The 144179-nt window shown below is 41.7% G+C and overlaps 1 protein-coding gene, 3 long non-coding RNA genes and 1 pseudogene across 4 annotated transcripts; 1 reads left to right on the top strand and 4 right to left on the bottom strand.

The window, feature by feature from the left end:
* Positions 1 to 61575: 61575 nt before the first annotated feature.
* On the bottom strand, positions 61576 to 67507 carry LOC147577568 (uncharacterized). Its single transcript, XR_015240404.1, has 2 exons — positions 65695 to 67507; positions 61576 to 63509 (listed from the first exon to the last, which is right to left on the bottom strand). It is a non-coding gene; the product is annotated as an uncharacterized LOC147577568 (long non-coding RNA).
* A 1127-nt stretch (positions 67508 to 68634) lies between these two features.
* On the bottom strand, positions 68635 to 69735 carry LOC147577567 (uncharacterized; annotated as a pseudogene).
* On the top strand, positions 69680 to 120350 carry ADAMTS5 (ADAM metallopeptidase with thrombospondin type 1 motif 5). Its single transcript, XM_025913943.2, has 8 exons — positions 69680 to 70880; positions 82521 to 82653; positions 94627 to 94794; positions 104675 to 104958; positions 106197 to 106380; positions 106796 to 106971; positions 109294 to 109469; positions 113648 to 120350. Exons 1-8 carry the CDS (start codon positions 69777 to 69779, stop codon positions 114213 to 114215), a joined length of 2793 nt encoding a protein of 930 aa, XP_025769728.1. The 5' UTR covers positions 69680 to 69776; the 3' UTR covers positions 114216 to 120350.
* Positions 82473 to 88985, bottom strand: LOC147577566 (uncharacterized). The gene is made up of 2 exons (XR_015240405.1): positions 88540 to 88985; positions 82473 to 82702 (listed from the first exon to the last, which is right to left on the bottom strand). It is a non-coding gene; the product is annotated as an uncharacterized LOC147577566 (long non-coding RNA).
* Positions 94062 to 141135, bottom strand: LOC147577565 (uncharacterized). The gene is made up of 2 exons (XR_015240406.1): positions 140766 to 141135; positions 94062 to 95328 (listed from the first exon to the last, which is right to left on the bottom strand). It is a non-coding gene; the product is annotated as an uncharacterized LOC147577565 (long non-coding RNA).
* Positions 141136 to 144179: the final 3044 nt, after the last annotated feature.

Genomic DNA, 144179 nt, shown 5'->3' with positions numbered 1-144179 from the left:
TTCTCCGAGGCCCTGATTGCAAGTTTTGGGGGTATGTTCCCGGAAGTGGAGTGGCTGGATCATATGATAACTTAACGTTTAATGTTGTGAGGAACTACAATATCATCTTCTACAGCAACTGAGCCATTTCCTTCCTGCTCAGCAGCCCACAAGGCTGTAGTTCTTTCACATCTCCACACGTGTAATAAATTCAATGTCCTAGTGATACCCTCCTTCTTTTCATCTATTTTTTTTTTTTTTTGCTGTATTGGCTAATTTTTTTAATTTTATGTCTGATAACCTCCATAGCTGAAGTTGTATGGTCTGTTCTTTTTGTCTGCTTTGATTTCCATATTTTCTGTCACCTTCCCCTTCAAATTTAGCAATATAACTGGCAAAGAATTAGTCAGATACAAAAGATTTTAGAAAGGGTGGCAAAGAATTTTTGCCAGTGAACCTGGATTTCTGAAAGACGCTCTCACCATTAACCAACCAACAAACAAAGATCTGCAACGGGTATTTAAAGGCACTGGGGGTAAGGGGCACTAATAGCAGATTAACAAAATTATTAAGTTTACAATTACTCTTTTCATAGTGAGAAAATAACAATATTCTCACATGATTACCTTACTCACAAGAGATATATCGTTAGACATCACCATCGCAAAAGACAGGGATATAGTTGTTTCTGTTAGGAAGTCAGAAATTACAGGTGGAAGTCTAAGCATATGAGTCTGGGTTCTCCAGAAAACAGAAAGAACAAGAGATTTTATATAGAGACAGAGATAGATAGATAGATAGATAGATGATAGATAGATAAATAAATGATAGATAAATAAATGATAGATGATAGATAGATAGATAGATAGATAGAGATAGATGATAGACATTTACTACATGAAATTGGCTCATGTGACTATGAAGGCTGAGAAATCGCAGGGTAGCAAATGATATAGTTCTAATCCAAGTCTGAAGGCCTGAGAGCCAAAAGAACCAATACTGTAAGTTCTAGACTAAGACCAAGTCGAAAGGCAGGAGAAAAACTATGTCTCAGCTCAAAGACAGTCAGATAAAGAGAGGATTGTTTCTTACTCATCCTTTTCTTCTATTCAGGCTTTCAACAGATACCCTCATAGACACATCCTGAAATACTGTTTAACCAAAAGATAGGGCACTCCGTGGTGGTCCAATTAAACTGACATAAAATTAGCCAGTACATCAGGATTTTTTTATAGTCTCTTTTTTTACATTTTTTTTTTTTACTTGAAGTATAATTGCCAAGGTTTTATTTATTTGAGAGGAACTAGATATGAATAGCACAACCTTTTTTTTTTTTTTTTTTAAGAGAGAGAGAGAGAAATGAAGCCCACCCAACGTGGAGCTTGAGCTCAACAACTGTGAGATCCTGACCTGAGCCAAAGTCAGATGTTTAAGGACTGAGCCACCCGGGAGACCAAGCATAACCCTTTCATATTCACTTGCTTTGTCTTGCTTTGTTTTATTTTTATCTCAGGTGTAAAGTTGTTTGTTTGTTCACCTTCCCTGACTAGAACCTGGCGAGCATGCTGTTCCAAAATGCATTGTGAAGGGAAAGCAAGATGTCAGTTTTGCTTCCACATGCCATTTGTAAGTTCATATCTGGCCCTGGAACCGGGTGTCTCTGTGCACTGCTAATTGGCCCATTGTTGGTCGATGGGAATCTTTGAGCGTGACATCATTAACATTCTAGCTTATTAGTTGAGAGGTCACGAAGTGTCTAGATGAACTCCTATATTGATCGCTACTATTTCTATTCTGCCATCAAGTCTTTGTGTCACCTCAGGGTAATACTAGGGTCTCTGCAAAACAAACTCGAAAGATCTGTTTTCAAAAGTCTAGCTAATCAAAATATTTACCGAAACAAAACAAAAGCAATGTTATGGTGATGGTACATCATGCTATGATTATCCCGCCTTAGTGAAATAGTTAAATCAGGTGAAGTTAACTTTTTTTAATGTTTGTTTATTTTTGAAGGAGAGAGAGACAGAGCATGAAGGGGGAGGGGGGGAGAGAGAGAGAGAGAGGGAGACACAGAATCTGAAGCAGGCTCCAGGCTCTGAGCTGTCAGCACAGAGCCCGTTGTGGGGCTCGAACTCACGAACTTCGAGATCGTGACCTGAGCTGAAGTCGGTCGCTCAACCAACTGAGCCACTCAGGCGCCCCAGGTGAATTTAATTTAAATGAGGTGAAATGTAGTTGAACAATACAGGTTTGAACTGAGCAGGTCCACTTAGATTTTTTTTTCAATAAATACAGTATTGTAAATGTATTTTTCTTCCTTATGACTTTTCTTAATAACCTTTTTTCTCTCTAGCTTACCTTATTTTAAGAATATAATACATAATACATATAACATACAAAATAGGTCCATCGATTATTTATGTTATCAATAAGGTCTCCAGTCAACAGTAGGCTGTTAGTAGTCAACCTTTTTAGGAGTCAAAAGTTATACGCAGATTTTTTTTTTTTTTTTAACGTTTATTTATTTTTTTGGGACAGAGAGAGACAGAGCATGAACGGGGGAGGGGCAGAGAGAGAGGGAGACACAGAATCAGAAACAGGCTCCAGGCTCTGAGCCATCAGCCCAGAGCCCGACGCGGGGCTCGAACTCACGGACCGCGAGATCGTGACCTGGCTGAAGCCGGACGCTTAACCGACTGCGCCACCCAGGCGCCCCAATATACGCAGATTTTTAACGACAAAGAGTAGAGGGGAGTTGGTGCCCCCAACATCCACATTGTTTAAAGAGCCCACTGTGGTGAAATAAATTACCTGTTATAAATTACGCATCTCAAACTTAAAAGTATTTATAAATGTAAATATACATTTATATATTTAAACTTCAGAAAAATATTCTTCTATTGAAAATCAGGGACATTTCCACACTTGGTAATGAGGGTCCTTTATTTTATAGAAGAATTTCTCTCTCTCAAGTTTGTCTCTTATAAAACACAGTTGAAAGGATACAATGTTCCATGATGAAATCATAATAAAGTCTGCACATTAGAAATGACAGCTCCTATGTAAAACATTTCTGCCAGAATTCCAAAGTCTCTACTAAAATGTCTGGCATTTCTGTAAAACCTTAGTAGATATTTTTGGTATAACATAACATTACCTCAAGGAATTCCGTGAGCTGTCCCTCCCCACATCTGTTAGCAAAGTTCTTGTCAAACATGGGTCATGAAATGTGGCTGAGAGCTGCAACCCTTCCAGTCAAAACTGGTGATGTAAAGTTGTCATATATTACAATTGTGTCCCCACAAGGGAGAGGGGGGAGTATTATTTCGATCCCTTTAACATTCCAGATGAAGAAATAGATTTAGAGGAATGAAGAGATGTTAGGTTCATACAACTAGCTAGTGGCAGAACTAATCCCGAAGCAACGCCATTCATTAAAAACTTTTAACAACTTTCCCACAGGGGCGCCTGAGTGGCCCAGTCGGGTAAGCGTCCTACTCTTGACTTCAGCTCAGGTCATGATCCCATGGCGGGGTCAGGCTACCATTGAGTATGGCGCCTGCTTGGGATTTTCTCTCTCCCTCTCTCTCTGCCCCTGCCCCACTCGCTCATGCTTTCTCTCTCAAAACAAAACAAAACAAACACTTTTCCACAGACGCACATTTAAAACAGAGAAGAAGCTTACACCCTAAAAGTCTAGACAGGTAAATGGTAGTGATTCACAGGAAGCAGAACATTTCTTGGAAGTATCTGAAGCCATGTGAATTTTTCAGCCCATGTAGAATATACCTATGTCTCTCTTAATGTAAAAATAATATTTTATATATCTTACCAATAAAAAAAAATTCAGGCATAATAAAGACAGCTTACATAGTGTGGTAGGCAGAATCCAGTTTTTTGGTTTTCTGGGTTCGGGTGGGTTTCGTTTTTGGGGTTTTTTGTTTGTTTGTTTGTTTTTGTTTTTTTTTTTTTTCACCCTTGGTGGATTAACACGCCCTCCAGAGGATACATTTATCTGAGTTTCAGAAGCAAAGAATGGCAATCTGTTTCCTATATCATTCATTGTATCAAGTGACTGTGGAGTGGGGGGTAATTTTAACTAGTCTAGGAAACAACATAAATGATGTGAGATTTCAAACTAGGCACTGGGAAATCTAGACAAATCTAAAATGCCCTGAACATTTATTAAATTCTATTTCATGAATAAACGGACTCACTTGGCACATTTTCTCATAACATAAACACCAAGATATAAGTTAGGAAAGAATGCATGTGTCAGCCAATGGCTAGCCCATCCTTACTTAATGCCCATCCGTACCACTTTGTATTTCTGTATTCAGCTACTCAGGGTCCCAAACCCATCATTCTACATTTTTTTCCCCCGGACAGGCAGCCAGAACTGTCCATATCCAAGCTTGCATTGATAGAAATGAACTTGTCTCTCCCTTACCTTCATTAAAACTTCCCTTATTATGTCTGAAAATTTCAAGTAGGTGATAGGAAGAAACCAACCTGATTAAAAGCATATATAGCTAAATATAATATATATATGTGTATATATATATACATGTATATATATATGTGTTTATATACATATATATGTGTATATATGTATGTATGTGTATATATATGTATATATACACATATATATGGAAATAAGCATATAAAAGCATACGTATATATAGGGAAATAAGCATATAAAGCTATATATAGTCTGGTTAAACTTTCCCAAGATTAGGTGTAGTTTGAAAGGAGGACGTAACCTTAGCTCAAATGAATTTGTAATTAGCACAGAGTCTTGCATTTCAAACACAGTAGTAATGGGAGGGGGCTGGGAATATTACATGGCGGACCTGGCAGCACAATTCGGCTGTTTTGAGTTGTCATCACCTGTGGCTTTTGAGACTGTCTCTTTCCATGCCAGTTTCCACGTGAGGGTAAGGGGGAAGCCAAATGACCGAGGGCCTCAGTTTCAGAATTGTTTCTTTTTAAGGTTTCTTTGTTTCCCTGTATGATTTGCTCCTGGGCTGTCTCCATGCTTAGGAGTCATGGTCGCCTGCTTCATTGCCCAGTGGATATTTGTTGTGAGACTGTGTCTCCAAATGCCTTTCAGCCTGGTCCTGATCGAGGTCCGGAGGATAACAAAGTCCATACCGTCTGGGGGAGAGAATTCTGAGCAGGCTACCTTCGTGCAGTAGTCTGGCTTTGCCTCCAACTTGTCTGTGGGAAGTTATCATGGTACCGTGCATGGTTTCACTTCTGCAGACCTTCAACTGCTTACAAGGAATGATAACAACTAATTCCGTTTGTAACATGGGGGCAGCTGGGAGGGTTCACTCGATATGATATAAGTTTCCTCTAAGGAGAGGTTATGAATGAAAACATTGCTGATTTGAGTCCACATGTGTTCCTTGAGGGGTTAGGCAATTTCACCTGCTAACTAGCCAATATGGATGTGGATAATTAAAAGCAGGCAATTCACAAAATATTAACAGCCAGCAATTTGAAACCTGTAAGAAGGGTGTTGACCTATCTTCACAATGTTTCCACCCTTTGGGTACCCTGGAGAAATTAAGAAATATTGGCTGATACTGATCCTTGCTGTGAAGAGCAACTTTTGTGGGGTTTTCTGCCAAGAATCTGTTGTTTTAAGTAATTCACAAAGAAGGCCAGATTGGTATGCGTTCTCCCTACTTGAGTATTTCTGGTTTGAATTATTCCTTGCAACTATCAGTTCTGGAGGGAGGGTGGATTTACAGTGCACTGGTATTTAGATGGTGGGAGTAGGGGGCTGTTTCTAATTCCAAGCTGTATTGAGGAGTAATTAGTTGCAGTGGAATAGATCTTTTCGGAGATAAGGCCAATGGCTTCCTCTTTAAAATGCTTCTCATCAGCAAGAATGTTTTCTTTTAAATGTGGTCCATCACCAATCTCTTGTGTGCGTGTGTGTTTTCCATTTTCTAAACCCTAACAAACATTTTGAAGGGTACATTTAAAATAGGTGTTTATTTACATGTGTAAAAGTACATAGATAACATTTGTAATCTGACACACCAATGCACAAAGTTTTATCCTGTAATTTAGGGGAAGAAATCTTATTTTTGACTCTACATTTGTACAACAGAGAATTCAAGACGTTATTATTCTCTTTATTATTTTAAAACTCTTTATTATTCGTCTTTCTCTGCAAGACAAATTAGTGACCTACTAACATTCTTGAACCAATGTAGGAGTCTTACTTCAAAAAAGTTCAGATCTTAACCTAATTAGCAATTGCTAGAAATAAAACTATTAAGCAGACATTTGTTAGGGCTTGATGTTGTGACAGTATCATTTTCTGGGAAGTGAGCCATTTATGTAGAACTGTCAAAGAGAACCAGGTTTTTACCATTCTTTTGGAATTGGGTTTACAAAATCCCCAAAGTGGTCCAATAAGTACCTTCTCTGAGTTTGTTAGTGAATTATTTACAGTTGAAACACATTTTAATTAATTAATGGAAGGAATGCACGCATTTTGCCAGTACTTTCTGCGAACATCAAACCAACTGAAATTTTGCTTTTCAACATAGCCTATCATAAGAGCAAAATTTTAAATTTTGTAAGCTTTGATTTTCTATTTATCCACTATAATCATATTCAAATAACTTCACAGAAATGGTACAGGGATGTGACAAAATATAGGCTGAATGTGTCACTCACCTGATCGAGAGGCATCTGAGGGACAGGAAACTTCCAATAAAAAATCACTATAATATCAGTCCTTGTAAGATGATTCCTGTAATAATGATTTAAAAAATAATGAAAAAGGGGCACCTGGGTGGCTCAGTCGGTTGAGTGTCTGACTTCGGCTCAGGTCATGATCTCGTGGTCTGTGAGTTCGAGCCCCGTGTCAGGCTCTGTGCTGAGAGCTCAGAGCCTGAAGCCTGTTTCAGATTCTGTGTCTCCTTCTCCCCTGCTCATGCTCTGTCTCTCTCTCTGTCAAAATAAATAAACATTAAAAAAATAAATAAATAATGAAAAAGACTTACGATTGAACTAATTTCTACCAGGTTTTATGATAAGTATTACACACACATTTGTACTTCATCTCCAAATAGTAAAGAAAAATTAAGCACAATTTTAGACTTTTTTCCTTGAAACTGATAGAGATCTGGAGCATTGGGGAAGTCGCACAAGATGTCTAGGGTTTTACACTGAATAAGTAAGAAAGGGAATATTCTGGCCATATTACTTACTACCAAGCAATCACATTTTCTGTTTATAAAACTAATGTTCTTTATGTCTTTAATTAATAGAAAAGCATCAGTGAATTCCAGAAAAAAAAAATACAGTTGATCCTTGAACAATACAGGGGTTGGGGACACTGACTGCCAACACAGTAAAAAATCACATATAACGTTTGACCCTCCTCAGATCTCAGCTACTGATAGCCTACTGTTGGCTAGAAGCCTTACCAATAAAATAGACAGTCAATTAACTCATAATATGTTCATGTGTTATATACCGTATTCTTTTTTATTTTTAAAGTTTATTTATTTATTCTGAGAAAGAGAGAGACAGTGTAAGCAGGGGGGTACAAAGAGAGAAGGAGAGAGAGGATGGCAAGTAGGCTCCATGCTGTAAGCACACAGCCTGACTTGGGGCTTGAACTCACAAACCACAAGATCGTGACCTGTGCCAAAAGCAAGAGTCAGACACTCAACCGACTGAGCCACCCAGGCTTCCCTATACTGTATTCTTATAAAGTAAGCTAGATAAAAAATGTTATTAAGAAAAATCATAAGAAAAAGAAAATACATTTACAACACTATTGGTATATTTACTGACAACAATAAAAGAGAACATGTGTAAGTGTACCTGCACCATGCAAGCCTGTGTTTCTCAAGAGTCAGTTGTATAAATATACATAGAATATATAACCATATAGGGGCACCTGGGGGGCTCAGTCGATTAAACAACTGACTTCGGCTCAGGTCACGGTGTTGTGGTTCGTGAGTTCGAGCCCTGCGTCAGGCTCTGTGCTGACGGCTCAGAGCCTGGAGCCTGCCTCAGATTCTGTGTCTCCCTCTCTCTCTCTGCCCCTCCCCTGTTCATTCTGTGTCTCTCTCTGTCTCTCAAAAATAAATAAGTGTTAAAAAAATGTTTTTAAGTATATGTATATAACCATATATTAATCCCCTAAAAAAAAAGGAAGCAATTATGAAAGTAGAAAGTGCGTAGGTTCTAAGGAAAAAAAGCAAGGCAGAGACTAGGGATAAGGAGAGTCGGGCTTTGGATGGGACTTCCATTTTAAGAAGAGGGAACTACAGTGGCATCACAGAGAAGGTGTCTTTGTGACTTAAGTCCTATGGCATTGGGGGTGGGAGGGAGAAGGTATCTGAGGAACAGGAAACTTCCAGTGAAAAGTCCCTAGGGAAACAAGATTCCTGGAGTGACTGAGGAGTAGCAAGAAAGCCAGTATTGCTGAGGGGTAATAGACAAGAATTGGAGAGTGGAAGATAAGACCAGAAAGGTTAGTGAGGTAGGGCTGAGGTGAGGGAGGTAGGCATTTATAGGCTTTTGTAAGTCATTGTTGAACTTTGGCTTTTATTTAGAATGAAGCGTGAAGCCATCGGGAGGATTTGAAAAGAGAAATTATATGATGTAGCTTATATCTTAACAATATCACTTAATACCTGTGCTCCAAATAGGCTAGATGTGGGTTAGTGCAAAGAAAAAAAAAAAAAAGCGGTGATTCAGCTAATATAGTTGTTCAGTTGAGAAATGTCAACATCTTGGATCAGAATAGAAGCAGTGAAGGCAGGAGAAGGTTATTTTGAAGGTGAGCTAATGGTATTTGCAAGTGGACTGTGCCTGAGATATGGCAGAAAGAGGAGTCCACTGGGTGAGATGGGGTGGGGTCCAGAGCATGGATGGAGAGTTTGCTGGAGTTCTTCTCTGATTGCTTCACTTTTCTCAGTGAAATAGAAGATCGTCAGTTCAGTGGGAAAAATACGTGAAGAATTCTGGAAGTCGAAGGAAAGACAAGATGTGAAATGATCATCTGGGAGAGTGGAAAAGTAAATGGGCCGGTGGATAGAGGACGATTACCCGGCAACTTGAAGTTAAGGACGGTAAAGCTCATGTGAGAACAGCCAGCGCTGTTGGGTGTCCTATTCCAGCCACGCTGAGGTGCAGGTGCAGATGTGAAGTATTTGGAGGGCTGGATTTCGCCAGGGTTGGGATTTTGCCAAAGGATCGATTATGGGAAGGAAGGACAAAGCAGCTGAAAAGCATATGTCAAGAAGAGCTTTTAGTTGACTGTAGAATGGAGGTGGAGTAAAAAGAAAGGTGAGGACGTTAGGTGGAGTAGCCACATAATTTATTATCTAAACCAGGGCACTATTGATTCTTACGCTGAGATGACTAACACGTTTAACCCAAACCTCTCCTATGCAAACCAGAACATATGGTTATTATAACATTAAGGGGCACGGGACAAGAAAAAGGGCTCGTGATTATTGGAATCAGACTACTAAAAGAGATGGGGCTAGAAAGGTGGGAGGTGAAGGTCAGAACGTGGTACTTGAAATTGATAGTATGGAAGGTCTGCAGTTGCTGTTAACAACTGGGGCATCTGGATGGCTCAGTTGGTGAAACGCCCTGTCTGACTTTCAATTTCAGCTCAGATCGTGATTTCATGGTTCACCAGTTCAAGCCCCATGTGGGGCTCTGCGCTGACAGTGTGTAGCCTGCTTGGGATTCTCTTTCTCTCTCTCTCCCTCCCCCCCCAAAAAATATAAATAAACATTAAAAAACAAAACAAAACAAAATCATGCCCACATGGGTGAGTGCCCGAAGGAGGTGGAGGGCAAAACAACTGGAAAGGAAGTCAAAACCAGAGAGGCCCAGGGAGGGAAAGGTCCAGGCAGATGTTTTCAAGCACAAAAATCAGGAAAGGGGTGTTTTGGAGAGAGTGGCATCTACGAGGGCTGATATTTTCAAGCAATTAAGGGGTTTGCCTCGGGATCAGCAGACACTTGCACAAGGTACCGTAAACAATGTTATAATCTGAAGGCTTGAGAGTTAAAACTGGGAAAATTTAGAGAAGAGGAAGGAAGAATCGTCTCAAAGCTTCAAAGAAGCAGAAGCAGCAAAGAGCTTGCCTTCTCCTGCCTAGGCGCGGGAGACCAAGTTTGTGGGCACGACACAGCGGCCACTGGGCACCACGAGACAAGCTGCGCGCCAGTGAGGCCAGGTTTCAGAGCAAGAAGATAAAGAAAACTGCCAGGAAAAAGATCAAGGCTACCAGGGATGTGGCTGTGTCATCAAAAGGATGGCGAGGATGAAAATAATGCTTCGTGGGAGGGGCGGAAGTAGGGAGTAGGAGGCGGGCTCGGAATAACGATGTGCACCCGGAGGGTGGGGGTGCAGAGCAGACGCAGGAAAACGGGATGAGCAACATCTCAGAGATGAAGGGAGGCGGCGAGATTGGGCCTCTTAGTGCCGAGGCAGATGATGATGCTGAATCCATCTTCGGCAAAAGGAAGCACAGGGATGGAGACGTGTGTGGAGGATGGTGCTGAGCGGAACTCTTCACAAGGTGTGGAGGCCCACCCTGCTAGCCAGGGTATGGCCCCACCACCACCTCAATGTATTGACTGATCATCTTTTCAAAATGCAGTTTCGGCCTTGTGTATTTTACCATACTCTGCATCAATTAATACATTAGGGTGAAGTTTTATTTACAGTTTTCCTTTTTTAAGTTTATTTATTTTGGGAGAGAGAGGGAATGCACATGCACACGCATGCGATGGAGAGAGTGGGGGAGGGAGAGAGAGAGAGGGAAGGAGAGACTCCCAAGCAGGTTCCATGCTGTGATCACGGAGGAGCCTGACACTGGGCTCGATCTCACGAACTGTAAGATCTTGACGTGAGCCGAAAGCGAGAGTCGGAGGTTTAACCGACTGAGCCACCCGGCTGCCCCCAATTTAAAGCTTCTGCTTTGTTTAAAGCCAAATATTTTCTGGAAAAACACATCTCTGAACACATTTATCGTAGTGGCCCTTGGTGAAAATTATACAGAAAAGCATTCAATGTTACCATATATGTAGACACATATGCTTTGCAGTAATTAAGTCTATTTTGTTTTGTTGTATTTTAAGAAATCTTTAAGGCTCTTACTTTTTTAATCTAAGGAAATAGAAATGCAATTTTAATTTAGGGCAACATGGTTACCTATTTCAATATTTTAGGAAATGTAATACCATTAAAAAACATTTTAATTAACATATATTTGAATAACTGTTAATTAACAGATACCGCTGCATGATCCATTCAATTTGTTTAATTAAAAAACTCTACCAGTGCTTAATAGTGTGTTACTTATTTTAGCATATTGAAAGCTACTTAGACTAAAACCCTAACTCAAAGAGAACGCAAATATTTGGATGACTAATAACGGCAAGGGAAAAATTCAGCTTGGATACCTCTGTTTTTTTTCATTTACACAAACAAGATGACAAAAATAAAGTTGTCTGTGTAAATGTATGGTTATTAACTCATTTTCAGTTACTCTTTAGCACAGCTGATATTTTATCTCTGTGTTTTTTATCTTCGGAGGGGGAAAAACAGAAAAGAATTCCAAGTTATACAACTTAACAGAGCAAAATAAAGTTCACATGTTTTTGTAAAAGGAGAATAAATGAATCCGTACATTTGGACACACAGTCTCTCATCTCTGGTCAACAGCTTGACCAGTGATTCTGCATTCCTATGGTTTCCGTTTTGACATTGTTGTTTACTCTTGGTTCTACGTGTACGTATTTTTTTCTACCTTTGTTATTTTCATAGATGTTGCTCAAAACTTAAGAATTGTTCTGCCAGTACACCTTTATAAAATTAAGGTTATAGTCTAATGTTTCAGTAAAAATGAATATGAAAATAGATTGGCTGCAAATACATGCCCTAACTAGTTAAGTGAAGGGTTATCCCAAAGTACTCATGAATGAGTATGCTGTTTTTAAAATATGTGTTTTAATATTCTTTGAAGAGTAGAGGGATGAATCTCTTTAGATGCTGTGTTAGTATGAATGCCAACAGGAATTGCTGTGGCTGAGACATTCCTTCCCACACAAGCCCCAAATGCTAGGGCAGCTGTCTTCATAACAGGTTAACATGTCCCTTAAAATGTCCCCTTGCTCTGAATGGTCAGTATAAAGTTTAAAAAGAGTCAGAGTAGGATGTGGGATAGCAACAGTACCAAATAAAAGAAAAAAAACAAGTCATGCAAGTATCTTCACTCTTCACCTAACTTCCAATGCCTATGGCTCGCTGCTTCTTTCCAATCCTTGATGAAGAGAAGAAAGACTGTATCAATGGGGTTTTTTTCAAGGAATTATGGAAAAATTCCCTCCTTGACCACTTCAGATTTGACATGGGCTTTATTGTTTTATATACATCTTATAGATATGGCATGAAAGACCCACTGATATCAGAGGTAATAAATTTTGTTCCAGAAATTCACCATGGAAGCCAATGTAAAAATATTTTTGCCCTTTTTCCTAGGCTTGTGTGTTGGGATGGCATTCCTACTGGAGTAAGTCACCCATAAGTTTCCGCAATAGTCAGTTTCCCATCCTGTCTTATGATTGCCTGCCCTTAGAAAAGTATGAAGATAAGAAAATACGTATTCCCAACAGTTGGGATAGCCTGTGTCTTTTAGACACGTTTCAGCAGCTAAATTGTTCCCCATTTTTTAAGGTTCTTGGACCCCGAGTCTTAAGTTAGGTATGAGTGTGTCTGGCTCTTCATTAAATTTACTAAGATCCTTGCTTTAAAATTAGGGAAATGGATAAGGGGCTAGAAAAATGTTATCTTCTTACCCATAACTTAATCATGTAGAACCTTTGAGTAGGAGTTATTTGGCTCTGACAACTGGTAACTTCAAAATGGAAACATTTCATGAACTCACCCAGCTTTCTTAGTTAGGAACACATCCCCTTCCAGAAACTTCCCCTAAACACACACACATACACACACACACATTTATTTAAGTAATAAATGTTCCAGGCACCACTCAGATTTTTCTAATCACATATGTCAAAAGACAGTCTTTTCCCTGAATTAGTTGAATCTGAGTATAAAGAAGAGAGGTTGTCTGAGCTACTGACGTTAGCTTAAGCACCTCCATCAACTTTTAAAATAAGATTCCTGGGGCGCCTGGGTGGCTCAGTTGGTTAAGCATCTGACTTTGGCTTAGGTCATGTTCTCACAGTTTGTGGGTTCAAGCTCCGCATCAGGCTCCGTGCTGACAGCTCAGAGCCTGGAGCCTGCTTCAGAGTCTGTGTCTCCCTCTCTCTCTGCCCCTCCCCTGCTCATGCTCTGTCTCTCTTTCTCAAAAATAAATAAACACTAAGAAAAAATAAGATTGCTCTTACTAACTGTATTGGTTTTATAGGGCTGCCATAACAAATACCACAAACTAGGTGACTTAACAGAAATTTATTGCCTCACTGTTCTGGAGGCTAGAAACTCAAAATCAAGATGCCAGGACCACTGGTTTCTTCTGAGAGCTAACAAGAATACATTCCATGCCTTTCCCTTAGTTTCTGGTGGTTTTCCAGAAACCTTTGGCCTTCCTTGACCTGTGGCCACTTATCTCCAATCTTCGCCTGGTGTTCTCCCTGTGTTCCTCACTGTGACCATATTTCCCCATCTTATTAAGCCATCAGTCATATTGTTTGAGAGACCCACCCTACTCGAATATAACTTCATCTAAAATAATTATGCCTGCAATAGCCTATTTTCAAGTCAAGTCACACTGTAAAATAACCAAGGTTAAGACTTCAGCATATAAATTTAAGGGAGACAAAATTCAACCCTTAAAACTGACCGATAGGTCCTTGGAGGTAAGAACTCTTTGATTCACCTTTCGCTATTGTTTCTAGTCTCCCAAGTTCAAGTGTCTCCATGCCTGTTACTTATTTATGTTTTGAATACACAGAGTTCTGATGCATTCTTATCTTCTCTTTGAAACTAGAGCAATGATTTACTTATTTATTCAATAAGCATATAAAAAGTGTTTATTTGAGAGAGAGAGAGAGAGAAAGAGTGAGCAGGGAAAGGGCAGAGAGAGAGGGAATCCCAAGCACATTTCCTGCTATCAATGCCAAGCCCAACATGGGGCTTGATCCCATGAACCGTGAGATCATGATCTGAGCCAAAATCAAGAGTCAGATGCTTAACTGACTGAGCCACCCAGGCATCCCAAGCATATATTATCTTCTAGGTACAAGGGATACAGTATAAAACAAACACTAATGTCTCTAGCTTTGATAGACTTACAGTCAAATTAGAAAGTCAAAAGAGAATAGGGAATTTTATAGTTGAGACATTTTAGATATTAAAGAAGATAAATTCTTCTTCTTCTAAGTACAGAAACTAAGGAAGTAGTCAAGGACTTGTTTACTCAAATGTCCATGCCTTCCCCAAAGTTTAATTTTTCATGGTTAATTGTCATTTTAGGGGACAATCTGACATTCCAAAGGGAGTAATTCCTAGCGAGAGGAAACAGACTCCACAGAAGTGTATCTCTGAGGGCTCACTGAGCATCTGCGTTCCAGCAGCCACAAGCAGATTTTTTTTGCTCCGATTATATCCTTAGGACCTTGAGCAAATATTGCTCAGAAATGTGAATGGAGAACTTTCACTCTAGAAATGACTTCCCTCTTATGCTTTGTTCTTTGCCACAAGCAGTTTAAGCAAACCATTTTTCAAGAGGCACACTGGGATAAGATTCAAATGGACCGCAGAGCGGATGAGAATCATGCAAATAAGGAGAAAGAAGAAAAACCTATTAAACACCAAAATAGCAACAAGGATACAGAGAAGCTAGGCATGCCTGGAATCTCTGGATTCATGGTGACGGTGGCCCCAGGTGAGCAGGAAGGCCCAATTCTTAAACCAAGCATAGGGAGCTTAATATCACTATCTGTCATGTATTATTAGGAAACATCTATATGAAAGATATGCTTCATTGTCTCCAATAAAAAATTCTGACATCTTAAAAAAATTAACTGCAAAAGAAATAAGTTTCTTTGATTCTTTCTTTCTTTCTTTCTTTTCTTTCTTTCTTTCTTTCTTTCTTTCTTTCTTCCTTTCTTTCTTTCTTTGAGAGACAGAGACACAGCACATGCTCATGTGAGCAGATTAAGGGGTAGAGGGAGAGAAAGAGAGAGAGAGAGAATCTTCAGCAGACTCCACACTCAGCGAGGAGCTCGATTCCACGACCCTGGGATCATGACCTGAGCTGAAATCAAGAGTTGGACACTCAACCAAGTCAGACAACCAGGTGCCCCCATTCTTTAAGAAAGGTCTAAAAAAGTTCAAATATCTCATTTCCTTGGTATTGGTAGTTTCAATGCAAAGATATCTTTGCCATTTCTAAGAGACTCTAATGCAATAAAGGGTATTCAAGGACACAAAACCAAGAGCCTACAGCATCAGAGGCTGAAAGCAATTAAAAGATGTTTGCCCTTTGTCTGAAAGGGAAAAACATTAAAGAGTCACTAATGTTGGGAAGAGAATGGAGCCATAGCTCAACTTGACTAGGTATTGTCATGTTGCTCTATGAAATGAATACAGCGGTCTTCACCTCTGCCAGAAATGCATGAAAGTTCCTTTGACTTCCTGTGATTGGGGACATATGGTTACTTCTGGCCAATGAATTCTGGGCAGAAGTGTCATATAAAATGTTTTTGCCAATCCAAAGGCTCACCCCCACATCCCAACTCAATTCCCACCCACACTCTCTGCCCAGAGGGATCTCCTTTTCCCACCGACATGACCAACAATGTTTAATTGGTTGTGCTATTTGAGCCCGGGTTTCTGAGAACAGTGAGCAGAGGACTACTTTTGACACTGTAATATGCAGGTACCATGAGCCATAAATAAACCTGTAGTTATTTTAGCCACAAACATTTTGATTTTGGTGTCATTCATCTTCCTAACTTACACTAGTCCGTCCAGGACAGACTTCATAACCATATCAACATTTGACATTAGCTGGATTTGTAATATACAAATACAGTCTTTGATATGTAAGTTTATATTCCATTATTATTTTAATGTGCATTTCTCAGATACAAAATGGTTTTGTGTATCTTACTAAATGATCGCGAGATTTTTGTGTTTTTTCTTCAACTTTACTATTCACAGATATTTCCCATTTTATATTGCTATCTTTATATGCCATTGATTTTCGTGAGTTTTACTCATGATTTTTTGGTTTTTAGTTTAAGTTTCAGATATTGCAAATATTTTCTTCCATTCTGGCAACTTGTCTTTAACTTTGTGCTATCCTTTTCGGAAAAGAAATCCATAATTTTTATAGCATCAGATTGTTTTATAGCATCAGATAATTTTCCCATTGATGTTTTGTTTAAGAAATCCTTTCTGACCTCTAGGTCAAAAAGATAAATTCCTAAAAAACAAACAGGCAAAAAAAAGATAAATTCCTACTTTTCCTTTTAATAACTTTTTAAAATTTTTTGCTTTTCATATTTATTTCTTTAATCAATCTAAAGTTTTATTTTCTTCCATAGAAGGAGTATGTTGCTCAACACCACATATTAAACAATCTGCTTTTTACCACTGATTTGTAAAGCCAAACATTTTTGTATCCTCAGTTCTCGTATATTTGCAATGCGATCATTGACTCAAATTTGTTAAATATTTACCCTTGGGTATCTTATTCGGCAACCAAAGGCATCTCCTTCCTATGGGTTTTTGTATTTTGCGGCTGGCAATGCCCACCCATAGGAATTAGAGCAATGCAAATGAACACAAACACCTCCAGCAGGGTATAAACAACAGCATTAGTTGGTACCCTTTCCTGCTGGGTTAAATAGATTCGCTGAACAAAGCTGCATGAATCTTCTACACCGTGTGGGGAAGAGGTAAAGTGTAGGTGTCTGGTTCAGGTTCCTTCGAAGCAAAGCCTGAGATAAGAATGTGTATGCAAGGGATTTACTTTTGGAGGGAAAAGGGCCTTGGCTGGCAAATTGGGGAGTAAGACAGAGAAGGCGGATAACAGAAGGTAACGACTGTTGGGACTAGAGCTTACCTCCACTGGGAAAACTCTGGGATTCAGTGCAGAACACAAGCTTTGCTGTTATCACAGATGAGTCGTGAGAGCTGGAGTACTTCCAAAAACTCATTGTCTGAGAGCTGCATTCCTGATCTTCAGTGGGCAGAAAAGGAGCTCGAGCACCAGGAGAAAGCCCTCAGGTACCGATGCTGGCAGCTGGCAGTATGTAGCTACATGGCGTGCCCTGAGGAGGCAAGGGTGATAGGAAGCTGGTGGACCGCCGACAGTGATGGTGTTATACGTCTGGTGAATGTAGGTCATAACTGGATAGCCCTGTTTAATAAGAAGGGAAATACAGGGTCATAGAGCAGAGCTTCTCAAGTTTAATTAATAAATGTACCTCTTTGGGTCACCTGGGTGGCTCAGTGGGTTGAGCATCCACCTTCAGCTCAGGTCATGATCTCACGGTTCGTGAGTTCGAGCCCCGCGTCGGGCTCTGTGCTGACAGCTCAGAGCCTGGAGCCTGCTTCAGATTCTGTGTCTCCCCCTCTCTCTCTGCCCCTCCCCTGTTTGTGCTCTGTCTCTCTCTCTCTCTCTCTCAAAAATAAATAAACATTAAAAAAATAATAATAAATGTACCCCTTGGGAATCCTAACAAGACACAAAGTGGACACTTATTAATATTCCTATTTTACACATGAAAATACTAAGGTATAGAGATGTTGGGAATATTTCCCAAGATTTCAGAGCTAGGTTTGGTTTTCACTACTTTTTTTTTTTTCAGGAATTTGGGTCACTGGGAAATTAAGACTTTTGATACAAATATTTCATTATTTGTCTTGATCCCCCACTGCATTTGCAAAATACTCTGGGGGGGGGGGGAATATATATATATATATATATATATATATATATATATATCAGTAATGAAAATTTTTGTTTCTACAAAATGAAAGAAACAAATAGCTAAGATGTGAAATCCAAATGCCAAATTACTTTACTGTTGAAATCTAATAACACAAACAGGAAATATTATCCAAGCAGTGAGTGGACCTCATATTTAATGTTCCCTCTCCTTATTTCCTCACATTACCCACAATGAAAATAGTATTGCAAAGCTCTGACTTAAGAGGCTACTTCCTATACTTTGTCCTTAAAATCTCTCATATCAATTCTTGGCTTTTGACCTTTAAAAATTTGAGCAACGGCAGTTCTTGCCAACCATTTTCCCCACTCTGATGTTTAGTTACAATCATTCACAGGTCTTTCTGAGAAAGAATAACACAGTGTGACAGACTATCGTCCTGTTTATGAGGCTTTAGATCCACGGCCACTCTGTTTGCAGACTAGTCTAAGTTAGACAGTTCTGGCTATTCTCCACCTGTACTTTTTCCCTTGTGTTGATGGTAGGTTCTAAAATTCTCCCCTAGGATCCACTATACAAAAGCTAATAAAAGAAGACACACACTATTCTTGATCAGAAGCAGCTTTTAAAATGGAGCACTATGGAAGATGGCGGCGTAGGAGGACGCTGGGCTCACCGCCTCTTGCGGATCACTTAGATTCCACCCACACCTGCCTAAATAACCCAGAAAACCTCCAGAAGACTAGCAGAACGGAGTCTCCGAGCCAAGCGCAGACGAGAGGCCCACGGAAGAGGGTAGGAAGGGCGGTGAGGCGGTGCGCGCTCCACGGACTGGCGGGAGGGAGCCGGGGCGGAGGGGCGGCCCGCCGGCCAAGCAGAGCCCCTAGTCTGGCTGGCAAAAAGCAGAGGGGCCAGACGGAGTGTGTTCCGGCAGCAAGCGGGACTTGACATCTGGAAGGTTATAAGCTAACAGCTCTGCTTGGAGAACGGGAGGGCTGGAGGACAACCGGAGGGAGAGTTGTTGAGCCCCAGATGACAGAGCGCAGCTTGGCGGGGAACAAAGGCGCTATTCAGCGCCACCCCCCCTCGGAGGTCCTGCAGCCAAAATCCCAAAGGGAACCGGTTCCTGCCAGTGAACTTGCCTGCACTGCGAGCAAACACCCAACGCTGTGCTTCTGCGGGTCCATCCCTCTGGCGGGTCTGACCCCCTCCCGGTGCCACAGGGCCCCTCCTGAAGCGGATCTCTGAAGGAAAAGCGAGCTGAGCCTTCCCCTCCCGCCCCCATGCACCTTGCCGATCCACCCCAGCTTATACGCCAGATCTCCAGCACCACAAGCCTGGCAGTGTGCAAGTAGCCCAGACGGGCCATGCCACCCCACAGTGAATCCTGCCCCTAGGAGAGGAGAAAAGAAGGCACACACGGTCTGACTGTGGCCCCAGTGGTGGGCTGGGGGCAGACATCAGGTCTGACTGTGGCCCCGCCCACCAACGCGAGTTATTCAAGACAGCACAGGGGAAGTGCCCCGCAGTTCCGCACGACTCCAGGGACTATCCAAAATGATCAAACAGAAGAATTCCCCTTGAAAAACGTCCAGGAAATAACAACAGCTAACGAACTGATCAAAAATGATTTAAACAATATAACAGAAAGTGAATTTAGAATAATAGTCATAAAACTAATCTCTGGGCTTGAAAACAGTATAAAGGACAGCAGAGAATCTCTTGCTACAGAGATCAAGGGACTAAGGAACAGCCAGGAGGAGCTAAGAAATGCTAACAACGAGTCGCAAAATAAAATGGAGACAACTACGGCTCGGATTGAAGAGGCAGAGGAGAGAATAGGTGAACTAGAAGATAAAATTATGGAAAAAGAAGAAGCTGAGAAAAAGAGATAAAAAAATCCAAGAGTATGAGGGGAAAATTAGAGAAGGGGTACTTGAAGGGGTACTTGAAGAAATAATAGCGGAGAACTTCCCGGATCTGGGGAAGGAAAAAGGCATTGAAATCCAAGAGGCACAGAACTCCCTTCAGATGTAACTTGAATAGATCTTCTGCATGACATATCATAGTGAAACTGGCAAAATACAAGGATAAAGAGAAAATTCTGAAAGCAGCTAGAGATAAACGTGCTCTAACATATAAAAGGAGACCTATAAGACTCGTGACTGATCTCTCTACTGAAACTTGGCAGGCCAGAAAGGAATGGCAGGAGATCTGCAATGTGATGAACAGAAAAAATATGCATCCGAGAATCCTTTATCCAACAAGTCTGTCATTTAGAATAGAAGGAGAGATAAAGGTCTTCCCAAACAAACAAAAACTGAAGGAATTCGTCACCACTAAACCAGCCCTACAAGAGATCCTAAGGGGGATCCTGTGAGACAAAGTACCAGAAACATCACTACAAGCATGAAACCTATGGACATCACAATGACTCTAAACCCATATCTTTCTATAACACTGAATGTAAATGTACTAAATGCGCCAACCAAAAGACATAAGGTATCAGAATGGATAAAAAAACAAGACCCATCTATTTCCTGTCTACAAGAGACTCATTTTAGACCTGAGGACACCTTTAGATTGAGAGTGAGGGGATGGAGAACTATTTATCATGCCACTGAAAGTCAAAAGAAAGCTGGAGTAGCCATCCTTATATCAGACAAACTAGACTTTAAATTAAAGGCTGTAACAAGAGATGAAGAAGGGCATTATATAATAATAATCACAGGGTCTATCCATCAGGAAGAGCTAACAATTATAAATGTCTATGCGCTGAATACCGGAGCGCCCAAATATATAAAACAATTATTCACAAACATAAGCAACCTTACTGATAAGAATGTGGTAATTGCAGGGGACTTTAACACTCCACTTACAGAAATGTATAGATCATCTAGACACACGGCCAATAAAGAAACAAGGGCCCTGAATGATACATTGGATCAGATGGACTTGACAGATATATTTAGAACTCTGCATCCCAAAGCAACAGAATATACTTTCTTCTCGAGTGCACATGGAACATTCTCCAAGATAGATCACATACTGGGTCACAAAACAGCCCTTAATAAGTATACAAGAATTGAAATCATACCATGCATACTTTCAGACCACAATGCTATGAAGCTTGAAATCAACCACAGGAAAAAGTCTGGAAAACCTCCAAAAGCATGGAGGTTAAAGAACACCCTACTAAAGAATAAATGGGTCAACCAGGCAATTAGAGAAGAAATTAAAAAATATATGGAAACAAACGAAAATGAAAATACAACAATCCAAATGCTTTGGGACGCAGCGAAGGCAGTCCTGAGAGGAAAATACATTGCAATCCAGGCCTATCTCAAGAAACAAGAAAAATCCCAAATACAAAATCTAACAGCACACCTAAAGGAAATAGAAGCAGAACAGCAAAGACAGCCTAAATCCAGCAGAAGAAGAGAAATAATAAAGATCAGAGCAGAAATAAACAATATAGAATCTAAAAAAACTGTAGAGCAGATCAATGAAACCAAGAGTTGGTTTTTTGAAAAAATAAACAAAATTGATAAACCTCTAGCCAGGCTTCTCAAAAAGAAAAGGGAGATGACCCAAATAGATAAAATCATGAATGAAAATGGAATTATTACAACCAATCCCTCAGAGATACAAGCAATTATCAGGGAATACTATGAAAAATTATTTGCCAACAAACTGGACAACCTGGAAGAAATGGACAAATTCCTAAACACCCACACGCTTCCCAAACTCAATCAGGAGGAAATAGAAAACTTGAACAGACCCATAACTAGCAAAGAAATTGAATCAGTCATCAAAAATCTCCCAACAAATAAGAGTCCAGGACCAGATGGCTTCCCAGGGGAGTTCTACCAGACATTTAAAGCAGAGATAATACCTATCCTTCTCAAGCTATTCCAAAAAATAGAAAGGGAAGGAAAACTTCCAGACTCATTTTACGAAGCCAGTATTACTTTGATTCCTAAACCAGACAGAGACCCAGTAAAAAAAGAGAACTACAGGCCAATATCCCTGATGAATATGGATGCCAAAATTCTCAATAAGATACTAGCAAATCAAATTCAACAGCATATAAAAAGAATTATTCACCATGATCAAGTGGGATTCATTCCTGGGATGCAGGCCTGGTTCAACATTCGCAAATCAATCAATGTGATACATCACATTAATAAAAGAAAAGATAAGAACCATATGATCCTGTCAATCGATGCAGAAAAGGCCTTTGACAAAATTCAGCAACCTTTCTTAATAAAAACCCTCGAGACAGTCGGGATAGAAGGAACATATTAAAGATCATAAAAGCCATTTATGAAAAGCCCACAGCTAACATCATCCTCAATGGGGAAAAACTGAGAGCTTTTCCCCTGAGATCAGGAACACGACAGGGATGTCCACTTTCACCGCTATTGTTTAACATAGTGTTAGAAGTTCTAGCATCAGCAATCAGACAACAAAAGGAAATCAAAGGCATCAAAATTGGCAAAGATGAAGTCAAGCTTTCACTTTTTGCAGATGACATGATATTATACCTGGAAAGTCCAATAGACTCCACCAGAAGTCTGCTAGAACTGATACATGAATTTAGCAAAGTTGCAGGATACAAAATCAATGTACAAAAATCAGTTGCTTTCTTATACACTAATAATGAAGCAACAGAAAGACAAATAAACAAACTGATCCCATTCACAATTGCACCAAGAAGCATAAAATACCTAGGAATAAATCTAACTAAAGATGTAAAAGATCTGTATGCTGAAAACTATAGAAAGCTTATGAAGGAAATTGAAGAAGATATAAAGAAATGGAAAAACATTCCGTGCTCATGGATTAGAAGAATAAATATTGTCAAAATGTCAATACTACCCAAAGCTATCTACACATTCAATGCAACCCCAATCAAAATTGCACCAGCATTCTTCTCGAAACTAGAACAAGCAATCCTAAAATTCATATAGAACCACAAATGCCCCGAATAGCCAAAGTAATTTTGAAGAAGAAGACCAAAGCAGGAGGCATTACAATCCCAGACTTTAGCCTCTACTACAAAGCTTTAATCATCAAGACAGCATGGTACTGGCACAAAAACAGACACATAGACCAATGGAATAGAATGGAAACCCCAGAACTAGACCCACAAACATATGGCCAACTCATCTTTGACAAAGCAGGAAAGAACATCCAATGGAAAAAAGACAGTCTCTTTAACAAATGGTGCTGGGAGAACTGGACAGCAACATGCAGAAGGTTGAAACTAGACCACTTTCTCACACCATTCACAAAAATAAACTCAAAATGGATAAAGGACCTGAATCTGAGACAGGAAACCATCAAAACCCTAGAGGAGAAAGCAGGAAAAGACCTCTCTGAGCTCAGTCGTAGCAATTTCTTACTCGACACATCCCCAAAGGCAAGGGAATTAAAAGCAAAAATGAACTACTGGGACCTTATGAAGATAAAAAGTTTCTGCACAGCAAAGGAAACAACCAACAAAACTAAAAGGCAACCAACGGAATGGGAAAACATATTTGCAAATGACATATCGGACAAACAGCTAGTATCCAAAATCTATAAAGAGCTCACCAAACTCCACACCTGAAAAACAAATAACCCAGTGAAGAAATGGGCAGAAAACATGAATAGACACTTCTTTTTTTTTTTTTTTTAATTTTTTTTTTCAACGTTTATTTATTTTTGGGACAGAGAGAGTCAGAGCATGAACGGGGGAGGGGCAGAGAGAGAGGGAGACACAGAATCGGAAACAGGCTCCAGGCTCTGAGCCATCAGCCCAGAGCCCGACGCGGGGCTCGAACTCACGGACCGCGAGATCGTGACCTGGCTGAAGTCGGACGCTTAACCGACTGCGCCACCCAGGCGCCCCTGACACTTCTTTAAAGAAGACATCTGGGTGGCCAACAGGCACATGAAAAGATGCTCAACGTCGCTCCTCACCAGGGAAATACAAATCAAAACCACACTCAGATATCACCTCACGCCAGTCAGAGTGGCCAAAATGAACAAATCAGGAGACTATAGATGCTGGCAAGGATGTGGAGAAACAGGAACCCTCTTGCACTATTGGTGGGAATTCAAACTGGTGCAGCCACTCTGGAAAACAGTGTGGAGGTTCCTCAAAAAATTAAAAATATACCTACCCTATGACCCAGCAATAGCACTGCTAGGAATTTACCCAAGGGATACAGGAGTGTTGATGCATAAGGGCACTTGTACCCCAAGGTTTATAGCAGCACTCTCAACAATAGCCAAATTGTGGAAAGAGCCTAAATGTCCATCAACTGATGAATGGATAAAGAAATTGTGGTTTATATACACAATGGAGTACTATGTGGCAATGAGAAAGAATGAAATATGGCCCTTTGTAGCAACGTGGATGGAACTGGAGAGTGTTATGCTAAGTGAAATAAGCCTTACAGAGAAAGACAGATACCATATGTTTTCACTCTTATGTGGATCCTGAGAAACTTAAAAGAAACCCATGGGGTAGGGGAAGGAAAAAAAAAAAGAGGTTAGAGTGGGAGAGAGCCAAAGCATAAGAGACTCTTAAAAACTAAGAACAAACTGAGGGCTGATGGGGGTGGGAGGGAGGAGAGGGTGGGTGATGGGTATTGATGAGGGCACCTTTTGGGATGAGCACTGGGTGTTGTATGGAAACCAATTTGACAGTAAATTTCATATATTGAAAAAAATAAAAAATAAATAAAATAAAATAAAATAAAATAAAATAAAATAAAATAAAATAAAATAAAATAAAATGAAATAAAATAAAATGGAGCACTATAAAACTTCATAAATTTTTTTTAAAAAAGTTTCCCTAAAGAAGGGCACCTGGGTGGCTCAGTCGGTTGGTTAAGCGTCTGACTTTGGCTCAGGTCATGATCTCACGGTTCATGCGTTCAAGCCCCGCGTTGGGCTCTGTGCTGACAGCTCAGAGCCTGGAGCCTGCTTCAGATTCTGTATCTCTGTCTTTCTCTGCCCCCACCTCCCACTCGTACTCTGTCTCTTTCTCAAAAATAAATAATAAAAACATTTAAAAAAATTTTTGAAAAGCTTATAAAAAAGTTCCCCTAAGGAAAGTGACGTTTAATTGTTAACATTTCACATATTGATGTCCATGCTCACAATGGCATGTCTTTCAAGCAGGAATACTGTATAATAACATCACTGATGATGCAATATATCTTTATTTATGTGATTTGTGTGTGTGTAACAAAGATACTCTTAAATAGAGCATCTTATTTCATCACTAAAAAATGTACTATGTTATTGTAGACTTTTACAAAAAAGAAAAATGAAGTAACTATCCCAGAATCAAAGAAAACTAGTAATTTCCAGATGCGTAAGTGGAATCCAGGACCGCTAAAGTTCATATTAACGTAACATTAGTGTTCTTTCCCATAAGCCATGTTTCGGGACTATGTTTCCAAGTGAATCACATGGGACACTATCGATTTAAAATCCAGCCTGCATATGCGATCTCATAGAAGTTCTCCTGATGCCTGCAAGTGATCATGTTTCTGGGTATTTGCTTCTCAACTATGTCTGCCAAGTGAGGCATGAGATAACACTTAACAACAATGAGATGTTTGTGTGATAATTACCACAAAGAATCTCTCTCAATAATTCTTACCAGTGAGGCAGAAAGAGAAAAATGAGCCATAAAGTGTGCCAGCTAGATAAAACATTGGAAAATAGTTTGCTCTCAGAAACTAAGTGGTAATGAGGGTGAATTCAGGCACGAGTATTTCTTCTGCATTGCTGTCACTTACATATTGTTTTAAGCCATATTCTGTTAAGGTATGGCACACAAACAAAAAAGCTAAGAGACATCATCTCCGATATCAAGAAACACACACACATGCTCACACGCATGCACACACACGTGCACACACACATATAATCGCTGATGATTCATGAATAATTGCCGCAGATATGTTTTAGAAATTCAGAGCACATATTTCTGCAGATGGGTAAACAGCGGTGGTATTTCAACAGATTCCCAGCACGAGATTTCTTGAGAAAGCAGAAGAGATAAGACATAGGTTCTTGATAGTTATCTCTAAAAAGTTCATTCGTGATTCAGAGTCACAGGATTCTCAGTTAAGAAAAGGTGCCAATCAACGTGGTTTAATAACACATCTTTATTTCATGCTCAATACTCCCTGAAATCCAAGGACAAATGCTTATAGAGCCATTAAAGAGGCTTAGCATCCTCTGATTATATGGCAGAAGCCTGTAGTTATGCCAAAGACTTGCATTGCAAGGACAAGATGATCATTTTATGGGGGTAGGCAGCTAAATTATTCTAACCTGTCTAAACTTTACCTGCAATTTTCAGATGGCATTCCTTTATTAGCAATTAGAACTCCTCTAGATTTCATTTTCTTTTTCAGCTAAAAAAGGTGTTCTAGTTAAAATAACATTCATTATTGGGGGTGCCCGGGTGGCTCAGTCAGTTGAGCGACCGACTCCGGCTGAGGTCATGATCTCGAAATCTGTGAGTTCAAGCCCCGCGTCGGGCTACATGCTGACAGCTCAGAACCTGGAGCCTGTTGCAGATTCTGTGTCTTCCTCTCTTCTTCGTGCTCTGTCTCTCTCTCTCTCTCTCAAAAATAAATGAACGATAATTTTTTTTTAATAAATAACATGTATTATTCAAGCCAAACAATATCACATGTATCCTTGCCTTAGATATCTAAATTTTACAAGAGTGGAATTTATTGATGCCTAAATGAGTATTTTGCTGGACCCATGCATTATATATTCTTATCTTTACTATTTTTCGATTAATTTAATCTATATTCAAATTATTATCTAAATTTCTTTCCCTTATGTCAAAACTTCTTTGGTTGGTTGTTTGCTCTCTGAATCAAAGCTGGTTAATATATAATAACTTGATCATTGTAGAAAAGGCTCAAAAATTATTTAAGTAAGTTGAAATATTCCATTATCTAAACAAATTAATCCAGATTTTTCCCAGCAAAAGTAACCATCCATCAGCTTTGGAAGAAATGAACTCTTACCCATTCTTTCTTACACTCAACCATGCCTGGAAAAATGTATCCTGGGTAAGTGATTTTATTTGTTCTAGAAAACCTAACTCAAAGATCACTCACTCATGGGGGTGCTTGGGTGGCTCAGCCAGTTAAGTGTCCAGCTCTTGATTTCTGCTCAAGTCATGATCTCATGGCTGGTCATGAGATCGAGCCCTGAGTCTTTGGGTGCTGGATGTGGAGACTGCTTAAAATTCTCTCTCTTGGGGCGCCTGGGTGGCGCAGTCGGTTAAGCGTCCGACTTCAGCCAGGTCACGATCTCACGGTCCGTGAGTTCGAGCCCCGCGTCGGGCTCTGGGCTGATGGCTCGGAGCCTGGAGCCTGTTTCCGATTCTGTGTCTCCCTCTCTCTCTGCCCCTCCCCCGTTCATGCTCTGTCTCTGTCTGTCCCATAAATAAATAAAAACGTTGAAAAAAAAAATTAAAAAAAAAAAATTCTCTCTCTCTCTCTCTCTCTCTCTCTCTCCTTCTCCCTCTGCCCCTCCCCCACTTGCAAGCACTAGAGTGCGAGCTTTCTCTCTCTCTCAAAAACAAACAAAAGATCGCTCATGTATCTCACAAATAATCATTGATCACTAACAGTGTGTTTCACATGAAAGGAACAGCGGAGAAAAAGCAAAAGTCCCTGTCATCATGGGAGTTACAGTATAAGGCAGGAAATTGGTCAAACATATAACTCATTTTCTATGTTAATAAAATCTTGAGTTCATGCAGTATCATCAAATCCTGTACTCTAATTCACTGTAATATAATTCATTTTGACAATCAGAAGAATCTGTTAAGATCAGACACAAGAATCTGGCAGCAATCTAAGGTTTTATCCATGGCACAACCACCTTCTGTCTCATAAACTGCTGTCTCATGGCCGGCTCCGCCATCATTCCCTCCCTACTGAGTCAGTAGGCACCGCCCATGGGAGTTGAGAGGCACCACTGCAGCGTTATGGCTGAATCTCTCACAACCCTAGAGTTAATATCACAATTTCTATAGTGAGAATTTTATTCAGTTAGAAATATTGATAGTGAGAAACTATTTATAGTGAGAAATAGTAATATGCTCAACTCAAAGAGTGATCCTGGGGCACCTGGGTGGCTCAGTTGGCTAAGCATCTGACTCTTGGTTCCGGTTCACATCATGATCTCGTGCATGGTTTATGAGTTCAAGCCCCACATCAGGCTCTGTGCTGTCAGTCTCTCTCTTCCTCTCTCTCTGCCCCTCCCCCCACTCACTCTCTCTGTCTCTATCAAAATAATAAATAAACTTAAAAAAATAAATAAATAGCTTTATATAAAAAAAAGAGTGATCCAAGTTTTGGAGGTCTGTTGCTTATATCATTGTGGGGGTATTTTTGCAAAAAATAAGAATACACACATGAATACAAAATTAGATTAGGTCAAGAGATTTGGAAGATGCTAATACATGGGAAGATCTGAAAGCCAAGCTTTATTAGCTTCACAATAAATGTTTCCATTATAAATGAGAATAGAGCACACAGTTCGTCACAGATACCTTCATATGCACACAATCAAGCGTAACACTCTAGCGCCTATAACTAAGATTATGAAAATCCTATGACAGTATTTGCATATTTAATCCAGCTAAAAACACACTATGATAAACCACCAAACTGCCTCTTAAAGTGGCTGTATCATTTTGCATTTCTACCAGCAGTGAATGTAGTTTCCTATTGTTCCACATCGTCACCAGCATTTAGTGTTGTCAGTATTCTGGGTTTGGACCATTCTAATAAACATGTAGTGGTAATATGGTCGTTGTTTTCATCTGTGTATCCATGATGATGTATGATGTGGAACATCTTTTGTGTGTTTATTTGCCTTCTATGTATCTTCTTTGATGAGGTATCTGTTAAGGTCTTTGGCCCATTTTGGGGGGAGGTTGTTTGTTTTCTCATTATTAAGCTCTACTTTGTGTATTTTGGATGTAGTCCTTTATCACTTATGTCTTTTGAAGTATTTTATCTCAGTATGTGGTTTGTCTTTTCATTCTCTTGACAGTGTCCTTTAGAGGGCACAAATTTTAAATTTTAAAGAAGTCTAACGTATCAATTTTTTTTTCATGGATCATACTTTTGGCGTTGGATGTAAAAATCATTACTATTTGCACAGGGGGGGAACCATCAGCAACACAAAATGGCAATTTACTGACTGGGTGAAGATATTTTCAAATCATATATCTAGTAAGGGGTTGGTACCTAAAATGTATCAAGAACTCCTACAACCCAACACCAAAATAACCCAAACAACCCAATTAAAAAATGGGCAGAAGGGCTTCTGGCTGGCTCAGTCAGTTAAGTGTCCAACTTCAGTTCAAGTCACAATCTCACGGTTCATGAGTTCAAGCCCCGTGACGGGCTCTGTGCTGGCAGCTCAGAGCCTGGAGCTTGCTTCGGATTCTGTGTCTCCCTCTCTGTCTGCCCCTCCCCCATTCATCCTCTGTCCCTGTCTCTCTCTCTCAAAAATAAATAAATGTTAAAAAAATTTTTAAATGAGCAGAGGACCTGAACAGACATTTTTTCAAAGAAAACACATAGATGGCCAAAAGGCAGATGAAAAGATGCTGAATATCAGTAATCATCAGGGAAATTCAAATCAAAACCACAATGAAATATCACCTCATACCTACCAGAATGGCTCATAGCAACAAGATGAGAAACAACAAGTGTTGGTGAGGATGTGGAGAAAAGAGAACGCTTGTGCACTGTTGATAGGACTTTAAATTGGTTCAACCACTGTGGAAAGCAGTATGGAGTTTCCTCAAAAAATCAAAATTAGATACCCCATATGATCCACTAATTTTACTACTGGGTATTTACCCAAGGAAAACAAAAACACTAATTCAAAAAGATATATGCACCCCTATGTTTATTACAGCAGCCAAACTATGGAAGCAGCCCAAGTGTCCGTTGATAGATGAATGGATAAAGAAGATGTGGTATTTATACACAATTGGAATATTACTTGGCCATAAAAAGAACGAGATCTTGCCATTTGTGATAACATGGACGGACCTAGAAGGTATTATGCTGAGTGAAATAAGTCAGACAAAAAAAGACAAATGACCACATCATTTCGCTTATACGTAAAATCTAAAAAACAAACGAACACACAACCAATCAATCAAACAGACAAACAAGAATAGACCCTTGAACACAGAAAACAAACTCGTGGTTGTCAAAGGGGAAGTCAGTGAGAGGATGGATAAAATAGGTAAAGGAGACTAAGATACAAACTTCCAGTTATAAAATAAATAGGTCACAGAGATGAAAAGTACGGCATAGGGAACAGAGCCAAGAAGATTGTAACAACCCTGTATGGAGACAGACGGTGTCTGCACTTTTCGTGGTGAGTAATGAGTAACGCGCAGAATTGTCAAATGCACAGAAATGTCAAATATGCACCTAAAACTCATATAACATTTATGTCAATTATACTCGGATAAAAAAATAAGTGAAAATAAAAATGATTGTTATGATTTTTTAACCAAATCAAGAGATTTTCAAAATAGCCGTGTTTGTGAATGTTTTCATTAAGGTCTGTCAACTGGGAATTCTTTAAATCTAAAACCAAAGATCACTATTATTAAAGAAGATTGGTTTTATTTATTTATCTTTTGAAGTGTATTTACTTATTTTGAGAAAGAGAGAACACACACGCATGCGTCCGGGAGGAGCAGAGAGGGGTGGAATCCCAAGCAGGCTCTCCCGCTGTCAGCACAGACCCTATCATGGGGCTCAATCCCATGACCCAGGGATCATGACCTGAGCCTAAATCAGGAGTCAGACACTCAATCTACTGAGCCACCCAGGCACCTCTAAAGAGGTTTAGGTTGAAAGTCTGATTGTTTTTCAAAATGTTTTGCTACTCGTGGAAGTTTCTATCACCATCCATCATGGGGGCTAATAATTCACTTGAAACACAATGCATTGAGTTTATGTAGGATGAATATCTACATATGAAAGAATTGGGGATTAAAGCAGTTGCCTCTTTGCTTTGAAATCGCTGTGTGTTTGAAGTAAATGTATCACTTCAACTAGAATCATCCCAATAAGTTATGTTTCCCCTCCCCTCCTATTTTGTCAGTGTAGCCAGAAAATCTGTAAATAAAACCATTTTATTCAGATTCCAAACACACACTGACGTGCACACACAAAGACACACACTCATATACATTCATAACCCCTTCAACAAAAACAAGACTATTCCTTTCAAACGAATACCAGCCTTTACTGTAAGCCACCAGAACACTAATGTGCTTGCGCATGAGTTAGAGATATAGAGTAGCTTCCCGAACCCATGTGTGGTTTTTACAAGCCACTGCCTTCTGTTTACCGCTGAACGTTTCCTAAGGCCACTTCCCACCACACTGAAGACCTTCCATCAAAGGGAATAATATCCCACTGCTCTTCCACAATGTGAATGTTACAAATCATTCCACTTTAACAAAATATTTAGCCCTTCAATCTCATGTTTGAAACGCCACATGGCAAGGGCAGAAGCCACAACCCAAAAGGCATAATGTCTAAGTAGCAAAAGTAACAAGTTCTCATTATTGCTCTCATTTGGCCCTTCAGCATGATTCTTTCTTCTACTTCACAAAAGCTCTGGCCAGCCATTCGGCAATAATTGTCAAGATGTTGGCTAATAGACTTTATTTGAACCTTAAGGGTCGTTGGATTTTAGTGTCAGGTTCTAAATGAATTAAAATCCCTTAAGACTCACAGCAATAAATATCCTTCGGAGAAATTTCGAGCATCGTAATCATTGGCGAAAGAATATTTGGAGCAGGAACCTTCCCAGAAACCACATTCTGAAAACATGCGCCTGCTCGGCTCCATTTCACTGGGCTGGGGGAAGCAGGGAGGTGGAGAAAGAGCTTTGTTTAGCATCAGAAAGAACTAGATTCTAACAGCAATTCAGGTATTGATTACAAATATGGCTATGGACAAATGATGAAACCTTTCTGATCTTCACTTTAGCCAAATGTATCATGAGAATAAGAAAACTTATGTCTTCAGGATATTGTTACAATTGGATGTTTAAATGCATATGAAATGCCTACTGGGTAGTAGGTGCTTAATAAATGACAACGAATAGCTATCGCATTCATCTATTTGCATCTTGAAGTAAATGTAAAACTGTGACCTGTATCATCATAATTGTGGCTCTTTTTCATGACTACGGTTTAACATCCGTTCTTTATATATTTGTAAATTTAAAGCGAACTCAACAGAAACTCGTTGCTTTGTTAACGTGGAACTTTTTCTCAGTGGTAAAAGCATGTCCGCTGCCCTCGCACCTGTCAGAATGGCTAAGATCAACAACACAAGAAACAACAAGGGTTGGCATGGCTGTGGAGAAAAGGGAAGCTTCCTGCACTGTTGGCGAGAATGCAGACTGGCGCAGCCACTCTGGAAAACAGTGTGGAGGTTCCTCAAAAACTACCCTATGATCCAGTAATCCCACTACTGGCTATTTAGCCAAAAATCAGAGAAACACTAATTCAAAGGATTACGTGCCCCCTGATGTTTATTGCAGCATTATTTACAATAGCCAACCTACGGAAGCAGCCCAAGTGTCCACTGATAGATGAATGAGGAAAGAAGATATAGATAGATAGATAGATAGATAGATAGATAGATAGATAGATAGAGAATATTACTCGGCCATAAAAAAGAACGAAATCTTGCCATTTGCAACAACATGGATAGAGCTAGAGAGTGTTATGAGAAGTGAAAGAAGTCAGTCAGTGGAAGACAAATAACCTATGATTTCACTCACATGTGGAATTTAAGAAACAAAACAAATGAGCAAAGGGGGAAAAAGAAAGAGACAGAAACCAAGAAACGGACTCTAAACTATAGAGAACAGACTGATGGTTACCAGAGGGGAGGTAGGTGGGGGGATTGTTAAATAGGAAATGGGGACTAAGGAGTGTACTTATCATGAGAAGAAACAATAAAACAATTGTTTAAAATGTTCATTGATAAATGCTTTCAATTTCTACTCTGTAGTCAGCATTTTGGACAGAAATGGAACATCATTTGCTACTTGTATGGGAGTCTAAGTGATAGGGGAATTCTATATGCCTCTGAAATCCTATTATTTTGTATAATCTGAGAAGCAAGTGAGAGAGAGGAAATGCACACCTATAGGATTTTATGTTGTCGATAAATTCAACATCATAAAAGTATGCCTCTGTTCTATAAAATATCCATGTTCCGTACCTTAACAACACTTTATTTGTATAACCAGAGAGTCAAAAACAGGGAGAGGATAGAGAAGAAATTATTTTTGTTTGCTTTTTAAAATTCTACTTGCAAGTAGCATTGTCACCAAAAAAAGTAGATAAATAAGCAACAAACTATTTCGTGAAGGGATAACTTGACAGGAATCGCTTCATAAGCCACTTATCCATAAACTATGGATATCTGATTATGATATCAGGATATGAGCCGCATTTAGATATTTATCAAGTTATACTTTGAAACAAAGAAGCTAACATTGGCTAATATCAAAACTTTGTTGTGTTTTGTTTTCCTCATGAGTCTATTATAACGTTCCTGAACTTATGGGAGTCTGGCTCATATAATCTCTGTGAATAAATGTTTTATGGGACTGGGCAAAAATAAAAATTCTTACCGTTTCAGGTTTTTTCTATGTGCCACATGCTGTTCTAAGCACCTCATTTAAACGTTAGAACAATCTAGAGGATAAGTATAACTATCCTCATTTTTAAAAAAGAGAAAATTGATTCTTTTTAGAGATGAAAGATCGCCACTTTTCCAACATCACAAAGATAGAGCCAACACCCAAACCCAGTTAATCTGAGTCCAAAGCTTTCATTCTCCTCAGACGGCCATGAACGTCTACCTGTGATCAGCTTCATCTTCCAGGTAAGACAGCTTTTCGAGTGCTCTCACCTTCTCTGGGAAGCTGATGGCGGAACTATGAGCCTCAGTCATGGTCAAAGTGCCAAAGGTTTCTTAACCTCCAGAACAGCTCTCAAAACACCTGTCACAGCCTAGTGTGTGCGTATCAGCAGAAAGTTAGGAAACAAAGTAAGAGCATTATCTAAAAAGAAAAAGGAAAGAAAAAGTCACACGTGGCATCTGGGGTGAGCCACAAGTCTGTGTGAACAATTCTGTATATTTGGTTTACAACAGAGAAACTTTGGTGTGGGCATCAGTGCTCAGGGGAAATCAGGCAAACACAAGGGATAGATGTTGGTTTTTTCAGTCATTACAGCCTCCGGTGGCATCACATGATACTCCTCGGGTGTTTCCTCACAGCCATCCTATACTGCGGATAAGCCAGAATGACCTCTTGTGACAAAATAAATATCAAACTTAACTTAATCAGTTGACTTGCCTGAGATTCCATCATCACTTGGTAATATTGATAAGGTAGGGTAGAGGTTCTCAAACTTTTGGTGTGAATAAAACTTAACAGGAGATCTGTTAAAATTCAGATGCTTTTTTTTTTAAATTTTTTATTTATTTTTGAAAAAGAGAGAGATACAGAGCGTGAGTGGGGGAGGGGCAGACAGAGAGGGAGACACAGAATTCAAAGCAGGCTCCAGGTTCTGAGCTCAGCACAGAGCCTGACAGGGGCTTGAACTCACGAACCGTGAGATCATGACCTGAGCCAGAGTTGGTCGTTCAACCAACTGAGCCACCCAGGCGCCCCAAAGTTCAGATTCTTAAGTGCAACCCTAGAGAACCCTCCTGGGGTGAGGCTCTGGAATCTACATTTTTAACAATACGTCAAGTGTTTTTTGTGGCAAATGACCCAGTCTCTGTTTGAGAAACAGAGCTTGTCAATGAGCTTCTTGGTCTGCAAATGTTAAGCTGATTAAGGACAGGCTTGCAGAATAATTGTGGCCTGGAGTTTCCTGGAGTGGGCATATTACGGGATTTAACAAACTGTTTATAATGGCTTAAATCAAGCCATCTGCCAAGGAAATAGCTATCCAGGACCGTGGACAAAGAAAGGCGCTTCAGATACCAGGTCCCAGGGTCATCACAGGGAAGCTCTGTCCACAGAGATAAAAAGGACTAATTGATCACATAACTAACTACTCCAGCCAGACCAACCTATCTGCTTGGGCGGATGGTGGATATATCTAGGGCCACGTCCTTAGTTGGTGGTCTTCTCCATTGTTCTGTCTTAGGGATTGCTGACTCTTGAATGAAAATCGTCCTAAGGGAGTGATTTTTGGTGTTCATGAGAAACACTGAGAGGAGCATTAAACCAAAAATCTTCTCCAAAAACAGTTGACATCTTCTCTTATAAAGAGTATCTTGATTCTACCAGCTGAAAGCAATCATTTCTGGACCTCATTTCCCATTGCATTGGGTGCTCACCTCCAAATGACACCATGATTGCTCTGTAAAGAATGCTCACTTGTGTACCTTTCCTGTCTCTGCACATGACTGTACAAGATCCATTGTGGAGTCACAGTTTTATCCCCCAAGTGTGCACAACACATATCTGGCACTTCTAGGCAAGGGTGTTCTGGGGATTTGAGTTACTGAAGGTTTCATTTGCTAGAGAGTAACTTCTTGCAGAACTGCTAATAACAGCCTTGAGAAGATAATTTGAGAGGCTCGCCAAGCAAGTGATATTCCAGAACTTATCCCTGCCAAAGAAAGAACAGAGTGAGAATCCCATGTACCAGATATGTTTTTCCTCTGATCTGAGACTTATGATATCACAATTTGTGGAAACAGTGAATCCAGCTTTAAGTCCTTGGAAAGAAAGTCATTATCATGAGGAAAGCTAGGATTCTAAGATTTTTTTTACTCTCTTCAGGGGAAGAGAAGCCGAGTTTCTCTGGACATGGACTTGGCAAGAAGAAATTGGTGCAAGGTCTTGGCTTACCTGCCAAACTTTTACCTGTGCCTGGTTTGAGGGGAAGGCGGTGCAGAGACCATTGCAAGGCTAAGCGCATCCATTTCATCTAAAGGTTAATTGTTGGGCAAAGATGAAGAGAGATCTCTTTCACCTACTGCAACAGTAAAGATTTGTGGGTTGGGTGTGTGGTCGGAACCTACTTATTCCTTGGTTCCATTTATTGAAGGTTCGTGGAGTCTAGTGCTGTTAGCAACTGGTGAGGCCTCTGACTTTTATTTGCGGACTGTTTGACATAGGAATGTCACGGTCGATGCTAAAAGCTGTGGTTTGCTCTCAGTGACACCTTGGTCCAATAGTGTATCTTGGCCCAATACGATGCATCTCAGACCATTTGGTTAATTCCCTTAGCACGTTGTTCCAGAGGCAAGAGTTTGTGGTGTCTTGGCAGTGCTTGGAAACTGGTAACATTTTTCTCATGTACTTTAGTCTGGATAAAGTTTTAGCTAGGTAGTCACGGTAAAAGCTTGTGAAGGTCTAACTGAAACGTGTTCTAATATTCCAGTTATGGTAGCTTTTGGACTGTCGATTTGGGCCAATAAGTGGGATTTAGAAATGGCTCCATAATGTGATTTGCTTGGTGGAAGGGGGGCAACATTAGCCTTGCGGTCAGTTTTCCCTACAGTTTGTAACCAATGCTCACTTGAGGAGATCTTCTTTCTCTGCAGGTGGGCCCTAGGGCATCCTATACCCAGTAACCAAAATCTAATGGAGCCTCAGCTCTATGGCCCTTCCTTTATGAGCTTGGTAATGGGATAATAGTGCAATGGTAAATTTAGAAGGTCTTCAAGTACATTGATAAAACCCATGGACTTGCCAAAAAGCTATCAATCCTTAAAGAATCCTCAGTCTACTACTGAGACTACAGTCTACTACTGTATGCACAGGTACACTTGCATTTGGAATGTGAGAAGAGATACCAAAAACCCTCACCATTTTCAGAACCTGTGTTCTTTCAGAGACTGTGACAATGTATATTGCTCCTTGGTGACTCCATTCTTCTTTTTTTTTTTTTTTTTAATGTTTTTACTTATTTTTGAGAGAGAGAGAGAGAGAGACAGAGCATGAGTGGGGGAGGGGCAGAGAAAGAGGGAGACAGAGGCTCAGAAGCAGGCTCCAGGCTCTGACCTGTCAGCACAGAGCCCAATGTGGGGCTCGAATTTACAAATCATGAGATCATGACGTGAGCTGAAGTCAAACACTCAACCAACTCAGCCACCCAGGTGCCCCAACTCCATTGTTCTTTAATCATTACGGGTGGCTGATAATAAAGGAATGTGGGTGCCACATCTGAAGCCCGGTAATGGTTCTCCAGTGATTATACACCCATGGTACTGTGTAGAATGGAGTAATGGTAGAGCTTGTGGGCTTGGCAGTCAAATATAGACATAGCCCTGGATACCCGATTCATCTTGGTGCTGTCGTTGTACAATTTTATGGTGAAGACAGAGTATTGGCTATATTTTACATAGATCATAAAGCTTTTAGGAGGTGACTAAATATGGGAAGCTGATGTTTTTCCTTTTGTAAGAGTTATCTGGGAGTCCAAATGTCAAGTGCCCTATTAAATGACATGTATGTTTTGGTTCCTACCAATTACCTATCCTTCTCAAAGATCACATTCCTATTAGACAGTGAAACTTACCCACTTCCCAGAATATATGTAACCTAATTCCTTGGTGCTCTACTCAGATTCCTTTTACCGAGTCACTGTATGTACCCCCGGGAGTCTGGAGACATTTGTTACTAACAGTTCACACCACCACCTTTCTCCGGAAGACCACCATTAGAGAATGGGAGTGGACTCACCCGGAGAGGCGTGGAGTTGCTCCTTAGCCAATGACTCATGGAACAGGGGTCTAATAATCCAGCCCCCCCCGCCCTTGTCTCTGGGCAGGACAACCTCTATCTTGTGGTTCAGGCTCCCCGTGAATCAATCTAGACTTTTGTTGAACAACATGCTTGCCTAACTTCTCGCCTGGTCCATCCGATTTTCCTGATCCCCTTAAAAGTTTGTTTTCCTGAGACCCTCCATCAGTAAATCACTTGCACAGGAATCTCAGACAGCCCTGAGACAGAAATGAAAAAAAAATAGAGAATTTGTTTTAAAAGAGAAAGATGCAATTGTGGTCACCAAGGCTCAACCAGGCAACTCGTCATATACATTTATCCTTTGGGGGTCTATTAAACAACACCTTCTCCATGGACACAAATCCATGAGATCTACAGTTAGCAAAAAAAAAAAAAAAAAAAAAAAAAAAAAAAAAATTAGCAAGGGAAATTATTTACTACATAAAATCTCACTCATACACTCACTGAAGTAAAAAGCAGTATTTATTAGTATGAATTTGTTTGGTAAGTTAAAATTTATGGCAGAGTTGATCAGTAAGAAAATGGAACTGTGTTGAGTAACTGAAACAATTTTAGGGCAGTCTTAACCAATCCGAAATCTTGAAAAAATTCCTAGTGAAAATTTCCTGTTTCGAAGCTGAATCACTAAAAATCTAAAATTGCATTCTTTACCTGTAACAAATGCTGACCATCATTACCAAATTGTCATAAGGAGAGCTTATAAGAATACATGTTATTTCACAAGTGAAATTAAGCTATAATCCAATTATCCACTGAATAGGTGCTCTTGATATTTTGTCTCTGATCATAAGTATGGAAGGAGTGTTTTTTTTTTCTAATACTCTACGCTACCAAGTGTGCACCAAACTGTTTTATTAAAAAATAATGCAAGACTGGGGGGCGCCTGGGTGGCTCAGTCGGTTGAGCGTCCGACTTTCAGCTCGGGTCACGACCTCGCGGTCTGTGAGTTCGAGCCCCGCGTCGGGCTCTGGGCTGATGGCTCGGAGCCTGGAGCCTGCTTCCGATTCTGTGTCTCCCTCTCTCTCTGCCCCTCCCCCATTCATGCTCTGTCTCTCTCTCTCTGTCTCAAAAATAAATAAACGTTAAAAAAAATTAAAAAAAAAATAATGCAAGACTAAAATCCCTTAATCAATAACACATTTATTAGACATTTACATTTTTATAAAGATACTACAGAAAAAAAAATCCCTTGCTCTATCAGAAGAAGTTCTCTTAAAGGATTTACAGAACCAGGGAGTGAAAGGTGCCCGTGAGAATCAGATCTGAGCATCATAGTCCAAAGAAATTTGATGCAAACAAGTGCAAAACCTGAGTATGTTCTTTTATGGCCATGACCATATGGCAGGATAGTCTTTCTCATCCTTATATCCTCATTCTGCTCATTTTGTCCCCATTCTTGATTAGAGACCTGACAATAGAGACCTGATATTACTCATGCCCACTGCCCACGTGCAGCATACGTCAACCAGCAAGAAACGTAAGTAAATGAACTACATAGCTGTTGAAGTTACCTAGAACCATCCAGCTCAGTAATTATGGTCAACACTGTGTCCTCTTCATATCTTCGCTAAATAGGAGGCTTTGACAGACCCTTCAGTATGTCCCAGGGTATTTCCTGTCCTTCCAAATCCACTTCTCAACCTTTTGCCCTCTGTCTTCTGTTTTTGAGACTAACTTGTAGGGACTATATTAATGGGCATCATTGCCCTCTGGTCTCCGTTGGATTTGGTCAACAAAAGAAGGAAAGTAAATTTAAGATATTTACCTCCACAGCTGTCTTCTTGTGTGGTTGCCTCAGACTGGTTGCATTCCTCAACCGAAGGGCAGAGATCACTGTTCTTTTCCTCCAGATAACCCTCTCTATAGGCTCTTTGTATCCCAGGTTCTAGAAATTGACCCCACCTCTTTTCCCGACACACATGCTCAGCTGTTACCATTGTTATCACCCTGTTGTCATGAACTATCTTTTGATTCTGCACCTCTTGCCCACTCATTTGCAAACAATTCCTCATTAAAGCCTCCTGGAATGATCACCATTAGGAGGTGTTATTTGCTTCAGCTGGCTGGCTGATTGATAAACAATAGCATGCTCACTTTCTGTGGAATTTGAAAGATGGCTGAAGTTTATCCCTGAGCTCAGTCAGCATCTAAGGTTATATTTGTATAATGTCACAGTTAAATGGATTTGATTTTGTTCATTAGAAATTTGAGCACCTGTGCAAGCTAAAATTGACCAGTGATTACTGGATACCAATTATTTTCCTAAGCTTTTGGGGATTTAAATCTGTACATCTGTCTTTGGAATTAAGGCAAATTAACTGAGACTCATATAAAGAATGCAACACAATTCTTCAGTTTCTCAGGTAGCAGTGTGGACACCAGCTAGGGGAGAGGACAGAGGGAAGAGGGACACAGGAGTCATGTTAAAATAGACCCACTGAGTGATGATGAGGAGTGTGGCCACAGTGTGGTAATGGTAGTTGGGGCACTCAAGGAAAACACTGGACAAGAGTTAACTTGAATGGTGATAGGACGAATTAAGATGGAAGAGAAGGGGTGCCTGGGTGGCGCAGTCGGTTAAGCGTCCGACTTCAGCCAGGTCACGATCTCGCCGTCCGTAAGTTCGAGCCCCGCGTCAGGCTCTGGGCTGATGGCTCGGAGCCTGGAGCCTGTTTCCGATGCTGTGTCTCCCTCTCTCTCTGCCCCTCCCCCGTTCATGCTCTGTCTCTCTCTGTCCCAAAAATAAATAAACGTTTAAAAAAAAAAAAAAAGAAGATGGAAGAGAAAAAAGTCACTACTTAGTAGAAGAACTAATGACTTTAGACATCAAGATTTTTTTTTTTAATTTTTTTTTTTTTTTAACATTTATTTATTTTTGGGACAGAGAGAGACAGAGCATGAACGGGGGAGGGGCAGAGAGAGAGGGAGACACAGAATGGGAAACAGGCTCCAGGCTCCGAGCCATCAGCCCAGAGCCCGACGCGGGGCTCGAACTCACGGACCGCGAGATGGTGACCTGGCTGAAGTCGGACGCTTAACCGACTGCGCCACCCAGGCGCCCCCAGACATCAAGATTTAACTTCTAGTGAAAAGTTTTAGTTTATGTGGAAAAACTGAAAAGAATCTCCATGAATTCTCCTTGAGGACTAGCGTTGCGTTCTTTTCTGGCAAACGCTTCTCTTGGGGAGTAGAAAGGGAAGTGAATTCCAAAACAAATGGGTCTAGCAATTAAGGACACAATATAAAGAATTTGTTCTCCATCGATTTCTAGCATACTATTTTCATGTGTTACTTATTAGGTATTTGAAAGGACCTAACATTTTGTTGAATTAGGCAAAAGAGGCAACATTCATTTCTATTAAGGGTAATAAGAGAAATGAAAGCTACCTTTTGCCAACCTTTCAATGTCTTGGCCCATCTGAGTTTCAGATTCAGTTCAAAATTTTTCATCTAAGTTGGAGTACAAAAGGGGAAACAGTTTTGGATTGACCAAGGCATAGATGTACAGATTATGGTGGGTGTAAAATAATTATCAGAAACTATTTTATGAGTTTTGAATAAATAAATAAATAAATAAATAAATAAATAAATAAATAAGTAAGTAAATAAATAGGCAAACAAATAAATAAGAAACATATGGACTGCATTTCCCTGGAAATACACTTGGGTTTAAAAATTAAAAAGAAAAAATAACCACTTTGGCAAAAAGCTGACAAGTGTTTGCCAAACCCCAACAGTTGGAAAAATAGCTTGAAACATTTGAGGAACCCAAACATGGATGAGTTTGCCCTAGTTAGAAGGCCTTTTACGGTCAGATGAATGTGGGTAACAGTGGAGGAGGCAGGGAAGAAAAACAAATCACAAACAGCACATGGTCTGGCATTTTTCCAGTCAATTTAATGGAAACCTAGATTAAAATATTCCACAGAATGTACCTGACTCGAACTTTCACACCAAACAAGATCAAGAATTTCTTGGGTAGTTGACCCAACTCGGAATGAGAAGTGTTAACAGCTTAGTATATCCGCATTGCATACGTTCTAGACTTAGTGACCTGGATGTCAAAAAGTTCAGAAAAAAATGATATGAATGACCACACGAATAGGTTCTCTGCAAGGGAAGAAGTACTCTGAGTGCAGGTGATGTATCAGAAGTGAAATTCTAAGTAAGTAATTAAAAATCCTGCCGTGGAGAAGAAAATATTGATGTCCTCAAGGCAATTTACAAATCTGGACAGAGAGCCCTCAGATACCTGAATATTTGCCCAGCAGAAACATGAAAGAGATAAATCTGTGTTGGTAACTAGGAAAAAGAAATTACAATGGAAAAAAACTAATGAATAAACGGAACACAAAACCAAGGCTTTTGAGAAATGCTAAGAACTATAAAAACGTGCCATTCACTCGACAACTATTCACATTCTAAGAACCAAACAGATGAGCTACGTAATTGATTTGTGTATTCACAAATTGTATATTCGTGTATACACAAATTTGTGTATTCACGTAATTGATTTGGGATTCACAGGGTAGCATAAACTACCATCTTATAATTGTTTTCATTTTCCCTATCAAAGAGGATAATTTTCAAACTGGAGCAAGTTAATTTTGTTAAAATTTCAGCCTCAAATTAGAAAAAAAAAAAAAAAAGAATAGCAAAGGACATTAACTTTTTGATGTGTTACAGTGTCTAGGCCTGGTAATCTGTATTCTAAGGACCTGAACAAAACCGCAGAGGACAAGCCAGGTTCCCATCAGTAATCTTTGCTAATTCATGGAGAATAGGAGAACTGACAGAGAATAATACATTATTTTCTTTTTCAAAGTCGTTGAGAGTGCGGAGTGAGGATTTCAGTATTGATGGGGCAGTAAACTTATGCGAAGTACTTGCAATATTTTAGAATATTAACTCAAGAATAGTTCACATCTTTTTAAAAATTTTTTATGTTGGGGCGCCTGGGTGGCGCAGTCGGTTAGGCGTCCGACTTCAGCCAGGTCACGATCTCGCGGTCCGTGAGTTCGAGCCCCGCGTCGGGCTCTAGGCTGATGGCTCAGAGCCTGGAGCCTGTTTCTGATTCTGTGTCTCCCTCTCTCTCTGCCCCTCCCCCGTTCATGCTCTGTCTCTCTCTGTCCCAAAAATAAATAAACGTTGAAAAAAAAAAATTTAAAAAAAAAATAAAAAATAAAAAAAAAATAAATAAACATAAAAAATTAAAAAAAATTTTTTTTTCAACGTTTATTTATTTTTGGGACAGAGAGAGACAGAGCATGAACGGGGGAGGGGCAGAGAGAGAGGGAGACACAGAATCAGAAACAGGCTCCAGGCTCTGAGCCATCAGCCCAGAGCCCGACGGGGGGCTCGAACTCACGGACCGCGAGATCGTGACCTGGCTGAAGTCGGACGCCTAACCGACTGCGCCACCCAGGCGCCCCTTTTATGTTTATTTTTTGAGAGAGAGCGCGCACGCGCGCAAGCGAGCATGAGTGGGGGAGGGGCGGGGAGAGAGAGGGAGACACAGAATCCATAGCGGGCTCCAGGCTCCGAGCTGTCAACACGGAGCCCGACACAGGGCTTGAACCTACGAACCATGAGATCATGACCTGAGCCAAAATCAGATGCTTAACCGACTGAACCACCCACATGCCTCAAGAATAGTTCACACCTTGAGGAATTTAAAGACTTCACTTTAGTTTGACTTTATTGTAAGTTTTCTAGAAGAACCTGGAAAAACATGCGTAGGAAGATAATGTCTCAGATTCATGATTCCGGCAGGGAGTTAGGAAAAAAAAGAAACTGCCATGGAAAGAGATGTGGAATAGTAATTAATAGGAGTAATAAACATTTCAAATAAGATGGAATAACTGAAATAAACAAACTTTTAATGAGCAATAAAAATAATGTGATGAAGTTATTTATGAAACTAACCATAAAATTCAAGCTCTATAGGAAGTCAACTCTACCAGAAGTGTAGCTCCTAGATGGAGGCATCATACTCTTGTTTATTCAGCGTAAGTGAGATGAGAGCCTACTGTGTACTAAAACCTGTGACTCATGGGGCGCCTGGGTGGCGCAGTCGGTTAAGCGTCCGACTTCAGCTCAGGTCACGATCTCGCGGTCCGTGAGTTCGAGCCCCGCGTCGGGCTCCGGGCTGATGGCTCGGAGCCTGGAGCCTGTTTCCGATTCTGTGTCTCCCTCTCTCTCTGCCCCTCCCCCGTTCATGCTCTGTCTCTCTCTGTCCCCCCAAAAATAAATAGACGTTGAAAAAAAACAAAAACAAAAAAACCTGTGACTCAGTCAGTTAAGCGTCTGACTTCAGCTCAGGACGTGATCTCACGGTTCGTGAGTTGGAATCCCTCCTCGGGCTCTGTGCTGACGGCTCGAACCTGGAGCCTGCTTTGGATTCTGTGTCTCCCTCTCTCTTCCCCTCCCCTGGTCATACTCTGTCTCTCTGTATCTCTCAAAAACGAATAAATGTTAAAAAAAAAAAAAAAAGAAAGAAATTTTTTTTAAAAAAGAACCTGTCTTAACTACTGAAGTACTCTAATGCTGTTTTATGTTCCAACTAGGCTATATTTCCCAGTTATTCATACTGTGATCTGGGTATTTCTGTAAAGGGATTTTGTAGATGTGATTCACGTCTATAATCAGTTGACTCTAGGGGAAAGAGATCATCTTTGATAAACTGGGTGAGCCTGGTTCAATCAGGTGAAGGGTTTTAAATGTAGAACTCAGGCATTTCTGAAGTGGAATAAATGCTGCCTGTAAACTCCAGTCTCAGATGGTGCTTGCGAGTACTAACCTGCCTTCCTAAAAGTCTGTGTTATGGATTTTGGAGTGATGTAACAAGCCCCCACAGTTGCCTAAAGTTGGTTCCTTGCAATAAACATCTTGATATACATGTCCTATCCATTCTGTTTCTCTGGTGGAAGCTTAACTGATACAACTTTTGGTTCCAGAAAGTGGGACACTGCTGTCACAAAGAAATAAATATGTGGAAGTTCCTTTGAACTTGGATCATTGGACGGAAGGTGGAAGAATTTCAAGACATATAAAAGAAAAAGCCTAGATGGCCTTAAACAAACTGCTGAGAAATACAGATGGTAAACACTTCTAATAGAACTCAAGGGGAAATGAGGAACACATGACTGGAAACTGGAGAAAAGGTGATTCTTGTGATACGATGGCGGAAAAATTTTGCGGAAGTGTGCCTTACGTTGGAGCAGAAAGCAGAATTCATAAGCGATGAATTTGGGTATTTACCTGGGGGGATTCCAAGCCAAGGGTTCAAGATGCAACTTGGTTCCTTCTTTCTGCCTATAGTAAAATATGAGCCAAAAGAGGTACACTGAGGAAAGAACCATTAAACAAAAGGAAACCGGTACCTGATACTTAGGGACGTTGTCAGCCTCTCCCAATCGCAAATGATGCTAAAATGAGCAGATTCATTGCTAGGAAAGTGTGTTCTGAAGAGAAGGCACAAGTGTGTGCGGACAACGTTGTGCTAGTGCAAAATGGTGAAGCATGTGACTCATCGGTCTTCTTAGCCCTCTCAACAGGAGGCAGGAAAGAAGATGGGGTTGCCCAGGTAAGGTCTTTGAATTTTGTTTTTAATGTTTGTTTATTTTTCAGAGACAGAGACAGAGAGAGCACAGGCGGGGGAGGGGCAGAGAGAGAGAGGAAGACACAGAATCGGAAGAGGGCTCCAGGCTCTGAGCTGTCGGCACAGAGCCCTTCGCGGGTTCAAACTCACTAGCTGTGAGATCCTGACCTGAGCCGAAGTCGGACACGGAACCGACTGAGGCGCCCCACACAGGTAAGATCTTTGGAAGACACTTTTGTCTAGAGGAGTGAATCCCCATGACATACACCTGAGAGCCACAGCACTTTTTAAGAATGTTGTATCAGCAAAAAAAAAAAAAAAAAAGAACCCAAAAAAACAAAAAAACTGTCAGGACAAAATGAAAGAGGGTTGCCAGACTCTCAAAATTTCAGAAGCAGGAAATGGGCTGATAAAAACGACTCAGTTGCAGACATGTGCTACCATTCCAAAAAAAAAAAAAAGTGTAACTCCAAAAGCAGAGACTTTCTCCCAGAGGCTACATGGGTGTAAAAGGCTGCACAGAGACTGAACCCATAGACCCAGAGTGTGGCGTCACAGACACAGAAGCCAGAGACTCTAAATCCACAGAGGATTATTCCCGGGGCCTTGAGACCCAAAGGGATCTCATCTGCTGTGTTTCTTTTTAATTTTTTTTTTCAATGTTTATTTATTTTTGGGACAGAGAGAGACAGAGCATGAACGGGGGAGGAGCAGAGAGAGAGGGAGACACAGAATCGGAAACAGGCTCCAGGCTCCGAGCCATCAGCCCAGAGCCTGACGCGGGGCTCGAACTCACGGACCGCGAGATCGTGACCTGGCTGAAGTTGGACGCTTAACCGACTGCGCCACCCAGGCGCCCCATCATCTGCTGTGTTTCAAAAGCACATAAGACCAGCGACCTTTCCTTCCTTCCATTTTCTCCCTTTAGGGATGGGGATTTTTACAGCTGCTATGCGATGTCTGCCCCACCATCAGAATTTGTGAACAGATCATGTCTTTTCCAGTTTCACAGATTAGCAGAAGGAGGGTATTGCCTCAAGGTGGATCCTACTCAGAGCCTCAGCTATTCCTGATTTAGGGGATTTAAGTGATGACATTGGGACTTTGAATCTGATGATATTTAAATGAGATTTTGGACTTGAGTTGATGCTATAATGAGTTGAGACTTTTGGAAATGATGAGACGATGTGACTCTGTTTTGCGTCGAGAAGGACATGACACTTCGGGGCCAGAGTAGACATAGTGAATTGAATAGTGATCCCCTAGTCCCTAGAATCCATAAGTGTTATCTTATTTAGAAAACTAAAAAGGTATTTGCAGGTGTGATCAAATGAAGAATCTTGAGATGAGATTATCCTGGATTATCTGGACAAGCCACTAAATCCCATCACGTGTGTCTTTCTAAGAGGGAGGCCAAGAGATTTGACACAAATGAGAGAAGGCAAGGTGAGCAAGAAAGCAGGAATTGGGATGATGGGGCTCCAAGGCAAAAAATCCTGAAAGCCACCAGAAGCTGGCAGAGACAAGGAACAGATTGTCCTCTAAAGCCCCCAGAGAAAGTGCATCCCTACTGACACTTGGACTTTGGCCTCATGATACTGATTTTGGGCTTCTGGCCTTCAGAACCGGAAGCAAACAAACTTCTGTTGTTTTAAGACACCAGGTTTGTGATCATCTGTTGTAGAGAAAGATTCTTCCACAGAGATTATCTCAGGCTCATGGGGGCCACACTCACGTCGAGAGGAATTACGAGCCCTTGCAACAATGGCAGGTGCACAAAACAGGAAAGATTGGTTTCTCCTTGGGGTAAGGAGCATATCACAGCAATGACTTTAGCTGTGATTGTAGGTTAAATGCAGCTTATCTGGATCAGTAAGAGAAAGGAGGTCACTAACCTAGCGGGAACAAGAAATAAAAGGGTATGGGGCAACGAAAGAGTAAGAGGGGTTTGAAAAGTGAAAAGGAATCCTATTCAACAAAAAATATGGAATGAATGAAAAGAAGGACGCAATGAAATCGAAGAGGTAAGCTGAGGAGGGGAGCACCCAGGTGGCTCAGGTGGCTGGGCATCCAGCTCTTAATTTGGGCTCAGGTCATGATTTCACAGTCGTGAAACTAAGCCTCGCATCGAGCTCTGTGCTGAGTATGGAGCCTGCTTGGGATTCTCTCTCTCCATCTCTCTCTGGCCCTCCCCCATGTGCGCTCTCTCTCTCTCTCTCTCTCAAAATAAACATTTAAAGACAAAAGAGGCAATCTGGGGCCTTATTGCTGATGGTCTTTGAGCTGGTACTGAAGATTTTGGACTTACTCGTGTAAGGAACAGGAACTCACAACTCTGACCCAGTTAGTGAGTAGGGGTTTATGATATACTTTATATATACGTATCTTAAATGTGTTCACCCGAGAAGCTACACAGAAAAGAAACTAAAGCCAGAGCAGAGAGACCAGATCAGTTAAAGAACAATTACAACAGTCCAGCTGCGAAAATACCACAAAGATGACAGAGAGGAGGAGATGAATTTAGCTATTTTTGAAGTCATCTCCCTGGACTTGCTGACCAAATTAAACGTCAGGAATGAGGAGGAACCCAAGGGGTTGTTTTTTGTTTTCTTTTCTTTTCTTTTTTCTGCCACAGAGTGAATGGATGCCAGTGCTACGACCTGAAAACAGAAAGATGGGGGTGCTTGTGGCCTGTTTACACAATTCGTTTCTTCATTGAATAAATATTTACTGTTCACCTACTTTGTCCAGCCTCCGGGCTAGTGATGTTCAGCTTGGGGTGCTTCCAGCACCTGAAGAAGGTCAAGCAGTAGGAGAAGGGGGAGGAGGGAAGGGAGTCATTCAGACAGTGTGTACTTTTTTGGGTTTATTTCGTTTTGGTTTTGGGGTGGGTTGGCAGTGTGGAAAAGAGCAGATAGCAGGTGAAGGGGCTGTATGTAGATTAGACAGGCGAGCTGAAAAGTGTGAACGGTTGTTAAAACAAGAGGTCAATCAGCTGTCGATAAGAATGTTCTGTCTCCTTGAGCACAGACGCAACTTGTCAACATTTAACATTTTCTTTAATGTTTATTTTTGAGAGAGAAAGAGAGATAGACGGAGCCCAAGCAGGGGAGGAGCAGAGAGAGAGGGAGACACAGAATCGGAAGCAGGCTCCAGGCTCTGAGCCGTCAGCACAGAGCCCGACGCGGGGCTCGAACTCACAACCTGCGAAATCATGACCTGAGCGGGAGTCGGACGCTTAACTAATTGAGCCACCCAGGCACCCCGCCTTGGCAACATTTTAACGATTGGTTGACTTTGAAAAGTTTTGGCTTTAAATGTAAATCACATCCCATATGAATCTTCTCCTCTTATGTGCATTTTTTAGACTGTACCGCTATATAAAAATGTACAGTGATCTACAGATATGGACATTCTAGTATGTTTACGGCTGCTAGATAATGAGGCGCACTTAGCATTGCACTTTATTAAAATTCCAGGAGCAAACCTACCATAGACGTTCGAATGAAGCTTCATCTGTCATTTAGTAATTCTTACACAGTAAAAACTTTGATACATGTTTAGATACGGTGAGATACTGATTACATGTATATGCTGTCCAAACACACGTTAAAAGAATACCAGTCTAGGAAATAAGCCATAATATTCCTCTTTTTATCCCCACCTATGATGCAATTGTGCCAGACTATAAGAAGGCAGTATACAATACACAGTGATTATTTTCTTTTTTGCCTGAAAGCCAGGATTATTCTTAGTCTAGGGGCATGGCGGTTCTTTTAATATTGATAATCAGGGAATGTCCAATGCTTCCCAGGCCAGTGATAGTCACGACCGCATGCAAACATCTCTCAAGTTTGGCGTCTTGGTTGAAAAGAAGATAAACAAATAACAGAGAAACTTTCCATGGCCAGAATTAGGTACCTGTTATATACATTGGTTCTTGGCATCCTTCTTGCATTGAGAATGGTTCGTTTTCACGGATGTAAAAATGGTCCCATGGATATCCTGAGCAGAGTTTAAACTTCATATCCTCTTGGGAAGCGCTCCACAGCATTGTTATTCTCTAATTCTGCATCAGGGAGATTTCTAATCATTAAAGGCCTCCAAAATACCTGGTCCTACGTAAAAAAAAAAAACTTCTCTTCCACCCAATACTGCTGAAGAGAAATGTTACTTTAATAGATATGGAAACGGGTAATTTTCTCGTTTTAATGGATGAGGAAAATATTATTTTGGAAATTTTAATAGATGAGGAAATTTACCTGGCAGAATGGAGATTCAAACCAAGCATGTGACTCTTCCACCCCGATGCCAAGCTATTCCTAGCACAGCACGCTGCTTCAGAAACACAGTACCTCAAATAATCAAACAAAACTTATGTTTTTGGTGGGTTTCACCCAGATTTAGCCCTCTGAGGAAAAATGTCATTTTTCTATTACCATCAAAGTTCAGCATATTTATGAATGTTGCCTTTAGTTGGTTTAAAGGACATAACTAAAGAAAGCATACTCAATTAACTAGGGATGCCGAAACGTATTGATTTATTTTTAACCAAGGTATACAATGGGGCACCCGGGTGGCTCAGTCGGTTGAGCGTCCGACTTCGGCTCAAGTCATGATCTCACGGTCTGTGAGTTCGAGCCCCGCATCGGGCTCTGTGCTGACAGCTCAGAGCCTGGAGCCTGCTTCTGATTCTGTGTCTCCCTCTCTCTCTGACCCTCTCCCACTCATGCTCTGTCTCTCTGTCTGTCAAAAAAAAACAAACCTTAAAAAAAAAAATTAACCAAGGTATACAAAGTACCATAATATTTAAGCCAAAAAAAAAACAAAAAAACAAAAAAACATACAGTATAGTGAGTTGGATACATTTTTTAGATAATTTTTTTCATTTAAAAAATGATTTTTGTTGCTCTTTAACCATGTAGGATTGACCACATGCATTTACATCCTCTCCCTTGCCTTCTCAAGAACACACTGAAACGAAAAGATGAAACAATGAGCCAATTTATTCTACTTTCCTAGACCACCCTGTCTCGTATTTCCCTCTCTCCTCACACCGCTGACACCTCCTTCCTTTTCTTCACTCAGCCAAAAACCTTGCTTGTTACAAATTGAGAAAATAGGACTTTGACAAACTCGTGATGTATTCAAGCTTTTATTTAACTCTGTGGGGTATGAAGAGGAGGGCTATTTAAGAGGTCAATCTTGGGGCACCTGGGTGGCTCAGTCTGTTGAGCGTCCGACTTCCGCTCAGGTCATGAGCTCACCGTCCGTGGGTTCCAGCCCCGCGTCGGGCTCTGTGCTGACAGCTCAGAGCCCGGAGCCTGCTTTGGATTCTGTGTCTCCCTCTCTCTCTGCTCCTCCCCCATTCATTCTGTGTCTCTCTCTGTCTTTCTTTAGAAACAAATAAAAAAAGTTACCACAAAAATTTTTTTTAAAAAAGAGATCAATCTTTAGCTACTGTAAGAAGTCATTGGGTGATGATCAAAATTGGCAAATCATGATTAGCTGACCACCGATCGACATGGAAGTCAATTTCAAAAGAAATCGCTAAACGTTTTTAAATAGCTGCTTCTGAAGAACAGAGCTAGTAGATGTGGAGGCATGGGAATACTATTTTCTAACTCCAAGCCTTTTAGTATTCATTTAAAAGTCTATACAATAAAAACTAAAATTGATAAAATGATAAAATGAAAGGCCGGGAAAAAAAATGCACAAAAATTATACTTGCCTTACTACTAAGATGTTAGTCTGGGTGATAATTTTACCGTGTTTTTTCTCAATATTTTTAAGTGTTACATAATTCATAAAGTTTGCCAATAAATTCTCATACAGAATAAATTCTTTGGTATCTTATTCTATTTTAGAAAACATTTCCAGTGTTTGCAACAGAACTAACTCAGTAGTGGAAGAGAGGAGAGTACATATTTCTGTTTGTATATATTAACTCATACTTCAGTAGCCAGGACAAGAAATTACCCTCTTGCTGGACCTGTTATTGGACTGAACACAGGAGAGGCGACAGAAATGTTTTCCTGGACTGAAGGAGTTGCTGGCTTTATCAGTAAATGTAATTTGCCAAAGAAATTACGTATCAAAGAGGGTTTTCGGCACTGAAAAGTGGGTGCTCTAGGGAAATGAAAAGTCCAGTCTCATCTGCACAGGTAACGACCCAATCTTAGACCAGGAAAATTCACCAAGGTAGTAAGAATCTCCCAAGTAAGGTTCCTTGGTAGACAATAATCTGATCTCAGAAGACAGTTCATTCACACCTGGGAATGACAGATAAGCCATCAAAATCAGCAAGAGTTGTCCTTGACAAGGACAACCTCGAGGCACAAGGAATTGGCTAGATTTCTGAGTCTTTGATTGTAGGTCAGTATCACATCATCTATACCCAAGAACCAAAAACGAAGACAAAATTTCTCTTTCAAAGACTTTGCCATCCATTCTATTCTTTTCCTGGACCATTCTAAGACAGTCCTTAAATGTACAGCTCATCATTTGGGCTGTAAATGAAATGATCCCAGTTAACTTTGGTTTTCCCATAGGTACGATGTTGTAATAAAGAAATATTTCCTACTGAGGGTTGATGGGGGGTGGGAGGAAGGGGAGGGTGGGTGATGGATGGGTATCGAGGAGGGCACCTTTTGGGATGAGCACTGGGTTTTGTATGGAAACCAATTTGACAATAAACTTCATATATTGAAAAAAAAAAAAAGAAATGTTTCCTAATCAACATCCTGATGTCCAATTTTCTTTCATAAAATGACCACAGTTTCTCTCTTAAAACTGTCTCTCATTAAATCATAAATTTATATGCCGTGCACTGTAAAAGTTTTAACAGTATAGAGAAGTTAATAAATTTGAATGATGCAGTAACTAGAGACACTAACATACTTAGTATAATGAAAGTATAATGGGTAGAAATACTTGGTGGATAAAATTTAGCAACTAAGTTACCTTCTGAGGAGGAACAATATTATATAATAAAGAACAAGCTTTGGAGGCAGGAGACTTGGATAAGTTCCTGCTCGGCCTCACCACTCTTTGGCTTTGCCCAAGTCACGCACCATTTCCAAGTCTTAACAGGTTGATGTATGCAAACTGAAATTCATGATGTCCTTGTCATAAATTTCTCAAAGGATTAAACACGTCCGTCAATGCAAAATGACTGCTATAGTGACTGTCCCGCAGTAAGTGCTCGGTAAATATTTGGTTGTTGGTACCTGTTGGTTAAAAAGAGAGAATATTTGCACGACTCGTCTATCCTACGTGATTATTATTGCTTATTGATAGGGAATGTTTGAGACCGAGAACCCAAGAGCACTCAGGCAAATGGAGCTGTGTAAGCTGCCGGGAGGCCATCTGAAGTCTCAGGTACTGGTTCATGTCAGAAAACAGACAGTGTCACTGATGGACTGAGTGGCCTCCTGCCAGGGCCCTGAGTCCTGGGCAGAACACTCAGCATGTGACTCATTGTTAGTCAAATCAGTGTAAGGGAGGAACCACCCGTTTAAAACAAGTGCCTCCTGGAATTTGTTAGAGCATGAGAAAACTCTGGGAAAGAGTGATATCTCTGATGCAAAATGCATAGGTTCCCCCCACCCCCCGACTCTGGCTTGCAGTACTTTCTAAGAATTCCCTTTGCTCCACTCCTGTATCTGGTCAAAGCATCTCTTCTAAGCTCTCTCTTTGGAAGACACTAGGATCTGGGGGGTGAGGCTTCCTGTGGCCAACGCTATACATAGGTTCCGTCTTTTTTACCACACTGTGGATTACACTACACAATAAAATAGGAGGTATATCCCTTTAGCTTCATGTATAAACCATACTAGAAAACCCTACGCTACCTATGTAGCTTGAGCGCTGTCCCATGTACAGGCATTCGAACTTTAATTCAACCGCCATCGCTATAATTTAAACCAAACGCCATCACCATCCGCAAAATCGGTTTATTTCCTCTTTCCCTTCAGCTTAGCCAAGAGAATCAATCTCTCTCTCCCTCTCTCTCCAGTTTTATTGGTAACTGACCTACATACATCACCCTGTAAGTACAAAATAGCGCGATGGTCTGATTTACAAATACTGTGAAATGACAACAGTAGGTTGAGTCTCCACCCATCATCTCGTATAGATACAATAAAAGGAAAAGAAAAAAAGATTTCTTCTCGTGATGAGAACTTTTAGGTTCTTCTCCTAACATCATGCAAGAGTTAGCTCTAGTCATCATGTTGTACATCACGGCCCTAATGCTTGTTTATCTTATAAAGGGAAGTTTGTGCCTTTTGACCCCCTTCCTCCAATTACCCCCCATTTAAAATTTCTCTCTTTTTAACATTAAACTTAAATCCCACTTGGGTGCTGCCACGCATTACCTGGCAATTTTTTCTTTCTTCTCTCCTCACTATGAAAGTGTACAAGCTCACTCTCCCTGTCTCCATTTGGGCCTGAATCAGCCTTCATTTTCTCTCATATTTTAGTTTATACTTACATTTCTGTTTCACTCAAAAGCTTCTGGCACTCCTTATAAACTCCCCTTTCTTTCGGCGACTGAGGAGAGGACCCTTACACGTTGCCGGCACCCTGATCTTGGACTTCCAGCTTCCAGAACTGCGAGAAAGAAGTGTTTGTTGGTTACCAGCCACCTGGTCTGTAGTATTTTGGGTTGGAGCAGCCCAAAGGGACTAAAACAGAGGCACCCTGGATGAATTCAGTCTTCAGTACCGTCCTCCAAGTCCCTGTCTTCAACTGTATGCAGAGTCTGTGGATATATTGCTATTTCCCGTATCTTATGATGTTCTGGCGTCTTAAAAAGAAAATTATCCTTCTGACTAGGGAGGCACTGCCCATCCTGGGACTAGACTTTGATATTCAAGCCCACTCCATACCTCCTTTCTCGGGCTCAGGCGCTGTAGCGAACAGGATTCCTCTGCCTTAATCGTTCATCCCAGGGCCACGTATCAGGCATCCAGGGACGTCACCTATAGCCCTGGTGAAATATCCACACTAGATAATCCTAAACTCTTTACCCTGCCCCTGTCTTACCTTGCTGTGGAAATAGCAGGGAAGGTCTAAGTGCCTGCCATCACCTGTTTCTGCTCTCTGACCAAAACCTGTTGCCTCCCCCGGCGTCCCCTGCAAACCCACGCTGGGCCTGTCGTTTCTGGAGGAACCGTATTGTTAAAACTATTTTTCAACGGCCTGGGTCTCTCCGTATCGTCAGTCAGAGCCACGCACAGAATAATCGTTTTATATTTTAAAAACCGTATTTTTTTCTTTTCAATATTTCTACTTTGTTCTCTTTTACGCTCACCTCTTCTTTTTCTATTGCACCTTCATGCTGTTTTATAATATCCTGTTCGAGATAGAAATGATTTCTTCATCTGTCTCTTCAAAAGACCTCCGAAACTCTGAAGTTGTAATCCGCTGATTCCACGAAATCCCTTTCCCCTGAAATTATATTCCAATTTTGACTGTTGATTTTGTTGGCGGTACCTTTTAACATTCAATTTCTGGGTATATGTCGCCCACACGTTTAGATAAGGAGGTTTTGTCGGTTAGCTCTTTCCTTTACTTCCTCTGTTTACCCATCCCTGCCTAGCGATCATTAGTTCTAACACCCTGGTATTGCACACTTCAGTGTTCTTGCCAGAGAAGACAGTGGGGACATCACAGACATAAACACAGATTCACTACGTTCCCCGGTTCCATTTCTGATGTCTGAGCTTAGTTTTACAACTAACCCGGGGCCACAGTTACTACAAACCATTGCTGCAAATACCAGCTAGGTGCCCCTTTTTAAGCCCAACATCATGATCTAGACACGCAAGGTAGAGGATTTCGGTTGAGGCTTCAGCTGGCGAGGCTGACTCCAGGCGACTATCCATTAGGTGGCCAGAGTCCTAAATGCCACTGCCCACCGGTCCCAGAGTCCAGAAAGCCTATGACTTTATGACTAGGAACTTCTGTTTCTGATCCAAAGAGACCTCCTTTAGAAAACGCCTGTTTCTCTTTTTCTATTTTATCTTCTCCGTCTTTGTTACATTTTTGAACACAGGGATGTAAACAGGTGTAAGTATAAACTTAGTGTTAAGTTTACACACTCGTTAAGTGTAACTCACATAAGCTTTGTGTGCTGCCTTGAGGCTAAGTCTGAACACCTTGCTAAAGACAACAACACTCCCTAAATCGATAAAAATACATACAGCGTATTTTTCTAAAGAAAAAGCATAATTGAGCAAATACTAAGTTCTAGACTATCACTTCATCTTCCATAGCAGCAGCATATCTCCATACTGGGCACACGTACTGAACTAAGATGTGTACAGAAGAGGAGTGCCTGAGTGGCTCGTTCGGTTAAGCCTCTGACCTCAGCTCAGGTTGTGATCTCACAGTCCTTGAGTTCCAGCCCCACGTCAGGCTCTGTACTGACAGCTGGGAGCCTGGAGCCTGCTTAGGATTCTGTTTCTCCCTCTCTGCCCCTCTCCTGCTTGTTCTCTCTCTCTCGCTCGCTCTCTCTGTCAAAAATAAATAAACATTAAAATTTTTTTTTAAAGATTTGTGCACAAGATTCAGCATTTGTTGTGTCTGAAGACACGATTAAGTAATAAATTATCACAACCATCCCTTTCTGAACGAGCTGAGAAATATGCCAGAGAGTCTGATAAGGATCGACATATAATTGGCACAGCTTAATGGGACCACGGTTTGAATTTGTATCTGTATCCTTCCGACTTCCTGGGTTAGTCTTTTGGACCTACTTTTAGGAAGAGTTACAAACAAGATATTTACCAGCCTTGCTGCATACATCTGGGAGCACAGAGAACTCTGCTCCTTTAAAAAAAAAAAAAAAAGGTCCTACACGTTTAATGATCTTTACCATATTCATTATTCCCACCTGGGAAATCTGACCAGTACAGATTGGTCAAACCAGTTTTCTTTTTCATTTCCCAATTAGCTGAGCCTCTCTTTTTCCCTGGGGAGAAGTCAGTAAGAGATGTAAAACAGAGCAACAGTTTCTTTCCATTTATATCCGAGCACAGCACATTACTCAACTTAATGAGTATGTCAAGTATGTGGAGAGTTTCTGAAAATGCAGATCCGCCGTCTGAGGCCAGGCCTGAGATACTGCATTTCCAGAAGCTCCCACGTCATGAAGTATACGGAGTCCCTAGGGTTTCTCAGACCCTCTCAGGAAATCCCCCAAATCAAACTGATTTTTCCAATAATATAAAGACATTACAGTGAAGTTTTCCAAAGGGTATATGACACGTGATGTTACAGTGATTGAATACAGAAGCAGATATGAGAATCCAACCATCTTGGGTAGAAAGATTTGCAAAAATATAAAACAATACCACTCACTTTCATTTTGGAAAATATAGCTATGTTTCATAAGCAATATATTACCTAAATAAGCACGGAATCGGTTTATTGTTGTTGTTAGTGAATACATCAACAAATATTTATTTTTTAAGGTCTCGTTCCTATTATCGTCACTATTAGTAGATCTAACCACATAGTGAGGACTGCTCATAAACCAGATTTTTGGAGGTTTCTCAGTAATTTGTCAAGGGCTCCCAAATATCTGAGATGGACCACTTCATAGAGGGTGGAAATTTATTTTTCCCTGTTTCCACAGAAATATTAAGAAAGAGAAAGCATCCCAATATATAGATAGGTCAAGAAAATATTGAGAATGCACTCCTTTTAAAATACTACCTTACTGCAAAGTACTTAGGGACATTTTAGGAGGAAAAAAAATAAAAGAGTTTGGCTATGACTTATACTCTTTTTAATGGAATGTCAATAAACATTCAAGGAGTTCTTATTCAAGTCCCTTAAGGTTGGGAAATGACAGAACAGGAAAACAAGTGAGTCTTAATCCCAAAATATGCTACATCGCCACAAAAGTAGATGAGTCAGCTTACCCTTGGCTTCCTTAAATTCTCATGTTTTCTTACCCATCTCGTGGAGGAATATTTGGGAAAGTATTTTCCTTATTGAGCATATTATTTCTTCTGAAAGCTTCTCTTCAAAACACTTGTGGGGCAGTGAGTCAAGTAATGCATTTGTTGACTTCACATGTGGCAAAAGATACAATGCGCCGGGAAGTTTCAAACCAACATATTTACTCGAGGAGCGCTTAATCCAATTGCCTGTGTCTTGCCGTCACCACCTGTAGCTTTGTAGAAAAGTTTGCACCCTTGTCTTTCTCTTCAACCTCACTTTGTGGGCGATTTCCTGCCTTGTGCTTTGTGTGCGTGACAACACATTTTGCCATCTTGCAACGTTTTCGGATGTTTGTCTCACCAGTGAGGAAACTCTGCATGGCAGGAACCAGCCCGGAGGTGCTATTCCATCCACCTCCTTTTCTTCTACCTCTGGGTAGCGTGAGTGAAACTGTTCACTTTGTAGATCTGAGCCATCGCTGGATTCTCCTGTCGGTGTATCCATTTTATTTTCTGTCTTAAAGTACAACTTATTTATGTTCTTGTCACTCCCACCACCAACAAGAACAGTTAACCTCCTTTGAGCAAAAAAGTTGGGGGGCCCCTGGGTGACTCAGTCAGTTAAGCCTCTGACTTCAGCCAGGTCACGATCTCGCGGTTCGTGGGTTCGAGCCCCGCATCGGGCTCTGTGCTGACGGCTCAGAGCCTGGAGCCTGCTCCGGATTCTGGGTCTCCCTCTGTCTCTCTGCCCCTCCACTGCTCGCACTCTGTCTCTCAAAAATAAATAAACATTAAAAAGAAATTTAAAAAGTTGTGGTTGTAGATTTGTTTTGTTTGCTTGGCTTAAAGCAACAGAAATTTATTCTCTCGCATTCTGGAAGCTGGAAGTCCAAAATCAAGGTGTCAGCAAGGCCACATTCCCACTGGAGGCACTAGGAGAGAATCCTTCTTTGCCTCTTCCTAGCTTCTAGTGGCCCCCAGCACTCCTTGGACCTTCTTTGGTTTGTAGCTTCTGCGTCCCCCCAATCTCTGTTTCATCTCCAAACGGCCGTCTTCCTGTGTGTGTCCGTATGCGTGTTTTATTAGGACATCAGTCACTGCATTTAGGGCCTAGCCTAATCCATACGACCTCATCTTAACTAATTCTATCTGCCACAACCTTATTTCCAGACACGGTCGCATTGTGAGGTTTCAGATGCTTTCTTTCGAAGAAACAAGGAGTTGGGGTTTTAGTTTTTGCTCGGTATCTTTACGTTAGTTGCCTGTTACGTGATAATGAGTATTTGAAACAAAATAAACAAAACCAAGAATCAGAAATGCCAGACAACTGCGTAGGGTGACCCATTTCAAATTACAAATTGCTGTATACTATCTACATTAAGTTTTTCAGGGAACCACCCAGTGATTGGAAATGTCAATACCATACCCACTCATCGTAAGGGTCTGAGGGGGTGATATGTTACATCCTGTGGTGGGAAAGGCAAGGGTCATGGAGTCTTCCCTCAAGGACCAACAATGACACCATGCTGCTGCCACCTGAATTCCCTTCTGGATTCGGGGTCTAGAATGCAAAAGCTGCTATTAAACTGAGTTAGAGTCATGATTATCTTCATAAATTATAATGCTTTCTCTTTTCCTTCAACTCAGGCCGAGATCGTGAAGAAGAAACAAGAATTACATTTTTGTTTGTTTGTTTTTGCTTTGTCTCTCTTCACTTAACTCCTGTGGGATTGAATGATGCCACTGAAATCAATTAAGCACAGGTCTGACGTTGCCTGGGTGCTGGAGGCACGTGCAGATGGCGGTAACAGTCCTCACACTCTGTGACGGGCAGTATGGCGCACGTCAGGAGGGACAAAGAGACAAGCACAGCAGCAACTTTCATACTGTCAGGGAATATAAACACAAGAGGACATGGATGAGAAAATTACATTGGTCTGCTTTATTTTATTATTTTTAAGTTTGTATTTATTTTGAGAGAGAGAGAGAGAGAGAGAGAGAATCCCAAGAAGGCTCCACGCTCAGGGCAGAGCCCCACTTGGGGCTCGATCTCATGAACCACAAGATCACAGCCTGAGCCACGATCAAGAGCCGGTCGCTTAACCAACTGAGCCACCCAGGCGCCCCACATTGATTGTTTCAGATTCATCTTTATAGTTCACGCAGACACCAGAGGTAAGGAGCATGAGAAGACGTGTCTCTCTGAACCCTTATGGAGTTTCCACTTTGCATCAGGCTTTTCTTCAACTTTAGCGCCTGGAATGAATGTCTTCGATATTGTTACTCTTCTCAGCTCTCGCAGTTCTCGTCCAACACTTCCCATCAGGGCAAAGTCAGAGATACACTCTTTGAGCCAAAGTTTAACTGAACACAAAACAGTTAAAACTAACCCACAACTAATAACAATATCAATCGTCATTGTAATCATATTTATTTGCCATGGACCAGGCACTTCATACATATTTAAACTCTAAACCTTCATAAAAACTTAGGGAGGTATGTGTTACGAGATTTCCTCTCCTGCAATGGGGAAATAGGTGTCTATTTATCCCAAAAGCCTAAATAACTTTCCCAGGATCACAGATCATGCCTAGACTGGGATATGAGCTTGGGGGTTTGGCTCGTTGCTGTGTTTTTGTTTTTGTTTTAAAACAGTTCTCTTTTTTTTCCTTTTTTTTTTTTTTTTTTTGAGGGTGTGCTCAACCATACAGAAGGCTAGCACAAAGTACATTTTCAGCCACTCTTCTGCGTCACAGTTTGGCAGAAGACTTTTGTCACAATGCGGACCTCTGGCGGTTTGCTCTAACTTCTACGAGCCACACGATCGGCATCTCCCCACACCCCAGGGTCAGGCACAGAGAAGGGGCAGGTGAGTCAAGCATCCCTTCAAGCATCCCACCTCAGAGGGGTGTGCGTACCCTTATGTTGTAAGATTTGACAAACATTTGCGGTACGGACTAGGATGTAACAGACCTAGAATAACAGAAATACAGTTGAAGTCAGGTTTAACTAATCCTCAATGTGAAAGTTCTGGAACTGGCGTATCGGCTGGGATAACGGGTGTTGGCAATTTTGATCCAGACCCTTCTGGATGAGACATGCACAGGTAACACAGATCAGAATCAGAGAAACAAAAACGAAACAAAACAAAAAAAAAAAAAACACTAATAAAACCAGTGGTGCACACGTATTAGTTACTTGAGACTACAGTTCTCGGGGATAATGGGATAAGCCTGATCGCTAACATCAGACCAATATAATAATACTGACTATGCGATCTTACTATTTTCAATTCAGAAAACGTTTAGACCGCCTACTGTATGTAAAGCATTGAGCTAAAGACTGGACAGAACGCGACGAAACAGAAGTGTGTGAATCCGGATTCTCCTTCGGGTGACAGAATTCCTAATGAAAGTAAACAAAAATCAAGATTTTAATGACCTCGCCGGATTCAAGGGTTCTGATGGCATTATCTTCTCTCTCTTTTCTCTCTCTCTTATTCTACCGCTTGGCTTCCTTCTTAGCCTTCTACCATTTGATGGCATCTCTGTATAGGCGTTTATTCTCCCCCTTTCTTCTTGGGCTCATACCTGTTTCTATTCCCCAGCTCCCGCCTTCCCCTGACATCTGGATGGGACCACATGGCTACTTCTGCCAAAGGACTGCAAGCAATGAACGACACTACTTAGAGGCAGAAGCAGATAAGAGGGGCGGCCCTCTTATTCTCTCTTTCTTCCATTTCTAAGTCAGCCTTGGAGACAACAGATGGAGACTGGGTAGGATCGCAGCATGGAACGAGCTTGAATTTCTGAATGCTTGCATGGAGCAGTAGAACTCCACCTGCCATCGACCCACAATGAAATAGGATATGAGTAAGGACTACAATGTGATTGTGCAAAAGCACTGGGAACTGGAAGGTGTTGATTACAACAGAGTAAACTTCAATTGTGTGAAACCATGGAGAATTTATGGGTGTTTATGATAGCAACTAGATTTCTCTTTTTCGTGCCTGGTCCTTGTATCTTTCATCATGGAGAAAGAGTACATTTGGCAGATGACTAGGGCAGATGTCCCCCATGGGACTCCAATGGGCAGAGCTCTTTCTGGAACAAACCGCGATGGCCATGTGTGTGGGTGCTCTGAGCTGCCAGGTTGGGTATCCAGTGCCCTGGCTTGTGGGAAGGGGGCAGGAAGAAGATCATCATTATTCAAACACGTGCCATGGGTTTCTCAGAAAAGACAGGGCTTTATTATTAGAGAGAAGATGGTTAAGAAGGGCGTCAGACAAATTTCAGTGAACACGTGCAAACAGACTTTAAAAAAAAATTAACATACATATTTTGTAGAGCACACATGTCTACCCATGCCTCCAGGTGCCTGTTCCTGGCTAGAAACTGGAGTTACAACAGTGACAAGGACAAGCAAGGTTGGTGTTTTCATGGAGCATGCATTCCAGTGGAGAAGCGGGAGATAAAGAAAGAGAGGGAGGGGGCACCGGGGTGGCTCAGTGGGTTAAGCATCTGACTCTTGATTTCAGCTCAGGTCACGATCTCATGGTTTGAGGGTTAGAGCCCCATATCGGGCTCTGCACTGACAACGAGGAGCCTGGTTGGGATTCTCTCTCCCTCACCCTCTCTCTCTTTCCCTCCCCCGATCTCTCGCTCTCATAATAAATAAACATTAAGAAAATAAAAGAAAAGAAAGAGAAGGGAGGGAGGGCAGGGAAAAGGGAAAGAGTGTGGAAGGAAGGGGGAAAGACAAGAATAATTCTGAGACACTGAACTACATTCAGCATGCCAAAATTGACTTGTGTAGGAGGGACCCAGCCGTGAGACTTGTCAGTGATCAAAGGCAAAACAAGGTTTACAATCAAATGCGGCGAAGGAAAAATAAAACTCCAAGACACCTCATAGTCTCAAGACATCGTTGTGCATTTCTTGGAGGGTAACCTGTTTGGCTGGGAGCTAACAGAGAGGCCATGGGATCGTCTGCTGTTTAACCCTCCATCAGCAATTTTTTTAAGTCATTTTTAAATTTTCTGCAGGTTCCATAGAGTTTATCTGTGGAATACACCCGAGAGGCTTTCTCTGTGCCGTCCCCGACTGACAGTTTCCCTCTGAAAGTGCCTCCAGTCTTTTCCGTTTTAATATGCACCGTTTTCCTCATCCAAGTTTCCTCAAAGAAAGCCACCTCATACACTACCAGGTGTAATGAAATGATGACAACTTGATCGATGCAGTGGCAGAAATAAATGAAGATCCGAGATGCAGAGAACCAGGCTAGAGATTACACAATCACATGTCAGTGTGTGTTCAGTAATTCACATCCAACGACTGGTAAATAATTCTAAAGTAATGAGTCAAAAAGAAACCTTTCAGGTATCACTCAACAGAGTCCCCTAAATCATTTGGGCTTTAGTTGACATGGGCCATCAAGGATGTGATAACCTTTGTGGGCAGATCTGGTGAGGACTCCCCTCGACAGGATGATTTCAAACACAGGTTTGAGTCTTACTGAGTGACAACTTTATCCTTTCCTACCCAGATCTGTTCTCTAAAAATTTGATGTCCCCCATTCCTGAAGGACAAGGGGAATCATGGTTTCATCACTTACCTAGACTGGAAAGGGTGTAGATGGGTTGGAAGAAGATCCTGAAAAGAGAAAAACAAAAGCAAAAGTCTAGCTTTTGGGAAGAATGCAGGAAAATGTGGTCAAGGAACAGTTCCCTGAACTAGATAAATCAATCAGTCTCTACTTCCCCGTCTCTTCTGCCGCCTGAGGCTCATCTGCTCCTATTTTCAGCTATCAGAGGTAGCAATCTTTTATTTTTATATGTATTTCTTTACTTAGAGAGACAGAGAGAACATGCGCAGGGGAGGGGCAAAGAGAGAGAGAGAGGGAGAGAGAGAGAGAGAATCCCATGCGGGGCTTGAACTCACAACCAAGAGATCATGACCTGAGCCAAAATTAACCAACTGAGCTACCCAAGCGTTCCCCCCCCCCCCCCAGATGTAGCAATCTTGCTGGGATTCTGGAGCATTTCAGCGACTGTGGGAGGCTCAGTTGAGCTGATGGTGATTGACAGGAAGGCTTCTTCCTGCCATGTAGAATCAAATCGTCATTCAGGCAGTCTCATTTCATGTTTCCAAAATGATTCTGGAGACAGAAAGAGAGGTATGGGATGAGCATCACCTCCTAAGTAAAAGAAAGTAACTAAAAACTTCAGTGCCTTCATCTGAACAGCTATCTGCGTGTAGGATCATCTGCTTTTCCATCTATTAGTGCCTGACTGGAAAAAACGTGTGTTAGAAAGATATGTATTAGCCTATGGACAGCCATGAAAAAAAGGATACTTTCTTAAATCATCTAAGCAACGTGCAGTGACCTCAGCATGGTGAGCAGGAGGAAAGCTTGTTGACTCCACAGTCACCTTGTCCATTTCCTTCCTGCCCAGTGGGGAGTGAAACAGTAACCAAATGGTGTCTATCAACTTTGTTTAGACTAATTTCCTCTTCTTACTTTACTGACCAGAATAAGGTAAATACATTTAACATGGAGAGATCTAATCCTTTCAAAGAAGACTGTAATATTCTGGAGCTTGAGCAAGGTGTTGTTACCATGAAACCTGAATTAAAAAACAACAACAACAACAATTAATTGTTGCTATAGAACAACTCCTACCTACTACAATTACTACTCATTAAGGAATTTGAAATTTTTTCTTAAATTTGCCTCCATGAAGGGAAAAATAAAGACCTCAAATGTTTCAAATTACTGTAGGCTGGAAATTCCTGATTTTCCATGTGTTTCCAGTAAGGTTTGATTTCAAGATGATTTCCGGAAAATAAAGGGGCAAAAAAAAAAAAAAAAAAAAGAACTGGAGTAGCTCATAAAAGCAAGTAATATGCGCATAATTGTGTAAGAAAAGCTAAAACAACATTTCCCAGCTGGTCAACATAAAAACTGACTTGTTGGTTTTACTTTACAGATAGCACCTGTATGTCTTAAATAATACACGTGTACATTATTCACTCGAAGACTTTTTATAGTTTAAAATTTCTGTGAATAAGAAAAAGGAAAATCTATTTTTCCAAAAACTTACTTTTTATTTTCAGCAAACTGATTCTGAAGTGTATGATGTTATCCATCACAACAGATAGAATGTTCTGTAATATGTCCTAGGCACATAGCAGAGACAATAGCTTTACCAGGATTGCAGCAAACTTCGCTGGAAAAAAAATCTCTCCTATGCATGAAAGATTTCTTTGCGAGGGGCAACGAGAAATTGGTGTAATTAATCAGATCAGAACTTTCTCTGCACAGGCCAGTGCGGCACAGAGGGGACACTGAGTTAGGGGTGAGCGTGTGTGTGCGCACAGGCATGCTGACGTGCCTAGTGTGCACAATGTGTGGGAGATTGTGCACGTGTATCGGCCGGTCCAGATGCATGTTAGACCATCCTGAGATATAAGAGGATTTGGAGACGGAGTTAAAGGGCTGGCAAAGGAGAGGACCGTTCGGGTATAGCTTCATCTTCTAAACATTTAGGATTCGTATCAAAGCTAGTATAGTAAATATACTCCTTCCCACATTCCTAGACTGTCACCTTTAGCTTTGTTTTGCTTTGTGGTAAGAACATTTAACACGGAATGTACCCTCAATACATTTTCAAGTGCACGATACAGTATCGTTAACTGTAGGCACGACGTGGTCCAGAAGATCTCTAGCATTTGTCTAGCAGAACTGAATCTGTACTCCCCATTTCCCCCTCTCCCTGGGCCCTGGCAACCATCACTCTACTCTCTGATTCCAGGAGTTTGACTGTTTTATAGGTGACAACACGGATGAACCTGGAGGCATTACGGTAAGAGAAATAGGCCATCACCAAAGGACAAATGCTGCCTGATCACACAACACGAAGGGACTAAAAATAACCTCTGGTTTTGAAGCATGTCTTCTGAGAACTAGAGCTTGAAAAGCTGAGTGGCCCCCCAAGGAAAGGGCTGGCCCAGAGTCTTCAAGGCATTCATAAAGGGCCTTAAGTAGCCACGGAGAGGCTGTCTTCCTCGCATCCACCATCAGGCCCCAAAGGGAGACGATACTAAGGAAGCTCGAAATACAGTAAGGCCTGGGGTAGGGAATCTGGGTGTGGGAAAGGAAAATTATTGCGCAGAGTCGAGAGGCTGTGATTCTCCTGCACGGGAGGTGAGGAGCAGGTGTTTGGCTAGAGGGGGAGTATTTCATTGTCACTTATTTCCTCACCCTTACCATTAAAATCATAGATGGGGGAGGGGAGGAAATGACACTTTAGCAAATGGAAATGTGAGAACATACTACTTACAAGGATACACAAGTCCTATGGAGTGAAACGGTCCTGGAAATACATAGCTCAGAGCACCCGCAGGGGTTAGTTACTCTCTTGCCTTTTTCCCTCCATATTTGCATTTTCCAGCCTGTAGTCCAAGCAGCTCCTGGTACAATTGGCTCCTCTGTGAACCGTGAGCGTCTCTGAATGGCAGTCATGGCTTATTCATGTTTATGTGTCTCCGGAGAACTTCGCACAGCACTTGGTAGCCAGCCCTCGACAGACATTTGCGAAACTGGACAGATTTTAAGAGGTGCTGTCGATTGAGCACCGACTGAAGGAGTCAAGTTTTCAGGATTCAGGAGAGCTGACCACTGGTGGACTTGTTAACCGCAGGCAATCGCTCTGGTCTCTGCTCTCAGCTCCTCTTTGGTACCCGGAGGAAGCGGCCTTAGGTGATCACCAGGATAAATTTCAACTGCAACTTCCCACTGGACGGCAGAGAAAGTCTCCCCTCCTTTTGGGAAATGTAAAATTACGTCATCAGGTGTGATCACGTCCTCCACCAACGCAGCGAAAAGTTCTCGTTAAAAATGCACAAATACAACGGTATTTTCGGAATAATCAAAGACTGAAGTAGCAGTTAGCCCACCTACGCACGACTGCTAATATATTTTAGCCTCCTACTGTAAAAGGAAAAGAACAACTTGGACTACTTTCATCCAGGACAAATGACTTCCTTGGTCTGACAAGACGTTCATTGTTCTGGAACTTAGCACTTTATCCTAATCCACGAGGGTAATATCCGAAAAGCATTACCAAACGAACTTCCTAAAGTATCCAAGTTACTTTCACAGAAAAGTTAAAATCACCCCCAAGTAGAAATCGTCTGACTATGTAAGAATCCACTCATCCTATTCATAAGCTGTCGTTATAGTGCCTTTCTTTGTGACTATGTGGTTCTAATAAATATTTAGTGCTTGATAGTCATGTTTGGAGCCTTCTCTGCCCTGTCCTGTTCTTCAACATATTTCTAAACATTTGAATACTCTGAGGACAAATGTCATTATGTAATTAAGCTTAAAGGCATAAAGTTCAGAGGCATGATTCACATGAGAAATACCGTGTTTTTGAAAGAGGAGCAAAACTTTCACTAAGGAAAATTCGGCTGGCATTCCCATAAGTGCTAAAGAAGACATTTCCTGCCTGTGAAGGCAAATAATTATAATTCACAAGTTCAAGCCACTGTCGTCCAAAATGCTTATCTCGCAAAATGATCCTCTGGGAGTAACAATGATGAAATGGTTAACATTAGTAAATCAAAGTTGTTTTAGAGATGGTGTTTAGTGCCGAGTATCGGTGCTCACTTTTCAGTGAAACTGGAAGGAAAAAAAAAAAAAAGTTTGCTCTCTATTAAGACCGAAGGACCGCAAGGTTTTGAGGAGGGACAGAGAAGACAGATCAGGATAGATATCCTGATCCTGAACAACTCTGGTCCCTCCAACTATTCAACTTTAGAATTGGCTTTGGGCAACTGACCACTGAGAGACCCAGGGGGTGTGGAATAAAAAGGGGATGACAAGCCTTAAGCAACAGCAATTTCCTGCCAAGTCTGGAGGTATTGCAGAATCCACTAGGGGCTGTTGGGTGGTCCAGGGTCCCCAAGCGATCATTTCATTTATACACATGAGCTAATGCTCAGGATATGCATCACCCCGCCTCCCCCATGACTGACTACAGAGGGTCCTCAACGCACGGGGCACTGGGCACCATTGCTGGACAATTCTGAGCTTCCCACACGGGGTTCCCCACCACTCTGAGGACCTCCAACCACTCCCTGAAAAAGCGATCACACCTCTTAGCAAGGATCTGGGGAAACCACCTGTAGCTCAGGGTCCGCTGAGGAAGGCCCACTATCCTGCGCATCTCTGTAAGTGAAAGGTAAGAAAGGCAGAAAAGTGCTAGTTATACAGAATTCATTTTACCCACGGATTCATTAATTAGCCTGAAGAATGAAGGGAAGTGGGAGGTGCTCCTGTTCTAGGAGATCTTCTACCCTTTACCAGATAGTGGTCAGAACGCCCTGGGATGTTCTTTCCGTTTCTATTAGGGTCCATAATGACAGGAAACAAAGAAACTAGGAGAAACCTAGTCACAATGACTATGCCACTCACCTACTAATAAGCACCGACCTGCACCCCCCCTCCCCTCTTCTCCAGTCTTTTTTTTTTTTTCCTCCTAATGGGAATTTCTGAGAAGGATAGTAGGTCAGGGCCTGCAGCGATGAGCGGTTGTTTTAGGACACATAAATGCAAATAACGGGTATATGATTTTCATTTAAGCAGGAGGAAGAAGAGAAAGTATGGGCACATATTTTTTTTTTAAGCTTATTAAAAAAAAAAAAAGCTCAATTCTCTACCACAGTTAACTCTTTCTCGCCCTGCCTTCTTAGAGCAGAGCGAAGGAAGTTCCAGTCGCCCGGGATGAAGTGACAGATTGCGGGCGCAGAGGATCGGCGCGCGGAGAAAGGCGGGGCGGGGGGGGGGGTGAGCCCCGGGCTCGCACACAAAGGCGCGTAGTTCCCAGGCGGCGGGCGACCCTGCCGCGGACACCGCAGGACTCGGGGCGCAGCGACGCGCCAGGAAGCGCCTGCGGCTCTCCGGCCGCCCGGCCCCTCTGCCGGTGGCTGGGAGAACTTAGTCACCCGGAGCCCGAGCCCGACGAGCGTCCCGCAGCGAAGAGGCCGGGGACCTGGGGAGGGGAGGCACCCCGGGACCCGGGCGGCGGTGGGCCGGCGAGGAGGGCGCGGGGCGAGGGGCCGCGCGGGCAGCCGAAAGCCCCGGGCGGGCGGGCGGACGGAGTGGCAAGGTCTTCGAGGCGGGAGCGCACGGGCGTGCACCGAGGAAAAAAACTTGCGGCAGGAACTTCCTACCCAGGGAGAAGGAGCAGGAGAGAAGGAGGCAGGGAGAGACTTGCACTGTCTCAGTAACTTTCAAAACACCCCTTTCAGGAGATGAGGTAAGCCGGGGTTAGCCAACCCCGATTGGTTGTGAAATATCAGACAAACCCGGAGCCACTGTGGCTTTAAATGAGGCCAAGGAAATCTGTTTTTCTTACCCCAATACTTTTTTTCCCCCCCTCTCGCCCTTGCTCCCTCCCTCGTTCCTCCTTCCACCTCGCCGGGTCCCTCTCGGTCTTCCTTTCCTCGATCACCCCCCAACCCCCCCCCCCCAACCACCACCCCTCGCCCGCCCTCCCCCATCTGATTAGGCGCGGACCGGGAAGGGTGGGAGGGGTGGGGGAAGCTCTCCCTTTAAGAGGCAGCTTGCAGTGACGAATTGTTGAAATTGCCATTGCAGGATGGCATGCCGCTATAAATTCATTGTTCCACCTCCTCGCATCTTCACAGCGCTCGCGCTGCTCTCCGCGCTCGCAGCGGCCGACTGGGGATGACGGCGGGCAGGACGACACTGCATCCGAAGGGACACGGACGCGCCGCTTCGCTGGCTGCCCGCAGGCCGCGCCTGGCATTTTTTGTTTCAATTTTTATGGCTTTTCTCCCTCTCTTTCTTCCTTTCCTCCTGGTTCTAGTAGAGTCAAGGACACCCACAGAATAAGAAAAGGACTGGGCTCTGGAGCTTGGAACCCCCGCTGCCGGCGGGTCCAGAGCAGCGAGGGGGCGGGAGGCCGCGCGCACCAGTTGCCAGCCTGGTGCGCGACACCATCCTTACTTTTTGTCGTGCACCGTTAGTGACTGCATTGGGGGCTGGATTTGGGTTATTCCCCCCACCCCCCTTTCCTTGTATTTGCGGAACCTCCACAACCCGGCGTCCCCCCCCCTTTTTTTTCCTTTTTTTTTTTTACCCCCCCCCCCCTTTTTTTTTTCCCGGAGCACGCATCCAAACATTTTCCAAAGCAACAAAGAAAAGTTCGCACGCTGGCACCGAGGCCGGGACCGGCTGGCGCTGCCGCCAGGCCCTCCTCCCTCCGACACTTGACTCAGCCTTGCAAGCAAGTGTGTGTTGTGCCCCCCACCTCCCGCCCCGGTCACTGCCACACCGAATAACAGATACCCATCAAGTCCCCGTCGCGCGGCCCCTCCCCGCGGGCGGCGCACTATGCTGCTCGGGTGGGCGTCCCTGCTGCTGTGCGCGCTCCGCCTGCCCCCGGTCGCGGCCGGCCCCGCCGCGGCACCTGCCCAGGATACAGCCGGGCAGCCTCGGGCTGCCGCAGCGGCCGCCCAGCCCCGCGGGCGGCAGGGGGAGGAGGCGCAGGAGCGGGCCGAGCCTCCGGGCCACCCGCACCCCCTGGCGCCGCAGCGCAGGAGCGGCGGTCTGGTGCACAACATCGACCAGATCTACGCCGGCGGCGGCAAGGTGGGCTACCTCGTCTACGCCGGCGGCCGGAGGTTCCTCCTGGACCTGGAGCGCGATGGCTCGCTGGGCGCCGCTGGCTTTGCGCCCGCGGGAAGCGGTCCGGGTGCCAGCCGGCGCCACCGGGACCACTGCTTCCACCGCGGCACCGTGGACGGCAGCCCCCGCTCCCTGGCTGTCTTTGACCTCTGCGGCGGGCTCGACGGCTTCTTCGCGGTGAAGCACGCGCGCTACACCCTGAAGCCGCTGCTGCGCGGGCCCCGGGCCGAGGCAGAGGCCGGGCGAGTGTACGGAGATGGGTCCTCGCAGGTCCTGCACGTCTACACCCGCGAGGGCTTCAGCTTTGAGGCCGTGTCGCCGCGCGCTAGCTGCGAGACTCCCGCGTCCCCGCCAGGGCCTCGCGAGCGCCCCCCGGCGCACGGCAGCCCAGACCCACGCTGGGAGCTGGCCCCGCAGTTCCCGGACCAGACGGTTCCCTCCTCCGAGGGGACCCAGGGACCCCAGACGTGGTGGCGGCGGCGGCGCCGCTCCATCTCCCGGGCCCGCCAGGTGGAGCTTCTCCTGGTGGCTGACGCGTCCATGGCGCGGATGTACGGCCGGGGCCTGCAGCACTACCTGCTGACCCTGGCCTCCATCGCCAACAGGCTGTACAGCCACGCCAGCATCGAGAACCACATCCGCCTGGCCGTGGTGAAGGTGGTGGTGCTGGGTGACAAGGACAAGAGCCTGGAGGTGAGCAAGAACGCGGCCACCACGCTCAAGAACTTTTGCAAGTGGCAGCATCAGCACAACCAGCTGGAGGATGACCACGAGGAGCATCACGACGCGGCCATTCTGTTCACGCGGGAGGTGAGTCCAACCTGCGTGGGTGGTCCGAGCGCCCGTGGAAGGAGGTGGGTCAGAGGTTCAGCCTTGCTGACCGCCTGGCTTCTCCCACACGCCGCCTGCCGCTGCGGATTTGCCGGAGTGCTCCTTGAAGGATAACCCAGCTAGCCTGCAGCCCTGCTCGCGTGGTCTGGGTGTCCCCAGAAGCAATCCTTGCCTTGAATGGCTAGACCTGCGTAGACGATCAATCAGGCTGGATGTCTCTAGTCTGAGATACGGTGTCCTAGAGGCATGAATAAGATAAGAAGGGACTAGAATGGTTGAGAAAATGTACAGAGTTAAGTGGGAGAAGGAGAAAAGCAAATCTGTCTTTTTTTTTTTTGTTTAATGTTTGTTTTTGAGAGAGAGAGAGAGTGTGAGGAGGGCAGAGGCAGAGAGAGTGGGAGACACAGAATCTGAAGCAGGCTCCAGGCTCTGAGCTGTCAGCACAGAGCCCGATGCGGGATTTGAACTCTTGGACCGGGAGATCATGACCTGCACTGAACTGGGACGCTTAACTGACTGAGGCACCCAGGCACCTCAAAAGCAAATTTATCTTTGGAATGGGTGGCCTTCCTTCCTTCCTTCCTTCCTTCCTTCCTTCCTTCCTTCCTTCCTTCCTTCCTTCCTTCCTTCCTTCTTCCTCTTCTTTCTCCTCCTCCTCCCTCTTCTGCTTTTGTGGGGGTGGGGGAGGGGGATCTTCCACCTCTCAGTGAGCCTAAATATACTACTTGGTGCAACCTCATGGGAGGGGCTTGTTGGTTGACCCGTTGTAGCCACTTTCATCCATGACCTCTCATTGTCAATGTCCATACTTCCTTACTGGAACCACTCCTGTGGCATAAGCTGAGGAAAGACTTTTCAAAGGAAAGACTCTTTTTCTAGTTTGCCTTTTTAACGAAGTTCTTACGTGTCCACCTTGGTGAATTTTTGTTTCTGGTAAGGAAGGGATTCGGGAGGGCAAGGAGGATAACCCAGTCTTGTCAGGATCCTTAGTGCCTCCTTTGCCTAGTCCTCCAGTCAGGCACTGCCTGTCCCTCCGGAGCTGCCAGCGAAGGGTCACATCCAGCTTGCATGTTTGGGTTTTGGATGAACGTGTTTCTGAAGCCCCAGTGTGGAAAGACCTGGGCAAAGAGTCAAGACACGAGGAAGGAATGCTTTCCCAGGATTTCCCTGTTTTAAGGAAGATGGTTAAAGGGAAGGAAAGAAACTGATCTCTATAGGCCCGGAGGTTCTGGGAAGAACACAATATCTATTTGCTCAATCATTCAGTCCCCACCTAAATGTGACATTCAGACACGGAGCCTGGGCTGGTTTTGAGCCTGGCTTCCTCAGAGCTCTGAGCCTGCTTCATGACTGTGCTCTGATTGGCAGTTTTAAGTCCTGCCTCGCGGCTGCCTGGTTAGAATTGCCTTTGAAAGCTCATTCTTTAAGTATTTGGGATCCACCCAGGGTAGCTGAAGGATTTGAAAGTTTGAAATATCATGCAAATGCATGGTATGAAATGGAGTGCCCAGAGCTAGGATAGAAGATGCCATGATGGCTTGTAGGCTTTAGAATCACAGGGCTCCACCACCTAATTCTCTGTTTTTACCAAGGCACCCCTGGTATGAAGGAAAAGTGTCGACAAATTTGGAATGGAGAAACACTTGTGGTCCATGGGGGGGACATAAATGTAAACCACATGTAAACAAAGATGCCAGAGGGCAACAGTTTAGGAAGAACCTGGCAGGACATGAGGCTACGCACGATGGAAAATCTTCCTTCTCATTAAGTGATCTAAAAACCATCCTGTAATTTCTCTGCGCTACATTAATCTTTGAAATGGAAGAACATTCGTTTTGTAGCCTTCTGTATGGAGTGAACTTCTCCTGTAAAACTAGTCCTTTTTTATTTGGTTTCCAAGACTTTTTTTTTTTCTTGTAAGCAATTTTCCACGTCTGGATTTCTTGCTCTGCTGCATCACAAGAAGCTGCCAAGAAGAAGGCTTCAGAGAGTTTATGGAAGGAAGTTCTCTAGAGACAGAGGAAAAAATACTTTTGTAGGCACACTACTCCAAATGAGTAGGTCATTTTAATAATTCACTTTCATTTCGGAATACAAGTGCACGTTCCATAATTTTTAAAACAAACAAAAATTAATAGAAGACCCCATTATTCCCTACCTCCTCCTGCCCCATAATTTTCCTAATTGCTTCCCAGAAGAAAAAAAAAAGGGAAATCCGTTAGTGGTTCTAAATGATCTGCCTATTGCCTTTCTGGATTTGTGTTTTATTTGGGGAGTTAACAATTCCTGTTTTCCAAGCTTTGAAACCTATCAGTACGTTTTAAGTAGATAAAAAAAAGGGAGCAAGAGATTAATGGTCTATCTTAATGTTAATAGGATTGTAATAACATAACATTTTCCAAAGGAGTCTGCACATGGAAAATATTTTACATGGGCCCTCCGTCGCCTCCCTGCCAAGCAGCATACTTTTGGTAAAGCGAATCTCACTTAGGTTGTGGTTGGCCCTTTGGTATATACATCTAACTTGAGAAGAACCAAATACTTGAAAAGCATATGTATTGTGACTATATAGACTTAATTTCAAAGAATGCTGTTCACTGGGGGGCTGAGAAAAATATGACAAGACCCTTAATGCAGCATCCAGTAAGAGTACCTTGAAATGTAAAGTTAAACTCCACCTAATGCTTCAGAATGTGAGAAATAAGGGGACGAGAGCAGAAATCATCTGAGCCCTTCCACCGTAGAAATCAGGTACCCTAAGACCTAAGAGAAACGTTCATGGCTTTTTTTTTTTTCAATGAGAAATACCCGAAGTTGGCACCTGGAACCTACTTTTACAACTCTGTTTTGAATGTAAGAAGTACGTTGCTTAGCAACCAGACGCCAAGCCATCAAATCCATGTTTTGATGGGCTCTGAGAACCGTTCAAATTTTGTGTCCAGATGTCTTCTCTTAAATTGCTTGTTTTTCAGGCATGAAGCGAATGTGTGAGGATATGTTTTCCATCCCTGTTTACTGGCCCGGGCCACCTTGAACGTTGTGTCTGGGAGTCAGCAGAATGGTGCTAGTAATTCATTTACCTGGCACTCTAATTAGAGAAACTTAGCACCAGTCAATTTTCTGGCAGAGGAACCATTTTCATCCTGGAATAGCGCTCATGCTGGAATTCGCACCCCTTCTGCCATCAAACAGTAGACATCTGATCTCCCCAGGATTTCATTTTGCTTTCCAGAATCCTTTCCTTGTCCCCTGGTTTCCTCTTTTGTTTTAAAATAGGTCCTTTAAAGACAGTCTCTTAAACCCATTTAGGAGACCACACACTCTTCTTTAGGAACAAATGTCCTACCTGCAGGATGATAAAATTGGAGATTGTTTAAGACCCCCCTCATCCCAAACTTAACATGGATCGAAAGCATTCGACTGAAAATGAACCAGCTACAGACTGTGCAATATACAAGGTGCACTCGCCTTCATTAGTTATCACTCTGCGAGTTAATAGGCAATTGTCTCTCAGCTAACACCTCTCCTTATGTTCTGCTCTGCAGTGCTGAGAAATGAGAGAGCATTTCTCCTCCAGCAGCCAGCCCCTTGTTAGCTTGTGACAATAGGGAGCCCTAACGGGTGACCTGAAGCTAGGAGGAAGAAGGATGTGCTGTTTCTTACTTGCTTGCTGACTAGATTGACTAATCCACTTGCCCATCTGAGTTCAAATCCCATTTAAAGTCAAAAGTGAACTCTTAGCCAGGGTTCCTAGCCTGTATAGATCAATCCTGATCAATAAACATCTAAATAACTCAGAAATGGGAAGACTGAGAGCAGATTAAGCAGCTGTAGTTGACATTTTAAAAACAAATGTAGGGGTGCCTGGATGGCTCAATCAGTTAGCTCTTAGACTCTTGATTTCAGCTCAGGTCATGAGCTCATAGTTCGTGAGTTCGAGCCCCGCATCAACAGCACGGAGCCTGCTTGTGATTCTGTCTCCCCCACCCCTCTATGCCCCTTTCAAAAATAAATAAATAGACATTTAAAAAAATTTGTTGGATACCCGGGTGGCTCAGTTGGTTAAGTGTCAGACTTTGGCTCAGCTCATGATCTCACAGTTAGTGAGTTGGAGCCCTGCATTGGGCTCTGTGCTAACAGCTGGGAGCCTGGACCTTCTTCAGATTCTGTCTCCCTCTCTCTCTGCCCCTTCCCCCCTCAAAAATAAATAAACATTAAAAAGAAAAAAACAAATGTGAGTTGCAAATTGCTAAGAGAATAGACCTGAAGGTTCTCATCACAAGAAAAAAAAAATGTAACTATGCATAGTGATGGATATTAACCAGACTTATTGTGGTGACCATTTCACAACATATACATATATCAGATCCTCATGTTGTACACCTAAAACTAGTATAAGTTAATTCTATCTCAATTGATGAATAAACCAATAAATATAGTGTAGAATATTCTAAAAAATCTAAGGTTCGTTACAGACAATATGCCAAAACACACAGGACTTATGTAATTACTGTCTCTCTCTCTCTCTCTCTCTCTCTCTCTCTCTCACTTTTGGCACATGGATATGAATACCTTCTATGTGTGAGGCACTCATTGATGCAGCTGAATGCAGCATACGTGGAATATACCTGTTCCCTGCCCAACTGGGCTTATCACCAAAGGAAAGGCAGCAGGTGCACACATATATCACTCTAACTAAGGAAAACTTGGGTGAATGTTGTGACCAAGTTATAAACAAAGTATGTGAAAAGAGAAGGGAGGAATAATCAATTCTGCCCATAGATCTTAACATAATGGCATTGTGTATGTGATATCATGCTATCATTGTGTTATACAACCAAAATATCATCATAATTGGGCAGATGAAGACATTAATGAAAAGAAATAGTCTTTTAAGAGTAATAACTGACAAGTGGCAGAGAGAGAACGTAGTCCTGTCTAATGCTCTCTAAACGAAATAGTGTGACTAATTTAGTCAGACAGTCAATATGTTCCTAATAAACAGAGAGGGATTCAGAAATTTAAAATGTGACCCCTTTCCTAAGAATCTGTCCCAGGAAACAGACAAGGAAATGGATAATTGCTATATAGCGTGATGATTTTTATGACACACGTGCCCATGAGATATCATGGAAATGCGTTAGAAGGTTGCCTAACCCAGCTGAGTTCAATTTGGAAGAAGTCTCAGAGTTAACCAGACCGTAAGGAGGAAGTAGGCGTTGCATACTTGCCCTGCTGTCATGTGCAATGGCCCAGGGACAAAAGGGGTTGGAAGTGATACAGCACACAATATGAAGGCAGAGGTTGATAAGAGTCTAGTCTAGAGAAGACGATGACAACTAGATTATAGAAGAAATTGTGTGTCATGTGTATCTAGTCTGTTCAGGCTGCCATAAAAAAATATATACCATAGATTGGGGGGCTTAAACAACAGAAACATTTTCTCACAGTTCTGGAGCTGGGAAGTCCAGGATCCAGGTTCCAACCTATTCAGTTTTTGGTGAGAGATCTCTTCCTGCCACGTTTTCGCTGTATGCTCACATGGCCTTTCTTCCACGGTCCGGCATTGATGGTTGGAGGGGAGAGGAGAGAGAGGAGATTTCAATGTCTTTTGTTTGAAGGACACTAATCCTATTGGATTAGGGCGCCACCCTTATGATCTTATTTAACCTTAATTACCTTCTTTTTGGCCCTACCTCCAAATACGGTCACATTGGGGATTAAGGCTTCAGCATACGAATTTGAGGTTTGGGGGGAGACACAAATCAGTCCACAGCACCACACTTAAGATTTTAAGTTGTTAATTAAATCCAATGGGAATCTAAAACGGCCGTGACCAGAAGTGTGTTCTGGGATGAGCCTTCCAGCGGGAGTAGTTGGACTCAATCCAGGGGGAGCCATTGCAGGCTCCATCAGTAACTTTCAAAAGGAGACTTTAGATAATCAAAATGAAAAGAATGGTATTAGAAATACAGAAGCAGGCACCAAATCAAGAGATTTTAAAATGAGGTGGCTGTGAGTTAATTAGCCCTTTCCAACAGAAGGAGTGCTTGGGCTAAGGTTTGGCCCCAAAATGTTGATAAGATATGCAGGAAATAGCGGACAAGAGGGGACATGACAGTGCAGTGGAAGCTGACAGGAAGCCTGGCTTGCAGGTTGAATGCCATGCTAATTAGATTTGGGCTCTGGAAGGTAACTGACTGCCGCGTACAGGCAGGGCAGTTACAGGAGACAAAGGGACCAGTTAGAAGCCTCAGATGATGGTACAGGCAGGAAGCCATAATGGAAGGAAGAGGAGGAGACATTTGGTAGGTGGGATCAGTGACTTAGGTGACCAATCAGATGTGGTAGGAGAGAGAGAGAGAGAGAGAGAGAGAGAGAGAGAGAGAGAGAGAAGTACAAGTAAATGAAGTCCAGGTTTCTTATCCAGCCCTTCCATTTTCTTCTTTTCTGGAATATCTTTCTCAGTGCTTTTTTTTTTTTTTTTAAATTTTTTTTTTCAACGTTTTTCATTTATTTTTGGGACAGAGAGAGACAGAGCATGAACGGGGCCGGGGCAGAGAGAGAGGGAGACACAGAATCGGAAACAGGCTCCAGGCTCCGAGCCATCAGCCCAGAGCCTGACGCGGGGCTCGAACTCACGGACCGCGAGATCGTGACCTGGCTGAAGTCGGACGCTTAACCGACTGCGCCACCCAGGCGCCCCTCTCAGTGCTTTTTATACATTTAGTATGCTTCTAAATTGCTGAGTTTTACTGAACACACCATAGAGATAAAGACCATGCTGCATTATTTGTTGTAGGAAAGAATTTGCTTGACCAGGCACAGGCTATAAATGTAAAAGGTAACAGAACTGTCAAGAAAAATATGTGTGATGCTTTACCAGTACCATGGTGAAGGTGGTTTAGGAATTGGGGCGTTTAGATGCGGGTTCAAATTTTGGCTTCACCAGTCTCAGGCTTGCAACTTTGGACACTTATTGCCCTGAGCTTTAATTTCTCCACCTATAAATTGGAGTGTTTCCATTTAATATCAACACAGGTAGAGCTGGAAAGACTTAGGGATCACCTGGTCCAAATTCCTTACGTTAATGATGAGGGAACTTTGTCTCAAAGCATTTAAACAACTTCGGTAATGACTCTGACTAATAGTGTTAGAATTAAAAAGTGATCTGCGTTAAGGGTGCCTGGGTGGCTCAGTTGGCTAAAACTGACTCTTGATTTGGGCTCAGGTCAGCCCTGGGTCGTGTGGGACTCTGTGCTGACAGCTCAGAGTCTGGGATTCTCTCTCTCTCCCTCCCTCTCTCTCTCTCTGCTCCTCCCCTGCTTGCGAGCTCCCTCTCTCTCTCTCTCTCTCTCTCTCTCAAAATAAATAAATAAAACCTTAAAAAAAATAGTGGTCTACTTTGCATTGACTGTGTCTAATCAGCTTCCATTCCTGTTCTCCAAAAGGACTCTCCCAAGCATTTCCTCCCCCTAACCTCCAGCTTGCTGCTTCCGTCTTTCCCTTCTTCTTACTTTACCTTTAGCAGACGAAATGTCCCATCTTGGAACTTGGGCCACGCCGTCTTTCCAGCTTCCCCTGATTGCCTTCCGCCCGACAAATCCTACATTCTCCAGCCATGACAAGCTTCCTGTCATTCCCCCCAAACAGAGCCTGCCTTCTACCACCCCCTGATGTATTGACCAGTCTTTCCTGGTTGGGATACCCCTCCTCTAAGACTTTCAGACTTCTATTCATCCCTCAATATCAGTCACCTCCTTTGAGACACTTTTATTGATTCAGATTCATTCTACATTCCCTCAAAAATCAGTTGTTGTAGCATGTCACAATTTGCTTCCTTCTTGGCATATCTGTTTTGCTCACTAGATCGCGATGCTTCTTAAGGCCGAGATCAGATCTTATGTATTTATCACAGGGTCAGCACTGAGCACAGCGTCAGCAGATTGGGGGCACATCGTAATTGTTTTAGGAATCAATGCATCTGGATCCGTGGTCTCGGTATATTTGTATCACCTAGTTGTATCCAGAAGCATGGACAGAGATAGTATACCATGGGTCACCATAATGGTCGGACTAACAGACCCGATGAACCCAGTTTCTCTTGAGATCTAAATCAAGACCTCTGCTATTGGGGATTGCTGTACAGCTGGCCAGAAAGGCAAATGACACCTCAAGAATTGGATGCACAGATAAATCTGCATTATGGTGTATATGTTTGAATAGTACTTAAGACTAAAGTATGTACCATGCAAGATGAATTCTTCTATCTTAATCCCTTTTCATAGGAATTGGGAAGTCAGACAGGCATCTGAGGCTTATTAATTCCTCTTCTGTGCCCTTCTCTTGAGCTCCATGCTTGCCCTTATGAGATGGTAATATTTATATAAACAGAAGTTGCTGGTATTTAACTCAGGACTCCATTGGACGACGAACTCTCCCTTAATTGGGGCTGCCATTGCTGCAGGTGTGATGATGGCCGCTCTTCTTACCTTGTGTTGCTTTTTGGCTCCTTCCCGCAGCGCATTTATGCTGCATGAGAGGCCAGTCTCCCAGTCAAGGCCAGAAATCCCATGGCTCCTGCCATTCATTCCTCTTTGCACATTCTCATGTCTTCTTGGTTAATTTCCCCCCACCCCCAGTACTGACCACTGGGATTTGCTAAGGGGTCATTGGGACCAGTGGGTCAAGTGGGATTTGTACTATCTTCTGGGCATCTGCTTCTCCAGGTAGCATACTTTTTTGGCTCCCTCCCCCCGACTCCATCCCCAAGAATAGGTCTGGGGTGCTACTAGTCCTTCTAAATTTCATGATGAATCACAGATGCTGACACATTCATAATCCCTTAAACGGCCACATCTGGTGAGTGGTCACCATGTCAATGACTTCCTTGTCAAGTCTTCATCGATCTTGTTGACCATCTAAGCTCTATTTTTGAGTTAGATCCAATGTCCCAGTCATATCTCCTGGCCTACACCACAAGCCACCTGTTAAGTCTCTGCATGCTTTTCCAACTTTTACATTTTACTAATCTTCCTTTGCAGTGCTATCTACACCATGGTGATAGGATCTGGATCCTGCATGAAAAGGGCCATCATAACATAACATCCAGAAGACAGATAGATGGAGGGATGGATGGATGGATAATAGAGATAGACAGACAGATAGATGCTATTGCCCCCTTGTCTCCTTACTCCTAATCTGAAATAACATTTAAAAAAAATCCTACTAACTTCAAATAAAGTGTGCACCTGTAAATGTCATAAATCTCTACCACAAATTGGTATAGGTGTGATGTGCTGTATTCTCAGTAATTTGATGCACAAGTTGAGTTTTTACGCATTGGCATGAACATCGGATCACAACGAAATACAGACTTCTCGTTCGAAATCTTGGGGATGAAACTGTATCTGGGTTGCCAAGGTTTGCAATGCGTGAATGAAGTGGAGAGGTTGCCAGTTTACATAATTATAGTTACGAAATTATGTAAAGTATGGCCATGTCATCAAGGGGTTTAATCAGTTGTGCTTACAAAAAAAAAAAAAGAACAACTGCTTCTGTTCACAATTTTGGCACATGCACACATTTCTGTGGCAAAGGGCCAACTGCATTTAATGCAATTCACGGATAACAAGGAGAGTTGATAGCCTCTAATGAGCAATTGACACAAGCACACAGAGATATTAAGAATCCAGTTTAAACTTTGTTCAAAGCAGGAGGGCCATTTCCATTTGCTGTGACTCTTCATCTGAGCTGCTGAACGACATACGGAGTAAGAAGGGGCAACAATTCCTGCATTTCGTTATTTGAAGATAACGACCCCCAAATTGTGACGATACACGTCACTCTGGGTTTAAAAAAAAATGTGTGCAGGGAAAGCCTGTCGTGTCTAGCAATGACAAGTGAGTCTTTGGTCTTAACGTGACTGAGATGATTGGAGAAAAACTGGATTGAAAATGTATTGTGCTATATTATTATCTCGAAGACTGATTATTATGCAAAAGCGTGTTCCAGTTTCAATTTTAAAAGCTACTAATTTGTTCTCAACAGCTGTAATTTGAGATCCCACGGGATGACATATGAGGATACACAGGAAACTTGGGGAGGCTATTGCTGGTTTGGGGACTTGATTCACCAAGGCTACTTGGCCGAGATTTCCACTGTCTGAAGCTATAATAACATGGAGGCAACAATGTAATGCATCACAGCTGGGATCTCATAATCTATGGAACACAATAAGGACCTGAAAGTGTAGAGAGAAGATCGTAGGGTATATATTTTAAATATTCTTTACCTTGGTTAGATTTGTATGCAGCAAAATAGGGAAGAGTTAGATGACTATGTTGACATAGAGTGGGTAATGTTGGTTATGTAGTAAAAACATCGTGCACTGACTTCCTGGAACCTGCTGAGAGCTTTCTAGCATACCGTGTATGCTAGAAAGGTATGCAAGGTCTACGTTGCATCTGACTCTATGTCCCAGTTCACCTCAATTAAGCAAATGAACCAGACATTGTCATAGTTGGGGATGCAAAGATAATAGCTATGATGGAAACAATATTTATTATCTCAACCGGTAAATAGTCATCTTTTATAATGGTATTTAAAAAAAACTTTTTTCTTCTGGAATTCATTTATGGCTCACTAGGATACTACCTTGCATTTGGGGATGTGGAAATACACAATGTTCATTAATTTTCATTGAAAACGGTGGTCAAACACAAGAAGTTCTGATGTCTCTTAATACTCAAATAGCATTTAAGGGAAAGCTTATTACAGATCGATCATGTACAAAATCCTGGCTTATATTTTCTCTTTATGCTTCATAACTTAAAATTGTCTCGTGATGTCTCTTTCAGCTAACTCGATCATATTTAATGGTCATTTTAATGGGATATGGTCATGTTTTTCTTTGAGAAGCTTTTCAAAGCTATACAACTTCTCATCAGAAAAATGCTCCCACTCACTTCTATAAACACAATATATTGCATATATTTTCTGCAGATTGATCAGGTTGAGAAATGCTGCATCGGATGCTATGAGTAAGAATGCACGCATTTTTGAAGATGTAACCAATGAAATTACAGCTGCATTTGGAAATGAAGAGCCAATCTTTCAAGGGATTACGCTTTTGGATTACAATTTAGTTTCCTATTTGAGTTACTGATACACTTGTATTTTGCCACAAACACGTGGTTGCAGTTTGCCCCTGTGATGCAAAATAAATTATTAGGCCGGGCTTCTGATAAGCTTAGCATGACTTTCGGTCAGAATTTTAGGGCTTTGGTAAGCATGACTGTATGTGAAAGTGATCCTGCCCGTTAAGTGCCTGTGTATATGCTGTACCTCTTTGTGAGAGCCGAGGTTGCTATTGTAACGGACAAGCTACAATCCCAGGACTTCTTTTTAAATGCAGTTGAGTCCCATCCCCTCTGGGGCCAGGAGATGTTTAGAAGAGTCCATGCCACTAATCTGTCTTTGGAGCATTTCCAGAGCTGAACAGGTGATCCCATAAACCTATCCCCCCCTCTTGCTGTTTGGAGTGAGCAAGTGACTCGACAAGGTGGCTCCTTCTGGATGTAAATTGATTTTAATGATTTCTTTCTTTCTCCCCGGCAGGATTTATGTGGGCATCATTCATGTGACACCCTGGGAATGGCAGACGTTGGGACCATATGTTCCCCGGAGCGCAGCTGTGCTGTGATTGAAGATGATGGCCTCCATGCGGCTTTCACCGTGGCTCACGAAATTGGTATGCAGCGCCTTTTCTCTTCCCTCGCCAAATCAAACACTTGTAACAGCTGCAAAGGGAACCAAAATACTTGGCAATTAATTCCAGATCTCTCCAGGTTCAGATGTACTGCTGGGGATTAAATGTGTTTATATTTGCACTTGTAGGGTTAACTGGTTAGGGAGAAGGAAGGCACAGTCGGGCACACAGGAGATGTTGCCTGTGGACAGTGTCATTTAAACGTCTAAGAGAAATTTGCGACAGCTACTGTCCTGTGACGTGTATCCATCAATGACTCTGAGATGGCATTTGTCACAGTTGACTATGAAATGCAGCGAGGTGCCTCTTGAAAGTTACCCAAGAGTCTCCTGACTCCTCCGGGGCTAATCAGTTTTGCACAGAGATTTGTCATGTTTATTCCACTGTGAGTGATAATAGCTCCTGTCAAAGGTGAATAATAGCTTATAACAAACAGTCCTATCTCGTCTTCAATAACAAAGACAAACTGAGACCAACAGTCCGCAGGGTTTGTCTTCAAATGTCACCCGATTTGCGTGTCATAAGAGACACGTCTAAATCTTAAGATTGGGAATTTAGGACGGAGTTAATTGTTGAAAAATATCCCAGCAGTTAGGAAATGTGTTTCCTGGGCAGTGACCTAGGTTCCTAGGTATATGAGTACTTTAGTATTTAGAATTAGATATTAGAATCAGACACATCTGGGCTCAATTCTTCCTAAAGTACTTTCTGCTGTGTCACATTGGTCTTACTATTTAAATTCTCAAAGCTTGTTTTCATATCTGAAGTATAGGAATAATGGTGCCGATTTCATGGAGTTATTTTGGGGTCCAAATTGGGTAGGTTACAGACACCAGCTGTTATTTATAACCACGTATGCTTCTGTTTTGCTTCTTAGGTAGCAAATTCATTTAACGTTAGATGTATAGCTCACCTTTTAGCATCATCTTCTTGGGAGCAGAGTATGCTTTGATACTTTATTGCTCTATTTCTCTTAAACAGATTGAGGTTTTTAACCTAAAACTGTAATTCTTAAACAGAAATTAAAGCTGCTTTTTCACATTCCTAGTAGGCAGAGAACATTTCACAGAGGGCAGGTTTCTGGCTGCTGTGTTTTCCTTGGAGAGTCAAATAACTTCAAATCAGAGATGTAATTGTGTAAGTCAGCACAATGCAACAGTGAAGTGGAAATCAGTGGTTAAATTTCAATTCTTAAGTATTAATCATGACTCTAATTTTCTCCACTGACATTCTTCTTACTATCTAAGGAAAAAAAACAGCACACGGACATAAAAGCCTTAACATAAATAACCACCTTACAGCATCACTGATAATAATTTAATTTACACATTAATTGGGCATCTGTAGCCTCCAGACGGAGTCTCATCTCTGCCTCCGTGGTCTCTGATTTGTCTCACGCAAGTGATTCAGACACTGAGTCTCCATTTCTTGTCTGTAACGTGGGCTAATGATGAGATGTGTGCTACTTTAAAAGACCTGGCAATGGGGCGCCTGGGTGGCTCAGTCGGTTGAGCGTCCGACTTTGGCTCAGGTCATGATCTTGCGGTCTGTGAGTTCGAGCCCCGCTCAGGCTCTGTGCTGACAGCTCAGAGCCTGGAGCCTGCTTCTGATTCTCTGCTCCCCCTCTCTCTCCGCCCCACCCCTGCTGTACTCTGTCTCTCTCTGTCTTTCAAAAATGAATAAACATTAAAAAAAAAAAAAAAAAAAAGACCTGGCAAGCCTGAAAAGGTTTTTAAAACACATATGCTATTTGAGCTCTCGGAGCTGGGAATATGTCTTTACCTCTCTCTCATTTATACCTATTAAGCTGATAATGATACAGCCTAATATAGATCCTTAATCAGTATTTATTACCTATAGACGGATGTGCACGAGTGAGTAAGTGGGAAAAACACAAGAGCTGCCCAAGGCAACATTCTGAACGTGCAGCAGAAGCTAAGAAGAATTAGCCCAAATGCTCCAGAGGATTATCATTAAGCAGAGATGATTTTGAAAGTACACCAGTAGTTAATCACCATTATTCAGAGCGATGGAAGTTCCGAAAGAAAGGTTCTGTATCTGTGGGTAGGCAGAGGCTGCTTCATCTCAGACTCTGTGAGTAAGTGACACTGTTGGATTGTGACATCAGCCATCCGTAAGATTATGAGCCCTACATCCTGATCTTCTAAAGAAGAGATTACAAAGTTCTTGAAGGAAGGGCTGTTTCTCCATTTAATCCTGCAATGGTCTGTTATCATGCATTACTAGCATTTGGGAGGTTTCTCTGCAAGAGTATCGCTGTGGCAGTAAATTAAGTCTCTTTGGGGATGCATTAGACTCTCAAGACAACTGGGCTGGCATGAAGAACCTTCCGGCATCACCTTTCCCAGCCTTCCTGAATTCCTAAACCAAGGGTAGACGTGGGCAGGCCCAGCAGCCTGAGAAGTAGGAAGACAGGTGCTGATGAGAACAAATGTTTTATTAAAGCTGTATATGTACAATAAGGACTTTTCTTAATGGTACAGTATTGGGCAGTTTTACAAGGGAACAATGATGGAGAAGTATAGGCTTCTATGTGAAAAACTCAAGCCCAAATCTTTGATTATATGACCATGCCCTCTGTTCCCTTTAATTTCTTGGTTGGGTCATCTCTATTTCCTTCTTTAGAATTCTCTATAATCCATTCTTCAGTCAAACACTGCCCACTTAATCTATCTTTCTGCATTACATATAGCTTAATCTGAGAAATTTAAGATCTGGGGATAAGGGGATATGGACTTAATTTTCCTTTCGCAAAGGGATCTGGCTTGCATTCTCTTTATTTTCTAATTGCTTTATTATTCTTTAATTTCACCTCTTGCCTAGATATTGTGAACATATGTTATAAAGTACGAGCCTTAAAGAAATTAGAGACAATAACCCCACAGAATATTTCCTAATCATCTGTCTGTTATTACAGTCTTGCCTCTGCAGCCAGTGTGATCTTTGGTAATGCCACTCGCTGAGCTGTTTCCGGCACTTTATTTTTAGATTGTTGCATGAAACCATGGGTCTGAGCTAACCATGCTCTGGATTCTAATTCCACTTCATTCTTCTCATGTGATTTCTTCCCTTCCTTTTATTAGACATTTACCACTTTCCAGATTGGGAGGTTTATATATATAGGCTGTGGACAGTGGTAAAGTGACCTCAGTTTTTGCTAGAGTGCTTTGAAATCTGCTTGAGAACATTCCAAAATGTGCAATTTGCTTCATGCACACAGACTGTGGGGGTATGTTACTGTGCTCAAAGCATAAGCCGTGAAGAAAATTTCTAGGCTGTTCCCATAATTTTTCTACTTTATTTCTTCTATAAGCAGTAAAAGGATATACAGTGAGACCTTGAAGTGCAAGTAACTTGGTCTGTGAGTGTTTCACAAGATGAGCAAATAGGTCTAATAAATTTTAACTTGCTAACCGAGTGATGTCTTGCAATACGAGTAGTACATGAGGCTGAACATCGCATGATCACAACCGAGCCAGTGGTTCTTGAAATTCGCTTTGATACACGAGTGCTTTGGATTACAAACGTGTTTTCCCAGAACGAATTATGTTCGCAGACCAAGGTTTTACTGTATTTGATTAAGGATGATGCTTTCGGGGTGCCTGTGGCTCCGTCAGATCTTGATTTCGATTCAGGGTGGGATTTCGCATCCTGTGAGTTCGAGCCCCAGGTCGGGCTCCACGCTGACAGTGCAGAGCCTGCTTGGGATTCTCTCTCTCCATTCTCTCTGCCCCTCCCCCACTCACTCTCTCTGTCTTGAAATGAATACACTTAATTTTTTTTTTTAATTAAGGAAGGAAAAGAATAATGCTTCCATTAACGGACTTAAAGTTTCTCACGCTATGCCCCACCACTGCGTATTTCTGTACCTAGTGGTTTAAAATACAGAGTCATATTTGAATCACAATTTTCTTTGGTCTTTTATCCCCTCTATCTAAAATGTTTCTGAACTTGAAAATTAACGTGAAGTACTTGAACTAGCCTGAAGGACCCATCCTACAGCTTCTCTGTCCATCAGGCTAAAATCAGAGTGGCTTCAATGAACAATTCTGAAAAGTGACTCTTTCCCTGGACCAGATATTAATGTGAACCCTTCTCTTTTCCTGCTAATCGTTTCCATAAAAAGAGCTAGATTTTGGAGATATATCGTCTACTGATGCCAGTGGAGGCTTCTGGAAAATAGATTTTGATAAATACAGACCCTACACAGGCAATAATAATTTGTCTTCCTCCTTGCTATGTTTTGTGTATGTAAACATCGACTAAATTGTTCGGACATTTTAAGAAGTTGCTTTAAACTCTCGGGAACACAGTCCTCATCCGTGTGCCTTGAGTGGAGGCAAAAATGTGGTTATGGCCATTTTATAACCCAAGTGTGAACTGTGGAAAGTTTGCAAGTGAATGTAAGTTTACATTTTGAGTTTATATTTTTAACTTGTCAAACTTTTATTATTGGCTTGTAATAATAAAGATTTCACCTGCTGCACACATGGTTCTCCAAAATAATAATTTTATTGATGTTGGGCCAGCTCCCCATATGCGAGGGAGAACAATCTGATTTTATTTAGGCTAATGAAATCCATCATTTGCGAACTTGCTGAAGCTTTGCTTTATCGTAGTTAATTATAAAATGTGCTAAGGGAATCTCTCCACCGTGAAAGACTCCAAAATGCTTCCTGCGCTAAAGTCAGGCAACTTAAAAAGTCAAAGCCAAGTATTCAGCTGGAGGCTTAGGAAGTAAGTGGTGGAGACACGGCAGCCCGGCTGCCCCTGTTTCGCTGTGGTTAGAGGGAGTTCTTTGGTTGCGCTGATGTGTGTGACTGTGCTCCCAGAGATGATTAGATTAAACAAGGCCATGTTTTGAAAAGCTGCAGAGGCCCTCGAAACACCATAGACTGAAGCCAACACACAGAATCAGATGTCAGGACCAACTGTGAATGTGGAGTGAAAGGAAGCTAGGATTAAACTTGGATTTAAACCCGAACGTATAGCTTTAATCAATGTGAGCTAAACGTAGTATTATTATTATTATTATTATTATTATTATTATTATTATTTTCTATCTAGTCTGGAGCCATACCACACTGTCCTTCTTGGCCCCCAGATGAAAGGTGGAAATGGGTCTCTACTCTACGTCCCGCAGCAATGGGAGATTTAGGGTTTTTTGTGTGCCGGTTCTGTGTTTTCTATATCATATCCCAATTCCCATTTCTCTTGTGGAAGCCTCTAGATTGTCTGCCACATGTGTAGAAATCCAAGTTGAAGGTCACATAAAGAGTAAAGACATCACAAACTTGATGCATGATTTTTTCCCCCTCTAATGGTTAGCAAACGTCTCCTTCTGTCCTCAATTGTCTGTTAATATCAAAATTTATCAAAACTACTTACGATTAGAGTACTCAAGAGCATAACAAAGCGAGGATATCAGTGAGAACAATAAAGTCAGCTCACAATCCCTGGGCCTTTGATACTTGTCAAGCGTATTTTCTAAGCACCTTGCATCTTTTTTATTATTTAATCCTCACAAAATGCCATGGGGTAAGCACTATCAATGAGTCACCCAAGAAAGGAAAAAACACAGAGATGTAAGCATCTTTAAGAAGTTTCTAAACGTGCCTGAGGTCAACAGCTAGTATACTGCTAGGGTAAGACGTGAACCCAATTCACTTGGCTCTAAAACCCAAGATTTTGATGCTATCCTATAATGGTTCGTTAGTGTTGATCTTCCAGGAGATAATCCTGAATTTAGTTACAAAGGATTCCATATCCTTTGTATCCACAGCTAGCTAGAAGGCCCCCAAATTAAGTTTTCTTCCTTCCGAATTCTATAACTGATGCAACACTTACCATTCATGCTTAACGTTTTGAAATGGGAGTTTAGGGGTTTTATCACTTCTGCTTAAGGCTTTGCATTTGAATAGACATGTAGGATCCACTTCCTGGAGCTCCTGGTTCTCTTCTTCAAGGATTCTGGATTTGGATCCCACGTGAGCTGTTGGCTCACTTTTCAACCCCTGGCAAGATCTTCTTACACCTCAATAATCCCAGCTGGAAAATTAGGTAAAATAAAAACATGACCTCATTAAGAAACAGATGCTTCATCCGAGCTGTTCTTTCTTAAGTAAACACATTACAGAGCTTTTTGTGACTTTTTGTAGGATGTGGTGCTCTGTCCCCTTGTCCGTTGGTCAGCTTAGGGTCAAGATACAAGAGTTTGAAATGCTGTCTAATTTTCAGACCAAAGTTTAGAAGAACAACCCAATTTCCTTCCTGAGGTTAATATTATAAGTTAGCCCTAGTTGTAGAGTAACGCCTGAGCTGAATAAGACGCTGGACCAACATTTCCCTTTGTAGTAACGTGTCTTCACCCGGTGTATATACATTTTCTCAGATTTACTAACATCAGAGTCATTTGTGAATTTAAGGAGGCAAGATACTCTTTAAGTCTATACTGTGAATATCAAAGATGAAATTTATTTAATGGGATCTCACTCATTTTGCCTTTAAAAAGACAATTACCGTACTAGAGAAATTACTGGGTGACTAATTGTTTGCTATTTCTGAGATTAACAGTATAATTCAAACTCCTACCCTACAGACTTTGCTTTGACATAATTCACCATGAAATTTATTTCCTTGTGTAACCCAAATAAGCTCTTTCCAGATCTTACTTTGTGTGATGGGCACTCATGAGCAAGATTGTTGTATTTGTGATATGATCGAATGTCTATTGAGAATAGATAAGTACTCTCTCCAAAAGCATTTGCAATTTACATCTTGACTGTTAATAATGATCTCAAAGAACAAGAGGCAGTTCTGAAGTCTGTAGCACTTGGGAAAATATTGGATTACCCAGGTGCATTATTCTCCCAAGTTTCCTTCTGACTTCTGTAATACCTTTCACGTTCTTAGTTCATATATAAATACAAATGTCATTAACAAGTGCACTCGCTACACAAGTGTGTTTGTTCCTTTCATTGCCTCCAGATTTGAGGTGAAAGGTTTCCAGCTACGTTAATCAAGAATTAAAGATTGACTGCATGGGGTGCCTGGGTGGCTCAGTCGGTTGAGCTTCCGACTTTGGCTCAGGTCATGATCTCACAGCTCGTGAGTTCGAGCCCCGCGTCAGGCTCTGTGCTGACAGCTCAGAGCCTGGAGCCTGCCTCGGATTCCATGTCTCCCTCTCTCTCTGCCCCTCCCCCACTTGTGCTCTGTCTCTGTCTCAAAAATAAATACACGTTAAAAAAATTTAATAATAAAAAAAGAATTAAAGATCGACTGCAAAAGATAGCCTTGTAAACAAGATGACTTAACGTAGTTAAAGCAAACTGCTCTTCAATCTTTTGCACGTCTACTAATTACAAATACTAATACTTCCAATTTTAATATTCATGCGAACACTAATTCTTACAAATGCAAATACTAATTCCTCCTTAAAGCGAGACTTTGGGACCTCTACTTGAAACCCTGACAGTGAGTTATCGCCTTCTGTCTACTTTCTACGTTGTCTCTTCTCAGTAGGGGTTTGACTCTAGGAGCTTGGTTGAGCTTCTTCAGATCTCTTCTTTTACCTTCAAAACTGCCTTGACTCCTCCTCACTCTTCTTTTCTTTTCTTGCTTTCTTTTTTTTTTTAAAGTTTATTTGCTTTGAGAGGGAGAAAGAGAGAGAGAAAGGGGGAAGGGCAGAGGGGGAGGGAGAGAAAGAATCCCAAGCAGGCTCCTCACTGTCAAGGTAGGGCACCACATAGAGCTGGATCTGAGGAACCCTGAGATCGTGACCTGAGCCGAGGCCAAGAGTCAGATGCTTGACCGACTGAGTCTCCCACGTGCCCTCCACTCTTCTTTTCCACGGGGACTTTGGAAAGAAATACCTGGCTTTCCAAGGGTGAGAATTGCCTTTCTCTGTGGGTTCCTTGGTTCTATCACTCGGGCTCCTCCAAGGACTTCACCCCTCAACTAACTCTGCTCTGTATTGCTCTAAAGACTCCTCGTAAAATGCATTTTGATAAACCAACACCCTAAGTTTAGGGGTTGTAAACATTTTCTCCACCAAGGCTTCATATGCTTCATTTGCCGTCTTAATCTCTGGGACACATTTGTGCAAATCCCAGCTGTGCTAATCCTGCTGAAGGCTGCTTCTCAGGGAAATGCTTCGTCTCTGCTCACATCTGCAATTCTCAACATCCCCGTGGGTGACTGATGAACGAATTCTCACTGGAAAAGGCAGATGTCCTAGGAGATCAGGGACATCGTGATCCATTCTAATTAAACCTTTCACAACACCGACTCGAAATGCATTATTGTCCGCTACGACATTATATCTTAAGTTTCCTGGATTCTGGATTTTTCTATGTTAATAAGCATTTAGTGCCATAGTGTGTGGTCTCTAATGTGAGTGTCCTTTTAAAATATCCTGCGCTTTTATATGTATCTTGGCATTTCAGGGCTGAGATATTGGCAAACCTCAGGCTGACATTAATGTCTTAGCATAATGATTGGGGACTCACATTTGAAAATACCACAACTTTTGCTGCTCACGGCCTTTAGTATGGCTGTCACGTCTTTCCTGAAGAGCATCCAAACATTCCTCACATTGATCTTCCATTTTAATTCCTGTCCAGCTCCTGAAGGGAAGTCACATGGGTCTCTCTCACTGTGCCCTGCTTCCAGCTACTGGAACTAACTGCCTGTTTCTGTGGGTGCTTAAATGTTCTTCGCGTTGGCCATGACTCCTATTGTCCTTTAGAGAGCATGCTTCTCCCAACCAGCCGACAGACTTTCTTCATGGAGAACAGAATATTCCTCCAAAGATTCTGTCTCTCCCTTGACCCCTAGCCGTCCATTCCCGATTCACTTTTGAAGATCTTAGAAAATTCACATCTTCTTTTAGCTCTTACTGAAGTGGAACTAGGTTTTGTTCCTGTTCAGAATGGCAATCTTTTCTGGTCGCCATATAAAAATTCCTTATACGTATCTTCGGCAGCAACTAAGCTACACTGATAAATTAGGAAATTGATGGAGCATAAGATTCACAATATCCTGTGAAGTGGCACGCCAAAAGATTCATAAAACTGTAACAAAATATTTTTTTTGTTTTTTTAACGTTTATTCATTTTTGAGAGACAGAGACAGAGCATGAGCGGGGAAGGGGCAGAGAGAGAGGGACACATAGAATCCAAAGCAGGCTCCAGGCTCCAAGCTGTCAGCACAGACCCCAACGTGGGGCTCAAACTCACAAACCATGAGATCATGACCTCAGCTGAAGTCGGATGCTCGACCGACGGAGCCACCCAGGCGCCCCACAAAATATTTTTAAATAAACTGTTTGGCTTGTATAATTGAAATCTTTAAAAAATTATATGTGTCGCTGTTCTATATGAAAGAAAAAATTGAGGTACTCTTCAGGGCTTCTCAAAGGTACTTTGGTATTTGCCACATGGTCTATATTCTATTCTTTTTTTTCTTCCTTTTTTTAAGTTTTTATTTATTTACTGTGAGAGAGAGAGAGAGAGTCCCATCCAGGCTCCGCACTATCAGCTCGGAGCCCAATGCAGGGCTCGAACTCACAAACTGTGAGGTCATAACCTGAGCCAAAATCTAAAGTTGGATGCTGACCCCACGGAGCCACCCGGGCGCCCCAGCCTGTATTGTAATTCAGAAGTCTGAAATTTACCCTCCAGAATCACCTGATGCTGTAATAAAAATTCATATGGAAAGTGTTATTTGTTTCGACACATTTGGAGGAAAAGACTATTGTTTTGTTAAATAGATCCGAATATCTTATGAAATAGAATGCAAAATCACATATTTTTCTCAAATATAAAACCTGGATTGAAATAAATGTTAAGTGTCAGAGGTCACCCTAGGCCACTTTCCCTCTCTTCTATGCCAGGGGGGAAAAAAAAACCCAAGTGTGAAATTTCCACACAAATCTCACAGCGTTAGCTGATAACGATTCTACGACGGAAATGTTCAAGAAGCACAGAGTGCCTTCTCCACAAGTGTTCTTTGCACTAAGTAACTTTAAGCCATTTTGGACAGGACATGGTGAAAGGTCCTGTTTTTTTCAGAGCTGTGGGTTGCATGAAGAAAACTCCCATGTACCATCCAAAAATTGGACAACCCCTGTCCCCCCCCACCCCCGTCTCCTTTTGCGTGTTATTTGGGACATACTTAACAGACTCTGATGCACATTCGTGCTACTGAGTAAATAAAACGTGAGAGCAGGAGGGTTTCCCACAGAAAACTTGCTAGGCTGGCAAATGCTATTGAAGTAAATAACTGTATAAATACCATAAAAATGTGGAGCTTTGGAAGGTCACTGAGCCTTGGCCACTTAATTTCAGCCACAACAGCAAGCAGCTGCTTGGTGGACAGTTTTGTTATGAGGTGTTGGTGATTTAACAAGTTGGCCAAAAGTAGCTGGAATGTGGAATGAAAGATTTCATCTCTGTTGGGTTTTACTGTTGTGCACTGAACTTTTTTGGGTTTTTTTTTTTGTTGTTTTTTGGCAGAATGACCAAAGTCCCTGCCTTTGGCATCCAGGAACCCAATGCAGTCATCATTTTTCTATAGTATTTTATACACCCTTTTTTTGATCCTTTGTGTATGATTCTATAAAACTTTACCAAAAAAAAAAGCTATTAGGATCTACTTGTCTACTTTTTCAGAGTCTCTACAAAATACTGTCCTGGAATTAAAAAAAAAAATTTAGGGGCGCCTGGGTGGCTCAGTCAGTTGGGCGTCCGACTTCGGCTCAGGTCATGATCTCACGGTTCGTGGGTTCAAGCCCCGCGTCGGGCTCTGTGCTGACAGCTCAGAGTCTGGAGCCTGCTTCGGATTCTGTGTCTCCCTCTCTCTCTGCCCCTCCCCTGTTCATGCTCTGTCTCTCTCTGTCTCAAAAATAAATAAAAAACATTAAAAAAAATTAAAAAAAAATTTTAGATATCCTGGAGAATGTCATTTTATCCTTAGACTATGTGAAAATCTTATATAACGATAAAAAAAAAAAAAAGACTAGATTATAAGAATGTGGTTGGGACACCGAGCTTGATAGACTGGAAATGGCAGCCTGGGATTGCAGGGAGCATGCATAGTGAGCTGGAGCACGAACACCCACGGGGCTGAGTGGTTTGGGACAATCACCGACGTTTCTAGTAGCTGTTCTCTCTTTAAGCTCTAACACGCCACAACGGGCATCTTGGTGTCCTAGACGTTTCTTCAATGGGTATATTTTTCAAAATCTGTCATTTATTTGGGGGATGAGCAAACATGCAGAACTCTCTAAACAAAGGAAACGAAAGGGTGACAGCAAGCTTACCTTTGTTGGGAACCAGAACGTTACTAATTTCACTCCTCTTTCTTCCCCCCCCCCCCTTGTCGTCTCTTGGATAGCTACCTGGTAACTTGGCCAAGAAAATAGAAGTCACTGACATTCAACAACCATCTATTAAGTGTTTGCAACTTGCAGAACATTGAGTTAAACACAGAGGTTTCAACAGTGGATGGAGGAGATGTTCTCTGATCTCATGGGGCTCCTGGTTGATCAGAGAAGGCGGAAAATTAGACAAGTAATCAAAATAGCATGTAGTCAGGGCTCTGACATAATCCCACAGTTGCCTTGCGAATTCTAGATTCTAAATAAGGCCTGTTTCTACATGTCGTTGAGCATGTGTGATCCAGATGGATTATGGGACCGTCTATTCCTTTGTGTAATTTTTCAGTTTTCCTCTAAATGGTCACCAAAAGTGACTGCTCTGACTACACACAGCTTTAATTTCCCTGGGGGTCCAGTCTGTGCATGAGAAAGCAGTTAAAATGAACTCATGTACAGTTGGGGGCAGGGGAGGGAGACCAAGTGCTAGTATAATTGTCACGGAAAAGTAGAAATGCAAAATCGCTCATTATCTGCGCTCCCGCTCTTCTCTCCCTTAGGACATCTACTTGGCCTCTCCCATGATGATTCCAAATTCTGTGAAGAGAACTTTGGTTCCACAGAAGATAAGCGCTTAATGTCTTCCATCCTAACCAGCATCGATGCGTCCAAACCCTGGTCCAAGTGCACTTCAGCCACCATCACAGAATTCCTGGATGATGGCCATGGTATGTGTCATTCAAGACAACACGGGCTCAGTCACAAAACTTAGGGGGGATTATTACCAGTGTTACTTTATAACGTCCTCATGAAACCCACCACGCCCTGTGAGACGGTGGTTGTTTAGGTAGGGTCAGAAAAGGACCAAAGGGACTGTCTGTTGTTGTATAATGCCAACGTCCTTGGTGGCATTATAGCTATGGTATTTTTGCTTTGGAATTGAAAAGTTCAAAAGAGAAACAGTGTGGGAGACCACACAGAATGCCTAGCCAGTGCCCTGAAAGCCTGGCTTCTATTCCGTCTTTCACCACTAGCTTCCTGTGAGAATATTGGCAGACATCTTGTTTCCCTGCTATTAATATGACTCTCAGAATTATTTGTTACATGCCTCTTACAAGGGTGTGGTTACAATGTAGGTGACCATTCTGTTGGATCCTCTTCACCGCAACAGAAAGACAGGAAAGGAAGCTCTTTAGATTTGCATTCACTGGAAGAATCTGGTTTTATCCTGACAGCAGATTCTCCTAGAAGTAGAATGAAAACTACAGAAAAGAACAAAATCAATCTGAATGGTGAGAAAATACTTTAAGAACTTCAAAGGAAAATCTTTGGTTTTATCCATTAGATACAGTTCAAGAGCATAGCACACTTTATTAAATTCTGTAAATCTAGGATTAGTCCTATAAATTGTATAAAAATACCAAGGAAGTCACAGTTTTTAGAAATAATAAATTCTGACCTTTAAGTAGTTTTTGAAACAAGCTGTTGCTAATTTCCTAACATCCTTTTTTATTTTCTTTATTTTTTTCATCTTTTATTATTTTAAAGTTCTAGACACACAGGATAGATGCATTAGAGTTGAGGTAGTTGACCTACAGAGACCGTGTGGTTCACAATTTTCTCAGGTTATAGCAATGGACATATTCTCATTCCTTTCTTTCCTCTTAAAATTTGTCTCTTTTTGAAACTGGTGGTTGAACTGAATATGACAGAAATTTTTGATCATAATAATTGTCCATAAAATTATCTCATGATGCATGGCTTAGAGTTAGCTGAAGAGGACCCGTGATAGTTGTTTTTCTTGGTTCCACAAAGCTAATGGCGTAACATTTCATAATATCTTAGTGAGTTGGCCATCTTGAACACTGGCTAAGTAACGTCAAAACAATTGATGAATCCTTCAAAGAAATTCTGCTACCAAGTTCTTTGGTATCATGGAGGCAAAATCTGTTCATTAACTCCATTTTGCTATGTTAGTGGTGAACCAGTAATGCTTTAGCTACTTTAAACTCTTTAAAATATCTTATTTCTGAAACCATCCAGGCCTAGCCTGGTTTAAAATTTCCCTCAATAGAAGCTGCTCTTTGCTCATTGGATGGACGTCCCAATATCTCAAAGATTTAGGAAAAAATACTAAGAATCCATGTGTCAGGCTTTTTCTTAAGACTAATAATAAGGGGTATTTTTCAGTGCAGCTCAGTTTACAATGCTGACTTAAAGATGATAAAGTCCTGCAATTGAATGTTAACCTAATTACCTGCCTGTGCACATTGAACAAGTCAGTATCTAATAAAGTCCCTCTTGGGTGGGGCGTTAGTCTCCGCTCTTAATATCACTTTTGCTGCTTTTTTCCCAGGTTTTCTGAAAATGAGATAGCATTAATATTTTATTTCAGAATACACATTACACATTCCAAAAGTTTGAGCTAAACTTTGAATCCCTAAATGAATGGATTTAGTTGCTAAGGCAGCAAATACTTATGGCTAAAACGGGACCATTTTTATTTTCCTGTGCAAGTATTAGGTCAGCTAATTACAATGCTGTGCAGAATTGTGTTCCTTATTGCTATAATTTTGGAATGAGTCGTTTATTTCATGTTTGTGGAATTCATGATCTTACTTTCTGTGCAGTAAATATGCTTTCAGTATTGTCTTCATTTTTATTTTTTTTTTTTATTAAAAAAAATTTTTTTTTCAACGTTTATTTATTTTTGGGATAGAGAGAGACAGAGCATGAACAGGGGAGGGGCAGAGAGAGAGGGAGACACAGAATCGGAAACAGGCTCCAGGCTCTGAGCCATCAGCCCAGAGCCTGACGCGGGGCTCGAACTCACGGACCGTGAGATCGTGACCTGAGCTGAAGTCGGACGCTTAACCGACTGCGCCACCCAGGCGCCCCAATTGTCTTCATTTTTATTTTTATTTTTTTTAATTTTTTTTCAACGTTTTTTATTTATTTTTGGGACAGAGAGAGACAGAGCATGAACGGGGGAGGGGCAGAGAGAGAGGGAGACACAGAATTGGAAACAGGCTCCAGGCTCTGAGCCATCAGCCCAGAGCCTGACGCGGGGCTCGAACTCAGGGACCGCGAGATCGTGACCTGGCTGAAGTCGGACGCTTAACCGACTGCACCACCCAGGCGCCCCATGTCTTCATTTTTAAACATCACTCCTGTGTTTAAGAGTCCACGCTCAGATTTTTAAAACTTTTGCAACAAATTTACATAGTTTACATGTGTCTCTATGTCCATTCCAGAGATCTTCATGGTAGATAGCAACCAAGAGCATATTTCAGTCGATGTGGATCTTATCACTTGCATTGATAAAATCTTATCTGAATTTCCCACTCACATGTTAAATACATTGATTAAATTACCAAAATTCTTGGAACAGCAAATTCTCATAGTCTACTTCCTAAATTTATTCATTTCTTGAAGCTTAGACTCTCTTACTTTTGAATATATTGGTCAGGCAGTCTTGTGTTATGACTAACACACACACACACACACACACACACAAAAGTACACACACACTGATTTTTATCAGGAGCCTGTAATGAATAAAGCCATTTCAGAATACGGAGAGCCAAAGAAAGTAGGGTACAATTGCAAAGCTCAATTACGCTCATTTCAAAACAGCACACACAGATACCGAAACAGTGATACCCTCTATGTACTGTGATTTAAGTGGGAATTCAAATAATTTAATAACTTTTACACTGCCACCAAAAAATCGAGTTAAGTCAGTTTATGTGAAAGTGCAGTGATAGTAAGCCCAGAGGTGCCTGGGTGGCCCCGGCTCCATCTGTTGGGCTTCCAACTTCGGCTTAGGGCATGATCTTGTGGTCTGTGAGTTCGAGCCCCCCGTCGGGCTCTGTGCTGACATCTCGGAGCCTGGAGCCTGCTTCAGATTCTGCGTCCCTCTCTCTCTCTGCCCCTCCCCCGCTCATGCTCTGTCTTTCTCTCTCTGTCAAAAATAAACAAACATAAAAGAACTAGTAAGCCTGATTTTGAGATGGTTGAGGCTCTGACATTTCAGCTTCAGAGCTTGGGAGAAAACCAGGGAGAGCATCAAAATCCTAGAGGAGAGACAAACAAACAAACACATCTTTCTTAAAAGGCTAGACTGATACCAAGAAACCATATTGTAAAATCCTTTTAAACTTTGCTTATAGGGAATGACTCAGACTTCCATGCAAAGCCCTTTCATTCATAGTTAATAGAAATGGTTCTACTATTTTTCTGCACTACTTTTCTAGGCCGCTGACAGTTTAAAGCAATAAAATGGTCATCATGGCAGGGGCCAGGGGGAACTTCTGGCAGGTAAACTGAGAGCAAGAAGGGATATCGTTTGACAATGAAGGAGAAACCAGAAGAGCTGTAAAATGTAGCCCTAAAACATTAAAAGCTCAGAGGTCTGGTACCTTTTGCCAAAAGGTCAAAAATGGTATCATATCACCATAATCCCCGAAGGTACCTCGATGTTTCCATGTGATACAATGATCGATGCTCAGAAAAAAATGATTTGCTCTGTAGGAAGATTAAATTGATTAAATTGTGACACTAATATAAAGGCAGCAAAGCCAAGGAGATACTCTCACAAAATTTATACAATTTTTAGATGGTGTCTAAAGAGTTCCTTGTCTGGAAAATCTATTCATGGATAAAGAGCTCATCCGTCTCCTTCCCACCGGTGCTAGAGAAATGAGGTCTTAAAGCTCAGTTAAATTCCCATGATTTGATTTGTTTTTAAAATTATTAGCCATAAGTAGCTGGACATTTGTAGCACTCTCCCACTGCCAAATTTAAATTCATTAATACTGAGTGTTTCCTGATTTCATTCCAACAAGAAGTATGTAACAATTAGGTTACGGTTGAAAACTCAACATGCACAGGCTAAAATAACTGGACTGCCGATTTGTGATTCAGAAAAGGAGAAGCCACGTCTCAGGGGCACTCCCCCCCAGCCTCGCCAAGATACTTGTAGACATTCTGCAGCGTTTATACAACTTAGCTCTATGCAAGCTGGCGAGGACTGTGATCCCCAAAAATCAAGGTAAGCACCGGCAGAGAAATTGTGCGGTGAAAGCAGGTTGCTGAATTTCTTTTCTCAAAGGCTAATAACCGTGAAGCCAAAAAGATAGCTGTGTCCACTCTATCCCGAAGTCCACGGTGCGAGGTGATGAGGAAGGCCACCCCCCAAACAGGTGCAGCTCAAGAGGACCCTTGACACAGGCTGCTAAGGAAAATCTAGAGACAACTTTGAAATATTAACATGGGACATACTTGAAGAGCTAAGTTTACAGCCATCTAGTAAACACAGAACTTTGGAGATAAAATGGTATTAGAGAACCAGTTCTCTGAATCCAGTGTAGACTATGACGCTAATAACAAGATCTTAACATTCAGTTTTTAAGGCAATACTCATAAAACTCCAGGCCCATCATGACAGTATCTTGATTTTCACAGCAAATGTATTCTTTAAAAAGAGTCTGCAAATAAGGACATACTTAAAGGACTGGTATTTTTAAACAGCTATGCTTCACCCTATAACAAGGAGACTTTTTCATCTAATTTCCTTGGCGTAACATTTGCTAAACAGGCACTTCAAGCTTGTGACGGTGTCACCAACAGATCCCTGGAATTGCCTTTGGTTAGCGACAATGGTCTGTGCGTTGTCAATGGCCTCAAGGTGTCTCTGTCACCTGGCCCGTAATACATCACTTCCTCTTCTACTGCTAGTCATTCAAATAAACACCTATAAACATTGGGGTCCAAGTGCCCCTGTGCATCAGCACTCCTGTATCCCTTGGGTAAATTCCTAGCAGTGCTATTGCTGGGTCATAGGGTAGATCTATTTTTAATTTTTTGAGGAACCTCCACACTGTTTTCCAGAGTGGCTGCACCAGTTTGCATTCCCACCAACAGTGTTGATGGGGGATGGGAGGGAGGGGAGGGTGGGTGATGGGCATTGAGGAGGGCACCTGTTGGGATGAGCACTGGGTGTTGTATGGAAACCAATTTGACAATAAATTTCATAATTAAAAAAAATATATGAAAGGCCAAGATAACTTCAAGATCATTTTATAGGTTTATGAAGAATAAACATACATTTTAAATATATATAAAAAAAAATAAACACCTAAAAGAACTATGAGTTGCCAGGGAGATATGCTTGCAAGTGAAAGGGGACAAGTTTCATTGGGAATATTCATTGATTTCTGATATACCATGGGTATTTGGACCGATGCTTAATTTCATGCCTGTGCTATTGGAAAGGAAGAGAAAACAGAGAAATTACCATCATGCTAGAAACAGAGAATAAAATATGAAAAGAATAGAGAACAACCAAATTTGATCTGATGATTTTCATTAATCATTGAAATGAAAGACAAACAGTGCTAGAAATCAGATAGAAAAAAGCCAGAGATTTTTCTACTCCATTTCCTGGAGGCCTGGCCTACCTGGCATCCCCCTTAACTTTCTCTGTGGCCATGGAGAGACCACCACCGTCTTTCCTTTAATAGCTCATCACGAATCTCTGCCTTTTACATTTTTTAATTTTTCACCTTTAAAGCATTTAATTGAACAGGGCTGGTAAAAACGAATATGCAATATGGACACATTTCTGTTGCCTTTCCTCTAGAAACTATCCATTCTTCTATGGAGAAAATGTGAACACAAAGGGGAAAAAAAAAAGGAAGCAGGGAGGAAAAGAAAAAAACAATTTGGCAATTTGTGGAAGAGAGCCCAGAAGAGCCCAGATAGGAATTCAGACTAGGATAAATTGAAAAATACGGGAAATAGATGGGAAGAAGTGGTCGCGAATAAAAGTCAAACACATTAAGAAAAGTCAACCGTAGATGGCTGCTTTTAGAGGTCAATGCAAATGATGCCGAAAGATTGACAGATATCCTCTTTCGCTCTTGCCCCAAATTATACACATTTTTAGAAAAATGGACAATGTATATCCAACCCACTGTGATTTAGGTTTTAAATATTGTATACCGTGTGATTCAAAATCAGGCCCTAGGCTGACTTCTTTTTTATTATTGTTCAAGCATTCCATTTGGTAGAGGTGTCCGTACCTATTTTATATTGCAAAAGGACATAATTAAGCATATAGATGAAACTGATAGACTGTATGTTTCAGGATACACAGAAACTAATGCAGCAATAAATCCTGATGAGAACACCGGAATAATAAATTAATGGCAATTCTGAAATAAATCATTTTATTTTAAGCAAGAAGTCATCCCCAGGTGACCTCTAAGGGAAAACCATAGAACTGAGGTACCATATTTTTTTTTAATTTTTTTTATGGTTTATTTATTTTTGAGACAGAGACAGAGTGTGAGTGGGGGAGGGGCAGAGAGAGAGCGAGACACAGACTCTGAAGCAGGCTCCCAGGCTCCGAGCGGTCAGCACAGAGCCCAACATGGGGCTCGAACTCACGAACCGCGAGATCATGACCTGAGCTGAAGTCGGACGCTTACCCGACTGAGCCACCCAGGTGCCCCTGAGACACCATATTTTTTTTTTTCAACGTTTATTTATTTTTGGGACAGAGAGAGACAGAGCATGAACGGGGGAGGGGCAGAGAGAGAGGGAGACACAGAATCGGAAACAGGCTCCAGGCTCTGAGCCATCAGCCCAGAGCCCGACGCGGGGCTCGAACTCACGGACCGCGAGATCGTGACCTGGCTGAAGTCGGACGCTTAACCGACTGCGCCACCCAGGCGCCCCTGAGACACCATATTTTTAATAACAAAGCAAATGTGTTATTCATTTTTAAAATTTACCCTTTGGGCGTGAAACCAATGTAACATCATGTGTCAACTTTACTCGACACAAAACAAAACAAAACAAAACTTAACACTTGGGTATTAAGCTTTTTAAAGAGACCCCACATCCCAAAGTCTCCTTGTTAGAAGTTGATTTCAAATTGAATTCTATGTTTCTTTTTGCTCACCATCTCCTAGCCAGGTGGAAAGACGTCAGTGACTACAAGCCCACAAAGAGGTGGTAAATTATTTTGGCTCAAGACAAACGAAGTTCACCCAGGCCACATGTATCCACACACATTAAAGGCTCCCCTGCCTAATCCTTAGTTAGGCAGTCTTACAGTTCTGTGCTTTTCAGTAAAATAAAAAAATTTCTTGAAACAGCACTTTTGAAGAATCGGAAAGTATTCTTGCTGTCTCAGACGTTTGTTGACAGTTCTTGTAACATCAGCCACCTGTCAAGCATTCCCTGGTTTATACAATGTTCTCTTCTCATGTAGCAATGAAGATAACGCTTTTCATAGAATTCTCAGTGCCTGGTCTTACTGTCTTCCAAACAAAGCTTGGTGAGGTTTGACTATCATTCTTTCCTATTGACTTGATGTTGATGTTTTTCTTTTAACTCGATGTTTTTCTCCCAGAGTTCTCTTTGGCTGGATGCTTATTTTTAATGCTTTTTCTGGCTTGCCTTCAGAAGCTTTACCTCTTCAAACATTCTGGCTCGGAAACTAAATAGGAACTCTGTTCTTTATTCATTTTCATATAATGCTTCCATCAGATTGACGAATTCTAAGGTATTCACTTTGAAGAAACTTGACCGTGGTTGTGAAAACATTTGCAGTATACTTAAAATGTGCTGAACTGTTCCTTTTCTCAGTGGAAAGTAGGATTGAAATGTGACTTTCTTTTGTTAAGTGAGAAGAATGACTTGAATGTGTCTAAAATTGTTAAATAATGTTGAGCATAGAGTCACCTGTCATTGTTTTGTAAATTTCCGGTCACCCTTTATATTTCTGTTAGTTGATTTTCTGCTTACAGTGTCCTAGTGAGAAGAGAAGCATTCCACAGAGCTTGAAAATTAGGGGAAGCTTAACTGAGCTTGGTCAAGAATACTCAGCCACTTCGTGTTTTGCCAGAATTAGACTTTAGACCAGGTGTTTCTACCATTAGGCAGGGTATCCACCATTTAAAAGATTCCTCCACGCGCCTGCCTGGTCAGCAATAAAAGCTAGAAATCTATCCACATGCTAAGCAGAGGCGAGAAGGAATATGATGAGGAAGGCAGACTCTGAGCATAAACCCCTCATAGCTACATGACCTTGGGTCAGTGGCCTGTGTTTTCATTTCTCAGTTTTCTTATCTGTAAAATAAAGAAAATATTAGAATCTGCCTCAAAGAGTTCTTGTGAGGATTAAGTAAGCGAGTACATTTAAAGACGTTAAGGGGGTTCTTGGGTGGCTCAGTTGGTTAAGCATCGGACTTCGGCTCAGGTCATGATCTCGTGGTCCATGGGTTCAAGCCCCGCGTCGGGCTCTGTGATGACAGCTCAGAGCCCGGAGCCTGCTTCGGATTCTGTGTCTCCCTCTTCTCTCTGCTCCTCCCCCGCTCGTGCTCTGTCTCTCTCTCTCTCTCAAAAATAAATAAACCTTTAAAAAGTTAAGAAAGAAGTGAGAATGGTGTAAATATTTGTTACGTTTAGTACTATTAATAATCAGCGAGCAAATCCTAAAATCATGTAAACAAAAACGTGCAGAAACCGATGGGTAATGGGCATGCTCCTGTAGGCCCAGAGACAATTCATGGTGCTAACTCACTGAGCAGGGATACTTACGGGAAGCTTTTGAGGGGCGTGTATCAGCTCATGAGTTCACATTGCCTGCATGTATGCCCACTTCTACGGATTCCCCAGCGTCATTCCTTGATGCTTCTCACAGTACTATGTAAGGAGAGTACCAACTTATTTGTGTGACACGCTTCAAGCACCCAACAGCTACTAGGTGCATCCAAGACTAGACCCACATGGGAGACAAAGAAGAAGAATTAAAAGAAGGGCTTTGTCCCAAAGTTTCAAAGATTAGGTCTTGTCTTTGCCCACTGCTCCTTTATTCTGCTGCTCTTGAGTGCTCTGTAGTTAAAATTCACATAAGTCTAGAAGAAACGCCTCATTTCTTTTATTTTCTTCATTTTTGGGGGAGACGTGAAGGCATAGATCTGGGTCGTTTTTGTGTTTTCCCCGTATCTAGTATGTTTGCTGGGACATCGCAGGTGCTGACCAAATGCTTGTTGATGCAGTGAATGAATGAGGTCTCCCCTTGTAATTATTTATGGAATTAATGGAGAGGGACGTGGATGGGCACATGAGGAAGACCTAGGCTGACAGTGGAGAAGGGTATAAACAGAGCGCATGGACAAATTCTGTTTCTCAGAGTTGTAAATGCTCATTTATTAGTATTGTTTTTGCTGCTGTTGTTGTGTCCATTGTCTTATTTCCTCCGGGTCCGTCCCGATTTCCTCTCACCCCTCAGCACAGTGACTGTTCTTACAGCTCATTATTACAAAATAATTTCACTTGATCATCCCACAGTCATCATCACAGATGCCCCAGAGCACGTACGTAGCCTGTGAAAATCCGGGAGGTAGTTAGTTGGTGAATGCAGAGAGGCGCCCACGTCCCTCTCCTGTGGAGCCCCTGTCCCCGGGCATCAGCCTGCAGACGTGTGGCCGGCTTATGCTCCCACACCAGCTGGAGCGCTGCGTTTTCAGACCCATGAGTTGGTAGGTAGAAGCCTAAACACAGAGCAGTGGTCAATCTCGGTTTTTCTTTCAGGTAACTGTTTGCTAGATGTACCACGCCAGCAGATATCGGGCCCTGAGGAGCTCCCCGGACAGACGTATGATGCCACCCAGCAGTGCAACCTGACATTCGGGCCTGAGTACTCGGTGTGCCCTGGCATGGACGTGTGCACTCGCCTGTGGTGTGCCGTGGTCCGCCAGGGCCAGATGGTGTGTCTGACCAAGAAGCTGCCAGCCGTGGAAGGGACGCCATGTGGGAAAGGGAGGATTTGCCTGCAGGGCAAGTGTGTGGACAAGACCAAGAAAAAATATTATTCAGTAAGTGATTTTGTCACGCCATGCCTCGGGACGCAGGATCTGAAGAACATTCCGGTGACATGTGTGGGTGCTATCACCAGAAGGCTTTATTTCCTAGTGAAGATATTTTTCCTTGAAAGGCTCAAGAGGTGCATTTGCTCAGTCTCCTCCGCTTTTCAAGGTCCCGAGGAGAGCGTTGACGTACACACGCACAGTGCTTGTCTTTCAAGACTGTCACACAACCACGCATTCTCAGATGCCCCGACCGCAGCCAGAGCTCTTCACCCATTCCTTCCGCAAAGGAGTTTATAGCGTTCTTCCCTGTGGCCCCTCTCATCTTCCTGCTGCAGTTGCCAGAGTCGTAGACCCCTAGGTCATCAGAACAGAGCTAATCATTCCCTGTGGTGCAGTTACACGTAGCGTGAGTGCATGAGGGTGTGGGTGCTCTTCGATATCCGTCATATTTCCCCTCGACAGAGAAGGACTCTAGTCTTATCAGGAACTAAGCCAAACTCACGTCAGATACGGTTATGCGTGTGACGGGATCTGCTTCAGATGGGATGCATGATGTCAACAAACGGATGCAGAACTTAGGTGCTAAAGAAGGAAAAACATAAATACGATCAGCCATGCCAGGCATCGTGCAAAGGCCTCAGCAGCGTATATCTTGTTAAAAATGCGGAATCATGGGGCGCCTGGGTGGCTCAGTCGGTTAAGCGTCCGACTTCGGCTCAGGTCATGATCTTGCAGTCCGTGAGTTCGAGCCCCATGTCGGGCTCTGTGCTGACAGCTAAGAGCCTGTTTCAGATTCTGTGTCTCCCTCTCTCTCCGACCCTCCCCCGTTCATGCTCTGTCTCTCTCTGTCTCAAAAATAAGTAAACATTAAAAAAATTTTAAAAAATGCACAATCAGAGCTGACAAAAAGTTAACTGTAGGGCCGTGGTTATTGACGGAAATGGGCAGTATCAGAAGGCCCAGAGGAACCAGGAGTAATCCTTGCAGTGTGTTCAATACTGACAGGGAAACATTCAGATCCTAGTGCCACTGGACGGCAAGGAGCAGAAAAGAGGAATTGCTTAGAATTGGAATTGCACTGTCATTCCAGAACGTCCAATATCTGTGACCATGCCCAACTCAGTGAAAATTTATACCTGGGATGCGGTTTCCATTATGTCATTGAATGCAGATGATTTCCAAGTGTACGTCTTGAATGTTTTTCTCCTTTCTGAGTTAGAAATATCTTCTATTTTCTCTTTCAGACATCAAGCCATGGCAACTGGGGATCCTGGGGGCCCTGGGGCCAGTGTTCTCGCTCGTGTGGGGGAGGAGTGCAGTTTGCCTATCGCCATTGCAATAACCCTGCACCCAGAAACAGTGGTCGCTACTGCACGGGGAAGAGGGCCATCTACCGTTCCTGCAGCGTCACGCCCTGCCCACCCAACGGTACGCTGCTCCCAAGTGTCAGCAACCCACCATGTGCGACTCGTAATATGTATTCTAGCAGTAATAAATAAAGGAGGCTTTTATTTATTTATCTATTTATAAAATAGATTTTATTTATCTATTTATAAAATAGAGTATTAATCTTGTACTTCACAGTTCCACCAGTGTGCGAATTAATAACAGATGCATGAGTGATTTTTAAACGGTTATTAAAAGCAACTCGGTATTCAGAGAGTAGGAAGAAAATAATGGTTGTTTTCAACTCCATGTACAGATAAGACCCTTCCACCCTTGTGTGTCAAGAGGCTCGCAAAGAAAGAAGTTTGCGCCTTCTCCTGAAAATTATTTAAAAGCACAAGATTATGTCTCAGGTTCAGAGTAGGTAAAGTAATCGCATGACCTGTTTGTTTTTTAGGGAAATCTTTCCGTCACGAACAGTGTGAGGCCAAAAATGGATACCAGTCTGATGCGAAAGGAGTCAAGACATTTGTGGAATGGGTCCCCAAATACGCAGGTGTCCTGCTGGGGGATGTGTGCAAACTGACCTGCAGAGCTAAGGGGACTGGTTACTACGTGGTGTTTTCTCCAAAGGTAACTGCCCACCGCCTGTCCAGAAGCAGTGGAGCCTTGCTGGAGATCATTTGGTAGAATAAAACCTAGAGCTAGTAAACAGTCATTATTCCTGGGGTGGCTAGATTTTGGAGGGTTTTCTTTTCATCTCTAGAAGGTCTATGTTCTCAAACCTTACACAAAGAACAAGAAGTTATTCTGTACAAACAAAACAAGTCAATATTTCAAAAGCTACTTTTGAAAAGCGTAGCTCTCTGTCAGGGAAGGTGTGGTTTGACTTTAACTTCAAAATAAGCATGAAAACAACTAGAATTTCCGAGGTATGTTTGTATGGGGAACTGAAAGCAAGAAAGCTTTCTATTTTTCCATTGTTTAATTAAGAATTCCTTTGGCGGGGCACCTTGGGTGGCTCAGTCGGTTAAGCGTCCGACTTCGGCTCAGGTCATGGTCTCGCGGCTTGTGAGTTCGAGCCCCGTGTCGGGCTCTGTGCTGACAGCTCAGAGCCTGGAGGCTGCTTCAGATTCTATGTCTCCCTCTCTGTCTGCCCCTCTCCTGTTCATACTCTGTATCTCTAAAAATTAAGTAAACATTTAAAAAAAAATTTCCTTTGGTGATTCATGAAGGTCGGTTTCAAGATCATCATCTCTGACCCAGACTGTTAAATGTCTTACACCCATAATATGAATTCATATCCCTATAGTTAGATGCGTTATGATATATGTGCATGAAATGATCCCTCATTTATCACAGGAAAGCATTTGCTAAGTTACTAACAGTTTTATTTCTCACAGTGAATGGTATGCAGCAATTTAAAATACTGTTTATCTAATTTGTAAACAGGTGCTGCATTTAAAACTACCTCTGAAATTGGCCTTCAGATATGTGTGACATACTACTGAAAACAGAAGTTAACATCCACCTTAAGTCATTTTGAAAATATTTTCTCTTTTCATTGTAAAATAATACATTTTCGGGGTGCCTGGGCGGCTCAGTCGGTTGAGCGTCCGACTTCGGCTCAGGTCATGCTCTCACGGTTTGTGTGCTCGAGCCCCGCGTCGGGCTCTGTGCTGACAGCTCGGAGCCTGGAGCCTGCTTCAAATTCTGTCTCCCTCTCTCTCTCTGCTCTTCCCCCGCTCATGGTCTGTCTCTCTCTCTCCTTAAAAAAATAAATAAAAAAGAATTTAAAAATTTTTAAGAAAAAAATAATAATACAATTTCATTTAAAAACTGTGACAAATAAGATCACCTGGAAATGCCACCATCTGGAGACCTGTGGGTCTGCTGAAGTATACCCCACTTCACTTTGCATACATATACACACTCACATACTCACACACATATATGAAAATAGTAGTAGATACCCAAATGCAAAATACAAGTTTATTTATACATGTGACTACATATGCTATTTATATACGCTCACATGCACAAACCACAGAGTGCATATTCATACTATTTTATAGCTAGTTTTTAAAATATATACTATTTTTGGGTGTGATTCCTTCACTCCAAATGTATTCAGTATCTTCTAGTAAGTACTTTGCTCTGACTTCCCCAGACTCCTTTTCTGCACTAATATGTTTGTGTCTATTTCAATATCTGACTGTTCAACACACGATAGGGCATGCTTTTCAACCACAAGGAGGTTTGGATGTCAAGTGTAGACTTTCAAATGCATCACTAGAGTAACAATTATGCCACCAAGAAGGATCTCTGCCATCTTTTTTTTAAACTTTGTAAAATGTTTATTTATTACTGAGAAACAGAGAGAGACAGAGCATGAGTATAGGAGGGGCAGACCAGAATCCGAAGCAGGCTCCAGGCTCTGAGCTGTCAGCACAGAGCCCAGGACGGGGCTTGAACCCACAAACCGCCAGATCGTGACCTGAGCTGCAGTCAGATGCCCAACCGACCGAGCCACCCAGGCGCCCCAGATCTCTGCCATCTTGAGCTTGCTCATTTTCCGCACAAGGGACACGTCCCACATGCGAAGTGAAACGATCGTTTCTAGCAATGTAAAAAAGCGAGACGATACCATGGGAACATTCTCGGGATACAGAAAGGGAGAGGACAACCTTGAGTCTCCTGGCACATTTGGAATTAGGCTCAAGAAAGAAAGTGCATAACTGAGATTTATCTCAGGTCTTCCTTCTGCCAATATGTCGAGGATGTTTCGGTTAGATACTCCTGGGAACTATGCTTTTTCGGTTGTTTGTTCATTTCTCGATGTACTGTCCCGATCAAACTCAAAACTCAACGAATTAGGACTTGCTCTCTTACCGTGCAAACCAAACCACCTGGGCACAAGTATCTCCCGCCGCTAACGTGAGCCTCGTTATTCAGGTGACGGATGGGACAGAATGCAGGCCGTATAGTAACTCTGTGTGCGTCCGGGGGAAGTGTGTCCGGACTGGGTGTGACGGCATTATCGGCTCCAGGCTGCAGTATGACAAGTGCGCAGTGTGCGGGGGAGACAACTCCAGTTGCACCAAGGTGGTCGGGACCTTCAATAAAAAAAGGTGAGGAGGTAGAACCCTTGCCCTTACGTGCATGGAACAAAGCTTTAGCCTTGAGAAACTGAAAGGGTGACTCATGCTACGTCATTAGCCATCCGTGGAGGGGTCCAGCATGGCTCCAGTAACATAGTTCTCAAGTCCACTTGAGAACCAGGGAGGGAGATGAGAAAGCTCTGGTTGCAGAGCCGGAGCTCCTGGTGCCTCTGGTGGCAAATAAACCGCAATGGCTCTGATCAGGGTCAAGGTCTCGCAGAGTGGGAACACCCAGAAGGAAAAGTCGGTGGGGTCCCCGCTAGCCATCTCGCTATTTCTGAAGCATCTCTTATTTCGGAAGCATAATTTAGGGAAGGATGGCCCGTTTGCATCATAACGATTTCACTTTACAAAGGATTTTTCATTAGGCTGTATTTTTCTTGAGAAGACCTGTAAGTTAACTGGGGTGATGGAGACAGCAATCCCATTTTATAGTGACCTCTGCAGGTTTAAATCTTCTCTATAAAGAAATATATGCAGTAACGTCTGCTTCCTGTCATGGTCCTTGATTATGCTTTTGTTTTAAGTATGTAAATGTATAAAGTATCCAGTTTTGGAGGGGGGCGTCTCAGTGGCTCAGTCCGTTCAACGCCCAACTCTTGGTTCTGGCTCAGGTCCTGATCTCGTGGTTGGTGGGTTCGAGTCCCGCATCGGGCTGCATGCTGATGGTGCAGAGCCTGCTCGGGATTCTCTCTCTCTCCCCCTCTCTCTCTCTCTCAGCGCCTTCCCTGCTCACTCTCTCTCTATCAAAATAAATAAATAAACTTAAAAAAATGATAAAAATAAAGTACCCAATTTTTGGCATGATATATTATGTTATCAGCTAGGAGGACGGAGCAGGCTAAAAAGTCTGCTGGAATGCAGGATTGTCTTTCCCCTTTCTCAAACCACTCTTTCGCTGAGTAGTGTTGGCCCGGTACGCATGCATTCTTGATGTGTGTGCTGTATTGTCTTTACCGGCAGGTAATATGCAAACCCGATTAACAATAAGGACTTATTAAAATAGTCACATGCCATGTTATTATGAACCACTGGAAATTATCTTTGATATAATAAAAAAATTGCATGTCTGCAGAATCTATTCTGAGTTAAAAGATGCATTACTAATCTTGTTTGCTAGCGATTCATCGGACTGTATTGAGCCATCTCTGTAAAATACCCTGCATGTCAATTACATACTGCATTTGTATATATTGCCAAGGTGCAAGACACCTTAGAAATGATGAAGTATACCTTTTTGTTTTACAAATGAGGAAATTGGGACTCTGAAAGTGTAGGGCTTATCTAATTTTGCACAGTTGTTAAATGCTAAAGCAAAGGCTATACCTTAGGTCATGAGATGAGAAGGCTATCTTGTTTAAAAAAAAAAGGAAGGGGAAGGGAAGAAGTTCAAGAATCAAGTAAGAAATAAAATACCTTATATACTATATGCTATGCATTTTTCCTACATAAGCTTAGAAGCCACTTTTTAAAGTACTAAATTTAGCATTTTGTCTCTGTATTGACAACCAATATCTGCATGTTCATTGTCACATGAAAAGATGAAGAAATTCACAGTAGCGATGAGTGGTGGGTGACACAACAGCTTGTCAGTTGATTTAACCAAGATTATATTGTGTGATATGACTGTTGAACTATTCCAGATAAATTACCTTGGTCAAATGTGACATATGAGAAAGGACATTGATCTTGGAGCTGAAATCTTGACAGTCAAGCTCTGACTCAGTGACGAACATCATGTGATCTTTGAAGAGTCGCTTTTATATATTTTTTACTATCAGAATTCTTTTTTTTTTAATGTTTACTTATTTTGGGGAAAGAGAGAGACAGAGACAGAGCATGAGTGGGGAAGGGGCATAGAGAGAGGGAGACACAGAATCTGAAGCAGGGGCCAAGCTCTGAGCTGTCAGCACAGAGCCCGACACGGGGCTCGAACTCACGATCTGTGAGATCATGACCTGAGCCGAAGTCGGATGCTTAACCGCCTGAGCCACCCAGGAACCCCTACAATCAGAATTCGTGAGAGTAGAATGGAATTAATAGTAATTATCTTGCAAGTTAATATTGCTGTGTGCATCAGAGGAGATGATGCATATTAAAATATTTCAGCAAGCTCACACCTCTTGACAAATACGACCCTAATCTTAATTCACTCCTCCCTCAATGTTCCTCACCTCAGTAAATGGCAGCTCCGTCCTCCTCTTGCTCAGTATCAGGAGAGTAAGAGAATCATATTTTATTGAGGCGCTAAGAAATCAAGGCACTAGGCCTCCTACCTCCCGCTGCCTTGGGAAGGTCAGTCTCAAGACCTCCTGCAATGGCTGATAATCCCAACATTCTCACGAATATGAGGAACGCTAAGGAATAAGGATTTAAAACAAAAAAACAAACAAAACAAAACAAAAAAGCTCTCTTACCTGATTCCCTTACCCTTCATTCTTTATTTTCTTGACATCCTGTTCGGCGTCACTTAAACTCTGTATATAATCAGAACGTATTTTCCTGTAACGGTTATAAAGTATGACTGGCAGAGGTAAGGGTGTCGCACATGGGGATGTTGTGAAAGGAGCATAAAGTAAGAGTAAGGGGCCATGGCTTTGGAGCCCAGCACTGCCACCGGCTCTGGAGTGCACCTGTTCAAATACTGTAATATACCTCCACTTTATATGCTTCCTATGTAAGACGAGAGATCCTCCCCAACACCCCTCCAGGTTATGTTTCAGGCCACGGTAGGTTTGCCTATGATCTCTTGATCCTAGATATTTCAAAAAAAGTAAGGCCCGTAACAAATTCTAAGGCAAAATGTATTACAAAAATAAAAATAATGAGTCCAGTTGGATGGGTAAGCAGTATCATCAGCCTTGCATCTTCTTTCTCCCAACACAAAAGAAAGTGGCAGTCGCTGTCCATCAGATTCCCAACACACAAAAGGATTTCCCTGGGGAGGAGCCCCTCTCTGGATTCAGAGGAAATGCCTGGGCAGGGCAAATACCTTAGGGATTTTCAGGGTACAAATTAGTTGCCCCATAACCCCTCAACCTGAGTAAGAATTTAGCAGCAGATCATTAAATTTCACACACACCACACTACACGGGCAATTTGTTTCTATTCAAATAACTAAGAAAGTAAAACATATGGGGACCTTATTATCAAATTACTTTTGGAGGCAGAGATTTTCACAAAGATGACTCCTTACACGTAGAGTCTCTTGGTGCTCAATTAGCATTTCTGTCCTGGCCTTTTTCAAAAGCTGTGGATATTAGAGATATTGATGCCTTTGCCCATATTCTGGAGCATATGATGGGTCATTCGAGACCTACCTTATTTGTCACCCATCACATAGCCTCACTTTATCTGTCGTAAGTTTCATGGACACAGCATTTGAGGAAATTTGCTATGGCATCAAAGATTCACTTTTTTTTTGTTTTGATGATACTAGTCAGCGTTGGTTACCCACTTACAGAATTTTACATTCCATTGGTGTTCTGCTCAAATAATCCAGAGTTCTAGTAGAAATAGAAATAGAACTTCTACTGTGTCTCTAGTTCATCAGTTAAATCCGTGGTTCCCCAACTATTCTGCACATTTGGAACGACTCCCAAAATCCTGCTGTCTCTTCCCATCCTGACAGATGGGATTTAATTGGTGTGGGGTCTGGGGATTTAAATTTTTAAAAGACCTCTGCTTGATTTTAGTCTGCAGACAAATCTGAGACTCGTTAATTTAAATATTTCTATGAGATTGAGGGCGGATTTTTGTTAGTATTTACACATATCCCATTTTGTGACAAAAGAACATAAAGGAGCTTTGTAAAGATGATAGGTTTTGGTAAGAGTGTGCAATGTGTTTGAAAATCTAAATAAAGTTGGTGTACGTTTTAAAACGAAGGCAGGTTGTTAACATCATCCTAATTTTGAACATCACAATAAAAATGTATATACTCTCATAGTCTACTCACAATTTTATTTTGTTGTAAGGAAACTAATTTTTGAAGCCAATTTTAAACTAATCTCTTCACTACATTAAAACGTGTGAAGATAAGGTAAGACTTTTAGAGAACTCGTATTTGTTTATCCGTTTACTAAGTGTTTACTTATTTTTCCTTCTTTCTCTCCCTCTCTCTCCTCTGTGGACATTCCTGCTTCCAGTAAGGGTTACACTGATGTGGTGAGGATCCCCGAAGGGGCAACCCACATAAAAGTCCGACAGTTCAAAGCCAAAGACCAGACTCGATTCACTGCCTACTTAGCCCTGAAGAAGAAAAATGGTGAGTACCTTATCAATGGGAAGTACATGATCTCCACCTCGGAAACCATCATCGACATCAATGGAACAGTCATGAACTACAGTGGTTGGAGCCACAGGGATGACTTCTTGCATGGGATGGGCTACTCAGCCACGAAGGAAATTCTAATAGTGCAGATTCTTGCAACAGATCCAACTAAAGCATTAGATGTCCGCTACAGTTTTTTCGTTCCCAAGAAGTCCACCCAAAAAGTAAACTCTGTCACTAGCCACGGCAGCAATAAAGTGGGCTCACACACTCCACAGTTGCAGTGGGTGACAGGCCCATGGCTCGCCTGTTCCAGGACCTGTGATACGGGCTGGCACACCCGGACGGTCCAGTGCCAGGATGCAAACCGGAAGTTAGCGAAGGGATGCCTTCTCTCCCAGAGGCCTTCTGCGTTTAAGCAATGTTTGCTAAAGAAATGTTAGCCTGTGGTCATGAGCTTACGCAGAGCTAACTGGATGATTCATCACTGATCGGTCGTGGCAAATGGTGGTGATCAATCATGGTAAACAAGAGGTCTACCTGAAGCACAGAAAGTCACGCTTCAATGTCATTGTCAACAGGAGTCTAATTATGGGCAGAATCTGCTCTCTGTGACCAAACGGAGATGTGCACTGCTTTGTGCGACAGTAGTGACCTTGGAATACAGAAAAACTTGGGAGTTATTGAACATCCCCTGGGCTACAAGAATGAAAAAACACTGGTGAATGTAGAATCAGGGGACATTTGAAGATGGCAGAACAGTCTCCCCTTTGTCACCTACCTCTTATAGAATGTCTTCAAAGGCATCATAATCATTTTCATCCATAATACACAGTAGCTTATTTTTACTGTTTGTAAATCATTCTCCCTTGGTATGTCACTTTATATCACTTGGTTCTATTAAAAAAAAAATATATATATATATATATATATATTTCTATAAAAAATGTTTGACCAAAGTAGGTCTGCAGCTATTTCAACTCCTTCCAGTTTCCAGAAAGAGCTGTGGATGATTTACTGGAAATTAAGAACCTGCTGCTGTTTTCACAAGATTTCACATACTTTCAGACTACAGGAGATCAGATTTTAGTCAAAAACCATTTTGACAGGAAGCATCTTCTGCGAAATTCTAAAAAGGAAAAGGATCTCCGCGTAGCTGGTCATTTAAATAGATACACCGATCCATTTACTTAAACGTCAACTGCCTGTATTTTTTCAGGCAGCCAGCCAAATGAATGCATAATTAGGATGTAGATGTAGTGTTTGCGTGTGTGTATGTTAGGCGTATTCAAGAGTCTAAACACTAGTTTCCTCATGTTAGAATTTAAAAGGCAGAAAAACACACAAATATAAATTTTCGATTTATATCTTCACACTGCTTGCCCTTTCAGAGGCTTCCAGCTAATATCCTACCTTGTGTAATATTCGTACAAAACACACGGCAGAGAGTTTTCTAATCGCATCCGACACGTTCAACACTGGTATACCTCTTACCAGCCAGCCTTGAAAATGCATTTGTTTTCGCTTGTATGTTTTGTTCAAGGGTTCTGTTAAGACCCGCAATGTTTTGTACTTGTTGACTTAGTTTGATAGGAGTATTAAAGATCACTTTGGAGTTAGCCACATCTAGAAGTGATTATCATATATGTGGCTCTTGCAAAAGGAAAATAAAAATAGTGGTTAATATTAATAAGACTGTTTCCACACCATACAGGCAGTGATTCTTTGCATTGTCTTTTTAAATCCAAGTATACTGATACTGTCCGTAAGATTTTTCCCAGTTGGAAAGCACTTGGTTGTACCAGTAAGTGTTTGATGAAACGGGACGATTTTTGAGAAGTTTGTTGCTTCTGTTTCCATAGCCTGTCTAGGTAGGTTGTACGTTTGGGTGTTAGATATGGAATTTTTTTTTACAATTGACTGCCTAAAAATCTCTTTTTAAATGGTCAACTGCACCCCTCTACCCCATAGCTCAGAAAATCCAAGGTGTTCAAATTCATCGGGATTTCTTTTTCTTTATGAAAGATTACAAAGTCAATTGTTTCATATGAAACTTTATAATAATCATACCAAATGTGCCTATTATTAGAGATTTGCATATAAAGATATTAGGGGACAATTGTTTGAGTTCCCTTAAAGCTCACCAGAGTTTATTTTTATTAGAAAATATTTTTAATATAAAATAATTATGTAATTGATCTTGCTAGATCACATTGATTTCAGTGGGTGAGGAGAATGGAGGTCTCACTGTTTTAAGTATTTTCTTAAGAAATTATTTGGTGAAACAAATAACGTTTTACAAAACTGTTAATCATCCTTTGGCTTTTCATCGACTGACTTTGCTTTAGACATGGTCATTTACTCTTAATAAATTATTCATTAGAGAAATGAGTCCTATATAGAGCTGGTCACCTACATTTGATGGAGGTCACCAGATATCAGGGACAGGAAACAATGCTATTCAAATCACTCAGAAAAGAATTTTAAATCATACCGACTATTTGACTATTCCAAAAGAATTAATAGCCAGGCCAACCTGACTTTTTCCCAGTTTTCAAAATAATTTTAATCAAGTAACTCAACTGGGACAAAATTTGTTTTTATCTTTTGTTATATTCATAGCAGCATGAAAAAAAAAATTGAAGGGCAGCCATGTTTGTCTCCTACTCTGTTTCTCTATACTGTATTCATAGATTTTTTTAGTATGATTTATCATTTATTTTCCCCCAAAACAGTGAAGTTTTATACTTCTCATTGAAATAATCCTAGAGAGTTTAAAAGGAATAAACCACTATTCCGTGCTTTTAAGGAGTTTTTTTTAGTTTTTTCATACGAGTATCAATAGTTTGACTGAGGAATGTATGTCTATCTAAACTCCTGAAAAAAGCGATACAGACTGGAAACAAATTCAGAGAAATGGAGTGTTCAATAGATAAAAGGAATGATAAAGGGAAAATCCCCTATAATGAAATCTAATTCAGTCCAGTCTAATGTTGGACTATGCATTTCCCCTTTCCATAGTTGCATCGTGAATGAAGGGTCCAGGATTCACGATGCTGAGGCTCCTTCCTCGAGGAAAAAAGTTTGTCTGAAAATGCTCAGGATAGTAAGAATCTAATCCCACAAAACTAAACACTCCGGATTCAGTGTCACTAAATAAAGGGAGCCCAGAAGAAAATGACATCTCTTTCTTCTGGAACAGAAAAGGCCAAATTAAGCCCTGCCTTGTTGTTTAAAGGTTTCAGGGCATTGTTTTAATTTGTTCAGTAAATTCAATGTCCTTTGCCTTCCTGTGGAAACAGTTTTATCCCATGAAACTAAGAATGAAGGGATTAATCACAAACAAAAATAAAGTTGCAGCACTGAAAAAAATGTAATTTATTGTTTTTGCGACTGGTATGTGAATTTGTGTGATAGAAGTATTTATTCTTATTTAACAAAAATATGTGCAAATTCTATATTTAAAAAGTTTTGCTGTTGTCCTACTTTTAATTTATGCTTCATGTTTGTGTATAAAGTACACTTTGTGAGTTTACATAATATACAGCACTGGTTGCTTTTGTATTTTTTTACAGAAGGCTTTCTGCGTGAAACAGGCGTATATGTATATATTCCTCACGTATCCTTATTCTGATACTGTAGTCTTCCTCTCTAAGGAAGTTTTAAATTTACTCTTTCTTGACTAGTGGTAATCGTTACTTGTAGTTACATTAATAAGTCTGTTGGGTTTCATTAATACTAGTTTTTCCAAGTCACAGATAAGAAAAACACTTATTCAAGCAACTGAAGCCTAAGTTCTCAACTTGGTGTATAGATAGCCTGGAAGCTTCCCACAGAAGCTAAGACACAGTTCAGAATCCCTGATACCAGTGATAAACGCGGACAGGGAGCTGTTGATACGTGAAATTTGTGTGCACACGATGTCCCAAGAGCTATCAGTGATGATAAAACCAAATACTGTCCTTTGCTGCTTTAAAAACACTCCTTAAAAATTAATACCATTTTTTCTCTAGCATTGGCGGGATCCTATAGTTAGAGTAAACAAATTGCATTTAAGTGATTTAAATACTAGTAATCATGAACGTTGCTACAAATACGGGGTCTCCGTCGATAGAATGTCACTTTGTACTACTAATGAATCTCACTGAGTGAAAATAGGACTTGGGACAAGCAAGGACATCTTTTATCACATCAACTTGCCTCTGACTGATTTCAGTCTGGTCACAGTAATAAGGCAAAGCACCCTTGGATATACAACTGACCAGATCTATCTCTGGCTCTGATGTTTCCCCCACTGACTCATTCCTTAATAACAAGGTCATTGTAATGGTTTAGGTGAGCACAGCAGCCAGATTCAATGAAGTCCAGGACTTGTGTATGACTTAGAGGTCACTCTTTGTGAAACAAGATTGGATTTACTAATGGCCAAATTTTGCTAATAGTTTATGGCTGAGGATTGGTGAATATTACCGACCTATTTATGATTAAGTGGAGGTGATAAAAAGACCTCATTTTTTTTAACATTTCAAAGTTAATACATGAATAACCATGAGTATAGAAATGGTCATCCAGAGCTATCATAGAGCCAGTCTATCATTTAAACACACAGGAAAGGAACTTGTATGTTTTCTCTATCATTTTTCTCATTTGCCAACACCTATAGTTTTAGATTGTCAGACAGACCATTTTAGGTAATTAGTACACTGAAAAAAACCCAGAAAACTCCCTAATAGCCTCCTTGCTAGCATGAACTAGAGAAATGACGTCTGAAGTTATAGGATCATGAAACACATCAGTCTATAATGCATAATTATATTCTAATCAGTTAGCGCATGGGAACGTATTGAAACAAGAACCCGTTACATTAGTGAGATAAAGAAACTGGAAATACACATGATGTTCAGATCAGAAAAGTATTCATCTGCCAAATGTCTTTCTGGTGTAATGATACCATAGTTCTCAATGCAGATTTTATGGGGAAAATAATGAAGGTATAGTTGCTAGAAGTTGTTGGTTTTAAAAGAGAGGAAGACTGAAATGTACATATTAGCCAACCCAGTTAATTGCACCTTCCAAATATAGTAGCACTTTAGTGATAAATTGGCTACCTGTGGTTCTTATCCTGGAGCTCCACCAACTGGTCCATGTGGACTGTCATAGGTCAAATGAAAAACCAAATGGCCCATCATCTTATAAGGCACGGCCACATCAGAGTGATCCAAAGTCTAACACTGTGAGGAAAACTGTGATTTGTAAATAAAACAGCGTATATATTTTTTTCAGTTTCTTTTTGGCACATCCAATGTAATTTTTATCAAGGTGCTAATATCGATCAGTGACCAACTATCAAATATGTTACTTCGGACTCACTATTTTATTCTACATGATTTTTCAATTTGCAAAAAAAAAAACCAAAAAACAAAAAAAAACTCTTTTAAGTTTTTGGTCTAGGCGGGGCACAACTTGATACTCAATGTTTGGGAAATGCATCAAATGGTCAGCCTGATCAGCAGGGTTCAGTGACATAAGCTATAGGTACATCCAGGATGTTTAAGGTGACATCGAAACTTGAAGAGTGTCAGGCTAGAGGAACAGACTTTTAGAGGAGTCGTGTTTCAGCACTTACTAAACCATCCGCGTTCCTTTCAAACTAACTTTTTGTTTCCGATACACAAGCTTTTGTGTGTATTTAGCCTGACTTTTTTTTTTAAGCCTTGCAATATTTTATGTCCATGGTAAACCCTTGACAACTCTTTCTTGGTCTTTTCTTTAACAACCCACAGCATATTAGAAACACCTCAGACTGAGAGTATGATTAGAATAGGAGATCATAGTGTGTGTGACTTTGTAAGACTAGACTTTCGATTAAGAAAAATACATTGTCTCCGGATGGTGTCTTTGCGTTACACGCTCAGCCATGACATCAATGTAGGAGTTGACAAATACTGCTTCCATTTAATATGTTTATTAGAGGAAATCATGCACATGCTTTGTAAATAGACTGCAGATAACTAAACAGATTGCAGAAATATGTTTAATTTGACGTGAGCTGTGGCACAAGTTTTTGATTTCTATATAAGAGCCTTGTGAGTAAAGACAGGTAATAAACCTAAGTGGGTATAACGGAGATTTTTATATCTTGAAACATGATTTCAAGCCAGAGTAAAATATCGAAGATTTTCATGTCGTTGTATATAAGCAGTAGAATGTGACCTGCTTATTATCTTCAATTTGTCAGAAGTGATGGTATGTTTCAGTAAATGTAATGCAGTTGAAAAACCAAAATGCTTGGAAAACTAAGACGGGTCTTGTTTAAAATGTCTCTTCCGCTTTGGCAAATTTTGAACCTGAATCAGCTATTGAAAGCATTACCGCGTCTTGTAGCCTGCATTCCACGACAGTTCTGTTATTCAGGTAAACCACTTGAACTGACTCGTTTGGGACCTATACTGTAATATTTTTCGTTGAGGAACAATATCCTATTTTGTAAAGCATTTCCCTATGTGTGACTTCAAACTGTAAAATTAAACATTGGCTTTGTGGTTTCAGTGGGCATAATAAATGTTAATTGTAAACTAGGTTAAAGTATGTACTGCATATAATATGTTTTAGAGTTGGAAAATAGTGTCCATTTATTTTTAATTTTCTCATAAGAGTAGGACCAAGCCAGCTCTTAAGGAAGCCTTAAGGAAGTCCTAGGCTCTCTGCAGTTTCTACCATTCTTCCATTTGACTTAGACAGTACTTCTACCTTAGTTACGGGACTTTGGAATTCTTACTTCAAGTTCTTCTTACCTGAGTATCACTCGCTAAAGTCTGTCTAGTATTGAAATTCTGATGTTAAATTAGTAACAGCAAGTAACGTAGTCACCTTCATTTTTCCTTCTTTAAAGATAAACTTATTCTAGGTAGACCAGGAAAGAGTCAACAATGCACACATGGAAATTCAAAAAGAATTGACATTCATTCACTAGCAAAAGCCTTTCCGTTTGCGAAAAAAACTTTATGGCACTAAGGTTCTTAAGGACGCTGATTCCTTCTAAGCCTGAAATCATTGCTATTTAGTGTGCATCAGGTTGAATTTCTCCCATATACCAAATAATGTTTCAGAATTGTTGTGCTTTAAATGTGCCACTTAGCAGGATATATAGATTTTGAATAAGTAATTACAAACACCTAAACTCTTAAAAGATGGTATAGAAACTTAACCATAATAATATTGCTAAGATTGGTTGAACATCTCTTTTGGGTCAGGACCTGTGAGAAACATCTCACAAACTTTCCTGCATGTGTTTCTCTCCATGACCATTATAAGTTTGTTCTTAAGATCCACATATTAAAGGGGTGCCTGGGAGGCTGAGTCGGTTAAGCGCCAGTCTCTTGACTTTGGCTCAGGTCATGATCTCATGGTTCATGAGTTCAAGCCCTTCATCGGGCTCCGGTCTGACTGTGTGGAGGCTGCTTGAGATTCTGTCTTCCCCTCCCCTGCTTATGTTATTTTCCTCTCTCTAAATAAATACATAAACAAAAAAAATCCCAATATTACAGATGACGATCCCATTATAATAACTGTTAGTGGTCATTTTGTTGTTACCAAGTGTAGGCACTGTTATAAGCACTTTAGATATTTACTATCACTTTTCACCCTCTTTAAGCACTGGGAGTCTTCTATCCCTGTGGAATGGGAGTCTGAGGGGGGAACTATGGAGTGAATGGCAGACTGTGTGAGATTGGAGAAGTGCAGGGAAGTGTTTAGATGCCCTATGTGTGGTGGGCCCCCTGAGTAAATCCAAGAGTAGTCCTGAAATTCCAATAAAAACGGCAAGGAAACTATGGAGAATCAGACAAGCAGCAAGAAAAGAGGCAAGTGCTCCAAGTGTACAAAGGACTGTTGTTTAAAGAGAGAGGAAAGAGAATTTGATTTAGAAAACTAATAAATTGCTGGGAAGAATTAAAAAAAAAATGCAGTATTTAACCTTACAGTCTCCTTCACAGCTAATAATGAGCTGGTTCAGACAAGGTCACAGGCATAAAAATGGTCCTGAGGGGTGCTTTTGGATCAGGAGTGGAGTGAACAAAGATGATTAGAAACGGCACTATAGACCCTGGAAAAGTCCAAATCATCCATAATTCCTGGGTTCTGTGGGAATCTTTCTGGATAGCTCATTGTTTTGTCTGCTCAGTTAAACTCCTATCTTCCCACAGAACGAATGACTACGTGTCCCAACGCAGACACAAGCGAAGGGTGCACCTTTATTTTTCTCAGTTTCCCTCCGTGTCCATCTCCCAAGGTGAAGAGAAGCAAATCTCAGAATGATCAACCACCTGGGTCATTCCTAGAAATAGAGAAAGATACAGAGCAGCCCCAGGGCCACATCTAACATGAATTCATGAATTCGGCTGTAATACTCGGTTTCTCTTTTCACCTCCAGATGCCCACAGCACCTTGTCTTCCTATTTCAGCCTTCGTCAGGGTTGGCCTCGAATTGCAGGTACAGACTTTTGTTGCGGAGGTTATTGATTATTGAAAACATCAAAATCTTGGGGAGCAGGAAAGCGTATTTCTTAATCACTTGTAGGTGGGCTCATTTCAAAAACTCAGCCATGCTCTGAGCCTAGACATTGATAAGATTGTGGGGTAATATATTGGTGTTGCTTTAAGCTGCTAAATGTGTGACAATTTTTATGGTACCTACAGAGAATGAGAACACAGGTGAAAACAAGGAAGGATCCCGATCTACAGGGGATTATGAGAAAGGCTATTAGGTTAGACGCTTAAGTGGAATGAATAAGGTTAAGACCCAGTTATTGGGGCTAGAATACAAGGGGGGAACACAGGACAAACACAGAATCTGAGTTATTAGAACTCGCACAAGTTGTGGAATGAGACTCCCATTTAAGCTAACTGACATAGAGTCACTTGGGCTGCTAGAGGATAGGTCCGTATATACACTCAGATTCAAGGACAGAATTAGGTAAAATCTTGGTGCGAAGTCAGAATCACAGTGATAAGAACAAGCACAAACAGGTTTCAAAGAGATAGGAGCGGATGGATGGGAAAATCTGCCCGCAGCAATGTTTTCCAAAGTGCGTCTAAGAAATCCCTTGTTGCCATAAATAAATGTAGAGGTTTTCACCAAATAAGTGAAAATTTTAATAAGAATGTTCTGATTATATATTGCTATTCACAGGCCATCCCCAAACTTAGTGGCTTAAGACGGGTGTTTATTGAACTTCATGATTCTGTGAGTCAGGGTTCAGTTGAACAATAGGTCTACTCCACAGGTCAACTGGGGTCATTTGGTGAGATGCATCAGGCTGGGCTGGAGTGGAGGGGCCAAGATAGGTTCACTCACACACCTAGTGTCTTGACAGGTGCATTCAGAAGGTCAGGGTCAGCCCTGCCCTTCCCTTTTTATGCAGTCTTAGGCCTTCCCCCGTGGTATCTTCACCAAGTTGAGTTTTCTTACAAGGTGGTTCTGGGTTCCAAGAGTGGGTGTTACCAGAGTACCATATGGAATCCACTAGCCTTCTTATGGCTAAGACTTGGAAGTTCCAGAATATACCATTTTAACGCAACTAATTACAAATTTCAACATGTGGGGTGCCTGGGTTACTCCGTTGGTTAGGCATCTGGCTCTTGACTTCAGCTCAGGTCATGATCTCACGGTTCGTGAGTCGAGCCCTACGTAGGGCTCTGCAGTGGTAGTTCAGAGCCTGCTTGGGATCCTCTCTCTTCCTTTCTGTCTGCCCCTCCCCTGCTCACATGCTCTGTCTGTCTCTCAAAATATATAAACAAACACATTTTTTTTTTTACTATGTGTGAATTGGCAACACTCAAAGACCTTTTCTTGATTCTTCTAAAAGTTAAGAAATTGTACAATATGCCATTTTTGGGAGTTTGGTTAATCAACCTTTAAGGTTAATTTTTCTGGCTAACCTGTCATTGCTACACACATAAAAATGGAGGTTTTTGTTTCAGAAACAACACTGTTCAGAATCAGAGAGGCATAAGAGTGAACAAGCAAGTGGAAATCATTACCCTTTATATTTATTTTTGTATAAAATAAGCAAGCTACAGACAAGGAGTCGCATAGTCTTATAATTAACTTGGTGTACCGGCCCTGACTCTGGGGAGTCTCCCGGGTTGGGTGGGGAAGATGAATTGATTTTTATTGTTTTTTGTTCTGTTTTCCCAATCTGCATGCCTTTCCCTAAAATAACATTTCAATGTGTCTAAAACGTTGTTCTATGGGACCACAAGTGCCTGACTTAAGAAGGCCCCAAATTTAATGTTGTAAAGACAGGTTTTGGTATCAGTGGTACATGTGGACTTACATAAATAATAAACCTTTATTTTCCAAAGCATATTAAGCCGGCTGTATGCAATAGCGTAATAAATTGTTCAATCACCTTCAAGTCATTTCGTGAGCCAGTAAAGCCCCTCTATTTTAGGAGGATAAGGACTCAGAAATGAGCTATTTAGGAGTTATAAATAGCACATTAATTCAACTATCTGTATGCAATGATCAAGTTCCCATTCCTTTAAAGGGACAGACGTCACTCCTAATCCTACCAGTTCTTCTGTCATTGGTCCTACAGGGGACCAGTCAGATTATGGATGAATCGGTATATAAATCCATCAGCACGGATTTTAAAAGGTATGTACTGTTGAAAATGAGTCAGAAGCTTTTTTTTTTCTGTTTCTTTTATATATATTTGAAATTTTTTTAATGTTTATTTATTTTTGAGAGGGAGCGAGAGCAAGAGGAGGGGAGGGACAGAGAGAGAGAGACACACACACAGAAACCAAAGCCGGCTTCAGGCTCTGAGCTGTCCGCGCAGAGCCCAGTGTGGGGCTCAAACCGACAAACTGTGAGATCGACCTGAGCTGAAGTCGAGTGCTTAATGAATGAGCCACCCGTACAACTCTAGGTCGGGAGCTTTAAGAAAGGACTCTTGGAGGGGTGCCAGGGTGGCTCAGCCGGTTAAGCATCCGACTTCGGCTCAGGTCATGACCTTGTGATTCATGAGTTCGAGCCCCACATCGAGCTCTGTGCTGACAGCTCAGGGCCTAGAGCCTGCTTCAGATTCTGTGTCCTCTCTCTCTCTCTCTCTCTCTCTCTGCCCCTCCCCCAGTCAAACTCTGTCTTTCAAAAAATGAATAAACGTTAAAAAAAATTAAAAAAAAGAAAAGAAAGGACTCTTAGATGTTGTATCTTCCTCCTCGTGAAAGAACAAAACCATTTTAATATTGGTAGAGTGTCTCCAGAGCCCATGATTTTGTTCCTATAATCCAATAAAGATAGATTCCTAAAACTTTTTTTTTTTTTGATCATAGGAAGAAACAGAAATCTCCAACACAGGTCCTTTCTGATTGTCCAGTTTTCCTGAAAATAATCCTCCTCTTAAAGTACTTTTCCCTTGATCTTCTGTTTATCCTTTTTTTTTTTTTTTTGGAAAAATCTATATTGTATAAGGAGTTCAACTTCTTAAATAAATGCACATGTACGCAAAATATTATGTACAATTTCTAGAGAACTCGAGGACTTCGGAAGCTGAACATAAATTCTAATGTAACAGAAAGAAAAAATATATATATTGTAAATGACAAGTTTCTAATAAATAACTTGCAAGTGAAAATTTTGCTCCTAAGGTTACAGCATATTTAGTATACACTGATAATTTTTAAAAAACGTATTTACTGATCCCTTATGTAATATAGTCTGTGATAAGGCATGATAGCAAATAATACACAGTTCCAGGATTCAAGGACCTCAAGCCAAAAAGAGGTCTCTACAGGTGAAAAAGAAATCATATTGTAGGGGCACCTGAGTGGCTCAGTCAGTGGAGCCTCTGACTCTTGATTTTGGCTCAAGCCATGACCTTGAGGTTTGTGATTGAGCTCCACATCAGGCTCCACACTGGCGACGGCACAGGGCACGCTTGGGATTCTCTCTCTCCCTCTCTGCCTCTCCCCTCTTCTCTCTCTCTCAAAATAAATAAATAAACAAAAGAAAAAAATCATCTTGCAGTCAAATCATTTCTACAAAACGGTTGAAAACAGTGTCATTCATGTAAGATAGTCACCAAGGAAGGAGCTAGACTCTTGAAGTGTGCTGCTAGACTTCCAGATTCTCTTCCTCTTCTGCACGTTGTAGACACTGCTAATGCTAACATCCATTCACCTTCCTTCCTGCGTCCATGTGAACAATGGGGGGCAGATGGTCAGCTGGAGAGTGGGTCCTTGAGCAGTTCACCCAATGCCAGCAGTCAACCACCTTTGAAATTCTTTTTTTTTTTTCAACGTTTATTTATTTTTGGGACAGAGAGAGACAGAGCATGAACGGGGGAGGGGCAGAGAGAGAAGGAGACACAGAATCGGAAACAGGCTCCAGGCTCTGAGCCATCAGCCCAGAGCCTGACGCGGGGCTCAAACTCCCGGACCGCGAGATCGTGACCTGGCTGAAGTCGGACACTCAACCGACTGCGCCACCCAGGCGCCCCCACCTCTGAAATTCTTGTCAGTGGGAACTTTTTTTAAAGGTTTTAAGTCCTTACTAGATTTTCTCTTTCCAAAGCATTTCTAATGGACTCGTTTCGGTCCTGGGAATTGTAATTCAGGAATTGTGTCAGCAGACGGCACCTCCACTGGGGGAAAGGAAAGGGAAAGATAGAGGAACTTCAAACTACATTCTATTTCATATGATGGAAAAGGTTGGGAAGGAACTGGAGAACAAGGTAGTACGTTTTCAAATAGTTGACAGGTTATCACGGGAAAGAAAAATTATGATTATTTTATAGAAGTGGGGGGGGTAGATTTAAAACTGGTGAGTTTGTCAAAATAGGACCAATGTAGAAAATAGCTTCTGCCATTCTCACATTCCAGCTTTTCTTTCAAACACAGTTGCCTCAAAAGTAGCATAACTATAAAGGTTTCTTACTTCTCCCTCCAGTGAAAAATTTCTCAAAGTGTCAAGGTATGGGGCTTCTGGGTGGCTCAGTCGGTTGAGCGTCTGACTTCGGCTGAAGTCATGATCTCATCATTCACAAGTTCGAGCCCCACATCAAGCTCTGTGCTAACAGCTCAGAGCCTGGAGGCCGCTTCAAATTCTGTGCTCCCTCTCTCTCTCTGCCCCTCCCTGACTCCTGCTCTGTCTCTCTCTTTCTCAAAAATAAACATTTAAATTTTTTTAAAGTGTCAAGGTATGCAGTGTGTGTGTGTGCGTGTGTGTATGCATGTGTATATATTACTTTTAAGTATATTTAAGAAATATTTATCTTATTCATCCTACAGACTGATGTTCCCTTCATGTATTCATTCATTATGCAATGCTGTCAATCATGAAAGCTTAGTTTTACTTTTTCCCTAGTACAGTGGTTCTCATTCAGGGGAAATTTTATCCCCATAGGGTATTTGTCAATGTCTCGAGGTATTTTTGATTGTCACGATGCGGGGGGGCGGGGGATGTTACTGGCTTCTAGAAAGTAGAATCAAAGGATGCTGCAAAGCACAGGATAGCCCCCTTACAACAAAGAATTATCCCCTGCAAAATGTCAGTAGTGGTGAGATTGAAACACACCACGTTAGCGGATCCCTCCCGTCTCACTCTACCTGTGTGATACACATTCTCAGGGGACTACTTCTTAAGTAAGTGGATGTGAGTCAACATGCCTGTGACTCTTTTCTTCTCGCTGCTGTGGAAGTTAGAGAGGCAGGGGCTGGGGAGTCAGGGCTTCTTTCTTGCGACCTTGGCACTTGGTATGTATTCCCTCACATGTGAAGCAAATAATCTCAGGTAGGTTCGGAGCCCTGGGCATTGTTGGGACAATCGACGGATTATTCAGGTGAGCATGACATAGACTGATGATAGGCAATTACTATAAATCACTGTTAGTCTAACTTCCAGCCACGTACAACTGATTGCAAGAAATGCACGGGGATCAGCCTTGGCCCATCCATTCTAGAAAATTAGTATTGTGCCCAAAGCCAGGTTTGCACATTTTTTGAATGAGCCAAGCGGAATACTTTCCATATAGCCAAATGAAATGAATTGAGAAGAATGAAAGTTTTGTTCCTTCAAGAGTATTTTTACACGATGTTGTAGTTTAGGTGAAAATGTTATTTATTTTTAAATAGTAAGCGCTATAAATGAGCCTGTTTCAGTTTCTGGGGGTGTTTTAGAAGTATGACAACTTTAGGAAATACAAAAACACCATAATACAACAGACAATCCCAATTCAAGTTTTCGATGGGAGTCACTAACGATAGATATTAGGGTTTTCTTTAAGAATTTGTTTTAAGGATAAGAGCTGTATAAAGGCTTGTATATGAAGATTTTTTGCCAAAATATACATTCTCAAGCTGATTTTTTAGAATACCTCTAATGCTGTTATAATTGACTAAGGTGGGGGGGGTGGATGGGGTTTTCTTTTCCCTTCTTTCTCCTCCAGAGTTTCCTAATTTAGAAAGGAAATCACCAGTAGTACAAATGCTGGAAATTTGGTCAAAACCAAAAAGAAAGCACAATACACAATATCTTGAAGATTAGGAAGATGTGAGGTGGACTGAGGGCGCGTGGTAGAGAGTAGGTCACGGGCGTCGTGGTTAAGAGCAGGTAAAATCGTGGGATCAGGGGAGGACACACTACGGAAGTGCGCTTACATTTTCATGAGGCTATTACTCATTTTCAGATATATACCACGTAGTTGCCACTGGATTTCATCATGCCAAACCAGAAGGATTCCTGAGGTTCTCGTTTATTTCTGCTGTCTAAAGCCATTACCTTCCACCTCCTAAAAGACTCAACACCGCAGCTTTTAAGTCGAGGCCAAAGACGCTACATCTCTAGAAGCGAGTGTACAATTTGAAAAAAACAAAACAAAACAAAACAAAAAAACGCTGGCGCTCTTGATGTGCTTTGTTTTTTCTCTCGCAGAAATGGTGCTCCATCATAAGGGTCGATCTTGGCTCAATTCAAAATCTGACACACAGTGACTGGTATGTTCGCAAGAGTCGTCAGAATTGAGGACCATCTCTAAGAACACGTTACCTCGGTTCTGAGTCGCTGTGCACGGGATCTAGACGGCGAGTGACTAATTCCTTCTGTCAGTTCAAAGCTAAATGCTGGAAGCAGCCTATTCTCCTAGATGTTTAACTAAATCTTCTTGGCTAGGCTTACTCGGCCAAAGTCACAAGCTGCCAAAGCACTGTTGCGTTTAGAAAGACAGTGGCTTCTCATTTGCGGGGATTCCGCGCTTTGAAGAGTATTTACAGGCTCATTCTTCATCCTGGAGGGCCTGACTCTGGAATCCAGCAGATGATGGATGATGGGTCCTCAGAGCATTTAAATCCCAGCCAAGTTTTCCAGCCACACGTCCGTTTTCATATCTGATCACGCTACTTTGTGTATCATTGTGTGTATTGGAATAGGAAGTTAAAAAAAGATAGACTAGGGGCACCTGGATGGCTCAGTCAGTGAGGCCTCCAACTCTTGATTTCAGCTCCGATCGTGATCTCACGGGTCATGAGATCGAGCCTTGGGCCGGGCTCTGCACTGGTGGCATGGAGCCTACTTCAGATTCTGTCTTTCCTTCTCTCTCTAGCCCTCCTCTCTTCACACACTTATTCTTTATAAATAAATAATAAATAAATAAATAAATAAATAAATAAACTTAAAAATAAAAGAGGTATTTTATGAAGTGTGCTGAGTGTGCTGAAATCTTACTAACTTTGATAATCCAGAACAAAGTAATAATAATCCAGAAATCTTACTAACTTTGATAACCAGAGCAAAGTAATAAAGCTAGAATTCTGGTGTTTGCCCCACCTTCTGTAACATTAGATACAACTTAGGAGCTCTACCTGGACGTAGGCTAGAGGATCTCTTCTGTTACCCTTGACCTTGGCGTCCATGCCTTATGCCAGATCTCTGGTCCTGAGCCATGTCTTTTGCCTTGTCCCGACTGAAGCTTAGGCGTTGTTCATTCAACAAACCTGGATCTGAGGGTTCAGACGTTGGCACGTTTTCAACCTCTTGGCCCTGTTTTCCCTGTTTGTAAAATGGTGAGTTTGGCATGCCTGTATAACGAAGAGCACAGAGGAATAGCTCCTTAAACTTTGGTTGTTCTTTAATCCTCCTTTCTAAGTGTACCCACGTTCTCTTCGTGGAGTTCTACTTAAAGTTGTCAGTGTCTACCGATTGTCAATTGTTCAAACAGAACTCCCCGTTCTGGCACTCTGGGGCATACACAAGCCTAATTTTCTCACTTTGTCTCCCCTTTGCCTTCGTCCTGCACCACAGGGTCACTCTCACTCATCTAAAATGAGTTGGCCCTCGAACCATGTACTTGTATCGAAGGACCCCATCCCTTCTGTATGGCAGGACTCTATCCCGCCATTTTGCTACCGAAAGTGTGCTCTTTTTCTAAGGACCAACTTCACTGTCACTTCTCCCAAGAAGCTAGGAGAACCTCACTCCAAATGCATTCTTCCAAATTCAGAGACTGAAATTCACCCCTCGCTTTTTTTTTTTTTTTTTTTTTTTTTATTTTTTTTTCACCCCTCGCTTTTTAAAATCAAAAGTCAAATAAGCCAAGCACACACCATGAACTTATTTCAATTCATGGCAGAGTCAACAAGTGGACTAGAAAACAGACACGCCTGAAAAAAAGAAACACCTTTCGTTTCATTTTAGCTTAACCTTTTGTCACTCTCAAAGAAGAGCCTGTGTTTGCATTAATTCTCCACGTAGATCGAGTTCTGAGATCCTTGAGGGGTCTGGTATGCATCCTGTTTGCAAACTGAGATTTCTTTAGGAATGAAGAATAAAAAGTGCTTACGCAGGCCTGAAACAGAACCCTTGCTTTGGGGCACTGTTATGGCTCCAATCTTTATAATCGGCATCTCTGAAATATTCCATTTTTCCAAAGTGCAAAGTCGGGTTTCATAGTTCCCTCATAACTTGTTTTCCTAGTGCACTCCAATCAGTTTGATGCCAGTGAATTTCTGTTGTGTTTATTACATTTTGTCTTCTCTCCACCCAGGCCTCCCACCCTCAAGTCCCACACTGTGACCAAGCCTTTGAGTAACCAAAAGCTTATTAGCAAATTTTCCAGCAAATAGAATTTTTTGGAATTTTTTCTGCCTTTGGTTGATGGGCTTACACTGAAATAAACCAGTCATGTTTGTGCTAAACTTCTACTGGAATTTCACTTCCAGTCACATTTAATGAATGAATGAGAGGCTGAAATATACCAACAAAATCAAGCCTTGAGTAAAAATAAAGAGAGGCAGAGAGACACTGAGTAAAACAGAAAGAATGTGAAAAGGAAAAGTTGGGAGAGAGAATGAATGTTCAGTCTGGACTCTGTAACAAAAACGTAAAAAATGCAATGTTCCCTACATTTAATAAGAACATGCGAATGTTCAAGAGAACTAATTTGATTTTATTTTCATGTAGATCTATTTCATAACTTAATTTATTTTAATTAAACCTTAATTTTATTTTCACACAGATCTATTTCATAACTATGCTATCAAAATATTGATAAATTGATTGATAATATAAATGTTAAAAGTCACAAAATAAACATGAGGTCACAATGAACTGACCTCTCTCCATGATCATGGAGAGAAGGGAGACACATGAAGTGAGCTGTGTGATCACTGCAACTTTCCTTCTGGAAGCACTTTCTAAGTCTCAAAGCAGGGAACGGGAGCCCAAGCAAAGTGTGGCAGTCCCACTGAGTGGATGAGGGAGGCATTAACATTTGGACATGACAGCAGGTGGATCTCCAAGGCAGAGTACTGATTATGAGGAAGCTCAGAGAAATAGCTCTAGAAAGCTGCATGGGACCCTTTGAGATCTTAGTAATGTGTGCACAGGGTAAAGTTAAACCTTGCATATAGTAAAACACAATAAGGCTGGGCAAAAAAAAAGCTACAAGGGAGAGGAGCACCTTGATGGCTCAGTTGGTTAAGCATCCAACTCTTGAGTTTGGCTCAGGTCACAATCTCACGGTAGTGAGATCGAGCCCTGCATGGAGCCTGCTTAAGAGTCTCTCTCTCTCCCCCTCTCCCTCTGCCTACCTCTCTCTCTCTCTCTCTCTCTCTCTCTCTCCCTCGAAACAAAACAAAAGCCACAACAGAGTCATAAGCTGAAAAAGTCCCAAACTATTTTGTCTGACTACTCAAACTGGAGAAAACTCGTCGAGTGCCTGAGGCATTCAATAGACACCCCAGATAAAGTCTTTACTGTAGAGCTACTCCATGCCTCCTCAAACAAGCTGAAAGATAAGCTCAAAATAATCCACAAGTCTCTACATTTCCTGCCAAAATATACTTCAATGCTCTTGAAATGACGGCAGCAAAATCCATACACTTATCACCATAACATGTGCCATGTCTATAATCATACAAAAAATACTGAACATGAAAAGAAGCAGGAAAGTAGTTCATAGTCAGAAGAAAAGTTTGTTAATAGAAATAAACTGAGAAATGACAGATGATAGAATTAGCAGACAAGTATATTAACGCAGCATATTGGAGCTCCTGGGTGGCTCAGCTGGTTAAGCATCCGACTTCAGCCCTGGTCATGATCTCAGAGTTTGTGAGTTCAAGCCCCATGTCAGGTTGTGCTAACAGCTCGGAGCCTGGAGCCTGCTTCGGATTCTGTGTCTCCCTCTCTCTCTGCCCCTCTCCTGCTCATGTTCTTTCTCTCAAAATTAAATAGAAATCATTTTTAAAACATTTTAAATTAAAAAAAAAAACGGCATAAAGATTCTCAAGGAATTAAATGAAAATAAGAACATAATGACAAAAAAAATTAAAGATTTTTAAAACATGATTAATGGAGTTGATAAACATAGTATCTGAGAGGACAATTCGCTGGATGCACTTTAGAGCAGATTAGAGACTGGACAGTAAAAGATTAATGAATGGAAAGCCATAGCAGTGGGAAATGCAAACTAAATACTGAGGGAAAGAAGATTGAAAAACAAATAAACAGAAGCTGTTACCTGTGGAACAATTTAACTGCCAGAAAAAGAGGAAATTAAAAAGATTAAAAGAAAAAAAGAAAGAAAGAATGGCCAAAATTCCCCCATAAAGCTGCAGTAATCAAGACAGGGTGGTATTTCTGGGGGCGCCTGGGTGGCTCAGTCAGTTGGGCATCTGACTTCGGCTCGGGTCATGATCTCGCGGTTCATGAGTTCGAGCCCCGCATCGGGATCTGTGCTGACAGCTTAGAGCCTGGACCCTGCTTCAGATTCTGTCTCCCTCTCTCTCTGCCCCTCCCCCGCTTGTGCTCTGTCTCTCTCTGTCTCTCAAAAATGAATAAACGTTAAAAAAAATGTTTTAAAAAAAAGACGGGGTGGTATTTCCAAATGTACAAACATATCACTCAAAGGAATACAATAAAAGTCTTAGGTATAGCTCCACGCATATCTGGTCATTTGATTTTCAATGTATGTGCTAAGGAAATACAATGGGGAAAGTTGTTGTTTCAACAAAGAGTGGTAGAATAACCAGATAGCTATGTAGCAAAAGAAAAAGAATGTCAACACTTACTTCATACCCTGGAGACAATTTTCTCAAAATGGATCATAAGCCTAAAATGTAAAATCGAAAGCTACAAACCTTCCAAAAGTAAACATAGGGAGAAACCGTTAAGAACTTGCTGAAGACAAGGATATTTTAAGATAGAAACAAATTGTTGTGTTCCAATACAATGGACTCGGCAACAGAAAGCAAATGAACTTACATGGTGACGCAACTGCATGGTTGAAGGTCAACAATATTCCCCTAAGCTTCAAAAGGTACCTACCCTAATGGTGGCTGATGCGTGACACATGGACACATGGCCTAGGCTGGTCCAAAAGTGTTTAGAGCTTGTGAGACACAGAAACAGTTGGTACAGAATCCTTTCTGATGCTGGCTGCACATCTATCATCCGGGGCACCAGTAGAGGTTCCTACAGTGGCTTCCAGAAATCAGATATGGAAGTGGGGGTTGGGCAAGCTGAGACATCAAGTCGTGTAGTGATGGAAAGGATCTATGGCATTAGCCTTGTTTGTGCAGCCATGGCCATCTCCCAGCCTTCTTTGCTCATGACAATTGCCTGAGCCTTGTTCTAAGTCTTTCTGGCAATTCTGTGAGTTGCTCAGCGTCCATTCAATACTCTTCACTTCTTGCAATGGTCTCTGTTACCAGTTACTGAGAACTCTGGTTTACACAAATTGTGTCAAATACCATGCATATCCCGGTGATGTGACATTTTATATCTCTAGTTTTGAGTCCATCTGCAGACACATAAACACCCTGGAAATCTCCCTTGGATACAAACTAAACATCTATAAAACAGAAACAGAATTCTTGATCTCCTCCTCCCCCGTGAAGTGGTAATTGGCCAACCAATGTACAGTATTTTCTTTCTACAATACATAATTTAGCAGCAACCAGACATCTCCACCTTTCTTTTAATTACCGTAACTATCAAACTATATGCTGTTACACAACCCAGTGCATCCCTTTTCACTTGTATCCCATCCGAATTCACCAGAGGTAAAAGTACCAACAATTGGAAAGCTACGCAAGCCAGAGGTCATCACCCCTTCACTGATCACAAACAATAGGAACTCTGTTGCCATCTGGCCATTGTGAGACCCAATTCTTGACTCTCAGTTTGAGAGGCAGCTTCCCAGAACCACTTCAAGAACCTACAAATGCTGGCATCGGGTTGGATTCCCCAGAAGCAAATACTGAGATGAGGATATTTGAGAGAACGATGTAAGTCAAATGTTTCTAGCATGTAAGTAAAGGAGTAAGGATGCAGGGCCAGAAATGGAAAGAGGGCAAAAAGAGTGGGATAGTAACAAAGCCCCACAGAGTGTAACTTCAGTTTAGGCACCCTGCACCCCTGGTAGGTCTCACCCCACAGTTGTCCTCCTTGGGGGACAGAGTGTCTATATTCCATTGTGCACCAGCCATTGGCTAAGAGCTGGTTCTAAGGAAAACAAACTTCTCAGGCACTTCCCCTCTCTGTGCTTGCAGGCAAGGCGGGTTCCAGCAGCCTGACACAAAACCCACAAGTGTTTGTTTTGTGCCTCTCCCACTAGACTGCGGGTCACGGGAGGTCAAAAGCCAGGTCATCCTGTACAGCGCTGCATCCAGTGCTTAGCATGGTGGAAAACAGCAACAATGCCTCTGCCTCCGGCCTGGCACTGTTCTGAGCCCCAAGAGTCGGGGTGTGAAATTGGCAGGACACTCCTTAGGAAGCAGCATTCTGAGGAAAACCATGGGAAGTAATTTCAACCGGGATTAACAAGTGCATCTGGGATGTGACAAGGAGCGAGAGCGGAGGTTTAAGACCAAGTTCAGACATCTGGAGCAGCCAACATACTAGCAGGACTGAAGCAGACAGAATGGAGAGATCCTTCAGGCATTACCGCATCTAAAATGGAAGCCAAAAATATTTGTAATGCCAGGCTCATGGCTGTTGGCATCAGTGAGCCTGGAGGACTAAGGAAGCCAAGGAAGACCAGGTGAATTTGACTGTTTGATAATAACACTCAGAAAAGACAAGACGCTCTCCAAGGAACTGGGAAATCACGCGGAAGAATGAGCCGTTTCGTCCTGAATCAGTTAGTAAATCAATGAAAAAAATCCAGATACGTAGGTATCATTTTATGGGAGGAAATGAGGAGAGATTACGCACTGAAGTAATTCAGACATCTTTGAGCCCTACCAAGTTCAAGGCCAAACTGGCCGGTCCAATAGAAATATCATGCATGCCACAAAGGAATTTTTATTTTTTTCGTAGGTAGTCACATTAACAAGAAAGTATAAAGCCACGGGTAACATTATTATTATTATTTTTTTCAATGTTTATTTATTTTTGGGACAGAGAGAGACAGAGCATGAACAGGGGAGGGGCAGAGAGAGAGGGAGACACAGAATCGGAAACAGGCTCCAGGCTCTGAGCCATCAGCCCAGAGCACGACACGGGGCTCGAACTCACGGACCGCGAGATCGTGACCTGGCTGAAGTCGTACGCTTAACCGACTGCGCCACCCAGGCGCCCCACGGGTAACATTATTATTAATAAAATACTTTACTTAACCCAATATATCCCCCCAAAGTTACCATCTTCACAAACAGGCAACATAAAACTATCAATGATATATTTTCTATTCAGTTTCTATTTAAAGAAGTTAAAATGAAATCAAATTGAAAATTCAGTTCTTTTTCTCACTAGCCACATTTCAAGTGTTCGATCACATGTGGCTAACGGCTGCTATATTGGACAAAGTAGTGCTAGCATTAAATATAATGATGATGTGAGACTTTCTGAAAAACACTGACTTTAACGACTATCTGTATCTAATGCTTACATCACTGAAATTCTTACTCATCTTTCAGAAGGGCAGATTTTTTTTTAAATGCATTTATTGAAAGCTTTCTAACGGCAGATTATCAATGAGGCTACTGAGAAAGCCAAAGCAATCACCACTGACTGAAGAGCATTCTAAGGTAAGCTGCTTTTGTTTAGAATTTGGAGCTCTCTGACATGATCCATGACTTCAACTTGACCTTGCCGCTCTGTTTCTAGATGTGTTGCCGTATGTTAATGAAGTTCTCACCGTGGCATAAATAGATGATCAACTCATGGGAAGGATGTAGAGGGTTTTAAATAGTTCCGATATAAGTACCACTGAAAATTTGGTGTAAAGGTGGTGAACATTTTTGGCATAAACTTCTCAGACTCCAAAGGAATCCTATTGGTATTATCCTACCCGAAATAAGACACAAAAATACAGGAAATGTAAATTCTGAAAATAAGGCCAAATATTAAAAGTTTCTTGTGATAACTTATTATGATTCCTTCTCCCACTCCGGGGGGCGGGAGTGGTGCAAGGGAGAGAGAATCATGCAAAGTCAACTGATTGCATACTGGAACACAGCTAGACTTGAACATTTCTTGTAGTTGGGAATTTATTCTTATATTATAGAATCAAGGACACCTCCTATCCATGAAAACTGATCTGGAAATATAATCATGAATGCAGTGCAATTTTGTGGGCATTTCTCGGGGAATACATTTTTTTTATTTTGGTAGATAGCTCAAAATGGCTTCAGGTCCAGCAACTTCCATTTCGAACCTCTCTTGAAATAATCCCCAACATGAACATATAGTCTCACAATTTTGTTGCCAACCGTAGTCTGCATTAATTAGTTCAAGGGATTTCTCCCAAGTATCACACACGTTTCTGCACTCTCAATAAATGATAACCTAAAAGGAAGGTAGACATCACTAAGGGAGTTATGGGAAAAATTCTTACCAAGAATTACCAGGTTTTCATCACCAATATGCCCCTCCATATTCTATATCAGAAGCTCTCTTGATTGCCATTTACGGGACAATATCTCAACATTCACTTCAATTGTACCCTCCCTCATAGACTGAAAAAGAGCTTACAAGACAAATAAGGATCTATCTTGGATTCCGTTCAATCTCTACCTACCTTCTTGTCTCACCTGTACTATAAAAAAACATAGACTGTGTTGGGGCACCAGGGTGCCTCAGTCGGTTAAGTCGACTTCAGCTCAGGTCATGATCTCACAGCTCGCGAGTTCAAGCCCCGCATCGGATTCTGTGCTGGCAGCTCAGAGCCTGGAGCCTGATTTGAATTCTGTGACTCCCTCTCTCTCTCTCTGCCCCTCCCCTGCTCATGTGCTCTCTCTCTCTCTCAAAAATAAATAAACAGTAAAAAAAATAAAATTATAAGGTAGACTGTGCTAGACAAAGGAGATAGTGGAAAGTAGTTTTAGCTCGCTTTAACCATATTCCACAAGAGATGGGTTGGGAAAGTATTAGAATATCAATCTACTTTTCCTCAAGACCATTAACCAATCGTCATCAGAGCTGTCTACTCTTTGCTAGTGATACATACATAAAATGCATTAAATACATATTTATATGTATTTATGTATACATATGTATTTATATGTATACATACGTGCATGTGGGTATACATCATATATCATCATACATATATGTGTGTACACAAAAACACACATGGCCACACTCGCTTAACTCTCTCCAGAACAATCAAATGAAAAAGCAACTGGGGAAGTGAAATTTCCAGGACTTTCTGCATCAACTAGTATGCAGAATTGTAGCTCTACAAAAGGCCACTTGTTTGTAATTTACAAATGGTAGCTGAGTCCATAGCTGAGAGCTTGCATTCAGATCCAAGCAGTCTGGATCACATCCGTGACCACAAGAGCAACATAAATATTCATTTTTGGAATGTAAGAGGTTCTCTAGTCCAACTCACAAATCAATGTTTAATGTGTTCAATATCATCCCTGACAGTGTATTAATAATTCTTCTAGCAGTAGGACAGGGAAACATTTCTGAAGCAGAAGGAATATGCCAGAGCTTCTCCCCCTCTCCCCGCCCTGGGGTGACAAGTTAAAAATAATTTAAATTTATTCCTTAGGCAGTTCTGCTCTCTGATTTCCAAATTTTGAAGATTTACCCCTTCCCATCTGCTGTTCCATAATCTTTTTTTTTTTTTTAATTTATTTGAAGAAAGGAGGGGCACCTGGGTGGCTCAGTCAGTTAAGTATCTGACTCTTGATTTCAGCTGAGGTCATGATCTCACAGTTGTAGGATCAAGCCCGGGTCAGGCTCTGCACTGACAGTGTGGAGCCTGCTTGAGAATCTCTCTTGCTCTCTCTCTCTCTGCCCCCTCCTTGCTTGCACTCTCTCTCTCTCTAAATATATAAGTAAATTTTTTTAAAAAAGGAAAAAAAATAATCCATAAAAAGTAAAATTTGCATAAAATTTGCAAAAAAATGAACTATCATTCATTATATATTTTCTAAGACATTTCTGTAACTTGGGGGGAAGAAAAGAAAACTGGAAAGTGCTGGAGTGAGTTATAACATTCACTGTGCATATTTATTCAGCCCGTCTATATACCATGTCTAATACAACAACAGGACCACATTTCTCTCAGAAAATGCTAAGTAGGCTTTCAAAAGTACTTTTCACACGTCACGAGTGATGTTCCGTCTCCTTTTTACCCTACGAAGGAATTCGGGCTTTCTCAAGGTGGAGCTCATCTTTGTTTGCAGAGAAAGAACAATTGTTGTTGTCTAAAAGAATTTGCCAGAAATGAAAGAAAACAGAAACATCACCAAAATTGTGGTTTCGAATACAGACCAACTTAAAATGCTTCCAAGGTTTTCGGAGTCAACCATACAAGCATGCAAGCAGTTCTATCAACAAAAGGGATGGGGTTAGGAATGTCACAGTGATCTCTAAGCAAAACTTTCAATAGGCCTAGGGTCCTGTTTCCCACTTTCCCATAAACATCCTTCGCGGTGATTCCATGGCAGCACCGGGATTGTCTGGCATACCAAACAAAGCCATAGTTGGCACAGGTACCTCCCTAGCTCTGGAATGAGATTAGAGACGGAAGAAATATCAACATCTACCAAGGCCAATGGAAGCAAATTTAAACTCTCTTCTGCCACCAAACAAACAACCCTAGCCACATCTTAAAAGCCGCCATCAGGATGCTGGTTCCGACCCCACAACCCTGAAGTGGCTTCCATATCTGCGTCCTGTAATTAGTGGCGGGTGTTCCCTCCAGACACTCAAGGGTTAGAGATTGGGTTTGAATGTTGTTCCGAAGTTTATCCAAATAAGGCTGGATTTTTCTTCTGTGGGTGTTCCTCCCTTCCTTGCCTTGCTTGTTTTCTTTCCCACCCCACCCCTACCTCTTCAGTTTTCTCCTCAATTATATCCTATATACTATTTCCTTCTTGACCAAGAATTTCCTATTGGGTCCCATAACTTAGTGCTTGCATTTGATTTTCCAAACGTTCGTTTTACTTTCTACAGACTAAAGACGAGATGAAACTTGTTGTCAAAGAGAGTGGCTAAACTGAAAAAGATCCATGTCCCTTTTAGCCGGAGGATGAATTGCTCATGCCCGTCCTCCCCGAGCTTCATTTTCATCTAAAAACAATTTTTTTTGAAACAAAAAACAATAAAGACTAGAATCAGCCCTGTCATTATATGGCCGGCTAGCATAAGAGACTCTTAAAAACTGAGAACAAACTGAGGGTGGATGGGGGGTGGGAGGGAGAGGAGGGTGGGTGATGGGTATTGAGGAGGGCATCTTTTGGGATGAGCACTGGGTGTTGTATGGAAACCAATTTGACAATAAATCTCATATATTAAAAAAAAAGAACACCGTGATTTCCAAATGTTTGAGGAATTACCCCCGCCCCTCTTGTGGGACTGTAATCAGGGGCCCGAGCCTCTCCTACTTAAGCAATGGAGATGTTCCTTAAGGTGGGCAATAATTCAGAGCACTCCGGAATTTGAATCTTGAGCGAAGGGACAAAGGGACTGGAAGTTGCTGTGGTTCATCCGTTTCCACTGCGTCTTCCTGACTAGATCCTTCGTGTTATGGCACACTTCTGGGGGCTCCCTGCACTCGCTTTCTCCCTGCCTAGTTCCTGTCAGTCAGAATCCCTCTCCGTTGCATGTAACCAACGAATCCCAACTAATATTCAATTAGGACCTGTCACTTCTGCTTAGATGGATAACACATATGCCAGATTCATTGGATTATAACCACACTCTGTGTGATCAGTACTGTTCTTAGGGCTGGAAAAAAATTACAGGAGAAAAGGGAGACACTGACTTGCTCTCAGAGGGTTTACCGCATGGGTAAGATTATTCCACAGGCAACATTACCGTTCCCAGGCACACAAAGACCTCAGCAGGCCTGTGTTCATTATCCAAGCAATGACTTTTCTTGTCACCCACTTAGTTTCCCAAGCCTAAACCTGTAATTCATCCTCGACTTCTCCCTCCTCCTCACCCCACACATCCAATTAGTCACAACTCATTCGGTGAGAAAATATTTATTAGCAAACCGTGTTGACTGTGCTGATGTTACATCTCCTACCTCTTTCCGTTGGCAAAGCCTCGCCTTTAATTCACCACCTCATGATGCGTTTCTCAGGTTCACTTAACTGCAGCAACCTACCAACTGGCTCCTCTGCCTTTTTCCTTCTGATCCATTCTCTTCTATCAAGACGGCGTCTTCTTCCTAAAGTGCAAGTCTTGCCATGTTGCTCTCCTGAGGCTGGCGAACGTCTTGGGAAAAGCTTCACCTGTCTCGGTCTGGTATTTACAGCCCTTCAAGGCACTTGAAAACTCTCTGGAAGCAAAGAGAGTTGTGACTAAACAATTGAAAAGGAAAGGTTATCAGGACGTGGCTCTAGCTTGTCTCTCCGGCCCCACCTCTTACTACTCTACGCTACAAGCTGCTTACAGATCCTCCAAGAACCATCATCTCATCTCCTGGCTTGGGCACCAGTTACTCCTCTACCTGGAATGCCCTTCCTGTTCCCTGTCCTCATGTCACCTAACTCCTAGTCTCCCACCCTCCGGGCCAAGGGGAGCTCCCCCACCTTCATTACCACATGCCATCACCCTGTGCACCCCTCCTACACATTATCTTTCTCTATACTGTAATACACACACTAGCACTCTATATTATATTTTTTCTCTTCCTTTGTATGCCTTTCTTTCTAGAAGGCGCATTCTGTTCTGAGTTTGTAAACCTTCCGATTCATCTTCGTTTTCCCTGTGCTCCGTAGAACATCTAACACGTGAAAGCATTCAATAAATGTTTTATTGACTGACTAAATACACATAAAATATTTTCAGAAATAATGCCTTTAGAACCTCTTTTATAAATCCAGGGAACAGAGAAGACCTAGAGAGAATACATGTTAAAGCATTCTATTTATAAACACAGGAAACATCCTAACACCTAGCTGTTGTAGTTTCAGGACTCTCTAAAAATGCCAACCCTGGATTATAACAACTGTATTACTGCAGCAAACAAATAAACTTTCTAGATTTATGTGAAGCTCCCATCGACTCAGGGCTCCGTAAACTCTCATGAAAAGATTTTTAAAAACTATGGATTTTCAGAAAATTTTACATTTTGTGGGTAACACCTTACATATTGATGCATCAAGCAGACTTGGAAGTAAAAGTCAATCCAACAGAACTGGTTTTATGGAAGAAAAAGGATGAATTAAGCCAATCTGTCACAGCCAAAGAAGAAAGATGACACATTTTTGGACAATATTCTCTGGTTAAATGAATTAAGTCAAAAATAATGGAAAGCTGTACAAGAAACAAGAGTATAATTGGGCTATTATGGAAGGGAATAGGATGGAGTCAAATGGGATAAAATTACAAAATAACATAAACATGGTTTCAGAGGCATTTGTAATAATGACAAAAAAATGGCAATATGCATATGGTAAAAAGTGGGTGTGCTGGTCACAAAAGATACTTGAGGTAGTCCTTTAAGAACTCATCATTCTGGGGCGTCTGGGTGGCTCAGTCAACTGAGCATCCCACTTCGGCTCAGGTCAAGGTTTCATAGTTCGTGAGTTCGAGCCCCGCGTCGGGCTCTGTGCTGACAGCCTAGAGCCTGGAGCCTCCTTTGGATTCTGTGTCTCCCTCTTTCTCTGCCCCTCCTCTGCTCATTCTCTCTCTCTCTCTCTCTCTCTCTCTGTCTAAAATAAATAATAAAATATTAAAAAATAAAAAAAAGAACTTGTCATCCTTCTTCTACTATGAACAGGTCTCAGTCATCAGCCCTTGGCTGACTCTTCTACAGGATGACTCTCTCTTCCTATCATTGCTGTCTTGGGCCATTGATTACAACTGAGCATTAATCCCAGATCTGTAGCTCCTGTTCTCACTTCTAATTCAGTTCTGGTAGACAACCATTCTTCATACACAACTGTCCAATGGGCTTGCCCTTATTGCAAACAAAATGTATTCTGTCACCTTCTGCCTAATGTCCGTGCCTCTGTCCACCGTCTATTTCTGCAGATACTACCAATCCTCCAAAATCATACTTTTCTCAGCCCTTTTGTTATCCTTTACACCAGATCTGTTTCTCTGTTTCTCTTTCTTTCTCCCTGTCTCTGTCTCTGTCTGCCATCACTGAATGCTCCAGGAAATCAAAATCAGCGTAGTTGTAGTTGTAAAATATCCCTCACGTGCCAAGTTTTTCTGACACCAGCTAATTTGATGGAATATCATCTTATCTACATACTGTCAGCATCACTGCCAATGTCACCTCCCTGAACCATTGCCTACTGCTTCTGTCGTGCCACGTCCACTCCTCATCTTCCTCAAAGACATTCTACGGATTCCCAGACTGCTTTCTCACTCTAGATTCATCATACCTATGCAAATTCATCTTGTGTAACGTTAGAATTTAAACTCTCTCTTTCAGCCAAGCCAGTTTTACTGTGTAACAAACATCTCCCTTCCTACCTTTGGTCAAAGTCCCCTGCTCCATATGCCTTCGAGGCTCTCTCAACTTATCCCAAATTCTACCTGTCTCCTAAAAGCTTGTTCTACTCTCACATTTATGCAATTTTTCACTATTCCACCACTGAATCACTTCTGATAATATAACAGTGCTTCCAGTGAAACACGCAGACTAACTTGGATTCTTTTTGCACACAAAAGCTCTGGATAACTATATTCGTCAAGATAGGCTAGTATATGCTGTGCTAACAAACAATCCCCGAATTTCAGTGACTTAACAAAAGTTCATTTCTCATTTATACTCTATGTCCCATGTGAGTCATCAGATAGCTCTACTGAGCAATCACTCAGGTTTCCCAGCAAATAGAGCCTCTAATATTTGGTACTGCGTTATCCTCAGTTGCCATGGCAGGCGAAGAAAGAAACTAGAGAATGATGCAGGGGATTTTTTCTTTCCCTCTGATCAGAAGTGACATAATTCATTTCAGCTCACATGGTCTCACCGAGCTGCGAGTGGGCCAAGAACTGCAGAGGAGCAACAGAATACTTAGTGAGCTTTGCTATTTCCATCACAAGAAATTGTATTAATAATTTCAGCTTAGTTGTGTAAAAAAAAAAAGTGTCTTGGGGCACCTGGGTGGCTCAGTCAGCTAAGTGTCCCACTCTTGATTTTGGCTCAGGTCGTGATCTCATGGTTTATGAGATCAAGCCCCGGGTCAGGCTCTGTGCTGACAGTGTGGAGCCTGCTTGGGATTCTCTCTCTCTCTCCCTGCCTCTCCTCTACACACACACACTCTCTCTCTCTCTCTCTCTCTCAAAATAAATAAATAAATAAATAAATATTAAAAAAATAAAGGAAGCTCTCAACTCAAGTATTGCGGTGTTTCACTTTGGAACATTACTGTCTGCAGGAAAAAAAAAAAAAATTGAAGACTATGACGACAAATCCCCCTATGTCTCCTGCTGTGGGAGACCAAATGGAAAGCAGCATGGATATAATCTTAGAATCTTA

The sequence above is a fragment of the Puma concolor genome, chromosome C2 (genome assembly GCF_028749965.1).
Source record: "Puma concolor isolate L17-30 chromosome C2, mPumCon1.1.hap2, whole genome shotgun sequence".
NCBI classification, from domain to species: domain Eukaryota; kingdom Metazoa; phylum Chordata; class Mammalia; order Carnivora; family Felidae; genus Puma; species Puma concolor.
The sequence above is the reverse complement of the archived record's forward strand: the minus strand, read 5'-3'. Positions and strand labels throughout refer to the sequence as shown.

Coding starts and splice junctions, on each gene's coding strand:
- ADAMTS5 (XM_025913943.2), top strand. CDS start 69,777: ATGCTGCTCGGGTGGGCGTCCCTGCTGCTGTGCGCGCTCCGCCTGCCC. Junction 94,795..104,674: donor ATTCCTGGATGATGGCCATG/GTATGTGTCATT, acceptor TTTTTCTTTCAG/GTAACTGTTTGCTAGATGTA. Junction 106,972..109,293: donor ACGTGGTGTTTTCTCCAAAG/GTAACTGCCCAC, acceptor CTCGTTATTCAG/GTGACGGATGGGACAGAATG.